Source organism: Schistocerca piceifrons, chromosome 1 (assembly GCF_021461385.2).
Source record: "Schistocerca piceifrons isolate TAMUIC-IGC-003096 chromosome 1, iqSchPice1.1, whole genome shotgun sequence".
In the NCBI taxonomy this organism is placed as follows: domain Eukaryota; kingdom Metazoa; phylum Arthropoda; class Insecta; order Orthoptera; family Acrididae; genus Schistocerca; species Schistocerca piceifrons.
Window position 1 is genome coordinate 953,246,243 of NC_060138.1, and position 144,179 is coordinate 953,390,421.

The following is a 144,179-nucleotide window of genomic DNA, read 5'->3' on the forward strand; positions in this document are numbered from 1 at the left end:
TAGCTGGCTCACCAAGCGTAATACTTTCACATCAATGTTGTCCGTACCGGTAGTTGAGCAGTCAGCGCGACAGAATATCAAACCAAATGGCCCTGGTTCGATTCCCGGCTGGGTCGGAAGTTTTCTCTGCTCAGGTACTGGGTGTTGTGCTGCCCTAATCATCATCATTTCATCGACATCGACGCGCAAGTCGCCGAAGTGGCGTCAAATCGAAAGGCTTGCACCCGGCGATTGGTCTACCCGACGGCAGGCCCTCGTCACACGACATTTACATTTACATCAGTGTTCGGCTTAGACTCAAGGCACAACTTCGAACCCCAAGTTTCTTTCACGTGACACTGCGAACACATACCACAAAACACGCCACCGAACTTCCGCCCAAGGTAAAAACATGTCTACCACGCGAACACTTCCCCCACTGTCCTGCAACACTCGCTAACTCTTTCGTTCGCGGGAGGTGACAAGACCACGAGCCCTGTAGCAGGATTCCTTTGCCGCCTAGCTAGAAGCCGTCGTAAACGTTGCCTAGAGGCGCGGCCTCAGTATATTCGGATATCAATAGCGAATCGGCTCAGCTATTACGTGATGTTACAACCTTGAATTCCACTAAAGTCGTTGTTTACAAGAACATATTTGGACCGATATGCGATTTCCACCATCATTCGGCTCTGCTTCAACCACGTCGCTTTACCGTTCCATCTGCATCGAATCAGCATTTACAGTTCTCCAGCATGGGAGCGTGATTCTGGATCGGAGGCTGACGTAAAGTACACTTTCTGAAAACATTGCTGAATATGGCGTGCCACTTCCTTCAGTCAGCCACTTGTCTCTTATTTACCGAATACATTTGTATTTATAAAGCGGTTGTTAATTTCCTAAAGATTTGTTATGGCAGCAGAGAGTTGGCGCCCAAAATAATTATTTAGCATACCTAGTACAATGTAATAACTCCAAGTTAATATGAGAACGACTAACAGGATAAAGCTGGTAAAAACTGAAATGCTGCAGAAAAATCTTATCAAAAAACAGTTTCCAACCTTTAACTTCCAGCCAGTCAGTCAGGCAAAGTAGTCGGTCGAGACACAAGCAACAGCAGAAGGGAAGTAACAGATTTCGTGACTTTTACGAGTTCCTAAACAGGATCGAATTTTATAATATCATCTGTGTGCTTTAATAGTTTAGTTTCTTGAGTTTCTGCGTGTTTATCTAATATCTAATAGCTAAACTTCTTGCGTTTTCATTTGCGTCGGAGAGTAAACCGATTTTGTGACATATTACAAGTTCCTAATGAGCGGCGAATTATTTAGTTTCACCTGAGTGCATCGGCAGTTAGGTTTTTGGATCTCTGCGTATTAATCTATTAGACACAGTTCCTGTGTTTTCGTCGGGGTCTACAGTAGAGTTCCGCAGCATGTGCTGTAGTCCGTTTGCATAGTTTAGTTTTCCACGGTCGTTAAAATGGACAGGGACTGCGACTGTTGTGTGCGTATGCGAGCCGAGTTGGTGACACTTCGCTCTCAGCTTCAGGCTGTGATGGGTTCAGTTACACAACTTGAGGCTGCAGTGGATGGGCACCAGGCACCACTGTTGTGGGTCGACCGTGGGGATCCAGCGGACGTCCTGCACGTCCGAGTTCTCCGATCGGTCCTCACCGGTGGCCAGCACAGTTACTGCTCGCAGAGAGGTTGGCCCCTCACCTGTGGTCGAGTGGGAAGTCCCCCGGGGCGTAGCAGGTGGCTAAACTTCCCAGGCGGCCTCACGTAAGGCCTCCCCAGTTTGTCTGACAAACAGGTTCCAGGTGCTGTCTGTGGCTGACACTGTCGTTGAGCCAGATGATGTCACCTGTCCTATTTCAGAGGAAACCTCTCAGCCTGCAAGATCCGGACGATCACAGAGGATATAATTATTGATAGTTGGGAGCTCCAACGTTAGGCGCGTTATGGGGCCACTTAGGGACATGACTGCCAAGAAGGGAAAGAAAATCAATGTGTAATCCGTGTGCGTAAAGGGTGGAGTCATTCCAGAGTGGAATGGGTGCTCCCAGATGCCATGAAGAGCACAGGGTGCAGCCAACTGTAGGTGGTGTCTCACGTCGGTAAAAATGATGAGTGCCACTTTGGATCAGAAGAGGTTCCCTCTCGTTTCGAGCGCCTAACAGAAGGTAAAGGCTGCCAGTCTTGCTCACAAGACAAAAGCAGAGCTGACAATTTCTACCATTGTCGACAGACCGATTAGGGACCTCTGGTACAGAGCCGAGTGGACGGTCTGAACCAGAGGCGCAGACGGTTTTGCGACCGTGTAGGCTGCAGATTTTTCGACTTGCGCCAAAGAGTGGTTGGGTTTCGGGTTCCGCTGAATAGGTCAGGTGTCCACTATACGCAGGAGGTGGCTACACGGGTATCATGGGCTGTGTGGCGTGGATTGGGCGGTTTCTTAGGTTACAGCGTTTCGGGAATACACAAAGGGTGCAGGCTGAACACAGGAACAACTTATATACAGGAACCACTGGTATAACAGTTGTAAATTGTCGTAGCTGTATTGGGAAAGTACCGGAGATCAAAGGGCTAGTAGAAATCACTAATGCTCAAATCGTTATAGGCACTGATAGCTGGCTAAAGCCGGAGATAAGCTCAGCGGAAATTTTTACGAAGAATCTACGGAGTTCCGAAAGGATAGGCTAAACACGGTTCGCAGTGGCGTGACTGTTGCTGTTAGAAGTAGTTTATCTTGTCGCGAAATTGAAGTAGATAGTTTCTGTGAATTCGTATGGACAGAGGTCATTGTCTGCAAACGTAAAAAATTATAATTTGATCCTTTTACCGACCTACCAATTCAGATGATACAGTTGCTGAAAGGTTCAAAGAAAAATTGTGTTTAATGTCAAACGCGTACCGGCCTCATACGATTATAGTTGTTGGCGAATATAGATTTTTAATTTCGGAGGTATGCTCAGAACATCACCCGAAATTGTGCTAAACGCATTCTCTGAAAAGAATTTCGAGCGGTTAGTTCATGAGCCCACGTGAATAACAAGCAACGAAACGGATACAGGTATTAGTGAACAGAGGGTTGTCGTAGAGAGGCTGAATATTGTAACCCTCAAATCCTTCAAAAATAAACGAAAATATACCTATCAAAAATCAGATAAAAATTCACGTATCGCCTTCCTGAGAGACAATCTCCACTCCTTCCATATTAATAATATAAGTGTACACCAGATGTGACTTGAATTCAAAGAATTATCGACAACAATTGACAGATTTTTTACCAAATAAATTGAAAAACGACGGAGCCGATCTTCATTGGTACAAAAAACGGGTCAGAACACTGTTGCAGAAACAACGAAACAAACATGACAAATTTAAACAGACCCAAAATCCCCAAGTTTGGCGATCTGTTACAGAAGCTCGAAATTAACGCGGACTTCAATGCGAGATGGTTATAACAGTTACCACAACAAAACTTTGTCTCGAAACCTGGCAGAAAATCCATAGAGATTCCGGTCGTATGTGAAGTACGTTAGCGGGAAGAACCAATCGTCCCCTTAGAAAAATTAAAGAATTACTGTGCTCATAAACATCTTATGTTATTTGATTTTCAAACAGCTGAGCAAAACTGAACGTACTCAGACATTCACTAAAGTGACACACAATATTTTTAGGGCAACGCAATCTGACTTTCAGTAATCCCTACAAAAGAATGGCCCTGACTAACAATAACCTATACCTTTCATGAATTCTTACCTCACAAAAATCTTCGTTACTCGAATTACTGCAATAGAGCGAGCGCCAATACTGCCAGCTAAATAAGAGATTCTAATTACTGAAGGCACTAACTACTGATAGGCATAGTTAGCAAATAAAAGATTTTGATAGAGAACAAACAATGTATTTACCTTAACAGTGTTCAAAAGTAATTTTATATATATATATATATATATATATATATATATATATATATATATATATATATATATATATATACAGGGTGTTACAAAAAGGTACGGCCAAACTTTCAGGAAACATCCCTCACACACAAAGAAAGAAAATATGTTATGTGGACATGTGTCCGCAAACGCTTACTTTCCATGTTACAGATCATATTATTACTTCTCTCCAAATCACATTAATCATGGAATGGAAACACACAGCAACAGAACGTACCAGCGTGATTTCAAACACTTTGTTACCGGAAATGTTCAAAATGTCCTCCGTTAGCGAGGATACGTGCATCCACCCTCCGTCGCATGGAATGCCTGATGCGCTGATGCAGCCCTGGAGAATGGCGTATTGCATCACAGCCGTCCACAATATGAGCACGAAGAGTCTCTACATTTGGTACCGGGGTTGCGTAGACAAGAGCTTTCAAATACCCCCATAAATGAAAGTCAAGAGGGTTGAGGTCAGGAGAGCGTGGAGGCCATGGAATTGGTCAGCCTCTACCAATCCATCGGTTACCGAATCTGTTGTTAAGAAGCGTACGAACACTTCGACTGAAATGTGCAGGAGCTCCATCGTGCATGAACCACATGTTGTGTCGTACTTGTAACGGCACATGTTCTAGCAGCACAGGTAGAGAATCTCGTATGAAATCACGATAACGTGCTCCATTGAGCGTAGGTGGAAGAACATGGGGTCCAATCAAGACATCACCAACAATGCCTGCCAAAACGTTCACAGAAAATCTGTGTTGAAGACGTGATTGCACAATTGCGTGCGGTTTATCGTCAGCCCACACATGTTGATTGTGAAAATTTACAATTTGATCACGTTGGAGTACATACTGACGAAACTAAAATGAGCTCTAACATGGAAATTAAGCGTTTCCGGACACATGTCCGCATAACATCTTTTCTTTATTAGTGTGTGAAGAATGTTTCCTGAAAGTTTGGCCGTACCTTTTTGTAACACACTGTATATATATATATATATATATATATAACCTGTCTTACAAATTTACTGTCTCTGTGCAGATCATCCACTCTCAAAATTCCGCCATCTCACTCCCCACATCCACCACTGCTGGCGGCTCACCTCCAACTGCGCAACGCTACGCGCTGTTAACAGCCAACTGTCCAACACTACAACACAACAATGCAAATCAGCCACAGACTGTGCACAGCAGAGCCAGTGATGATTTATACAGAGCGCTACGTGGCGTTACCAATAAAAAAACCTAAACAGCCAACTTACAGAGCCCCCACGGTCCCCACAGAAAAATTTTACAAATTGTTTGGGCACTGGCCAATAGATATTTGTTAAAATTTTTCATAATTACAATAACAAAGATATCAAATTGCACACACTTATTGATACACTGTTGGTCAAAAGCAAAGATTTTCTCACAGTCCATAAAGACAGTCCTGATCACTAATCACAGTATTAATTACAATTTTATGCACAAAGTCTGAGCAGTCAAAGAAAATGCACATGGAAGTAGTGGATTTCCATGCAGTCTTTAAGAAGTAGTGTTGTCCTTCCAACAGAAAGATAATGCTGACTCTTGAGATGCAGACAGGTAAGGGTCCACAACAGAGCAAACCCACAGCAGAGCCAGTCGAAGTTTTGAAGAATATTGGTAGGTAGGTCATCACAGAGAAGACCCACTTTTGTCCTAGTAGAGATTACGGTATTGGTGGGCCACCAGATGTGCAGATCCACTGCAGTCCTTGTAGAGATAATGGTATTGGTGGGCCATCAAAGGTGTAGACCCACTGGAGCCCTTGTAGAGACAGCCAGCAGCCATCTGTTGAGACTGTGCAGGTGCGCAATCACCATCAAAGAGTCTTGGCGATACTATAGCAAGTCCATAAACGACCACTTGTGCTCTCACAAAGTTTTTGGAATTGTCCTTAGAACCAGCAATGCTGTTAACCAGTTCCTTGCTTAATTATCAACACATGTGCAAACACTAACAGTCCCAACTTCTCATCTATTGTGCATATAAAATGGCCAACAGAAACGTGTGCAGTGAAATGTAACTTAATTTGAAGAACTGGTGTCTATACAACTATTAATTTACAACAAAAGATTACAGTTACAAAGGTACAAAATACATCATTAAAGAACATAACAATACAGATAACATTTGTAGTAATAGGGGCTTAAGTGTTACAGGAATGATGACATAAGTAAATACATAAAAGGTGTGAATTACTTTCGAAACATCAACTTCACACATGAGCATTAAAACAAAACAGAATAAATAACGTCTAAACATCTTTACAAAGTAAATAACATATTATAAATGCAAATTATATTTGAGGATAACAGTATTCCTCATCATAGTGAATGTACCTGAGTATTAGAAAAATTCTACAACATAAGTCTTATCAGATACACACATAAAGACAGGAAGAACACAAATAAACAAGGTACACAAACACATAGCGGAATAACACAAAAGGAAGAGACAGGGTTTAATTTACTGCAATATTTTCCAAACAAAACTTTCTCTACTTCTTGGAAATCTCCCTTCATTCATCATTATTCCCAAAAAGTTCCACCGATACCTGCTTTCTGTAGTCTGTTCATATCATCTTTGAAAATAGTTACTCTCCACTGTACACAACGTTTTTGCCAAACCATTTTCTTATAGCTTCACAATGCATTTCTTCCAATTCATCACAATTCGTTCTCTTATATAGCCTCCCCCATCTTAAGCTAACTTAAATCTTCTGAGCTCAGATATATATACTAAGGGACAAGGCAATGCAGCAACACACTACAAATTAACACAAACAGCAATGACAAAAAATGCAAATTGGCAAAGCAAGCAGCAATATATATAAATTAGCAAAGCAAATGCAACATTATCACTAATATGAGCCAATGTGCAGCAAAAAGAAAAATAAATCAGTAGTAAAACTGGCTTAACACTGTAATACAAAGTGAAATTTAATAGCACTATGCCTGGCAAGCAGCAGCAGCAAATGCAATAACTTATTCCTAAACATGACAAAGCTCAAGCAAAAAAAATATTACAGTAAAAATGGCCATGTTTAATACATATGTCACATCTTAACACTAGAGTGACAAGTTACCAAATCGTAAAAAAATAATTTATGCAATTCCTGTGAAGGGACATGTTTATTAATGTTCCCTCGTTTTCTTGGACGTTTATCATAAAATTATTATTTAGTGGATCTGTAGGGATAAAATAACTATATTAGTACATATATTAAATTTTATTTTAACCAATGCTGCAGTGCAGCTAGAAACTAGATATTAAACATAATGAGCAATCTCTCAAATAGAAAGACAATAGAAGTAAAATGTTTCTCATCATTTCATTAGGCATTTTAGTAAATATCATAAATTAAGAGATCCACAGTGTAATCATATGTTTTCAGGTTTGAGCATGTCGTATTTGCGATGCTTTCTACAAAGAAATGTCAATAGCGAGGATAATGGCCTCTTTTTTTCTCTCCACCTAATGGCTTTTTTTTTCAGGTGACTGTCGCTCAGATGGGCCTCCACATCACGCTACGTCAAGGTCATCTACCTTCTTTACTGAAATATTTATGACAGCAGTTTGCGCTACAGTGACAGTCTCATACAAAAAATTTCACAGGTCGAGAATTTGCGTTACAAATGTGTAGAAACAAAATCCTACAAATATAACAGTGTCCAAGAATTTTTCGTCGGCGCTGTAATATATTCACGCATTTACACACATTTCATAACTCTTAAAGTATGATTCTTCGTTTCCAACATCCTTTTTCACAAATCAGCGTCCCTAACCACTACTCATTATTCCTTACCTAATTACACATACACATATTCGTCGATATTCTTCAATATTTCATCATTATAATTATGTAGCATAATCAAATTCCTCATATAGCATCAGCTTGTTGATCATAAACGTACCTCAACAGCATAAAACACAATGTCGTCGTAAAAATAACATCATAACACTTCAGTCAAATCTCAAAAATGTCGTAGCTTTGTGCAATAATATCAAAACCTAAAAAAAATTCTCTGCTCATTTCAATAGTGTCATGTATCTCAAAAGTACTTTAACAATCATGATCCCATACCAAATATACAATTCAAAGCTCTCATAGTATCACAATGGTTCCGAAAAAATTTTAACAGTTCACAAAGTACAGGCAAAATACAATTTCATAAGTGTGAAGTTATCCAACGGTGTCATTACGAAAACATCTGTCACTGATGTAGTAAAATAAATGTTTGTCTCTCTCAGTTAAATGATCAGATAGCTGTGTAATTTATGTGTTAGAGAAACATGGCACCGATGTGTAAAGTTGTATAAGCAAATACCATATTAGCTAGGGCTCCTTGTGCTCGCCAAACACATGGTACACAAAGTAAGCGCGTACTCCCCCACCCCCCCCCCCTGAGGATTAATGTAATTATACCATCAAGTGTTACAAATTACAGCAATGGAATGAAATGTATCATAGAAAACCTTTTGTTTCTTTGTAATTCAAAAATCTTGAAAAATAAATGTTTTAAGTACAAAATTAATCACTCAAATACGTGTACTGTAGCGCTAAACTGTGCGTATTGTTGTAAGATAATCTCTGCCATTACTTAAGGGTAAAAAAATGTACCAAGTGTCGTAATTATCGTCGTCCTTAAGCAAAGTTCTGTGGAAGTCCATGTACTTACCTCGTAATAAACAAAAGCGAAATGGTATGCATATAGATATCGTAGTTATTACTTACAGTACCGTATCAAGAAGGTACTATACTGTAACGTATTGTTGTGCTACAAAAAGACTGTCTCATTGTAGCTATACCACAAAAGTTACTACTAAAACATGTTTTACTTTGCAGAATAATACAGAAAAACTGTGCAGATGTAAAACAGATACACCGCAAAAGCAACAATGTAAATTGTGTCACACATTAGTAACGTCATGATATAATCATGTAGCTGTCAAATAAATTAACCACTGTGTCATCTGGTATCTCTCAGAAAGTATTTTAAATCCAGAACGTATTTTCAAGTAAATCAAAATGTTGCATTACAATATAATTAGCAATACTGTTGTATGCTCTAGGTATGTGAGCCTTATAGTCATTACGTAATTGTGCAACTAACAAGCAAGAATGTACACACACAATAACACTGTGTCGTCTGTTCACTATAACAATGCATTCGTATTTACTGTCTAAATATGTTCCCTTGGTTCTAGACTGGATAGTTAACTTTAAAACATAGTTCCATGTTAACAGTTTCTAAGTCTGACAAAGCATACTAGTAACGTGAAGTGAAAAGTTTGATGGCAAAGACAAGGTTAAAAAGCAGATTATCTTTCAATAAATGGTTTTACATGTGAAATTTGGTGCAATCCTCTACTCTTCGTAGTACTCAGAGTTTCTACTTGAACGCAATGGTCATGTGGTATATGGTACATTGGTAAAGAATGCTGAAATTTTTCTCAAGGTTAGAGTCTATGTTATTTTTCTCTAAGGCAGCCGGCGCATGTGGCTGCAAGCGGTGCGAGTTATTGTCTGTCTCTTCGTTGGCGTGCGTCGTTATTACGATTAGGGGACCTAACTTCTACAAATTCACCTTGTCGAGAGGGCCCAGCCCTGCTTGAACCTCGCCAGTTCTGATAAAATTCAGGTCTTTAGTTATGATTATATCGTCTGTCGTCATGTCGGTAATTTCTGTAATTAACTTCTTGTCGGTCACGTGGTGGAGAACTTCTCCCTGAGTCGTAATTGCGCGGAGGACCGTTGTGTCTGAAGTTATTCTGTCTCCCTTGATAATAATACTTTTGGATCCCATATTGTCTGTTTCTATGGTTGCTTCTGTCACATTCATTACTATAAAAATGTGATCTTTCTCTGTAATTATTACTACTCTGCCAACGGTTGTCATACGGGTGGTGTCTGTTTTGGTCATGATTTGCGTTGTAAGAATAGTCTTGTCGTGTCCAGTTATTATATCCGTCATCGCGGAATTGTGACGGATGTGACCTGTAATTGCTGTGCTCCTGTTTTTGCATTCCGCGATTGTCAGTGTCAATTTCCAATTCTTGTTACAATCCCTGAAAAGCTTCAATGCCATCTTTGCAACGTCCCGCCAAAGTAATATATCGTAAATGTTCAGGAAATTTGATTAAGCAAATGCGGATGAGTTCTGAGGGGCTGTATGGGTTTGAAAGATACTGATTCTTATGTAACATGTCATCGAAATATTTGACAAGACTAGAAAATTTCGATTGTTCGAAAAGTTTTTCATCTTTATGGTGCTATGTTTTACTCGGTCTTGTGTAGCTTGAGACCATTATGCTGAGAGGAAGGCATGATAGAATTCTCCTTAACTGTGACAATCGCGAATGACCGATCGCATTCTTACAGCTGGTTCATTCTCTAAGTAGCCACACATCAATTCTAACCTGTGTTCCAATGACCAGTTGGGAGGAAGACAATGAGAGAATTGATGAAGCCATGCTTGTGGATGAATGTCGTTGCCAGAATTCTTAAATGTTTTGAATTTACGTGTCGTAATGAACAACTTATAGTCAAAATCATCATGTCGGCGAGTCGCATATCAGTCATTGTTACTTCGTTTCGGCGGTTCAATCTCAAAACTCAGTGCGCCTTGCCAACTTCTTTCATAATTTCGAAATGCCCTGTGTTATTATTTTGTGACTTTTCCGTATTTCTAAGTCCCACTTCCCGTGTTGGAGCGCGAGTGTCCTCTGAAATATATAATTCTTGTATTACTTGTGCCAACTGATCTTGTACTTTCCGGATTTCTCTTTTGTACTGTATGTTGATTTGACTTTGATTTTGTTTGAATTTTCTAATTTGTTCATACTCTTCAGTGTCCGTGAAGGCTACGGGTCTTGTGTCATTCAGATCATCATCCACCTTTGTAGATAAGATAGTAAACTGATCCGAAAGTTCGGTTACTTTCTCCGATAGTGAACTTATTTCCTCTGTGTGTTTTTCTGAACCAAGTTTCAAAGTGTCCATTTGTCTTGAAATCGTATCTACTGCGTCCTTTAAGTTTTCCTGAGTTTTTGCAAGTAGCGTAACTGAGTCGGTAGATGCAACTGAGTCAATTTTAGCTTGCAAGGTGTCGTGATTTTCATGAACAATAGTCTGCAGTTCTTTTATGGCTGCTTCGTGATTCTGTGATGCATTTTAAAGACGCAAAAAGTAGGTTGGAAATGCTCAAAAATTTGTGTTTTTAAGTCATTACAGAGTTTTTGGCATTTCGATTCGATTTTAAGTAACTCACAAGTTGAACCTTCACGTGTTTGTTCAAGCGTGGTGTCTAACTTTCGAAGCTGTTGCTGCTACTGTTTCTGATTTTGTTCCATTGCGTCTAACTGTTGCTGTGTTTGTCTCTGGTGTTGTTCCATTGAGTCTAACTTTTGCTGTGTTTGTCTCTGATTTTGTTTCATTTGTTGCATTAATAGCAATAATAATGTATGAGTGTCTCGAATCTGTTTCTCTATGATTTTTGGCAACGTATTTTCACCGGCAACATTCAAATTTTGACAAGCAGAAAATGTGTCTTGACTGATTTGAAAAAACGGTGAGGACGCAAAACCTGAATCTGCAGTATTTGCAAGATTGTGTACTGTCATTTCGGATTCCTGAGGCGAGCTGTTGTCGACCGATCGATCGATAATGCTTCCCTGTTCACTAATTGTTTCACTGTCACACCATTCTTTGCCGTCCACTCCATCTCCCTATGCACAATTACCAAATTAATATGTTGTACATTACTTAATTCATTGCACGGTGGTGCTGATACACTGCTATCTTCTTCACTGTCATTTCTCAGTTTACTTTGGAGCCTAGTATTACGATTTTCACACGCCATAATTGTCACAATGTTTCACACGATAACACAGAAAAGCACAATTGGAAGAGTGAAATAAGAAAACACAATAACATAGCACTGAAAATAATATCTAGTTAATTGCAAGCGCAGCTGCAAAACATTTGGTGCAAATCTACATGCATGCCACAACTGTTTTACTGTACAACAATGAAAAACTACAGCTACAAAGAAGATTCTCTCCACAATTATGCGATAGCAATAAACAATAGCTACACTAATTACACAAACAACAAGAAAAAATCAGATGCTTCCAGTGAGGTATCCTCGGCTAAGGGTCGACATATGTAACGTCCCATTAGAAAAATTAAAGAATTACTGTGCTGATAAACATCTTATGTTATTTGATTTTCAAACAGCTGAGCAAAACTGAACGTACTAAGACATTCACTAAAGTGACACACAATATTTTTAGCGCAACGCAATGTGACTTTTAATAATCCCTACAAAAGAATGGCCCTGAGTAACAATAACCTATAACTTTCATGAATTCTTACCTCACAAAAATCTTCGTTACTCGAACTACTGCAATACAGCGAGCGCCAATACTACCAGCTAAATAAAAGATTCTAACTACTAATGGCACTAGCTACTGATTGGCATAGTTAGCAAATGAAAGATTTTGATAGAGAACATACAATGTATTTACCTTAATAGTCAAAAGTCATAATATATATATATATATATCAGTTCATGACATCCAGTCTTACAAATTTACTGTCTCTGTCCAGATCATCCGCTCTCAAAACTTCGCCATCTCACTCCCCACATCCACCACTGCTGGCGGCTCACCTCCAACTGCGCAATGCTACGCGCTGTTAACAGCCAACTGCCTACCACTACAATAGCAAACAACAATGCAAACCATCCACAGACTGCGCACAGCACAGCCAGTGATTTTCATACAGAGCGCTACGTGGCGTTACCAATCAAAAAACCTTAACAGACTACTTACAATGCCTTCTCTGCGCAATAGTAATGGAGATACTGTCGAAGACAGAGCTGTCAAAGCGGAGTTACTAAACACAGCCTTCCGAAATGCCGTCACAAAACAAGACGAAGTAAATATTCCAGAATTTGAATCAAGAACAGCTGCCAACATGAGTAACGTAGAAGTAGATATCCTCGGAGTAGTGAAGCAACTTAAATCACTAAATAAAAGCAGGTCTCCTGGTGCAGACTGTATACCAATTAGGTTCCTTTCAGGGAATGCTGATGCAGTAGCTCCATACTTAACAATCATATACAACCGTTCGCTCGACGAAAGACCTGTGCCCATAGAATGGAAAGTTGCACAGGTCACACCAAAATTCAAGAAAGGTAGTAGGAGTAATCCACTTAATTACAGGCCCCTATCATTAAAGTCGATATGCAGCGGGATTTTGGAACATATTTTGTGCTCGAAAATTATGAATTGCCTCGATGAAAATGGTCTATTGACACACAGTCAACATGAGTTTTAAAAACATCGTTCTTGTGAAACGAAGTTAGCTCTTTATTCGCATGAAGTGTTGAGTGCTATCGACAAAGGATTTCAGATAGATTCCGTTATTCTGGATTTCCGGAGGGCTTTTTACGCTATCCCACACAAGCGGCTTGTAGTGAAATTGCGTACTTACAGAGTATCGTCTCAGCTATGTGACCGGATTTGTGACTTCCTATCAGAGAGGTCACAGTTCGTAGTAATTGCCGGAAAGTCATCGAGCAAAACAGAAGTGATTTCTAGCGTTCTCCAAGGCAGTGTTATAGGCCATTTGTTGTTCCTTATCTATATAAAGAATTTGGGAGACAATCTGAGCAGCCGTCTTAGGTTATTTGCAGATGACTCTGCCCTTTATCGACTAATAAAGTCATCAGAAGATTAAAAATGAATTGCAAAACGATTTAGAAAATATATCTGAATGTTGTGAAAATTTGCAATTGATTCTAAATAACGAAAAGTTTGAGATCATCCGCATGAGCGATAGAAAGGAATTTGTTAAACTACGGTTACACGACAAATAAGTCACATCTAAAAGACGTAAATTCAACTAAATACCTAGGAATTACAATTACGAACAACTTAAATTGGAAGGAACACACATAAAATATTGTAGGGAAGGCTAACCGAAGACTGCGTTTTATTGGCAGAAAATGTAAAAGATCCACTAAGGAGACTGCCTAAACTAAGCTTGTCAGTCCTCTTTTAGAATACTGCTGCGCTGTGTGGAATCCTTACCAGGTAGAACTGACGGAATATATCGAAAAAGTTCAAAGAAGGGCAGCGCGTTTTGTATTATCGCGAAATATGGGAGAGAGTGTCACTGAAACGATACAGGATGTGACCTGGACATCTTTAATACAAAGGCGTTTTTCGTTGCGACGGAAGCTTCTCACGAAATTTCAATCACCAACTTCTTCCTCGGAATGCGAAAATATTTTATTGACATCGACTTGCATAAGGAGAAACCATCATCACGATAAAATAAGGGAAATCAGTGCTCGTACGCAAATATATGTGTTCGTTCTTTACGCGCGCTATACGAGATTGGAATAACAGAGAATTGTGAAGGTGGTTCGATTATTCTCTGCCAGACACTTAAATGTGATTTGCTGAGTATCCATGTAGATGTAGAACTTCCGTAATATAGCTTCTGTTCCTCAAAAAGAACAGGATGTTAAGACAGTAATCTTTAAAAACTACAGATACAAAATCGAGAGTTATTACGTTTATAAAACCATAATACAGTCATCTTGATTTATTCCCTTTATCGAAAAATCTGTAATCATGGAACCCACTCGTCCTTCGATCCAGGTTACAACCTTGTAGACAGGTACTCTTTCAAGGTATACAAAAATCTATAATAAGTACAAAATTATACTTCCCTTTTATTGCAGCATGCCAAAACTGCTGCTACCATCGTCCAGTAATTTAGTAGCATAGAAAGTGTATATAGAATGTTTTCCTTTATAGAAACGGGGTTCATCGGCACAGCTCGTGTCCTCATACACTTATAACTGCAACAGGTATATGTTACACACTGCAAACAACTACGAACATTCCATCAGCTTAACAAATTATATACTAGCACTGGTGATGAGGCTAGTAGCGTCAGACTACTACCAAAACTATTAGAGAAACACCAGTCTATTACTTTGCCGCCTTGTAGTGCTCCTTTTAAAACACCATTGACACATGGAAAAGGACAGTCTACTTTTAAATTCAGCACCTTATCTCCGAACTACAAATATTACTCGGTATTTCACAAGAGACAGACTGTGACCAAAGCAGTGAACCGTTGCAAGAGGTATCTTCACTAAACTCTTGGCAGAAGCACCGTGTAACTACACATTAATTCAAAAGTTGGCTTGGTACGTGCTTACATCGCCACAGAATACAGCTATCACGTTTTCCGATCAAACATTGATACTTTTGTCACAACACTGTTTGAGCGGGGCTGGAAGCACACCACTTGTTCCCGGCCAGTTCTCTCGGCCCACCATCCACGCTGTGCCCGCCACGCGTCCACCACTCTATTCGACAACCACCTCTCTCGCCGTGAATCACCACCCCAAAAGGATTCCTATCCCGAAGATACGTCGTTGCCCCTTGATGTATCTATCGATAAGTGTCGACATGGCGCAGAGTATTGGGAAAACTGTAGTTTTTAATAGATGCATATGTCATTTTCATGTCTTTCCTGTGAGGAAACTTCAGAAATGGTATCAACTGATGAATAAAAACTGCCTGTTTTACTGTTAAACAATTTATGGTGGAGAAACTGTGACGTCTTTGGATCTTATATCTGTAAATATGCACTTATTTGTTCTCTGCATACACTTCAGTGTATATTGTAACCAACTGTTTTGGAAGGCTAAATAGAGGGCTCACTCTGGAGGCCAATAAAATTAAAATAACGTTGATAATATATGTACTGTTCAGATACGTGTAGGTCCCAAGTTTTTTACTTCAGAAGCAAATACAGGATCTGGTGGATCACAATAGCGATGGGTCTGCAGACGCACTGGATGCTCACACGGTGTGGTATCCACATCCGCCATATCACCTCGTCAGATGTAGATGACCCATTACCCGCGTCTTCACGTTTTCAAACCGCCGCGTCGACTTACTTATCGAATTGTGCACAGTGTTTCCTTATGATTCCAGCATAAGACAACTATCTGTGTGAAAGACTGGGAGTGGACACTGATTGATGCAGTCCCATAATACTGCTTTTAACGTATCAGTAAATACTTCAGATTGGTTTGAAAAATAGCGATTGGATGTTGCATCCAGACTAGGGTAGTTTCGGAGAGCGTAGTAGTTGATTACGTGACTGATTACAATCTCTCTATACATTGCCTCCCCACCAAGTTTGTTTTCAACAAGCAGACGTAAATTCCTGGAAATGTAACTGTGAAACGGCAAAACGACCTGGATTATCCATTGCATAGAATGACGAAAACAGAGGATTAATATGTTAATACGATAGTTTTAATACTTTTCCCTGTGATCAACATTATTTTAGATGCTAATAGTTTAACGTACCGTCAATGTCCAACAGGACACGAGCTACGATAAAAAAGTTACCTGAAGCAGGCAATCAGAAATCAGTATCGTAAAAATAACTGCTTAGATGTCGTTGTTCGAAACAGGCTTAAACTTTTCTACTCAACCTAGAGCAGACTACGGATGTAACAAGGAGTAAGAGAGATAGGATGATATATTTGCTTAGCAAGCCTGACAAGAAAAATATTACTTCAGCAGTCAACATATAACATCTCTGAGACTGAAAATATTTGGTATAAGTAAACCTAAGTTCAAGAGTACTGTGCAATACACCGGAGACAGACAGGCGCCGTGCAAAGTTGTGAGGGACAGGTGGACCGACAACCGAATCAGAAAGCCGCTTCGAAAGCGAAGAGATGTTCACCGTTCTTGAAACATGCAGTGAATTCGGAAGTAAAATTCTATATACCGATCTGACAAAAAAAAAAAAAAAAAAGCCAAGAAATTTATCTTTTGTCGAATCAGTAAACTGATCAACTCCATGTGTTCAGGTACGCAGTGTCCGTAATGGAATCGAAACAGATGAAAAGGAGAAGAACAAAATACCTTCTTCTAAATCGATTTCACTGAGAAAGACTATAGCTGTTCTTCGTTTCAACCATCGCTCAAACACCAAAACGACAGATATCGTTATGAGCGATCTTGGAATAGAAAATAGACTAAGTTTTCTCAACAGACGAGAGGCAACTGGACGAGATGGAATCCCCTTAAGATTCTACGTGTTGTATACGGAAGTACTAGCGTCTCTTCCCCCAGCAGTCTGCCGTAAATCGATGGAGGGACGAAGTGGTCAAAGCTATTGGTAAAGTGCGCAGGTCATCCAGTCTTCAACAAAGGTTGTCGAACAAAGGCACACGAGTATAGGCTCACGATTATATGAGTGAGACTGTTGTGCACTTTTTGAACACCTTTTATGCTTACGCATTATGACCTTTCTAGACCGGAAATCTCCTCTGTATGAATGAACGTGGTTTACGCAAACTACAGTCTGTAAAACTCAGCTCACTTTGTTAGTCCATGACACCCAGAAAGCAGTGATGTCAGCATCCAGGTTGAAGGCATGTTACTTCCGGAAGGCATTCAGTCCCAGCGCTGTCTTTCAATCAACAAAATACGAGCATACGGAGTAGTTGATCCACTTAGAGATTTTTTGTGACACTCTTAATAGAGAAAAATCATCAGGCGTAAAAGTCTTTTCAGGTGTACTCTGGAGACAAAACAAAGTAATGTGCTGCAAAACAAAAGTAATGTGTTACACATAACAGGGAGACAGACCCTTTAGTATGACTACACGACTGCCGAACAGTCGATGGAAGCAGTCATTAATTCGTTTAAATTGCAATAAAAAGTCATTACAAAATTAAGACTATATCTGCGTAATAAATATTAATTTTTAGAATAGTTTCTTCGAAGGTGATTTTGTATGACGGATGTCGTGATGATGTTTCAAATAATTTTTAGAATATTTTCACACAGAATAACAATTCTTAACCCAGGGCATATCTACACATCACTCATTCCTCAGTTATCAACCACAATTTCTTATAAAAGTTTTATAACTAAAAGTGGGCCTCTTGATTAATTTTTTCAGACCTCCAGCGACAACACGCGTTTGATCGTGGTCTCGTGGTTCCAGCGTACCGTATATCACTGTCATTATTCGATATGAGCTGTTCGATATCTGTCATGATATATGGATGAGAGCGAGCTGGCCAGAGCTGTGTCTCTTGTGTTCACTCGATCTCTGTCCATTGGATTTTATTTCTGAAAAGAGAGAGAAGAATTAGTACACACAGACAAAAATTCTTTATGCAGCTGCCATTTATCATCATCTCACGAAATCAAAACATTTGATTGCGTGCGAATGGTTTTGAAAGTCTACTATCTACCGTGCTCATGGTTATGTAGATGCATTAAAAGAATTATTGCACCATTTGCATAGTTTGGCTTAAAACGGCGTGAAAAACTCTTGGATCTGATAACATTGTTAATGAGTATCACTATACTGACACTCATTTCCTTAATAACTCACATTTTTTGGACTTGTATTTTAATGACTTTTCCCTTTTTATGACGTGAGGAAACAGGTCCCAAATTTCGTCAAAGATTAGGCTTACTTTCCTTTATTTTCTGCACTAGAAACTTGGAATTACGCAAATGTTTGACCAAGTTTTGGGTTCAAGATGCAGATTAAAACTGAAGAAATTGCAGGAGGTTAAGGTATTAACGAGTTACGACCTGAACAGACGGAAACAACCAGACTGATGAGAGTTTGGAAGGAAACATTGTGGAATTATTGATAGAAAGAGGGGAAAGGAACACAATAACAGACGAATGGGTTATTTGGAAAGATGATATAGTAAGGGCAATAGAACAAGAACTAGGCAAAGAAAAAACTCTCAGTAAAAATGGTTGGGTAACACAACAGAAATTGAGTGTATTTGACGAAAGAAGAAAAATGGAAATACAGGAAGTGAGGCGGAAAAAAAGGAAAAGGCAAAGGAGGAATAGCTAAAGGAGAAATTCAAAGCAGTAGAAACAAGCATCACTTTAGAAAGAATAGACGCCGCTTACAGGAAAATCAAGGGTAATATCGGAGAAAGGAGCAGCCGCTTTGTGAATTCGAAGCGCTCAGGTGGCAAGCCACTACTAAGCAATCCGCCCCTGGGAGCTGAGTGGTCAGCGCGACGGAACGTCATGCCTAACAGCGCGGGTTCGACTCCCGGCTGGGTCGGAGATTTTCTCCACTCACGGACTGGGTGTTGCGTTGTCCTTATCATTATCCTTTCATCCCCATCGATACGCAAGTCGCGTGGCGTCAACTCGGATGACTTGCACCAGGGGAACGGTCGACCCGACGGGAGGCCATAGCCGCAAGGCATTTCCATTTACTACTAAGCAAAACAGGAAAAACTTAATGAACAATGCAAATATAGAAGGCGTTTACTAGAGGAAAGAATGTGAAGACAGTGTTGTGGTGGAAGTACATATAGATTAGGTCAGAGATAAGACACTACAAGAAGAAGCACTTACCTCTCGCGCAAATGACATCACACCGTAATTATTGAGTCCCTTAGAAATCCAGTCGTGAGAAATAAAGTAAGAACGCAGAATCTAGCTGTAATAATGTTGAATGAAATTTTCTCTGCTTCTGGCTGCATTAAGTCGTTAAAATGTCGAGAGCTTTCGACTAAATACTTCTTCGCCATTGTCAAGCAGAACGACTGCTAATAGGATGCTGATGCGATGTGATTTAGTTGCCAGCTATGACGTTAGTTTCCCCAGTGCCCACTTTGTCGCTACATACAGGCGTACGTTGACTCTGAGTTCGTTGTGCCCACTTCAACCTCGCAATCACTGGATCTCAAGCTGAGCTCAACATTACATCTATATCTTCATCTACATAGATAGTCTACAAGCCACCGTACGGTGCGTGGCGGAGGGTATCCTGTACCACTACTAGTCATTTCCATTCCTGTTTCACTAACAAATAGAGCAAGGGAAAAACGGCTATCTATATGCCTCTGAATGAGCCCTAATTTCTCTTATGTTCGTGGTCCTTACGCAAAATGTGTGTTGGCGGTAGTAGAAACGTTTCGCAGTCAACTTCAAATTCCGATTCTCTACGTTTTCTCAATAGTGTTTCTCTAAAAGTCGTCACTTTCCCTCTAGGGATTCCCATTTGAGTTCCAAAAGCATCTCCGTAACACCAACGTGATGTTCGAATCTACCGGTAACATATATATGAACACCCCTCTGAATTGCTTCGGTCTCTGCCTTCAATCCGACCTGGTACGGATCCCGAGCAGTCAAACAGTACACAGGAATAGGTCGCACCAGCTCCTACATGCTGTCTTATTTGCAAGTGAACCACTCTTTCCTAAAATTCTCCCAATACACAAAAGTCGACCATTCGCGTCTCCTACTACAGCTGTCGGCCACCCCTCTCCATTAAGATTGTTGTCACTGATTTTTATGTAACTGGCGTCTTCAGTTACACTTTCCCAGAAGCGATTAGTACAAATAACGAAAAAGGTTTCGTAAAATTTGATCCGGTAACGGTTACAGGGCACGTTCAGCTAAAGCGGATTTTAAGGATTAACGTAGGGGAGAAAAACTTTCATCCTGATTCCTGCATTACTGTACAGTGCGCAATACTTGTCCGACGTAAGACGGTCTGCACTCATAGGATATTCTGCAAACCTCAGATGTTCTGAGAACTTCGCATTTTAAACTGGTCTCAGCAACCGACGCATTTTATAAGGGCGTAACAGCTTGAGGTATTTTAACAATTTGACCCGTGTAGAAGACCAAAGACGTTTTATTCAAGATCTCTGAGGCACACGAAATACTCAATACTTCCAAACTTCAAGCAGAATGTAATAATTCCAATTCTAAAGAAAGCAGATGCTGACAGGCTTGAATATTAGAAAGACAACTATCAAATTAACAGGACATGATTACAAAATACTGACAGAAATTAATTACACAGCAAAGCAAAAACTGATGAAACCGCCTTCAGTGAGGCTTAGTTTGGTGCCGGAGAAATATAGGAAAACGCATGGCAATTCTTACGGCAGGACTTACATCAGAAGATGGGCTAATGAAAGACAAAACCTATCAGTATGGCACTAATTCATTAAGGAGAAGCCGTTAGTAATGGGACTGGAATGTAGTCCTCGAAATTTTGTAGGTAGTGTCGATAAAATAAAGGGAGTGAAAGACCGGCTACAACCTGTATAGAAACCATAAGAGGACATGAAAGGGAAGTTGTTGTTGAGAGGGACATGAGACACTGTGACAGCCTGTCCCGGTGTTACTGAAATTGTACAAAGAGCAAGCAGTAAAGGAAGTCAGAAAATTTGTAAGCGTGTTAATGTGAAAGGGGAAGGAATAAACGTCTTGAGGTTTAAAGATGTCATTGTAAACCCGTCACAGACGGCAGAAGGCTTAGAAGAACAACTGAACGGAGTGGATGGTGTGACTAAAGGACGTTGTAACATGAATACCAACTAAAGTAAAACAAGGACAACGTAACGTTGTCGAATTGCGTAAGGATGTGATAAGTAAATTAGATTATGAAATGAATCATGAAACGAAGTAGATAATCTTTGTTAATTAGTTATCAAAATAGCTTATCACTGCTGAGATAGACATGACGTAAAATAGGTGTCAATACCAAGAAAAGCATGTTTGAAAAAGAGGAATTTTATGACATCAAATGCAAATTTAAGGGTAACGACGTCTTTCCTCAAGCTATTTCCCTAAAATATAGCATTTTACGAAAGAGAAACATGGGCAGTATATACAACAGAATAGTATCTTTTGAAATATGATGTTACAGAAGAATGCTGCAAATTAGATGGGTAGATTGGATAACTACTGAAGAAATACTTCACTGAAATTCGGCGAAAATAAATTAATACACCACTTTTCTATAGATTGACAGGATTTATACTGAGGTATCACGAAATCACCAGTTTGCTAATGAAGGTAGGTAAGCTTATATTTGTAATCAGTTTAAAACCATTAATGTCACTCGTTCTCTTGATTCTTTGAAATATCAAACTGCTACGTATAGAGCAACTTCAAACGTCTGATTGCTAGAGTTAATGTGTTAAATAGATGATGCTAAACATGGAAAGTCTTTATGATGGACTACTCAAAACACTAATTATTGTGTCTGAAATATTCACTGAATGAAAATGTCTGTAGCTTGAGTAATTTGGGCTACGTTTCAAGAAAAGTTGGTTATTCACACATGTCAATATTCGTGACGTCGCGTCTTCTGAACTATATCTCTGTTTAGTCATCAGTCTTCTGACTAGTATGATGTGACCCGTCATGAATTCCACTCTTGCGCACACCTCTTCATCTCAATAAGTTGTTGGATGTATTCCCATCTCTGTCTTCTTTTTAACACATGTCTTACCATCCTGTCCCTTCTTCTTGTCAGTTTTCGATAAACTCATTTCCTTGCTGATTCTGCGGAGAATGTCTTCATCTGACCACCTAATTTTCAACATTCTTTAGTACTACCACATGTCAAAATCATCGATTGCCTTCTTCTCCTTTTTTCACAGCCATTGATTAGATTAGATTAGATTAATTCTTCGTTCCACACACCCACAAAAGAGGGGATCCTCCTGGGTGTGGAACATGTCAGATAAACACATTACAAAAATGTAATTAGAAAAACTTGAGTTTCATTAACTTTAATGATCCTCAGTCAATAGACTGGTTTAATACTTACATCTGCTTTCATTAAATCCTTCATTCACATAGTAGGTAGTTACTTTGCTATTACAACCAAGTATTGTCAAAAAGTAAGTAAATTATTCATTTCAATGATCCTCAGTTAAGAACAATCAAGTTATGTACAAGAATTAAAATTAAACTTCCACTATTTACAGACTTAAGACTTACATCTGCTTTCCATTCATCCATCATTCACACCGTAGGTAGTTACTTGGCTGTTACAAACAAGTATTGTCAAAAATTTAAATATAATAAATTTTCATTTAAAAGGTCTATGGCTCTTGTTGAGAAATTCTTGGATGGAATAGAAGGAGTTGCTGGTATCTTATTGAAAATATCCGTTGCTGAATACTGAACTCCTTTCTGGGCAAGAGTAAGTTATTTAAAATCTTTATGTATATTGTTCTTATTCCTAGTATTGATACTGTTTACTTAGCAGTTAGTTGGAGAAAGAAATGTATTATTTACAACAAACTTCATTAAGGAATAAATATACTGAGAATCTGTGGTTAGTATGTCCAATTCTTTGAATAGGTGTCGACATGAAGTTATTGGATTTACACTACACATTACTCTTATTATACACTTATGTACTCTAAGTATTTTTTCTTGGTTTGTGGAGTTACCCCAAAATATGATACCATATGACATAATGGAGTGAAAATAAGCAAAATATTCCGGTTTTTTATATTTATATCTCCTATGTCTGACATAATTCGCATTGCAAACACATACTTGTTTAGGTGCTTTAGCAGTTCGTTAGTATGTTGCTACCAACTGAATTTATTATCAAGTTGTAATCCCAAGAATTTTACACTCTCAACATCTCCTATTTCCATGTCATCATATTTTAATCCTCATTAGAAGGAAATCTCTTGGAAGTTATGAACTGCATATAATGGGTCTTTTCATAGTTTAATTACAGTGAATTGGCTATGAACCCCTTATTAATGTCAGTAAAAATTTGATTAGCTGCCTTTTCTAAATTTGTATTGATTTACTATTTACTGCAATGTTTGTATCATCTGAAAATAAGACAAACTTGGCATCTGGTAATGTAACAGATGACAGGTAATTAATATACACAAGAAAAAGTAGTGGACCTAGTATGGAACCTTGGGGAAAACCACATGTAATTTCCTCCCAGTCAGAATATGTCTGACTGTCTACTGCTGAAGTGTTACATAATGACACCCTTTGCATTCTATTAGTAAAATATGACTGAAACTACTTTGCAGCACTACCAGTGATGCCATAATATTTTAATTTACTTAAAAGAATGCTGTGTTTCACACAGTCAAAAGCCTTTGACAGGACACAGAACATGCCAGTTGCCCCTAATCTGTTGTCTAATGAATTAAGGACATTTTCACTGTAAGTGTAAATAGCCTTCTCAATATTAGAATCCTTAAGAAAACCAAACTGTGACTTTGACTGTATGGTTTTCCACTAAGATGCTTAAGTAGACCCTTGAGCATAAACTTTTCAAAGATTTTTGAGAAATGTAGCAAAAGTGAGATCGGTCGGTAATTTGATGGCATTTCTTGTAGAGAGGTATAACTTCAGCATATTTAAGCCAGTCCAGGAATGTTCCTGTGATAAGTGATTGATTACACAAATAACTTAAGATGTGATTAAGCTCACATGAACACTCTTTTATTAACTTTGTTCATATGTTATCATAACCACTAGAATGCTTTGATGTCAAGGACTTTGGGTGAAGTAAGTGTCAATTCCATTTTACTGAGATTGCTTGTGTGCACTGATCTCAGATATTCCATTGCATTATTTACTGTACCGGAGAACCCCATACTATCAGTATCAGAGACAAAATACTTGGTTAACTGGTTTGAAACACAACATGTGTTTGTTACCAGGGTTTCTTTCACTTTTAGGGCTATCTCACTACCATGCAATGCTGTGCCCCAAAGGCAGAATGTCAGAAATTTCTTTATCAAATTAAAGATTATGTTCGATACCAGCAGACGTCTGTTGGCCAGCACGCCCTTTATGTCAGTGCTAGACGGTTTTTATGTCCTTGCTCCGGCCGTCATGTGTTATTTTGCTCCCTAGAAAGCAGAGTTCCTTAACTTCATCTACTTAGTGACCAGAAATCCTGCTGTTAAGTTTCTTGCTGTTATCGTATCTACTGCTTCTCATTACTTCCGTATTTCTTCGTTTTACTCTCATTCCATACTCGGTACACTATTTGGATGTTCATTGCATTCAACAGATAGTGTAATTCTCCTTCACTGCCGGCCGGTGTGGCCGAGCAGTTGTAGGCGCTTCAGTCTGGAACCGCGCTACCGCTACGGTCGCAGGTTCGAATCCTGCCTCGGGCATGGATGTGTGTGATGTCCTTAGGTTAGTTAGGTTTAAGTAGTTCTAAGTTCTAGGGGACTGATGACCTCAGATGTTAACTCCCATAGTGCTCAGACCCATTTTAACCATTTTTTTCTCCTTCATTGTCACTCAGGATAGGAATGTCAAGAGTGAATCTTATTAATGACATCCTTTCAACTTGTTTTCTAATTCCTTTTAGGACATTTTTCCTCATTGCATCTTCGGTGTTAGAGAGAGTAATACGGGCGAAAAACTTCATCCCTCTCTTACACCCTTTTTAACCCGAGCACTATGTTCTTGCCCTTGCATTCTTATTATTCCCTCTTGGCTCTTGCACATTTTGTGTATTATCCGTCTCTTCCTATAGTTTACTCGTATTTTCCTTAGAATTTCGAACAGCTTGTTCCATCTTACAATGATAAGCGCTTTTTTCAGCTGCAATGAACGAGTCTTAAATTTTCTTTAGTGTTCCTTCCATTTTCAAAAGCAACTGCCCATTTGGTGCCTTTACCTTCCATAAGGCCAAAGTAGTCGCTATTTAATTGTTTTATCTGCATCTACACACATACTCTGCAATCCACCATAAGCTGAGTGGCGGAGGGTACCACGTACGACAACTACAATCTTCTCTCCCTGTTCCACTCCCAAACAGAACGAGAGAAAAATGACTGCCTATATGCCTCTGTATGAGCCCTAACCTCTCTTATCTTATGTTTGTGGCCTTTCCGCGAAATGTAAGTTGGCGGCAGTAAAATTGCACTACAGTCACCCTCAAATTCTGGTTCTCTAAATTTCCTCAGTAGCGATTCACAAAAAGAACGCCTCCTTTCCTCTAGGGACTCCGACACGAGTTCCAGAACCATTTCCGTAACACTCGCGTGATGATCAAACCTACCAGTAACAAATCTAGCAGCCCGCCTCTGAATTGCTTCTATGTCTTCCCTCAATCCGACCTGATAGGGATCGCAAACTCTCGAGCAGTACTCATGAATAGGTCGTATTAGTGTTTTATAAGTGGTCTCCTTTACAGATGAACCACATCTTCCCAAATTCTACCAATGAACCGGAAACGACAATCCGCCTCCTCGATTTTGATTTCGATTCTTCTGTATGTTATTCACGTAAGGAACGTGGATACGAGAGCTGTTGATAGTGCGATAATTGTCGCACTTGTCGGTTCTTGCAGTCTTTGAAATTCTGTGGATGATATGGCTCTGAGCACTATGGGACTTAACATCTGAGGTCATCAGTACCCTAGAACTTTTATTTTGGTCATCAGTCTACTGACTGGTTTGATGCGGCCCGCCACGAATTCCTTTCCTGTGCTAAGCTCTTCATCTCAGAGTAGCACTTGCAACCTGCGTCCTCAATTATTTGCTTGACGTATTCCAATCTCTGTCTTCCTCTACAGTTTTTGCCCTCTACAGCTCCCTCTAGTGCCATAGAAGTCATTCCCTCATGTCTTAGCAGATGTCATATCATCCTGTCCCTCCTCCTTATCAGTGTTTTCCACATATTCCTTTCCTCTGAAATTCTGCGTAGAACTTCCTCATTCCTTACCTTATCAGTCATACCTAATTTTCCACATTCGTCTACAGCACCACATCTCAAATACTTCGATTCTCTTCTGTTCCGGTTTTCCCACAGACCATGTTTCACTACCATACAATGCTGGACTCCAGACTTACATCCTCAGAAATTTCTTCCTAAAATTAAGGCCGGTATTTGATATTAGTAGACTTCTCTTGGCTAGAAATGCCGTTTTTACCATAGCGAGTCTGCTTTTGATGTCCCCCTTGCTCCGTCCGTCATTGGTTATTTTACTGCCTAGGTAGCAGAATTCCTTAACTTCATTGACTTCGTGACCATCAATCCTGATGTTAAGTTTCTCGCTGTTCTCATTTCTACTACTTCTCATTACCTTCGTCTTTCTCCGATTTACTCTCAAACCATACTGTGTACTCATTAGACTGTTCATTCCGTTCAGCAGATTATTTAATTCTTCTTCACTTTCACTCAGGATAGCAATGTCATCAGCGAATCGTATCATTGATGTCCTTTCACCTTGTATTTTAATTCCACTCCTGAACCTTTCTTTTCTTTCCATCATTGCTTCCTCGATGTACAGATTGAAGAGTAATGGCGAAAGGCTACAGCCTTGTCTAACAGCCTTCTTAATACGAGCACTTCGTTCTTGATCGTCCACTCTTATTATTCCTTCTTGGTTGTTGTACATATTGTATATGACCCGTCTCTCTCTCTATAGCTTACCCCTAATTTTTTCAGAATCTCGAACAGCTTGCACCATTTTATATTGTCGAACACTTTTTCCAGGTCGACAAATCCTATGAAAGTGTCTTGATTTTTCTTTAGCCTTGCTTCCATTATTAGCCGTAACGTCAGAATTGCCTCTCTCGTCCCTTTACTTTTCCTAAAGCCAAACTGATCGTCACCTAGCGCATTCTCAATTTTCTTTTCCATTCTTCTGTATATTATTCTTGTAAGCAGCTTCGATGCATGAGCTGTTAAGCTGATTGTGCGACAATTCTCGCACTTGTCAGCTCCTGCCGTCTTCGGAATTGTGTGGATGATGCTTTTCCGAAAGTCAGATGGTATATCGCCAGACTCATATATTCTACACACCAACGTTAATAGTCGTTTTGTTGCCACTTCCCCCAGTGATTTTAGAAATTCTGATGGAATGTTATCTATTCCTTCTGCCTTGTTTGACCGTATGTCCTCCAAAGCTCTTTTAGATTCCGATTCTAATACTGGATCCCCTATCTGTTCTAAATCGACTCCTGTTTCTTCTTCTATCACATCAGACAAATCTTCACCCTCATAGAGGCTTTCAATGTATTCTTTCAACCGATCTGCTCTCTCCTCTGCATTTAACAGTGGAATTCCCGTTGCACTCTTAATGTTACCACCGTTGCTTTTAATGTCACCTAAGGTTGTTTTGACTTTCCTGTTTGCTGAGAGTGTCCTTCCGACAATCATATCTTTTTCGATGTCTTCACATTTTTCCTGCAGCCATTTCGTCAAAGCTTCCCTGCACTTCCCATTTATTTCATTCCTCAGGGACTTGTATTTCTGTATTCCTGATTTTCCCGGAACATGTTTGTACTTCCTCCTTTCATCAATCAACTGAAGTATTTCTTCCGTTACCCATGGTTTCTTCGCAGCTACCTTCTTTGTACCTATGTTTTCTTTCTCAACTTCTGTGATGGCCCTTTTTAGAGATGTCCATACCTCTTCAAGTGTACTGCGTACTGCGCTATTCCTTATTGATGTATCTATAGCGTTAGAGAACTTCAAACGTATCTCGTCATTCCTTAGTACTTCCGTATCCCACTTCTTTGGGTATTGATGCTTCCTGACTAATGTCTTGAACTTCAGCCTACTCTTCATCACTACTATATTGTGATCTGAGTCTATATCTGCTCCTGGGTACGCCTTACAATCCAGTATCTGATTTCGGAATCTCTGATGTAATGTAATTGAAATCTTTCCATATCTCCCGGTCTTTTCCAAATATACCTGCTCCTCTTGTGATTCTTGAACAGGGTATTCGCTATTACTAGCTGAAACTTGTTACAGAACTCAGTTAGTTCTTCTCCTCTTTCATTCCTTGTCCCAAGCCCATATTCTCCTGTAACCTTATCTTCTACTCCTTCTCCTACAACTGCATTCCAGTCGCCCATGACTATTAGATTTTCGTCCCCCTTTACATACTGCATTACCCTTTCAATATCCTCATACACTTTCTCTATCAGTACATCTTCAGCTTGCGACGTCGCCATGTATACCTGAATTATCGTTGTCAGTGTTGATCTGCTGTCGATTCTGATTAGAACAACCCGGTCACTGAACTGTTCACAGTAACACACCCTCTGCCCTACCTTCCTATTCATAACGAATCCCACACCTGTTATACCTTTTTCTGCTGCAGTTGATATTACCCGATACTCATCTGACCAGAAATCCTTGTCTTCCTTCCACTTCACTTCACTGACCCCTACTATATCTAGATTGAGCCTTTTTTCAGATTTTCTAGTTTCCACACCACGTTCAAGCTTCTGACATTTCGCGCCCGGACTCGTTGAACGTTATCCTTTCGTTGATTATTCAATCTTTTTCTCTTGGTAACCTCCCCCTTGGCATTCCCCTCCCAGAGATCCGAATGGGGGACTAATCTTGAATCTTTTGCCAATGGAGAGATCATCATGACACTTCTTCAAATACAGGCCACATGTCCTGTGGTACACGTTACGTGTCTTTAATGCAGTGGTTTCCATTGCCTTCTGCATCCTCATGTCGTTGATCATTGCTGATTCTTCCGCCTTTAGGGGCAATTTCCCACCCCTAGGACAAGAGATTGCCTTGAACCTCTATCCGCTCCTCCACCCTCTTTGACAAGGCCGCTGGCAGAATGAGACTGACTTCTTATGTCGGCAGTCTTCGGCCGCCAATGCTATTTATCAAAATTTAGGGAGTGGCGGGAATCGAACCCGGACCGAAGACTTTTAGATTGTGAATCAAAGACGCTACCCCTAGACCACGGGTGCTTAATTAAGAATTTAGAACTACTTAAACTTAACTATCCCAAGGACAGCACACAGATCCACGCCCGGGGCAGGATTCGAACCTGCCACCGTAGCGGTCACGCGGTCCAAGACTGAAGAGGCTACAACCGCTTGGCAACTCTGGCCGGCTGTGGATGATATTTTCCCGAAAGTCCGATGGGATGTCGCCAGTCTGATACATTCTACACAGCAATGTAAATATTCCTTTTGTTGCCACTAACTTCAGTGACTGTAGAAATGTTATCCACCCATTCTGCCTTATCAGATATTAAGTCTTTCAAAGTTATTCTAAATTCTGATTATAATACGAATCAACTGTCTCCTCCCTGTCAATCCCTGTTCTTCTTCTGTCAAGTCAGCAGATAAGTCATACTCCTCCTAGAGGCTTCAGTGTACTCTGTCCACCTATCTGATCTTCCCTCTGCACTTAACAGTGGAATTCCCTTTGACTCTTTATTTTGCCGCCATAGGTTTTAATTTCATCGAAGGTTGTTTTCACTTTTCTGTTTGCTAAGTCAGTCTGTAACCTCCCCCTCACTAATCGGCCCATCCCGCTTGCGATATAAAATACGACCATGGATTGCATGTATGCCTAATGGATTTTTACTAATTGGATAAGGCTATCTTTCCGAAAGAACTAATACCGCTAAATAGGAGGAAAGTGTGCAACCGACCCTTCAGAAGGAAAAGTCTACTAAAATTAAAAGTAATTAAACCCTGCAGGGCTGTAATTTGGAAAAATGAAAGTTATTTTGTGCATTCACTCAAGAACAACACTGCACTGAAAAAGGGTACCACTGACCATGAGTCCAAAAGTTGCACAAATGAACGAAAAGGAAATAATTAACGGTAGTGAGCCCACTAGGGTAGTTTACATCCAAAATCCTGTACAAACTGATGGGAAAGAAAAACATGTATTAGTAAACACTGACGTGGCAACTTAAGGTTGTCACGTTTTTTGACACTAATTTTAGTTGTAAGTAGGCTGTTTAGGTTTTCTTATTGGTAACGCTCTGTATGAGATTCACTGGCTGTGCTGTGTGCAGTCTGTGGCCAGTTTGCATTGTTGTCTGCCAACGTAGTGTTGGGCAGCTGGATGTGAACAGCGCGTAGCGTTGCGCAGTTGGAGGTGAGCCGCCAGCAATGGTGAATGTGGGGAGAGAGATGGCGGAGTTTTGAAATTTGTAAGACTGGATGTCATGAACTGCTATATATATTATGACTATTAAGGTAAATACATCTTTTGTTCTCTATCAAAATCTTTCATTTACTAACTGTGCCTATCAGTAGTTAGTGCCTTCAGTAGTTAGAATCTTTTATTTAGCTGGCAGTAGTGGCGCTCGCTATATTGCAGTAGTTCGAGTAACGAAGATTTTTGTGAGGTAAGTGATTTGTGAAAGGTATAGGTTAATGTTAGTCAGGGCCATTCTTTTGTAGGGATTATTGAAAGTCAGATTGCATTGCGCTAAAAGTATTGTGTGACAGTTTAAGCACAGTCATGTATAATTGTTCAAAAGGGGACGTTTCATATGTCGACCCTTAGCCGAGGATACCTCACTGGAATCTTCTGATTTTTTTCTTGTAGTTTGTGTAATTAGTGGAGCCTTTGTTTATTGCTAGCGTGTAATCATAGAGAGAATTTCCTTTGTAATTGTAGTTTTTCATTGTTGTACAGTAAAACAGTTGTGACATGCATGTAGATTTGCACTTGCAATTAAGTAGACATTATTTCCATTGCTATGTTATCTTATTTTGCTCTTCAAATTGTGCTTTTCTGTCTTATCATGTGAAATATTGTGACAATTATGGCGTGTGAAGAACGTAATACTAGGCTCCAAAGTAAACTGAGAAATGACAGTGAAGACGAAAGCAGTGTGTTAGCGCCACCGTGTAATGAATTAACCAATGTTCAACATAGTAATTTGGTAATTGTGCAAAGTGAAATGAAGCGGGCGGCAAACAATGACGTAGGCAGTGAAACAATTAGTGAACATGGAAGCATTATCGATCGATCGATCGGCAACAGCTCGCCTCAGGAATCCGAAATGACAGGACACAATGTTGCAAATACTGTAGATTCAGGTTTTGCGTCCTCACCGTTTACTCAAATAAATCAAGACACATTTTCTGCTTGTCAAAATGTGAATGTTGCCGGTGCAAATGCACTGCCGAAAAGCGTAGAGGAACAGATACCAGACACTAATACATTGTTATTACAGCTAATGCAACAAATGGAACAAAATCAGATACAAACACAGCAAAAGCTTCAAAAGTTAGACACAATGGAACAACACCAGAGACAAACACAGCAACAGTTAGACACACTGGAACAACAGCAGAGACAAACACAGCAACAGTTAGACACAATGGAACAAAATCAGAGACAAACACAGCAAAAGCTTCTGAAGTTAGACACCAAACTTGAACAAACACGTGAAGATTTAACTACTGAGTTACAGAACATTGAATCGAAATGTCAAAAAGTCTGTAATGAAGTAAAAACACAAATTTGTGAGCATTTTCAACCTATTTCTTCGCGGCATGAAAATGCATTACAGAATCACGAAGGAGCCATAAAAGAACTGCAAACCATTGTTAATGAAAATCACGACACCTTGCAAGCTAAAATTGACTCAGTTGTATCTACCGATTCGGTTACGCAACTTGCAAAAACTCAGGAAAACCTAAAGGACACAGTAGATACTCTGAAACTTGGTTCAGAAAAACACACTGAGGAAATAAGTACACTATTGGAGAAAGTAGCCGAACTTTCAGATCAGTTCACTAACTTATCTACAAACGTAGATGATGATCTGAATGACACAAGACCTGTAGCCTTCACAGACACTGAAGAGTATGAACAAATTAGAAAATTCAAACAAAATCAAAATCAAATCAATACACAGTACAAAAGAGAAATGCAGGAAGTACAAGATCAGTTGGCACAAGTAATACAAGAATTACATATTTCAGAGGACACTCGTGCTCCAGTACGGGTAGAGGGACATAGAAATACCGAACAACCACAAAATAATAACACAGGAAACTTCGGAAATTATGAAAGGAATTCGCATGGCCCATTGAATTTTGAGATGGAACCGCCGACACGACGTAACAGTGACCGACATGCGACTCGCCGACATGATGATTTTGACTATAAGCTGTTTATTACTACACGTAAATTAAAAACATTTAAGAATTCTGGCAGAGACATTCATCCACAAGCGTGGCTCCATCAATTCTCTCATTGTTTTCCTCCCAACTGGTCATTAGAGCATAGATTAGAATTTATGTGTGGCTATTTAGAGAATGAACCAGCTGTAAGAATGCGATCGCTCATTCGCAACTGTCACAGTGAAGGAGAATTTTACCATGCCTTCCTCTCAGCATATTGGTCTCAAGCTACACAAAACCACGTAAAACATAGCATCATGATGATGAAACACTTTGAACAATCAGAATTTTCCAGTCTTGTCAAATATTTTGAAGACATGTTGCATAAGAATCAATATCTTTCAAACCCATACAGCCCTTCAGAACTCATCCGCATTTGCTTAATGAAATTGCCTGAACATTTAAGAAATATTATTTTAGCAGGACGTTGCAAAGACGACATTGAAGCTTTTCAGGGACTCTTACATGAATTAGAAATTGACACAGACAGTTGCGGGATGTCAAAACAGGAAAACAATCACTACACGTCACATCCGTCACAATTCCATGAGGACAGAAACAATAACTGGACACGACAAGTCTATTCTTACAACGCAAATCGTGAACAAAACAGACACCACCCATATAACAACCACTGGCAGAGTAATAGTTACAGAGAAAGATCACATTTCCGTAGTAATGAATATGACAGACACAACCATAGAAACAGACAATATGGCAACCAGAACTATTATTATCACGGGAGACAGAATAATCTCAGACGCAACGGTCCACCGTGCAGTGATAATTCAGGGAGGAATTCTCCACCACCTAACCGACAAGAAAGAAACTACAGGAACCACCGACATGACGGCAGACGATATAATCATAACGACAGACCTGAGTTTCATCAGAACGGGCGGGATTCAAACAGAGCAGGGCACTCTCGACAAGGTGAATTTGCGCCAACAAAGAGACAGACAATGACTCACACAGCAGGCACCCGCGTGCGCCACCTGGCTCAGAGAAAAATTGCATAGACGCTATCCTTGAGAAAAATTCCAGTATTCTTTACTGACGTATACCACATGATAATTGCGTCAAAGTTGAAACACTGTGTACTAGGAAGAGTAAAGGTTTACAGCACATTTCACATGTAAAACCGTTTATTGAGAGATAGTCTGTTTTTTTTTAAATTTAGTCTTTACTATAAAATTTTTCACTTCACATTACTAGTACTCTTTGTCACACTTAGAAACTGATAACATGTAACTATGTTTTAAAATAAAATATCCAGTTTAGAACCAAGAGAACCTATTTAAACAGAAATTACGAATGCATTGTTATGTTGAACAGACGACACAGTGTTATTGTGTGTGTACATTCTTGCTTATTTGTTGCATGATTACGTAATGACTATAAGGCTCACATACTTAGAACATTTATCAGTACTGCTAATGAGATTTTAATGCAACATTTTGGTTTACTTGAAAATACATTCTGGATTTAAAGTACTTTGTGTGAGATACCAGATGACACAGTGGTTAGTTTATGTGCCAGCTACACGATTTTATCACGACGCTACTAATGAGTGACAAATTTACAATGTTGCTTTTGCACTGTATCTGTTTTATATCTGCACGGTTTTTCTGTATTATTCTGGAAAGTAAAACATGTTTTAGTAGTAACTTTCGTGGTATAGCTACAATGAGACAGCCTTTTTCGTAGCACAACAATACGTTACATTATAGTACTTTCTTGATCACGGTAAGGTACATAATAACTACGGTATCTATACGCAAAGTATTTCACTTTCGTTTAAGATGAGGTAAGTACATTGATTTCAGCAGAACTTTGGTTACAGAGAACGATAACTATGACAGTTCCACAGAATTATCTTACAGCAAGACGCACATTTAGCGCTACAGGACACGCATTTGAGTGATTAATTTTGTACTTAAACCATTTATTTTTCTAGATTTTTGAATTACAAAGAAAGTTTTCCGTGATACATTTCATTCCATTGCTGTAATCAGTAACACCTGAGGGTATAATTACATTAATCCTCAGGGGGGTACACGCTTACTTTGTGTACCATGTGTGTGGCAAGCACAAGGAGCCCTAGCTAAAATGGTATTTGCTTATAAAACTTTACACATCGGTACCATATTTCTCCAACACAGAATTGCACAGCTACCTGATTATTTAACAGAGAAATAAACTTTTTTTTACTACATCAGTGACACATGTTTACGCAATTACACTCACGAAATTGTATTTTGTCTGTACTTTGTGAACTGTTCATACTTTTTTGGACCCATTGTGATATTATTAGAGCTTTGAATGATATATTTGGTATGGGATCACGATTTTTAAAGTAAGTTTGAGGCAGATGACACTTTTGAGATGAGCAGAGAATTTTTTTAGGTTTTGAAATTATTGGAGGAAGCTACGACGACTTTTAAGAGTTGACTGAGGTCTTGTGATGTTATTATTACGATGACTATGTGTATTATGCTGTTGCGGTATGTTTATGATCAATAAGCTGATGCTATATGAGTTATTTGAGTATGCTACATATCTGTTATGATGAAATATTGAAGAAGTGTCGACGAATAAGGTAAGGAATAATGAGTAGTGGTTAGGGACTCTGGTTTGTGAAAAAGGTTGTTGGAAACCAAGAATCATACTTTAAGAGTTATGGAATGTATGTAAATGCGTGAATGTATTACAATGCCGATGAAAATTTTTTGGACTCTGTTATATCAATAGGATTTTGTTTCTACAGATTTGTAACGCAAATTCTTGACCTGTGAAATATTTTTATATGAGACTGTCACTGTAGCGGAAACTGCTGTCATAAATATTTCCATAAGAAAGTTAAGTGACCACCTGCACGTAATGTGTTGCGGGCAGCCGCGCGACAGTCGCCTGGAAAAAAGCCATTAGTGTGTGCCTTTCAGAGGCACAGGTGGAAAAAAAAGAGGCCATTATCCTCGCTATTGACATTCCTTTGTAGAAAGCATCGCAAATACGACACGCTCAAACTTAAAAACATATGATAATGCTGTGGAGCTCTTCATTTATGATATTTACTAAAATGCCTAACAAAATGATGAGAAACATTTCATGGCTATTGTCTTGCTAGTTGAGAGAAATGCCAATGGCTTGCTTTATGTATTTATTTACACATTTTGTTTAATATCTAGTTTCTAGCTGCACTGCAGCATTGGTTAAAATAAAATTTAATAGCTGTACTAATATAAATATTTTATGCCTACAGATACAGTTAATAATTTTATGATCTATTCAAAAAAATGAAGGAGCATAAAAAGACATTTCCCTTCACAGAAATTGCATACGAAATTTTCTTTTCAACTACTTGGTAATTTTTTTTGGTAGAATAACTTCTTGTGGTGCACCACCGTAATTACATAGACATTAAGATGTGAATATACATTTCCCTTGTCTGCATTGTTGTCTTTAGTGTAATATTTTTTCTGCTTGAGCTATGTCATGTTCAGATATAAGTTATTGCATTTGCTGCTGCTGTTTGCCAGGCATAGTGCTACTAAATTTCACTTTGTATTACTCTGTTAAGCTAGTTTTACTACTGATTAATTTTTCTTGTTGCTGCACATTGGCTCAGATTAGTTGTAATGTTGCAATGCTTGGTAATTTAGATTTACTGTACCTTGCTTTGCAATTTTCAATTTTTTTTGTCATTGCTGTTGGTGTTAATTGTTTTGTACTGCTGCATTGCCTCGTCCCTTAGTTTAGCATCTGAGCACAGTAGATTGAAGTTAGCTTAAGAGGGGGTAGGCTATAAGAGAATGAGTTGCGATGCTTGTGAAGAATTGCACTGAGAGGCTATACGAGAAAAGTACAGAAAGCAGGTATAGATAGGACTTTCTGGAAATAATGAAGAACGAAGGGAGATCTCCAAGAAGTAAAGAAAGTTTCGTTTTCAAAATACTGCAGTAAAACAAACCCTGTCCTTTCCTTGTGTCATCCCACTGTTTGTGTACCCTTGTGTATTTATGTTCTTCCTGTCTTTATATGTTTATCTGATAAGACTTATGTTGTAGAATTTTTCTGATAATATGTTATTTACTTTGTAAAGATGTTTAGACATTATTTATTCTGTTTTGTTTTAATGCTCATGTGTGAAGTTGATGTTTCAAAAATTATTCTGATCTTTTATGTATTTACTTATGTCATAATTCCTGTAACACTGATGTACATGTTTATTTCTATTCCTTTGTAAAGCCCCTATTACTACAAATGTTATCTGTATTGTTATGTTCTTTAATGGTGTATTCTGTATCTTTGTAATTGTATTCTTATGTTATAAAATTGTAATGGTCACCAGTTCATCAGATTAAGTAACTTGCAAGTTACATTTCACTGCACACGTTTCTGTTGGTCATAGTATATGGACAATATGTAAGAAGTAGGGACTGTTAGTGTTTGCATGTGTGTTAATAATGCAGCAAGGGACTGGATAACAGCATTGCTGGTTCTAAGGACAATTTCAAAAACTTTGTGAGTGCACAAGTGGTGGTTATGGACTTGCTATATTATCCGAAAGACTCTTCAATGGTGATTGTGCACCTGCACAGTCACAACAGATGGCTGCTGGCCATCTCTACAAGGACTACAGTGGGTCTGCATCTTTGATGACCCACCAATACCATTATTTCTACATGGACTACAGTGGGTCTACACCTTTGCTGACTCACCAGTACCATTACTTCTACAAGGACTGCAGGGGGTCTGCACCTCTGGTGTCCCACCAATACCGTAATCTCTACCAGGACTACAGTCGGTCTGCTCTGTGATGACCTACCTACCAATATTCTTCAAAACTTCGAATGACTCTGCTGTGGGTTTGCTCTGTTGTGACCCATTACCTGTCTGCATGTCGAGAGTCAGCACTGTCTTTCCGTTGGAAGGACAACACTACTTCTTCAAGATTTCATGGAAATCCACTACTTCCGTGTGCATTTTCTTTTACTGCTCAGAATTTGAGAAAAAAAAACACTGCAATTTTACTGTGACGGATGATCAGGATTGTCTTTATGGACAGTGAGAAAATTTTAGCTATTGACCAACATTGTATCAATAAGTGTGTGCATTTGATTTCTTTGTTATTGTAATTGTGAAAAAATTTTAACTAATATGTACTGGCCAGTGCCCAAAAAAAATTTGGTTTTCTTATTGGTAACGCCACGTAGCGCACTGTATGAAAATCACTGGCTGTGCTGTGTGCAGTCTGTGGCCAATCTGCATTGTTGTCTGCCATTGTAGTGTTGGGCAGCTGGATGTGAACAGCGCGTAGCGTCACGCAGTTGGAGGTGAGCCGCCAGCAGTGGTGGATGTGGGGAGAGAGATGGTGGAGTTTTGAAATTTGTAAGACTGGATGTCATGAACTGTTATATATATTATGACTTTTATGGTAAATACATCATTTGTTCTCTATCAAAATCTTTCATTTGCTAACCATGCCTATCAGTAGTTAGTGCCTTCAGTAGTTAGAATCTTATATTTAGCTGGCAGTAGTGGCGCTCGCTATACAGCAGTAGTTCGAGTAACGAAGATTTTTGTGAGGTAAGTGATTTGTGAAAGGTATAGGTTAATGTTAGTCAGGGCCATTCTTTTGTAGGGATTATTGAAAGTCAGATTGCGTTGCGCTAAAAATATTGTGTGACAGTTTAAGCACAGTCATGTATAATTGTTCAAAAGGGGACGTTTCAAAGTGAGTATGTAATGATAAAGAAAACTGAGAAGTCACTCTTACGATATGTTTGGCATTAAATTTTGAAAAAGGCAATCGAATAATGATTTGAAAATATGCAGTTAAACTGTATGTTACTACTGAACTTCGTTACGTGAACAACGAGTTTCAGTGACCTCAACATAACATCGTCAAAGAAATTTAGAAAAAAAGCAAGAAGTTTTTACTTTGGTGTTACCTATTTTGCAAATTGGATTTAATATTATTGCCTGAACAACTGAGCCTTTTTTTACTGACTCGAACAGAATTAAATACTAGAATATTTACTAAACCAAACAGCCATGTGCTCCTCTTCCGCATTCTTTTTGTGCATTTTGTTTAGATTTGGATTTGTTCCGGTGATAGATTCTCGAAGTAGAAATATGGCATTGCTTTACTTTAGTCACATACTGAAGCCTCTATTGTACAACAGTTATTTGAAAGTAGACTGATGCTAAAATTCTTAAAAGTAAAATTATTCATTAATAAACTGGCTGTAACTATTCAATTTGTTTCTTATGACACTTGGTTAGCATATAAGGGAAAAAAGGAACAAGGTAACAATGTCTGGGGCAATGAGGACACAATCGCCAGAGTTTACCTGATTATTATTTAAATAAATTATGTCAATCATATCACATTCAGTTGAGGTGCTTGGTTAGTCGTTAATACTTCTACCAATGAACATTCTTACTTCAGTGCTGTGCATCTGACTTAACTCGGAGCCGAGGAGGAAACTGTGTTGCTGGAACTGCTGCTGTTGTTGAAGACGGTAGCATCTTGCGAAGCCATAGTTGATTACAGGAACGGGCAGTCGTAATTAATACAGCCTCTTCCGCCCGTCCACTGTCCGTACTGCTGCTACTAGACGTCTGGCCGCAGCGTGTACACGATTCCGCCGGAAAAAATACTCTCTACTGCGAGAGCGTCAACACCACAGTTGGGCACACTACAAGCGCTAGAACCCGTCTCTCTCTCTGTCTCTCCTCGTGTGTTCCACGCAACAAGTCCCTACCCAAAGATTTTACAACGCACAAGCACTGCTGTTGTCTTTCCTAGTCGATGTAACAACTCCTTTGGCTTTTTACCAGAGCTTATAAGTTTCACAGTAACACAGATTTATACAGTGAAACGTCAACAGATTTCTACCTAAATTTACACATACAGTGAAGCAATGTCCTTACTTATTAAAAGAAATTATTTAAATTACAAATATTTACATACAATTCAGAAAAACAATTATATATCGGTAGCAGGTGCCACGTATACTGCATTTTCGGTGTTACAAGTCCTTCAACAATCGTTTCCTTTTCGATTTCTTCACATTTTGCAGACACTTTGCTTTATTGCTTTAGCTTCCCTACACTTCCTATTTATTTCATTCCACATATTTCTTTTCTCGACGACCCTGCGGAGAACCTCCTTATTCCTCATGTTATCAGTAAACCTAACTTTCCACATTCTTCTGCAGCACTACATCTCAAACGCTTCGATTTTTTTCTGTTCCGTTTTCCCTACTGTAAATGGTTCAGTTGCATACAGTGCTGTACTTCTAACGCACATTCTCAAAATTTTTACTCAGTAGACTACTCTTGGCTAGATATACCGTCTCTGCTTGTGCTAGTCTGCTCTTTATATCCTGCTTGCGTCGTCTGTCGGACGTTAGTCTGCTTCCAAGGTGGCAGTATTCCTAAACTTCGTTTAGTTTGTGATCGTTTCCGATGTCATGTTTCTCACTACTCTTATTTCCGATGCTTCTCGTTACTTTGGTCTTTCTGGTTTACTTTCAGTCCGTATTCTGTACTCATTAAACTGTTCATTCCATTCGAGATATCCTGTAATACCTCACTTTCACAGAGGATCCAATGTCATCAGTGACTCTTGTCTTTAATATCCTTTCACCATGAATTTTAATCCCACTCTTGATCCTTTCTTTTATTTCCGTCATTGCTTCATTCATGTACAGATTGAAGAGCGGAAAGCTGATTTCCCGTCTCACGCCGATTTCAATCCAAGTACTTCGTTCTTCGTCGTCCAGTCTTATTTTTGCTTCTTGGTTCATTTACATACTTAGAATTACCCGTCTTTCCATATAGCTTATTCCTACTTTTATCACCATTAAATTTTTAAATTCGGACAATAATTACATCAACTACAAAAGGTCAAAATTTTGTCATCTTTGGAATGGGATAGATTCGCAACTTGCAACTGCGGCTAGATGACTGGGTGAGCAGGTGGGTTTTTGCTATTTATTAATCTAGATTAACTGTAGTAATGTAGAGATGAAAAGGCTTTCACAGGTTAGAGTATTGTTGGGAGTTGAATCAATCCAGTCTTCGTCAACTCTTGACAAAGTAGGGGGCAGTATTGGGGCTGAAGTCCACAACTTGTAAATTTGCGTAATGGAATTGCAGAAGTTATTAGATTTACTGTTATTCGCTGCTGCCCTTGCATATCATTAGTTTCATTGTGATGAATGTTAGAGAGTAAGTGAGATTTTGTTGTACGCTGCATGTCCCTATCTGCCTGTTCTGGTGAACATGCTTAGTGTGTGCGCCCAGCCCTCCCCCCCCCCTTCCCCCCCTACACCACCACCACCCCCCGCTCAGCCGCACGTTGTACTGCCCCATTGCAGCACGCAGCGCCGTGCACACCGTCGCTGGAGAGGGGTGCATTCGAAGGGGCGTGAGCAGGAGCTCGAATCCATGCACCCTGCCACTGTTCTAACTACGCATCATACAACGTGTACATAATACAACAATTTTTTCTGATTTAAATAAATATGATACATCCCCTACCTCACGATCTTAGAAGTCCACATTTTTTTCCCGTCAAAAGCAGCTCGTTCTCCCTGAGTTTTCAGTCTATCTTTATACCAAACTGCATGAAAATAGGTTTAGAATTTTAGCTGTGGAAAAGTAACTAATGGACTTACTTTCACTTTTAATAATATTGGTGTGAATCTATTGATTATACACGTTTAGGATTCTTTAAGCATTGCATTCATTACGTTGAATCGTATTACGTAGAACGTCTTACCCAATAAAAGCATTTTCACAGACGCGATACAGTTCAGTCGTCAAAGGGTAAGCAGCTTTTGCAAGGGCAAATATTTTTCCCTATGCTTCGTTACAGAAAGATATCTTTTTTTTGTTTTTGTTTTTTTTTCTTCGAGTTCCTATTTTCACGAAATCAGGCCTATACGTTGCTCCCACATAGTCTCAAATCAGAAAAACCCGTGAAAATTTGTTTTCGAGATCAGGAATTGTGGCAGTTTGTGGAGGCAGTTCGTGGTCTGCAGGGTCTATGATATATGGATATATATGTGTTTCTGTATGAACATGGTTTTAGACTTTAGCGTGTTCAAACAGACAGGCACGACAGTTTTAGATACATCTTTACGATATCTTCTTTTCCTTATCCAATTTCGATAAAGGAAACCCCATACGTTGTCCAAAGCTTCAGTCAAGTTATCTATGGAATGCCTACGAAAATTCGTCTAGTAGTTTTAGAGATTAGCGGATTCAGACAGACAAACAGACAGTACCGTTCTACAGTTTTATTATTAGTACACATATAGATCTAGATATGAATACAGAGTAAATAAACTACTGAGGTGGTAAGATGAAACGAATTCCGCTTCGGAGTAATGCAACACATCTTGTAGTTGAAGAAAAGCGTTATTTGTTGTGGAACATTGTCGAATATTCCCACTGCAGCTCCCATAGTTTCATAGTGTTCTGATAGGTGGCGGCGCTAAACGTAACATTCTAAATGGCCTCCTTAACGAAAGTTGATTCCAAGCATAGATCTGTTATTGTGTTTCTTTTCGCGGACAACCAGAGCATCGTAGATGTCCACAAGAGCAAGCAGGCGCAGGCAGTAAATATATGCACGTTGGGTCGTTGGGAGACGCGTCTGTCATCATCGTTCAGACCTGTCTGAACTCCCGCGTGCCGCTAGCAGCGCACAGCTATGACTCCTGTGATGTCACGATCGGAGACTCTCATTCGAAGTGACGGACGAACCTCGCTGCACAACTGGACGTCTCTGCCCCAACATCTGACTCTCCCACAAGTTGGGGTACTGAAACATGTGTGCCCGCCGGGACGGCTGACAGAAGACCATAAGAGCAACGAAGGAGGTTATAGTAAGAACGAACAGTGATTTTTTATTGGTCATGAATTTTCTGTACGTAATACAGTAAGTGCTGGAAATCAAACTCGTATGCGGAATTGCTTGCGCTGTAAGTGGCTGATCGTGAAAATATTTTGTCGAACATCGTCACAGGCGAAGAAACATGGGTTCGTCATTTCGATCCGAAAACAAAACGACAGTTTATGGAGCGTAGGCACACCTTCTCTGCTCCGAAGAAACAGTTCAGAGGCGCACCCTCAGCCGGAAAAATCATGGCGACGGTGTTCTGGGATCCTGAAGGGGCTTATTCTGTTCGATGTCTTCCCTCATGGTTCAACGAACAACTCTGAAGTGTACTGAGATACACACAGGAGATTGAAAAAAAAAACTACTTCAACATGTTTGTCGCCACAAAAATACAAGGGAACTTCTCTTTCTTCATGACAATGAAAGGCCTCACCCAATCTGCGCACCAGAAAGCACTTCACAAAAGTGCGTTGGACTGTTCTTCCTCATCTACCCTACAGCCCGTATCTCACACTTTCCGACTTCCATCTGTTTGGCCAAATGAAGGATGCAGCGTGCGGATAGCAGCGCATCGTTGATGGGGAGGTAACTCAGGCAGAAAGACGTTGGCTCTGGGGTCGACCAGTAGAGTGGTACCATGTTGAAAACCGGGGTTTTGTAGCCAAAGGAGTATCGAATTATGTGGTGTATCGAATTACTGGATAAAAATAAAAACATTTCAGAACAAAAGTGTTTTGTATTACTTACCGAAGGCCAGCCGTACGTCCGCGGCATCTGGCCGCTCCTGTGTGACAGCTCCTCGCCGGCTGGTCCCCGTGCCCTTCTCCAGAAGTGTCCCAATCGGCGTCCTCCGCCCGCGGCCAGCAGTCGGCATTGTTTCCGGGTGGGCGCGGCCAGCTGCGGCTGATTTACCGGGCCTCCGCGCCGCCGGACGCGTTTTCTGCGCCACCGGGCTCCGGACCCGGCGTCTCCCCGGGCTTTCTCCTTGACGTGACACACGACGGCTGCAGCGGCGCGCCTCCTCTGTCACTGTCACTCCCTCCACGTGCTGCACGACTTACGGCCCAATTCCTGGAGCTGTTAAAACTCGAGTGCGTACCGCGCATGAACTAACGTTACGTTGCAGCGTAATGCAAGTTTCAGATTCCTATCTTCATCATCTTACGAACCCGAGGTAGGTGAAGCACGTTAGTACGAGGCGCTCAACGAGATGGTAACCACTATTTACGACAGGCTGAGAAACAGTTCTAGACCTCGTTTCCTTCCACTCCGCATCTGCCAAAGATCCGTCGTACTGGCCGTCCGGAAAACATTACCTTATACACTCCTGCCTTGATGGGTTTAACACTTGTCTCCTAGCAATAAAATCTTTCTCATAAGGTAGGTACCTGTCTAGTCAACTTCAGTACAGATACACTCTAAGACAATAAAACGACGCACCACGAATGAGTTACACGAACTGTTCACAAATTTACAGTCATACAGGTATCGACAGAAGACATAATATTGCGAACTTTGGCGGCCGATGGATGAATGTACTGTATAACGCTGCAGCGCAATTTCCCTGTGCCGCTGGCAGGGGCAGCAAACAGGTGCCATGTGGGCACCAGGGCACAAAGTCCTGCGAAATTCATTCCATGTACTTGTTTGGACAGTAAGTGTGCCTCGCAGACAGACCCTTAAACCATATACGCAGATGTCAGCGTTTAATAGAAGAAATGTACTCAAAGAAGTAGGTTGAAGTAACAACCGACGAATCGCTCGAGACTTGTATAGGCATCACATCACTATTCGGCGATGTTGACTGGAATGGGTGAACGATGGTCGAACACAGCGTCAAGAAGGAAGCGGTCGGCCTAGAGAGATTACAGAACGTGAGAAACCGAGCAATCGACACGGAAGCACTCAGAGCTCCAGAGTCATCTTTATCATCGATCCGACGTTCAAGTGGTGCTTCAGCGACCACAAGAACCAGAAATACGTGGCTGTAAACCAAGCAGCTCGTTTGAAGTAGCGTCGGGCACATTCGGCCTGGAGTCTTATTGACTGGAGTAGAATTCAGTGATGAGTCCTGCTTCGAACTGAGCCCCGATGACCAATACAGACGTGTCTGAAGACGCCCTAGACAGCAGTGGGATACCAATCTGACTGCCACCTGCCATACGGCCTGACATCTAAGACTGAGAGTCTGAGGTGTCATTTCCTTGCAGGAATTGGTAGTCATCCACTACACCCTAGCAGCACAGCGGTACGTTGACGATATTACATCCCCCATTTTGCTGCCCTTTATCGTCCGGCCCCGGTAGCTGAGTGGTCAGCGTGACGGAATGTCATTCCTAAGGTCCCGGGTTCGATTCCCAGCTCCGCTCAGGGACTGGGTATTGTGTTGTCCTAATCATCATCATTTCATCCCCATCGACGCGCAGGCCGCCGAAGTGGCGTCAAATCGAAAGACCTGCACCAGGCGAACGGTCTACCCGACGGGAGGCCTTAGCCACACATTTCATTGCAACCATCCAGGGCTTACATTTTAGCAATATGATGACCGCCTGCATATGGCAAGAGTTTGTACTGCCTATCTTAGTGCTGGCCAGCGAGGTCGACGGATATCTCCCCAACTGAGAAAGATTGTAACATTATTGACAGGACCATCCAACCAACTCAGGTTTCGACGATCTAAAGCGCCAGTTGGACAGAATTTGGCACTCTATCACTCATGAGGACCAACCTCTTGTAACGCCGGAAATGCATATCCTCGTATTTCCATCTATTGTACTATTATTTTTTTCCTTGTTTTGTTACCTCAAGATATGACATTTCTGTCTCTTTACATATTGTAATTGTTTTATTGTTTGTATATATATATTTATGCATTTATGTCGATGTATAATTGGTTTGTTTCGTAAATATTATTTCTATTTTTACGCTGGGTCTTGCCTAGGGAAAACTGCTATCGAACGATTACGTCGATAGGTCGTGTGAAGAATCAAAGTGTGTAGGATCTTTGGTAGTGTGAACTCTGCCGCGTGGAGCGCGGGCGGGGCAGAAGGAGTCTGGCGGGAGTAGCGAGTGGAGCAGGTGTTGTGTGACGCTCCCGCGAGTTGCCGCGCTTTCGGGGTTTGGCAGCATGTAATTGCGCTCGACTCGCGATGATAGTTTCTGACATGGTGTCGCGGACGGGAAACATTAAGTAGCGCACATCAAGAGCCCGTTTCGTCTGGTGACCGTGTCGAGAAGAAGGCGCGCCAACATCCAGCTTCTGCAACAGCGACGGCCGACAATGAGTGACTGTCGCCACCTCCTCGACCGACGGCTTCAAACCTTCAATCAACCGACAAGGAAGACTGGACGCACGTAAAGTTTTAGAACTGTATGGCAGACCTCAGCTTTTAATCTTGTTCCATTTGCCTCGCAAAATTACAGCAACTTAGCATCAACCTTTGTTGCTCATTGTCCCAATTGCATTACCAAGCAGGGTCCCTTCCTTTTCCGAAATGAACCCGAGTGTCGTTGAAATTCAAACGCCAGCATTAAAGTAATATAGCTAACTCGTTTTCACTGCTTTAATTTCAAAGTTCAATTATGGCATTAATAGCTGGCTACAATATTCAGATTACACAAGCACGAATTAAGAGTGCGAGCTTTGTTACCGTATTTTAGCTTACCTGTGACTGCAGCTCAGCTTGGTACGTACTAAATTTTACTATTGTTAATTGTTCAGAATCATTTAATTCAAGTTCAAAGTTAAATCTCTTATTTCTAAATTGCGTAGATTCAAGTAGTTTTTGAAATGATTGTTGAGGTAGTCCAAGACTAACCGTATTTTACTGAATTTCGATGTGCTTCAGAAAGAAAGCTCACTATTAACTTCAGTCACTAAATTAACTTTCGATTTTCCGGTTATTAATTCTTTTGCTAAATTAAGTCAGGGTGTAGCGGAATTTATTACTTCTGACAAACTTTCAGTTTTCACACTACACGTGTCAACCTTCAGTTGCCACGCTTCTAGTGCTAATTATATGTGTAATAACCTTTCTTTTTCAGTTACTATAGTAATTGTCCTTTGGACTGGCGACCGTGATTTCCCCCAAATCTCAAATACCTAATTACCGCTACTTAATTGTTAACGTAACGGCTGCACATTTACCTTCTTTATTAACTTTACCCCTTTTCAAAATTAATTTCCACCAGTTTCATTAGCACATTTCCTTTCGTTTAGATGTAACCCTTTCCTCCCTCTTTACCGACAGGTTAACTTCGGTGACGATTGCTTTTCCAAAACTCCCATTAGGTACACACGGTTTCATTTTTCACTGTCATTAAGGTCGGTAAGTGAGGGGGGAGGTTACACGTGGCGACCTGGTGACAGGACAATCTTCGAACTTGAGGTTGTTCTGGACACGAATTTTGCATTGTGCAAATCTCGTAACAAAGTACTGGTTACGAAATGGTCGTTACGTCAGCGAGAATAAATAGTGTGAGGAATCCTAATTAGATTTGAGATTTGGTATTTATATTGAAAATTATTAAAATGAGTGAAGGCAACAATTACCAAAATTTGGTAGACTTGGATACGGAACAATCGGTCGAACAGTGGGAAACGCGCACGGCGGTTCCCATTGTTCAGGGGCAGGCGGCTAGCATGAAAGACGCGACCGCCGAAACGCAACAAAGAGCAGAAATGGAATTCCAAACTTTAGAAAATGTTTCGGAATCGGAAGCGAAAATCAAATCTGTACCCCTTGGTGATGAATACGGGGGAACATGTATAGAGGAACCAGCTACGGAAGTAAAACCGGTAGTCTCCGGGAATTTAACTGATTTATTGAATGTTTTGATTAATGAAATCAAGAGTCAATCGGCAGAAATTATAGCTCTGTCTGCCAAGCAAGAAGCTCAGTCTGAAAAAATTGAACGAAAGCTAGACAATCAGAACAAAGCTATTAATGTTGTTAACAACAATGTTGGAGTTGTTAATACAAAAGTTGATAAAATCAAAGAAGATATTGTTGTAATTAATACCGAAATCGGTAATCTTAAACAGGAAATGATAGGCGTTCAGGCGGAAATTGCGAGCATAAATACTCGTTTTGATTCCGAAATTAGCAGAATCGAGAAAAGTGTAGGAGAATCAGTTGCTCCGATCATCGAGAATAAGGTGACGGAACAAATTCAATTAGTGAAAAAAGAGGATCAAAAGAAGGTGGAAACTTTAAAGGCTTTAGTGTCCGAAGTAGACACTAAAGTGAGGGAGCAGGCTAATACCTGCGAAGAGAAAAAGAGGGAAGTGGAAACGCTTGCGACAACCACTTGCCAAGTAATTACGAGAGTGTCGGAATTAGAAAAGAAACTTGACGAAAAACAGAGCTATGTGCCAATCTGTGCACATAGTTCGGAATTGTTGACGAAAGAGGAGCGGTTCGACCCCTTGAAAAAAGGCGGTATACACGCGACGGATTTCATTAAAAATTGTGAAAGAGTTTTACCCAGATCATGGACTAATGAGAGAAAAATTAATGCGGTTATTGATGTGCTGGCTGGTGATGCCAAGCGTTGGGGCTTAAACCTCGACATTACGAACCTGACTTTTGACGAGTTTAAAAATTTGTTTCTGGCTGAATACTGGTCAGAGCAAAAACAGCAAAGTGTCTGGCGCGAAGTTGTCGTATCGAGGCCTTTCGATGCGAATTCGCGCGGTTCGATGAGGGAGTTTTGTGAGGGCTGGATCCGCAAGTTGGAATATTTGCGTGATCGCCGCACGGAATCCGAAATAGTCTGGGAACTCTACAAGAAGCTTCCAGATGATACAAAACGCTACGTAGGAAGCAATTACCGGACAATCAATGATTTCCTGGAAAGAGTTGAGGACGAGGACAATTGGCGCAATAATCGCGACAGTGGTAGAGGCCGTGGTAACAACAACGGGTACCACCCCAACCATAACAACGATAACCATGGGAATAATGCATAGCGCAGCAATGACAATAATGGTTCGGACCGCAATAACAATCGGTACAATGCAAGTAATAACCGGAATGACGGAAACCAGTATCATACTAGTGTGATACGGGCTGCGCAGAATAGTAATAACGCCAGAGGGTGTGACCAGCCGCCTCAGCAGTATCCGGGGAGCGTATCTGCTGGGACGAGACAGGGAAACCATTAGCCGCGCCGGTGAGGGGCCGACCGGGCGTGGAGAAATTTTGGCGGCCCAATAACAGGAGAAAACCCAGGTGTCGTCGTTATGAAAATTCCGTATGGAATAATCAACGGCGGGAGAGTGTGCCAGTGTTAAGAGAAAAGAGTGCGCCCACAAGTAGTAGATCAGCTGTATACACGGCAGTAGAAAATACATTCGCTGTCAGTGAGAACAATTTAAGTAGTGTTCCGGAAATCGATCATAAAGTGGCAGCTGTAATACCCGCAGCGGAACTGGAGATTGAGTTTAAGAATGATTCGCAATTGTTGAGAGAAGATCAGATGTCGGATAACACGTCCGTCATCGAGCGAGGGGATGCAGAGAGGGATGAGGTCTGGTTAAGGCAGTTCGGTCGCTTATACGACGAACTAAGAGATTATAGGGGTCTGTATGGGAGAAGTGTTTATGGGGAGCGCGTGCAGGATTTGCCACGTCTCGTCCCGCAAGAAGATAGTGTTTGTGAAATGATAGAAAGTTCTGGCCCTAATCGGCAGACTTTACTAGAAATAGTTGATGTTAATGGGGAGCACGAGCAAGATTCGTCGTGTCTCGTCCCACAAGAGTTGGATGTTGAAGTAGTAACGGAAAGTTCTGGCCCTAACCGGCAGACCTTACCGAAAGTTTCAGTGGTAGAAGTAGCCGACGCATCCGACGCAAACCTCCAGTTTAAACGTTGCGAGAGTATTAAGGAGAAAGATTACGAAAATTTTACTGATAGCCGGACACGATTGGTAGAAAAGCACATAGATTACAGCGTGTATGAGGTTAGAGCTGACATTATACAGTCAGACGATAGCAGTGTGGGTTGCGCAGATCTAGAGGAAGTAATTGCGGATGCTACTGGGCACGTTCCTCCAGGTAGATTGGCAGATGAGATCAATCTGACCAAAGTGGAATCAACGAAGGTGACAATTAATGAATTGATAGCAAAGCAACACTCACTAGTTGACGAGTTACAGGAAAAGGTTTCGGTATTGGAGGCGACGCTACAGACTATGCCTCAGGACAAACGTGTTGAAATTAAAACTGTAAGTGAACAGAGGCTGAAAAAGCCGCCAGATAAACCGGATTTAGGATCAAAGCCGGATGGTTTTTTCTGGAATGACCTGGATATAGACGAGGATTTACTGTGGGAAAATAAAGAAACAGTCGAGGACAAGTGTAGACAGATAATAGTGTCCGTTAATATGCACGACCTACAACTAAACGTGTTGATTGACACCGGTGCAGAATTGAGTGCTGTATCTGAGAAAATATTTGAGTTACTGAAAGACAGACCTGGCATCGTAGTTATGCCAGTAACAGGAGTGAAAATTATCGGTGCTACTGGGAAGGCCAGTAAACCGGTCACAAAACAGATTTTCGTCAACTTCGAGATATGTGGGGCACGATTTGAACAAGAGTTTGTCGTCGTGCCAGACTTAACTACGGAAGTAATTATCGGGTTAGATTGGCTATTAAAGTACCGTGCAGTGATTAACTGCGAAAGCAAAACGTTGACATGTACGTCCCAAGATAAAACAATAGTAGTTAGTTTTGACGAGGCAGGAGACGGTGTGCATAGGCAATACCAGCCTATACACATTGTTAACTGGCCGGATGGTATTGACATAGGTATGAATCTGAACTATTGTAATGTGAAGAATCTCGGCATTGACAATAATGTAGAAAGTGAATTGGAAAGTATTGTAGACGGTGTGTCAAACGTAACACACGAACAAAGACGAGGCCGACTTTCCCGTACCTATTGCCATCACAACCATAGGGCATGGGGCAAATATGTAGCAGTATTTGAGAGAATTATGAACACCTTGAGACATGAATCTACGGAATTTTCTCCAGAGGAAATCCTGTTGGGTGACAGAAGTACAAGTTTAGTGGTAGAGATAATCAAATTCCCTCCACGGATTGACATTAGTATTGGTGTGAAAAAGGATCGTTTGCGAGAAGTAATGAAGCTAAAAGCCGATGCTCGCATACGTCGTCATGACACTAAAGCGCGTTTTGATTAATCAATTTAATTTTAATCAATTTAATCATGATCTAATCAACTGAAAAATCCAAGCTGCTAGTTTAAGTTTTCAGCTGAGTCACATTAGATTAAGGAATGTAAATATGATTTTGTAAATAGCTGTAAGATTCCATAAATATGTGATTTACTAGTCATTGCCGATGTACTTAGACGCTGTTTTAAGTTTCAGGCTAGTACATGCGTGTGATGATGGACAGTGTTGAGTTATCCACTGTGATAGTATTAAGGGACTCCTTGAGATTACTCGGGAGTGAGTTTTACCGAAAGAATTCAGTGAAACGGACGTTCTGGAAATGCCGTTACACAGGCGAGTGAGATCAAGCGTGCCGCACAGGCGGGCGCAACAATACTGGCGAGGCGGTGCCGCTGTCGGCTCTTGGGCCGCTGTCGGCATTCTTTGTACTTGCGAGTACGGAAGGCGGAATTGTTTTTCTTCCTGGACAGCTGAAAGAACTCTACTGTCGTATTTATGTTTTTTTCGATCTGATGTGTGTTATTTTCTTGTTTAGCGTTTAATGGACTCCCATGACGAGAATATTAATTATGAAAGGGTTATGTAAAAATGTGTATTCTATGTAATTAATTATTAATTTGCGTATTTTGATCTACCTGTTTTTATGACCATGTACTCTGATTAATTTTGTAAATAGTATTCCATTTCTTGATACTGTTAGGAATTTTGACAATTTTAGAATAGCTAAACCATTTTCTATGTTTTCTATGAATTTTAATATGTTGTCAACCTGTTTTATTTTGTGCAAGATGACAGAGTGGAATAAGATTAGGAGTGTCTCCACTCAATTATTATGGTCAAAAATTGATTTATGCTTAATTAGACGAATGCTAAATTTTGTTGATGTTTTGAGCATATGCATTTCCGCTGTTTCTTTTTTTTTTTTTTGACATTTTCTGAGTCTGTTTACGTTACACGAACATCCTCAGACAATGTGGGGCACGTGTAACGTCGGAAATGCATATCCTCGTATTTCCATCTATTGTACTATTATTTTTTTCCTTGTTTTGTTACCTCAAGATATGACATTTCTGTCTCTTTACATATTGTAATTGTTTTATTGTTTGTATATATATATATTTATGCATTTATGTCGATGTATAATTGGTTTGTTTCGTAAATATTATTTCTATTTTTACGCTGGGTCTTGCCTAGGGAAAACTGCTATCGAACGATTACGTCGATAGGTCGTGTGAAGAATCAAAGTGTGTAGGATCTTTGGTAGTGTGAACTCTGCCGCGTGGAGCGCGGGCGGGGCAGAAGGAGTCTGGCGGGAGTAGCGAGTGGAGCAGGTGTGTTGTGTGACGCTCCCGCGAGTTGCCGCGCTTTCGGGGTTTGGCAGCATGTAATTGCGCTCGACTCGCGATGATAGTTTCTGACATGGTGTCGCGGACGGGAAACATTAAGTAGCGCACATCAAGAGCCCGTTTCGTCTGGTGACCGTGTCGAGAAGAAGGCGCGCCAACATCCAGCTTCTGCAACAGCGACGGCCGACAATGAGTGACTGTCGCCACCTCCTCGACCGACGGCTTCAAACCTTCAATCAACCGACAAGGAAGACTGGACGCACGTAAAGTTTTAGAACTGTATGGCAGACCTCAGCTTTTAATCTTGTTCCATTTGCCTCGCAAAATTACAGCAACTTAGCATCAACCTTTGTTGCTCATTGTCCCAATTGCATTACCAAGCAGGGTCCCTTCCTTTTCCGAAATGAACCCGAGTGTCGTTGAAATTCAAACGCCAGCATTAAAGTAATATAGCTAACTCGTTTTCACTGCTTTAATTTCAAAGTTCAATTATGGCATTAATAGCTGGCTACAATATTCAGATTACACAAGCACGAATTAAGAGTGCGAGCTTTGTTACCGTATTTTAGCTTACCTGTGACTGCAGCTCAGCTTGGTACGTACTAAATTTTACTATTGTTAATTGTTCAGAATCATTTAATTCAAGTTCAAAGTTAAATCTCTTATTTCTAAATTGCGTAGATTCAAGTAGTTTTTGAAATGATTGTTGAAGTAGTCCAAGACTAACCGTATTTTACTGAATTTCGATGTGCTTCAGAAAGAAAGCTCACTATTAACTTCAGTCACTAAATTAACTTTCGATTTTCCGGTTATTAATTCTTTTGCTAAATTAAGTCAGGGTGTAGCGGAATTTATTACTTCTGACAAACTTTCAGTTTTCACACTACACGTGTCAACCTTCAGTTGCCACGCTTCTAGTGCTAATTATATGTGTAATAACCTTTCTTTTTCAGTTACTATAGTAATTGTCCTTTGGACTGGCGACCGTGATTTCCCCCAAATCTCAAATACCTAATTACCGCTACTTAATTGTTAACGTAACGGCTGCACATTTACCTTCTTTATTAACTTTACCCCTTTTCAAAATTAATTTCCACCAGTTTCATTAGCACATTTCCTTTCGTTTAGATGTAACCCTTTCCTCCCTCTTTACCGACAGGTTAACTTCGGTGACGATTGCTTTTCCAAAACTCCCATTAGGTACACACGGTTTCATTTTTCACTGTCATTAAGGTCGGTAAGTGAGGGGGGAGGTTACACTCTCTCTGAATAAGTGCCAACTCGATTAACTGCTTCCATAAGTGCCAGAGGCGAATCAACGAGGTGCTGACATACTCAATTTGCGAAGTTTTTTCTCTTGAATAAATTATCCAAGTTTTCTGAAATAATAATTATCTGTTTGCCTGTACATGTCCATCCCATCTACCGATTTCCGTCCCATTTGGATAATTCCTTTGTTGTGCACCTTTTTTTTCTTGTCTTGGAGTGTACTTTCAGAAAAAGTTGTTTTACAGTACTCCTTTCTACATCGTTTGACAGAGAAACAACTGATAAACCACGGGTTATTCAGTTTTTGCGCAGTAGTTACTATTACTCAGGCAGAGTCCATTGCATCATCTCTGGCACATCCATGTGGTACGTTGATGGTCTCTCACTACACTGTACCGTGCACATGTTGCTGACCTTCACTTTGCAGGAATATGTACAGTTTAATTTACCCAATAATCTTGCGTAATGTACGGCTTGCAACAGCTAATATGGCTAAAAATGGTTCAAATGGTTCTAAGCACTACGGGACTTAACATCTGAGGTCATTAGTCCCCTGTAACTTAGAACTACTTAAACCTAACCAATCTATGGACGGCACACACATCCATGCCCGAGGCAGGATTCGAACCTGCGACCGTAGCAGCAGCGCGGTTCCGGGCTGAAGCGCCTAGAACCGCTCGGCCACATCGGCCGCCTCAGTTAATGTGGAGTGCCTTATTTGATTTTGTTGTCTGCGAACACGTTGAATGGCCAGATAAACTCTGCAACGATATCTGCTGGATACGTCTTTGAATCATTCAGTCTACTGCATTGATTCCGCTGATGATCATGCTGGCATTTACTAAAGTTCCATAAAGAAATTTCTACGTTATGGCGTGCCATGGCCGGCTGATCAGCCGTTTTCATATTCAACACGTCCATCACTGAGAAGAGTAATTAACTCTACCATTAGTTGCCAATGATTATGACAGACTGAAACTACACACACTTCTCCTCGTAAGCCGAAAAAACCCAATAGTAGTAATGACTTGCGGCATACGAGGCGTAATTCTAAAGACAACACTTGCTATGAGCGAAAAATGAAGTTTTCTAAAGTGTGTAGACATCACACGAGAAATAAGGTGCTCACAAAGGAGTACTTTAGAAGCACGAGTTACAGCGTTAATCTTGAGGTCGAGGACGGCGGGAAACATCTGCTACTGAACACCGAGTATTGGAGTTGGCCCTAAAAGAAACGTCTACGCACCACTGGTGACATGGGTAGGTAATGTACTTTTCGGACAGTTACCACTGGTAAGCAAAATGTAAAACGTTCCCCGTTCGTGGGCTCCTAGTTTCATTTATTTTTTATGTACACAAACAGTCAGAAAGAGCAAACAGATACCACAGGCACAACTGAAGCTAAGACAACCTACAGAGTGTCATGCTTTAACTCGACAGAACGAAAGTCATTGCATACGAAGTACCAGCATTAGAAAATAATTTATGCAGCGGTTCCTGATATGATTTACACACAAAAGAAGAATTTAGCCGATAATTTTAGTGCATTGATAATCTCGTCGCTGCAGAGTCCTCACGTCATTCATAGTTATTACGTTGAGATAATTACGATCATGAAAGTATTTTTAGAACGGCACGTACTATTCTGTCTAGGCACATCACAAAACATATCTATCTTGACTATGTCGAATTACTGACACGAGCACTCTTCTGAACTGCGGACAGTCTATTGGTACACCAAAAAACTTGCGTCACATTAGATTTGAAATCGGGATTTTGGCAAATTCAGCTCCATCCGAACTGTAGAAAGTACACAGATTTTCTCTGTTTTGGTGACTGTTACCAGTTTTGCAAATTACCGTTCGGTTCAACAATTTCTTCAGCAGCATTTATACGCGGTTTGAATACTATACTTCTGACAGAATCACAATGTATGTAGACGACATTCTTATTGCAGAAGCCAACTGGTCTGAAAACAATCTGATTCTTGAACAACTGTTACGAACTTGTCGTGCACAAGGACTCACAGTTAATCTCAGTAAATCGCACTTTGGGAAAACTTCTATACAATTTCTTGGACATGTAATTTCAGCAGAAGGCATTGCGCCTGACCCGGAAAAACTTCTAGCTTTACGTGACGTTACTGTTCCTACGACGAAGAAACAATTACGCAGCTTTCTAGGATTAATTAACTTTTTTTGTAAATTTATTCATTACTCTGCTTTAGACACCCCTAGATTATGTCAGTTGACGGGTAAAAACACTATTTGGTCCTGAGATGGCCAAGCACATTCTGAATTTGTGAATCTGAAAGAAGCTTTGTTGAATGCACGACTTGTATCACATCCAGATCTTACTAGAAATTTTTCCATTGCCACCGACAGTTCCAACACCGTTTTAGGCGTACACATTTTTCAGGAAATTGAAGAAGACGGTACTACAGTAATTAAAAACATCGCCTTTGTGAGTCGCATTCTGTCACCTGCTGAACGCAATTATTCTATCACAGAACTTGAAACATTATGTGTTGTATGGGCATTTACGAGATTTAGGCATTTTCTTTATGGAAGACACACTACCGTTTACACAGATCATAGAGCTATACAGTTTTTACTTTCCGCAAAATTTACACACGACAGGTTAAGCAGATGGAAACTTTATTTACAGGAATTTAATTTTACAATTGTTCACATTCCCGGTACACAAAATGTTGTAGCAGACGCACTATCCCGTTCTCTCAGCAACAATCAGCAAGATATCACAACCAGCTTCTGCAAAGCTAATTTCAGCGTCATGTATGTTCAACAAGTTGCATTTGAAAAATTCATTTCGTCGTCATTATGAGACATACCACAAGAGCAGAGTAGAGACAACGTATGGAAAGAAAGTAAACACTTTTGGCAAGATAGGAATAATGTTACCATTAGAAACCATTGTATTGTACGCAATAATATTCTGTTTCGCCGCTCTCACCCGGACAGCAACAACTGGTTACTATGCATTCCTGACGAACTTGTTAACAAATTAGTTTGGTATACTCATTTAAGTGACGCACATTACGGAGCCAGAAAATATTTTCTTATATTGAGACAGATCTGTTACTTTGCCAACATGGAGAAACGTATTCGACGAGTTTTAGCGTCATGTAAAATCTGACAGAAAGCTAAGTCATATACGACTTCACATATTCCTCCATTACATCCCATTGTACCTGTTAGATTGAAACACATGGCCGCTGTAGACATTTTTGGTCCGATTCACGGAACTAATTGAGGTTTTTGCTACATCTTTGTCGCTGTTGAACTCACTTCGAAATTGGTTACGTTCACTCCGCTACGCAAAGCTACTGTTAAATCTGTTTCGAATGCATTTGTAAAACATTTTTTTATTTCATGTAGGGTACGTATTGAAAGTAATTTCCGACAATGGATCACAGTTTCGATCTGCTATATGGACACGTATGTTACAAGCTAGAAACATTTCTCCGATCTATATATCCAGGTATCATGCTTCTTCGAACCCTTGTGAACGACTAATGAAAGAAATTGGTAAACTGTGTAGAATATACAGCCATAAAAAACATATTGATTGGGATACACACATGCTGTCATTCCAGGATGTAATTAACTCCAAACCAAATGAATCTACTATGATATCTCCGACTGTTATAATGAAAAATGTCGAACCACCTAACAAAATTAAAGATTTAGTATCCTTTCCTAAATCTCGTCGACTACGACACCATGAAATAATTGACATTGCGCTGAACAACATCAAACGTGCCGCAGAGCGCCGGAGAAGGCAGCAAAAACAGGTCTGTACACGCCGTGAATTTCACATTGGACAGAAGATATTAGTACGTACACACTAACTATCCAACAGAGGAAAGAATAGATGTAGTAAATTTGAGCTTCTATAAGCAGGTCCATATCGAATTCCCAGCATTCCTCACCCCAATGTAGTACACGACGAAACTCTGAGAACCAGAAAAAGTAAAGGCAATCATTATGTCTCCAATATTAAACTCTTTATTGAATGAACGTACTTTATCATTTATCACACTGTAATGGTAAGACAGAGATTTAGGAACCAGGATTTAAATTGTAAGACATTTCCAGGGGCAGATGTGGATTCTGACAACAATCTATTGGTTATGAACTGCAGATTGAAACTGAAGAAACTGCAAAAAGGTGGGAATTTAAGGAGATGGGACCTGGATAAACTGAAAGAACCAGAGGTTGCAGAGAGTTTGAGGGAGAGCATAAGGGAACAATTGACAGGAATGGGGGAAAGAAATACAGTAGAAGAAGAATGGGTAGCTCTGAGGGATGAAGTAGTGAAGGCAGCAGACGATCAAATAGGTAAAAGGACGAGGGCCAATAGAAATCCTTGGGTAACAGAAGAAATATTGAATTTAATTGGTGAAAGGAGAAAATATAAAAATGCAGTAAATGAAGCAGGCAAAAAGGAATACAAACGTCTCAAAAATGAGATCGACAGGAAGTGCAATATGGCTAAGCAGGGATGGCTAGAGGACAAATGTAAGGATGTAGAGGCTTGTCTCACTAGGGGTAAGATAGATACTGCCTACAGGAAAATTAAAGAGACCTTTGGAGAAAAGAGAACCACTTGTATGAATATCAAGAGCTCAGATGGCAACCCAGTTCTAAGCATAGAAGGGAAGGCAGAAAGGTCGAAGGAGTATATAGAGGGTTTATACAAGGGCGATGTACTTGAGGACAATATTATGGAAATGGAAGAGGATGTAGATGAAGACGAAATGGGAGATAAGATACTACGTGAAGAGTTTGGCAGAGCACTGAAAGACCTGAGTCGAAACAAGGCCCCGGGAGTAGACAACATTCCATTAGAACTACTGATGGCCTTGGGAGAACCATTCATGACAAAACTCTACCATGTGGTGAGCAAGATGTATGAGACAGGCGACATACCCTCAGACTTCAAGAAGAATATAATAATTCCAATCCCAAAGAAAGCAGGTGTTGACAGATGTGAAAATTACCGAACCATCAGTTTAATAAGTCACAGCTGCAAAATACTAACGCGAATTCTTTACAGACGAATGGAGAAACTGGTAGAAGCGGACCTCGGGAAAGATCAGTTTGGATTCCGTAGAAATGTTGGAACACGTGAGGCAATACTAACCTTACGACTTATCTTAGAAGAAAGGTTAAGAAAAGGCAAGCCTACGTTTCTAGCATTTGTAGGCTTAGAGAAAGCTTTTGACAATGTTAACTGGAATACTCTCTTTCAAATTCTGAATGTGGCAGGGGTCAAATACAGGGAGCGAAAGGCTATTTACAATTTGTACAGAAATCAGACGGCAGTTATAAGAGTCGAGGGGCATGAAAGGGAAGCAGTGGTTGGGAAAGGAGTGAGACAGGGTTGTAGCCTCTCCCCGATGTATTGAGCAAGCAGTAAAGGAAACAAAAGAAAAATTCGGATTAGGTATTAAAATTCATGGAGAAGAAGTAAAAACTTTGAGGTTCGCCGATGACATTGTAATTCTGTCGGAGACAGCAAAGGACTTGGAAGTGCAGTTGAATGGAATGGACAGTGTCTTGAAAGGAGGATATAAGATGAACATCAACAAAAGCAAAACAAGGATAATGGAATGTAGTCAAATTAAATCGGGCGATGCTGAGGGAATTATATTAGGAAATGAGACACTTAAAGTAGTAAAGGAATTTTGCTATTTAGGGAGTAAAATAACTGATGATGGTCGAAGTAGAGAGGATATAAAATGTAGACTGGCAATGGCAAGGAAATCGTTTCTGAAGAAGAGAAATTTGTTAACATCGAGTATAGATTTAAGTGTCAGGAAGTCGTTTCTGAAAATATTTGTATGGAGTGTAGTCATGTATGGAAGTGAAACATGGACGATAACTAGTTTGGACAAGAAGACAATAGAAGCTTTCTAAATGTGGTGCTACAGAAGAATGCTGAAGATAAGGTGGGTAGATCACGTAACTAATGAGGAGGTATTGAATAGGATTGGGGAGAAGAGAAGTTTGTGGCACAACTTGACTAGAAGAAGGGATCGGTTGGTAGGACATGTTTTGAGGCATCAAGGGATCACAAATTTAGCATTGGAGGGCAGCGTGGAGGGTAAAAATCGTAGAGGGAGACCAAGAGATGAATACACTAAGCAGATTCAGAAGGATGTAGGTTGCAGTAGGTACTGGGAGATGAAGAAGCTTGCACAGGATAGAGTAGCATGGAGAGCTGCATGAAACCATTCTCAGGACTGAAGACCACAACAACAACAACACACTGTAATGCCATTTCCTGATTTTTATATGACTACTTATGCAATTATATTTATATCAGCACTTACTGATGATTATCGTATCTTTTCTTGGCAAGTGCTTGGCAAGGTAAGGTTAGCAGGTCGCTTTACTTGTCGTTACACATAGACCATGCACATTTTTTCAGATAAACTTACATATTTTATGACCAATTATGCAATTCTATCGAGTGACATATTAATTTTATCAAATTCTTTCTCCATTAAAGTCTTCAACTCTCGCCTCCATCAACTACACAACATACAAGCTGAACACAAAGAAAGTCTTTTCTTGTCGTTACACATCAGACCGTGCACGTTTTCCATTTTTCATGTATGTATAAATGTTTTCCTGTTTGTTTGTATGCACCATGAAATGTTTAAGATGTAACAAACACCAGTTCACTTTGACATTTTGCCTTATCATATCTCAACATCGTGACTATTTTACATTTTTGCTACTACGTTATGATACTCTGTGTACACATTTGCACCTGAACACTGTCTATGTTTTTGACATATTACGTTTTCTGTCATGCTATGCTGTATGCTTAATTATATCACTAGAAACCAGTTTTTATTTAATGGGTATATGATTTAAATGCAAGACATTAATCATTGTTCATCATTTTCAGAAAGCAATAACGTGTAAAGGAAAAAAACAAACTACAGTGGATTACTATGAAATGGGAATTTCACCTCCGGAATGAACGATAGAAGATGCAATACCTCGTCATGAAGAGTAAATGGATCAGAATTAACAAGCATTAACAAGAATATACTATACACATCGTATGATAGCAGTCTTAACTAATTTTTCCTTTCAGAATACGAGGTGATTGAGGCAGGCTGTCTTAGTTTTAGCGATGAAATATGCTAGAAATAAGAAACTCTATACTATGAATAGTTATATGAAGTAAATGGTAATATGAATTATGATTAATGAAGTTTCTATTTGCAGATGATAATGAATGAATATGCTAATATGAATAATGAAGTTTTTCTTTGCAGGTGATGATGGTAATGAAGTTATGGTAATATGAATAATGAAGTTTTTCCTTGCAGGTGAGAATAATGATATATATTTACTAATAGTTAAGAGATGGTATGTAGTTATTTAAGTATTTGTTGCAGTTCGTTTTGACAGTATGTCTTATGTCGCATGGTATAATGATTGAATGTTTTGGAAAGGTCAGCTAGAGTACATACATGTTAAGTAAACATTTCATTACCTGTTAATTCTAAGTTCACTACTTTTCAGCATAATATACGTTTCTTCTGTCACCTTAATAATCCATTTTGTATTTTTTCTAGGAGAAGCTATTCATGAAATTAATGTGCTATAAGCAGTTAGTCATTAAACCTGTTCTAGTACTTGCATTTTTTTTACCCATTTATGTGTGTCATTCATGAATGTGATCACATATACTCTACTTGTTTCATAACCTTGCTACAGCTGACTCATGACGAATGACGTTACCTATCCTCATTTGTAGCAATAAGTCAAATGCAAATATTTTCATGCCCCAGCAATTAATTATCGATCTCACCAGAATGCACTGCTAGCACAAAAAAAATACTACCAGTCCCAAATAATGCTACCAATTTAAGAGAGTTCTGAGTAATACTGAATGACGCTTTCTAACCACAGACCTTGAGTAATAGTTACAGTGTGTTACATTTTAAATATGTCCTATGTCACTTGAATGATGAGTTCTGAGTAATATTTTCTTACCGCAGACCTTGAGTAATAGTTACGGTGTGTTACATTTTAAATATGTCCTATGTCACTTGAATGATGATTTCTGAGTAATAGTGAATGATATTTTGTAATGACATATACATGCTACGCCAATAATTTCTGTAAATAATGTTTTTGTTATACTCTATAAATGCTGTGCCAATAATTAACTCTCATTTTGAATGATGACTTCTGATGGTTTGTCACTGGCCAATGAGTGCCAATAATCCTTTTAAATAAGTCGTATCTCACTTGAATGATGAAAAACGTTTTGTGATATTCAATACTTGCTATATGTTTAGTAACTGGCCAATGAGTGCCAATAATTATTTTAAATGTGTCATATGTCACTTGAATGATGAAAAATGTTTTGTAATATTCAATACTTGCTATATGTTTAGTAACTGGCCAATGAATGCCACTGTTTCTTATATTTCAAATTTGTATTATGTCACCTACATGCTATTATATATGAATACCAGTGGCTTGATGCTACACTCAATAGCTCCCGTTTTGAATGATGACTTCTGATGGTTTGTAACTGGCCAATGAGTGCCAATGATTACTATAACTAGGTGAATTATGTTAATACTATGCCATTCATTAGCTCGTGTTTTGAATGATGACTTCTGATGGTTTGTAACTGGCCAATGAGTGCCAATGATTACTATAACTAGATGAATTATGGAAATGGTATGCCATTAATTAACTCTTGCTTTGAATGATCACTTCTAAATAATGTATAAAAATGGTTTGTAACTGGCCAATGAGTGCCAATGTTCACTGTAATCAGATGATTTATGAACATTATTCTGTAATACTTCATACATAGTACAGAAGTGTTCAGTAACAAGGCAATGAGTGCCAACAATTAGTCAGATCGGTTGATAGGCTAGTGTAATTCTCAATGATGACTAGCATGAGACTTAATGTCCTTCACCTTCTGACCTAATTACCAAATTACTGCAATATACGTTTGTCCTGCCTATCCTTATGATTATATTTGGTTTCTGCACTAACTCTACGTTGGTGAATGAGTGTGGTGTTGACACATCATGGTGTCCACCACCTTGAACAATGGAGATGTTACTATGTTTCCACTGTTTGGTGTACCTAATGTACTACCAAAATGATAACATGGAATATTAATACGACATTTCAGTGTCTTGGCTACACTGATTAATACTTCAGGGAAGAGAACTTCAGATTGTCTCACTTGGTGTTGTGCTTCTGCAGAAAGATATGGACTTTCAGTGCAGCTACGTGCCACCTAATGTGCTACAACCATGATGCAATCCTACCCTTTCCTACCCTAGTTCTAGTAAAATGGTAAAACGAAATATACTACAGTGCGTATGCACTTTATGTCATTTGTTAATATGTTTTTTACTCATTGCGTATACATTTTGTCATTGCTTGATAAGTTCTGTACTACAGTGCGTAGGCACTTTATGTCCTTTGTTAATATGTTTTGTACTCATTGCGTATACATTTTGTCATTGCTTGATATGTTCTGTACTACAGTGCGTATGCACTTTATATCATTTGTTAATATGATATGTACTCATTGTGTATACATTTTGTCATTGCTTGATATGTTCCGTACTCAGTGCATGTGCACTCTTTTTCATTTTATGGTCTGTACTTATATGTATGTACATACTCTGTGACTGTTAACTTAGAAAAATTGCGTATATATTTTGTGATTTGTTGATATGTTCTGTACTCAGTGCATGTGCACTCTATTTCATTTTATGTTCTGTACTCATATATATGTATATACTCTGTGACTATCAACTTAGTTAATTATGTAGATTTTAGAAAAATTTCTTGCTCGTGGCAAGTCCAATTGACTTACCATCGCTGCCAAATTTTTGCCCCCCCCCCCTCCCAGTGGAGGGTTATGTAAGAGGTATGTGCTGCCTACGATATGTAAGCTATAGGAGAATCTGAGACCAAAGAGCAGTGTTGACTGCAGTACGAACTGTGTAGTAGTAAGTTGTTGCAAGCGAGCAGTCGCCTGTCTGCGTTTGTCAGTCCAATCTGGTGTATCATGTTGGCTGGGCCGGTCGCGGTGCAGCGATGCCAGAGCCTGAGTATTATTGTATAACCTAAAAAGCAGCCTCGCGCATATCTGGTAATGTAATGTGAAGTCCCATGTAAATCTTTTAAAAATGTCCTAATAATAATCTTCGTGATATAAAGTAATTTCTAACAAACATTCATTTCATTTTAAAGAATTTACTAATTTCTTCAATCCATAATCATTCCTATTGTTGCAACAGAAAAATCAGTTGCTTCCTTTCATAAATGACAAATCTATCGGCCCGGATTGCACAGAGCTGTCCCGGAAAAATTTTATATAAGAGCAGATATATTCGCCGTCTTTATTGAGGTAAGAATTTTTCCTTTTTTATTCAGAATGATCTTACAGGGCCATGACGCAGCGCTGCTGTCGTCCAAATTGTACCAGGTTACTGAATTTATTTTTATTACGAGGTTTAGAAATTTTTCTGTTTCGAGCTTACATTAAATGGGAAACAAATTTTGTGTGGAGATTAATTGTGAATGAATTTCTGTAGGGAGGCTATAAATGGGAACCAATTTTGTTCTGAGGTTACACTAAAATTAGAATCGCCATCCATAGTAATTATTTTATTACAATCCATTCTACCCACCAGAGTGAATAGTCGTTTTGTTGCACTTCCCCCAATGATTTTAGAAATTCTGATGGAATGTTATTTATCTCTTCTTCATCCAAATCTCTTTTAAGTTTTGATTCTAATATTTTCCTGACTAACCTCTTAAATTTCTGTGCTAATTGATTCCTTTGGTGATTCTTGAACAGAGTATTCGTTATTACTAGCTGAAATTTATCACAGAACTCAATCAGCCATTCTCCTCTCTCATTCCTTTTTCCAAACCCATATTTTCCTGTAACCTTTTCTTCTATTCTTTCCCTCTTCCCTACAAATGTATGCCAGTCTCCCAAGACTATTAGAATGAACATGATAGTACAAATAATGCTTTACACAGGTATGAGCGAGCGAATCTACGAGGTATGGAAAAGAACAGCCGTGATTCAACAGCCATGATAGTAAACTGCTACGAAAACAAATAGAGCCTCACTGCAAATTCAAACGTAGCCACGGCCACAGACAAACAAAACGTAAAGGACGACAAAACTAGCTTATGGCGAGCCATGCGTAAAGTGTTCAACGAATTCCATACTAAACTCCTGTCTACCGATTTGACAGAAAATCATTAGAAGTTTTGGTCTTATGTTAAATCAGTAAACGGATCTAAGTCATCTGTCCAGGCATTTTCTGATTATAAATTCAGTGAAACGGTGAACGACAGAAGAGGCTGATATACTAAACGTTTTCTTCCAGTGATGTTTCACAGAGAGAGGTCGCACTGTAGTGACTTCTTTAAATCGTCACATAAACGACAAAATGGCTGATATCGAGATAAGTGATCATGGGGCAGAAAGGCAACTGAGGCCGCTCGACAGAGCGATGACCACTGAACCAGACGGGATACCAAGACGATTCTACATACAGTAGGCGAAAGACCTTGCCCGTCTTCTAGCAGCAGTGTATCATAGTTGTTTGGAGGAGCGATGCGTTCCCAATGACTGGGAAAACATAGGTCATTCCCGTTTTCTAGAAGAGTCGTCGAACAGACGAACATAACTATGGGCCCATATCTCCAATGTCGGTCCGTTGTCGAATTGTGGAACATGTTCTGTGCTCACGTGTAATGACATTTATGAAGGCCGAAAATCTCCTGTGTAGGAGCCGACATGTGTTCCGAAGACCACGATTTTGTGAGACCCAGCTCGCTGTGTTCGGACACGAGACCCAGAAAGTAGTAGATAAAGGCGCTCATGTATGTAGATGCCGTGTTTCTTGACTTCCGGAAGGCGTTCGATACAGTTCTGTAGTGCCGCCTAATGAACAAAATAGGAGAGAACGGAATATCACAGCAGCAGTGTGACTGGTTCGAAGAGTTTCTAGCAAGCAGAGCACATACTCGGATCGGAGAGGTCTTCAGACAAAAACGTTGCTTCGGGCGTGCCCCAGGGGGTGTTATAGGAGCATTACTTTTCGCTATACACAAAAATGACGTAATAGATAATGATAGAAGTTTCATGAGGCTTTTCACGGATGATGCTCTGGCACACAGAGAAACAATGACGATAGAAAATTGTGGTGGAATACGAGAAGACCTACAGAGAATCGACGCTTGGTGTAGGGTGTGGCAATTCATTCTCAACATAAACAAATGCAACGTGTTGCGAACACATAAACAGCTTTTGCTATGTATTTGCACGTTGCAGAACTGTCGCTGGGAGCAGTTACTTCCATGAAATACATAGGAGTACATGTACGGAGTGACCTGAGATGGAACGACCACATAAAATTAATCGCAAATAGGGCACATGTCACACTGAGATTAACTGGAAGAATTCTCAATAAATGTAGTCCATCAACAAAGGAAATAACTTACAAAATAATCGTTCGAACAGTACTTGAATATTGCTCGTCAGTATAGCATCCGTATCAGACAGGATTCATTGACGGAATGCATAATATGCCAAGAGGAGCGGCGCATAATGCTACAGCTTTATTAAGTAAGCATGAAGGCGTCACAGAGCTGACCAACCAATTCCAATGCCAGACGCTGAGAGAAGGGCATCCTGCTTCACAGTGTGGTTCACAGTTAAGATACCGAGATCGTACGTTCGTAGAAGAGATAACAAATATATTGCTTCCTTCTAAGAATACCTCTTGAAAATACCACGAAGATAAAATTGGAGAAATTCGAGCCCACCCGGAGGCCTACCGACGATCGTTCTTTCCGCGAACTACTCGTGACTAAAACAGGAAAAGGGGGAGGGGAGGGGGAGTGACAGTGGTAGCCAAAGTACCCTCCGCCACACACCGAATGGTGGGCTGCGGAGTATAGATGTAGATGTAACTGTAGATGTAGATGTAGAATGCCCCCACGACAGGGGAGCGGATTACTATCGTCGTGGCACTGAGCCATTGATACAATGTTCCGTCCGTTATTTGGAGAGACTTGGTAACTATGTTGAAAAATAGCGTAATGTATGTAGTGCAGCAATCTATGAAAGTAATTTGGCCCATCATTATAACGTGTGACTTAATTTTTGAAGTTCCCTCGTAATAAAAACTGTCAGAAAGGTCATAGTGTCAACGGTGAAGTCTGTTTTGTAACTAATAACTTACGTGCGAATACCAAAATCCGATCTCCGACAACCGATCGCCTCACTAACAGTTCCTTGCGACCCATGATGGACATTAGTAGAAAAACTGCGCTATTGAAAAACAATTCAGAGGAGTCAAATTGGTACTTAAATCAGTGCAATAACATTCTGCCCCGGCTGTCAGTAAAGACAGGTGACGGACAACAGGTAGACACCTAATACGCGGCTTTTTTTTTTTTTTTACCAAATACAGGTCCTTAAAATGAATACCTTGTTCCCGGAACAGAGTGAGCAGTGTTTACCAGAACGTAATGACGCTCATTCATACCAATTTCCGCTTCCCGTTTTCGAGTAATCAATTACAGGTTCTGGTAAACAGTATGAACGCTGGAGAACGGGAAAAGTCACAACGCGCAGGTACACGTAATGTTCGGCACTAGTATAAGGTGATGGCAAGTGCCCATTGAAGTCATTGTCCCGCATTTAGAACGAATGGCACAGAAAAAAGTGAAAACCGACATGCACTCCTACTGCCGCGCGGGTGTTTACAACTGGTTATAGCGATACGGCCATTGGTTCTGAATATCAAGCTCGGTTATTAAACTGGCGCCCTGTTTCACTTTGTCCTTTCATTTTATTCTCCATTCATCCATGACAAACGCAATGCGACACTCCACAAGCACACATCGCAACGTATCGCACGATATAGGGGCGTATCTGACACTTCATAATTTGTGGGTAGTAGGCAACAGCACACCATCTTCGTCACAAACTTGCCCTTAGTAGCAATACTGGATATCCAAATTGGATTCATTGTCGAGGTTACAAAGGATCTTTGATCTTAAGTCGTCAAGGTAGCCAGGCGTCCTTTCAGCTTGCGAATCTACCTAAGTACATTTACTGCAATGGGACATTGAGATATTTCGGAATTGCATCCACTGTCCAGGTTAGAAATTATGTCTTTAACACTAAAATCAAAATGCGTCAATGAATGTAGCATTGGATCTTTTTAGCTTTTAAGTGGCTTATGACACAACTACAACAGTAACTGAGTTGCTATGGCACTACGAGTTATGAGAATCTAGCTCTTTGTTGCAGGGACATACGAAGTATCAGACGTTTAGCTTCTGCATGACTACGGTGAATGCTTTTTTGGGCATGTGTAGTAACGGTCATCTCACCTTTCCAATGCACTCTATACGTTGCTGGCGGTTCACTATGTACCATGATCGGTACTGTGAGTGGCAAATTATGCCGTCTCACGATTGTTATTGGGTGAGTGCAGTACGTAGCGTTTCTGTTTTACATGTTGGTATTCCCGTTGCTATGGGTTTATTTACTGATTGTCTTTTTTTTTATTTGTAGTTCACTGTTGCTATTTGAGTTTACACGTTGCTATTTTGTCAATTTGAGAAAGTGACTGGAACAGTGGACGCCAGAAAATGAAGTGCTAAGTGGGGAAATCGGGGCATATCCGACGTATTCTTCTGTTTGAGGTCAGTAGAGGAATGGCAGCAGTGGATGCAGCCAGAAACATTTGCACCTTGTATGGAGATAATGCCACTGGACAGAGCACGGTAAGAAAATGGTTTCTTCGTTTCTAGAAGGATCGTTTTGACATTAGTGACTCTCCACGTTCAGGAAGGCAATCAGGGTTCGACGAAGAGCGTTTAAACGCATTAACCCACAATAATCCAAGTCAGTGTAGTCGAGAACTAGCAAATGTGATGAAATGTGAACATTGCACCATCGTCCCGGGGACTAGGTGTTTGTCTTGTCCCCCTCGTTTAATCATCATCATCAGCACAGCAACATTTGTGACAGTGGCTAGAATGGACTGTGTTCAAAACTTGGATAGTCTATAAATTGGGACTTTGTTCGGGCGCTGATGAGCGCACAGTTGAGCGCCCCACAAACCAAAACATCATTGCAGCGTCGTGCGACATTACATTCAATGGGGGAGGCTCTAATACCGGATGTGTGGCTACAGAATGCTATAAGTCAAAATTACAAACCTCAGCTGGTGGCCATACGTGCATCTCTGCTTCCTTGTCTGCAATTGGCTCGTGAACAACACCGACCATTCCTATCCTGTATCGTTATTGGAGACAAGAAATGGTCTCTTTATGCTATCAGGCACTTAAAGTAGTAAAGGAGTTTTGCTATTTGGGGAGCAAAATAACTGATGATGGTCGAAGTAGAGAGGATATAAAATGTAGGCTGGCAATGGCAAGGAAGGCGTTTCTGAAGAAGAGAAATTTGTTAACATCCAGTATTGATTTAAGTGTCAGGAAGTCATTTCTGAAAGTATTCGTATGGAGTGTAGCCGTGTATGGAAGTGAAACATGGACGATAAATAGTTTGGACAAGAAGAGAATAGAAGCTTTCGAAATGTGGTGCTACAGAAGAATGCTGAAGATTAGATGGGTAGATCACATAACTAATGAGGAAGTATTGAATAGGATTGCGGAGAGGAGAAGTTTGTGGCACAACTTGACCAGAAGAAGGGATCGGTTGGTAGGACATGCTCTGAGGCATCAAGGGATCACCAACTTAGTATTGGAGGGCAGCGTGGAGGGTAGAAATCGTAGAGGGAGACCAAGGGATGAATACACTAAGCAGATTCAGAAGGATGTAGGTTGCAGTAGGTACTGGGAGATGAAAAAGCTTGCACAGGATAGAGTAGCATGGAGAGCTGCATCAAACCAGTCTCAGGACTGAAGACCACAACAACAACAACATGCTATCATAAGGTAAAGAAAGAACGGTTAAGTCCAAACAAAGCAGTAACTCCACGTACACGTACCTGCGCTCGTCTGCAAAAGATAATGTTATGCTTCTGGTGGAATAGTGTCGGTGTGATGAAGTACGAATTACTTCCCCCAGCCCCCGCAACTGCTACGGTCGAAGGTTCGAATCCTGCCTCGGGAATGGGAGTGTGTGATGTCCTTAGGTTAGTTATGTTTAAGTAGTTCTACGTTCTAGGGGAGTTATGACCTCAGAAGTTAAGTCCGATAGTGCTCAGAGCCATTTGAACCATTTTGAACTTCCCCCGCTGTTGCCTTCACTACTGAAATTTATTATCAACAAATGAGACGTTCTGCGGACGGCATCCAAGAACACCGACCAGGAAGACTGTGGACTGCGTGAAGTGATCCTACTCCACGCTGAAGATCGCCCGCACCCTGCTAGACCGAAAAAAAGCTCTATATAGGAGTCCGGTTCGTAAGTCATTCCGCACCAACCTAATCCACCTGACCTTATGTCCTCTGATTTTCACTATTTCCGCTCTCTATCGAACAACATTCGAGAAACTTCCTCTTCGGATGAAAATGCGCTCCGAATATTGCTCAACGAGTTCTTCGCTTAAAAACCACGTGATTTCTACAGTCGTGGAACCGGAAAGTTACCCCAGCGATGTAGGAGAATATATCACTGGTGGCTGAAGTCTCTGTTACGTGTATCGGCTGTGTTTACAAAAATTATAGAAAAACGCTGTGAGCTTATGCAATAATGTATCACTGCTACCACCGTAAGAACTTCTACACGTGGACATCGTGGAGGTGAGAGGACAGTAGGACACACATGATACTGTGCAAATCGCTGCTGAACTCATTGGTGCTTCATACACTTTCAAACAATTTTACTACTACACAGCTTTGGACAGCATGTGTCTCGGTGCGTGCTGTCCATCAGCGCTGATTTCCTCATACAACCGTGACACGTTTCGGTAGTGCACACGACTTCGGGATTAGAACCGATGCTAGTGTTGTGATCGAACAGCATGCCCTGTGTTATCGAATGATTCGTTTGTGTTCGATGTTACGAGGAAACAGTAACATTAACACGTGTAAACGTTTATAAAAGTTTCTACTTTGTACTTCTTTAACGTAAATTCAACGAGATAAACTGTAAACAAAGACTTTTTCATTTTCACATAGGTAATGTGAAAGCTTTTACTCTACGCTTTACTTTTTAATACACTTCGACAAAAAACAGTGAAGCACTCAGAGGACGTGGTCGGATTTTAATGTAACTTTGTACACAACATCGCCGGGTATGCAAATAATGAGAACTGTCAACTTTCTTTAACAGTTAAAATGGCCACCAGATTGAATTAGTGTTCGTAAAACGTTGTTACCAGACCCGGTATCGTATACATAGATGAGGCGTCTAAGACAGACCATCCCAGATACATTCAGAATGAATAAACATATCGAGGTGCGGTTTTTGCCAAGTTATAACCGACAATGTGGTGGATTTCCTGATGTTGGCAAGTAACTTTTGTCGTTTATAGTCGCCGAATTATGTTGCCGACTTGGTTTTCTTCTAATGGAACTACATAATTTTTTCTGTGGCATTTAAAAGACGTTTCTAAGAGAACTTCAGCGCCATAAAATGCATGCGACTTGATCAAATATTATCAAGATAACAGCGCCGTCGACGTCTGTCCTATCGTCTGGAGAAGTTACTCAATAAACGCCAACTTTGTTATATGAAATGTAAGCAAACATGTAACTCAGGCATGGTTCTTGTGTTTATCCATTTGCTTGAAGACCATCAGTCTGTGTTCTGCTGCTGTATCAATCAAATAACTTCCTCGTTAAGTTATTGGGACATTCACAATGCATACGATAGTCGAAAATGTGAATATCGTTTATGGAGGACCATAGATCACTAGAGCAGTGGCACAATTGTATGCTAACGAATATTCAGACCGTGAGAAGCACTCAAGATTTGTCATTGCAGATATTACAAAAATATTCTGAAACTGGAAATGTGAAGAATATAACACGCGAAAGGAAAAGATGACCAACTGATGAAGTAAATGAAACTAACATTTCAGCAGCAGTAGCACACAGTGCAAATGTCACTAAGAGACATCTTGGAAGTACGACGGGACCAACCAAACGAGTGTACGGCGAACACTGCATTCCATTATATTTCACCCTCTTCACGTTTTAATACATCTACAGCTACATGGCAATGACTTCCAGAATTGGTTACATTTCTCCAAATGTTATCTACGAACAGTGCACTCAATATCTCGAGTTCCTATGACATGTTGTTGCTGTCGTTATTGGAAGGCGTTCCACTGGATACATGGCAACCAGTGTGTTATCAGCATGACGGATGTCCTCCAATTCTGCAATTTAATGATGGATCCTTCTAAGAGAATATAAGCCGGGTTGTATGAAACCCGCGCCCATACCAAAGCTTTACTGAGCTGCTGGTCTTGTAAGTACCATCTCCCGAAGAACATCATACGAATTCACAGAGAGATTTAGACAAGCCAACGATGATCGACATCCTCTCTTTGCCATTGAGTGGAAGCCTGGATGACAGATCCCGTAAAATGGTCTTAAACAAAATACGGCCGATGAAGAACCAACACCTGACTATCCACCAAAAACTGCAAAACATGGAGGACCCTGAATCGCATAAGAACAGTGAAAGCGAACATGGTCAGTTGGGGTCTTGGTAATGTGGAACACGACAGGCGTGACTGTCGCTCTGTGCAAGACATGGAACGCCACTTGGCCTATCCAAATTGTGCATAATGATTCAACGTCAACGATTTGCGGGTGAACAAGAAAGAAGCCCTGGACGTGGCCCAATACTAGCCTGAAAGAGTATGATTGGGTTCCGTACAGGAAAAAGTAAAGTAGGTAGGAAAACATTAGGAAAGTATTGGGACGATCGTTCAGGAAAAGCAGAATGGTCTGCGCACTCATCAGACTTAATACTGTTAGACTTTTATCTCTGGTGAAAATGAAAACAAGAGGTCTGTTAGGAAACGACAACTCCTGAAGGCTTGAAATGCCTTATAACACCGGCCTGTGCTCCCTTTAACTGCAGATGAAATTCAACGTGCAGTACTGTTTCCCCAGAATTACTTTTTGCAGATAACAAGGCTCGGGGTGTACATTCAGATCACTTTGTATGACAATGGTGAATTAATTGCTTGGTTACTTTTAGTGTAATATTGCAGACGTTTGGGACGGTAGTTTACGGGGCTGTTATCTCGATTTTACTTGATAAAGTCTCGTAGATGTTATGCACGTTGAATACTCTTAGAAATTTCCTTCAAACGCAACAGAAAAAAAAAATGTAATTCCATTACAAGAAACAAAGCCAATGTCGTAATTCGGCGACTGTACACGATAAAGTTGTGAACATCGGGAAATTTACCATATTATCCACCATAATATGGTGAAAACGACACCTCGGTATATTTATTCATTCTGGATACAAATGGGGTGGCCTGTCTTAGCTGCCTCACGCTGTATAAGGGGCGTGAATACTGCCGTATGTCAAGCATTTACTATAAACGACACAGAGATGCTGCGTACACATAAGAGGCAGCATTATCAGCGCCTGTCAGAATTTGAAGGGGATCTCATTATGGATCTCTATCTGGCCAGTTGGTCGAATCGTGCAGTGTGTTGGAATCCGATAGTCTTCCGGCTCATTCGTTAAGTTGCCAGTCAATGACGTCAGGTCAAAACATTGAAGGATCGCCATATTGTGCACCAAGAACATCGTAGCTGCTTCAAGTATCACATCTGCATCAGACATCCGAGAAGAAGTAACCGACATTCTGCGCAGCATTGCTGTCCACGACCAGCAGCGGACGAACTAAGGAATTACCATCTAATGCGTAAGATGCCGTAAACACCATAACACAGAAGACTGTGTTTGGGGAAGTGCCTGTATAGACTGCTGACGAATCGCTTTACACTGTGTTCATCGACGAATCACCATTCTTCACTAACCCGATGACCATCGTCTGCGAGTACTGCGGCGATCGGCGATCTGTGTAGGGGTCCCTCCCTTCTAATGTTTTGAAGAAAAATAGCGGTGTTACTCTTGGTTCAAAAATGGTTCAAATGGTTCTGAGCACTATGGGACTCAACTGCTGAGGTCATTAGTCCCCTAGAACTTAGAACTATTTAAACCTAACTAACCGAAGGACATCACAAACATCCATGCCCGAGGCAGGATTCGAACCTGCGACCGTAGCGGTCTTGCCGTTCCAGACTGCAGCGCCTTTAACCGCAGGGCCACTTCGGCCGGCCTGTTACTCTTGGTGCCATGGTGAAGGAAGTTATCTGTTATGGATTCCGATCATGAATTACAGCGACTGAGGGAACTCTGTCAGCACAAAGGTACATCACGGACATCCTGCGTTCTCATGTGTGACCTCTCATGTCACGGTATCGTGGTGCCAGTTTTGAACAGGAGAATGGTCGTCCACACATGGGACACATGTCTAGGAACAAATGTTCAAATGTGTGTGAATTCCTAAAGGACCAAACTGCTTAGGTCATCGGTCCCTAAACTTACACACTGCTTAAACTAACTTAAACTAACTTATGCTAAGAACAACACACACACCAGGGACTCGAACCTCTGGCGTGGGGAGCCGCACAGTCCGTGACATGACGCCTCAAATCACGCGGCTACTTCACGTGGCTCTCTATGAACAGTCTGCGTGATGTTGAAGTACTACCCGTTGTCAGCAAGATACCAGAACTGTTCTCAACAGAACATATATGGGATCAGTTCGAATGTGAACTTCGTCCCACTGGCAGTACCCAAAATATCAAAGACCGCTTACCAAGGGCGCCCCAGAAATTTATACAAGAAGGTGAAAGATTGCAGAGCTGCAATTTTTTATACAACTGATTCGATGAATCGAAAGACGTGACTTCCCCCAAGAACTAAATTTGACCAGAGCCACAAAATCTTATTGTATGGTGACTGATAGATAGCTATCGTTTCAATATGTTTTACTTTTAGATAAAACGTATGCATGTTTCTTTAGCATGTGAAAAGTACATTTTTTTTATTATAACAACAGATATCAAATATTTTAGTTGGTGATTTGAAATAATATCATTACATCATTCAGCCAAATGTATCGAACGAGCTAAGAAATAAAGTCAGGAAATTTCCCAAAAAACGTTTATCTTTTCACACATCGATAATGTTGGGTTAAATAGAAAACTAAAAATCTTCAACGGGAAAAAAGAACTGAAAACGCAATCCTATTGGATACAAGAAACAGCAAAAAAAATGCCTTTCATCACAACTCTTCAGAGTACAGGAAAAAACGCTTGTAGAACTTCAATTTCATCTGTAATATTATGATTACAAAACATCGCATCTCATAATGTTAACGAGTGTTATTGTCATGACTTCCAATTCCTTAATACTGAGTAATAAAACTGAAGTTCATAGTAACGTAGAACGAGCATTCGACTTAATGAAAGTGAGGAAATCTCGTCATTGTACACTCCTGGAAATGGAAAAAAGAACACATTGACACCGGTGTGTCAGACCCACCATACTTGCTCTGGACACTGCGAGAGGGCTGTACAAGCAATGATCACACGCACGGCACAGCGGACACACCAGGAACCGCGGTGTTGGCCGTCGAATGGCGCTAGCTGCGCAGCATTTGTGCACCGCCGCCGTCAGTGTCAGCCAGTTTGCCGTGGCATACGGAGCTCCATAACAGTCTTTAACACTGGTAGCATGCCGCGACAGCGTGGACGTGAACCGTATGTGCAGTTGACGGACTTTGAGCGAGGGCGTATAGTGGGCATGCGGGAGGCCGGGTGGACGTACCGCCGAATTGCTCAACACGTGGGGCGTGAGGTCTCCACAGTACATCGATGTTGTCGCCAATGGTCGGCGGAAGGTGCACGTGCCCGTCGACCAGGGACCGGACCGCAGCGACGCACGGATGCACGCCAAGACCGTAGGATCCTACGCAGTGCCGTAGGGGACCGCACCGCCACTTCCCAGCAAATTAGGGACACTGTTGCTCCTGGGGTATCGGCGAGGACCATTCGCAACCGTCTCCATGAAGCTGGGCTACGGTCCCGCACACCGTTAGGCCGTCTTCCGCTCACGCCCCAACATCGTGCAGCCCGCCTCCAGTGGTGTCGCAACAGGCGTGAATGGAGGGACGAATGGAGACGTGTCGTCTTCAGCGATGAGAGTCGCTTCTGCCTTGGTGCCAATGATGGTGGTATGCGTGTTTGGCGCCGTGCAGGTGAGCGCCACAATCAGGACTGCATACGACCAAGGCACACAGGGCCAACACCCGGCATCATGGTGTGGGGAGCGATCTCCTACACTGGCCGTACACCACTGGTGATCGTCGAGGGGACACTGAATAGTGCACGGTACATCCAAACCGTCATCGAACCCATCGTTCTACCATTCCTAGACCGGCAAGGGAAGTTGCTGTTCCAACAGGACAATGCACGTCCGCATGTATCCCGTGCCACCCAACGTGCTCTAGAAGGTGTAAGTCAACTACCCTGGCCAGCAAGATCTCCGGATCTGTCCCCCATTGAGCATGTTTGGGACTGGATGAAGCGCCGTCTCACGCGGTCTGCACGTCCAGCACGAACGCTGGTCCAACTGAGGCGCCAGGTGGAAATGGCATGGCAAGCCGTTCCACAGGACTACATCCAGCATCTCTACGATCGTTTCCATGGGAGAATAGCAGCCTGCATTGCTGCGAAAGGTGGATATACACTGTACTAGTGCCGACATTGTGCATGCTCTGTTGCCTGTGTCTATGTGCCTGTGGTTCTGTCAGTGTGATCATGTGATGTATCTGACCCCAGGAATGTGTCAATAAAGTTTCCCCTTCCTGGGACAATGAATTCACGGTGTTCTTATTTCAATTTCCAGGAGTGTATATCCAAAAGGCTTTTGACACTGTACCACACCAGCGGCTTGTAGTGAAATGGTGTGCTTGTGGAATATCTTCTCAGTCATGTGACTGGATTCGTGATATCCTGTCAGAAAGATCATAGTTCGTAGCAATTGATGGAAAGTCATCAACCAGAAGTGATTTCTGGCTTTCTTCACAGTAGTGTTATACGGCCTCTGCTGTTACGTGTGTAAACGATTTGTGGGACAATCTGAGCAGCCATCTTAGGTTGTTTGCAGATGTTGCTATCATTTATCGTGTAGTAAATTCATGAGAAGGTCAAAACAAATTACCAAATGGTTAGGAAAGATATGTGAATGGTGCGATAATTGGCAATTGACCCTAAATAATGAAAAGTGTTAGGTCATCCACATGAGTGCTAAAATGAATCCGTTAAACTTCGGTTACATGATAAATAAGTCTAACCTAAAGGCCTTAAGCTCAACTAAATACCTAGAAATTAGAATTACGAACAATTTAAATTGCAAAAACACATGGAAAACGTTGTGGGAAAGGCAAACCCAAGACTGCATTTTATTAGCAGAACGCATAGAAAATACATCTACTAAAGAGTTTCCCTACAATACGCTAGTTCGTCCTCTTTTGAAATACTGCTGCGCGGTCTGGGATCTTTACAAGATGGGATTAACGGAGTTCATCGAGAAAGTTCAAAGAAGAGTAGTACGTTTTGTATTATCGCGAAAAAGGAGAGAGAATGTGACAGACATGATACGGAATTTGGAATGGACACCATTAAAACAAAGACGGAATCCTATCACGAAATTAATGTCACCAACTTTCTCCTCTGAATGCAAAAATATTTTGTTGACGCCGTCTAACATAGGAAGAAACGATCATCATAATAAAATAACGGAAATCAGAGCTCGCACGGAAAGATAAAAGTGTTCATTTTTTCCGCACGCTTTTCGAGAGCGAAATAACAGAGAACTGTTGTGACGCTGGTTGAATTAACCCTCTGCCAGGCACTTAAATGTGATTTTCAGAGTATCCATGTAGATGTAGTTGTAAATTGTTGAACCTGCCTTTCAGAAGCACGTAGTCAATCATTTCTAGAAACGTCCGAATAGTGTGTAGCCCAGAATGAAGTGGCAAGTGCATCTTTTGCCCTGTCCTCCCCCACAGCACTCGTACTCTTGCAGAAACAGATTTAAGTGTTAGGAAGTCCTTTCTGAAGGTATCTGTCTAGGGTGTAGCCATGTATGGAAGTGAAATGTAGACGATACACAGTATAGATACAGAAAGAATATAAGCTTTCGAAATGTGGTGCTACAGAAGAATGCTGAAAATTAAATGGGTTGGTCATTTAACATGAGGAAGTATAGAACAGAATTCGGGAGACAAGAAATTTGTGGCACAACTGAACCCAAAGAACGGATTAGTTGATAAGACACGTTCTGAGACATCAATGGATCACCAGAGGGAAGTGTGAAGTTAAAGATCGTAAAAGGGGTCGAAGACATCAGTACAGTAAACAGATTTAGAAAGCTGTAGATTGCAGTACTTATTCGGAGGTGAAGAGGCTCGCACAGGGCAAAGTAGCATGGACAGGTGCATCAAAACAGTTCTGATCTGAAAACCACAACAACAAAATTTAATTATCATTTATCCTGCAATTTTCAGCAAAAATAACTGAATTTAATCTATTCTAAGTAAAGGAATTAATTCTGATTCCTGCTCGGATAGCTGTGTTCGTACCACGCTTCCTCTAGGATTCCGGGAGGTGCGCCGAATTGGAATAGAGCTCACCTAGAGCAGGAGTAGTGAAACCTTTTTACGTATCGCCCACTTTTGTGTCTCTCTTAATAGTAACATTTTCTAACAGACCACGGCCTCCACAGTAATGGTAATTTATGAATTAGAAAAGTAACTTACAGCAAGTTCAAGCGTAAAATAATATTCTTTAAAACTTCCGAGCTGAGAGGCCGTGGTCGATCTATAAAACTTCTTCCTGACCTTTCGTTGACAACTGCGGACGAAACGTCAGGAAGATGGAGTTTTATAGATCGACCACGGCCTCTCTTCCCGGAAGTTTCAACTAATGAAGACGCCACCCGTGAAAGCCTACACATAAATCAATAGTTACTTACCAAATACCTTATATCAAACTTCTATGCAAACCTAATGAAAATGTTTTTAAAATCCCTACCACCCATCATGAAAACTGGAATGCCCATTAGTGGACGGTAGGGGCCAAGTTGAATACCACCGGTAATTGCAAATAAACGACGATAGCCAGGATGCCGGCCAACCTCGATGTGGATATTAAGCACACCGTATTAGGTGAATACAGGGATAGAACACGTTTACCACCTCACAGGATTCATAAACACTCCGTAAACATCCTCACAGTTCCACTTGGAAACCACAGAACTAAACAAAGGTGTCCTGTAAACTCCACCCAGTGAAATCTGTACCCAATAAAATTAACACCCAGTACAGTTCGAGGAAGGGTCGACTAATCGCCCTGTCCCAACTCCACGAGATTCCCGGCAGATAGAAGCCAATAAGGAACGTAATTTCCATCCAATTGTGAGGGGGCAAGAGAGTGTGGGGCGGGATGCATGGGGTTCGGGGAACGGGGGAGGCGACAAAAAGGGCATCCTGTCACTCTATACCACTTACGTTGCCAAATTCAGATTAAAATGCAGACCTCGTGAAGATAGGGCATGAAAGCTAGGAAAAATAAGAAGAAGACAGTTTATTCCGTTGCTGTAGGCGCTTTGGGGGGTTGATCATAATATCATATTATAAAAGAAGAACTCATTTCATCTGTTGCATGTTGTTGTTGTGGTCTTCAGTCCTGAGACTGGTTTGATGCAGCTCTCCATGCTACTCTATCCTGTGCAAGCTTTTTCATCTCCCAGTACCTACTGCAACCTACATCCTTCTGAATCTGCTTAGTGTATTCATCTCTTGGTCTCCCTCTACGATTTTTACCCTACACGCTGCCCTCCAATACTAAATTGGTGATCCCTTCATGCCTCAGAACATGTCCTACCAACCGATCCCTTCTTCTGGTCAAGTTGTGCCACAAACTTCTCTTCTCCCCAATCCTATTCAATACTTCCTCATTAGTTACGTGATCTACCCATCTAATCTTCAGCATTCTTCTGTAGCACCACATTTCGAAAGCTTCTATTCTCTTTTTGCCCAAACTATTTATCGTCCATGTTTCACTTCCATACATGGCTACACTCCATACGAATACTTTCAGAAATGACTTCCTGACACTTAAATCTATACTCGATGTTAACAAATTTCTCTTCTTCAGAAACGCTTTCCTTGCCATTGCCAGTCTACATTTTATATCCTCTCTACTTCGACCATCATCAGTTATTTTGCTCCCCAAATAGCAAAACTCCTTTACTACTTTAAGTGCCTCATTTCCTAATCTAATTCCCTCAGCATCACCCGACTTAATTAGACTACATTCCATAATCCTTGTTTTGCTTTTGTTGATGTTCATCTTATATCCTCCTTTCAAGACACTGTCCATTCCATTCAACTGCTCTTCCAAGTCCTTTGCTGTCTCTGACAGAATTACAATGTCATCGGCGAACCTCAAAGTTTTTATTTCTTCTCCATGAATTTTAATACCTACTCCGAATTTTTCTTTTGTTTCCTTTACTGCTTGCTCAATATACAGATTGAATAACATCGGGGAGAGGCTACAACCCTGTCTTACTCCCTTCCCAACCACTGCTTCCCTCTCATGTCCCTCGACTCTTATAACTGCCATCTGGTTTCTGTACAAATTGTAAATAGCCTTTCGCTCCCTGTATTTTACCCCTGCCACCTTTAGAATTTGAAAGAGAGTATTCCAGTCAACATTGTCAAAAGCTTTCTCTAAGTCTACAAATGCTAGAAACGTAGGTTTGCCTTTCCTTAATCTTTCTTCTAAGATAAGTCGTAAGGTCAGTATTGCCTCACGTGTTCCAGTGTTTCTACGGAATCCAAACTGATCTTCCCCGAGGTTGGCTTCTACTAGTTTTTCCATTCGTCTGTAAAGAATTCGTGTTAGTGTTTTGCAGCTGTGACTTATTAAGCTGATAGTTCGGTAATTTTCACATCTGTCAACACCTGCTTTCTTTGGGATTGGAATTATTATATTCTTCTTGAATTCTGAGGGTATTTCGCCTGTTTCATACATCTTGCTCACCAGATGGTAGAGTTTTGTCAGGACTGGCTCTCCCACGGCTGTCAGTAGTTCCAATGGAATATTGTCTACTCCGGGAGCCTTGTTTCGAATCTGTTGCATATCGAACGAAAATTACATATCTGAGAAAAAAAAGGTGTTGTAAAATGGAACCACGTGGAACTTCAATACTGATATTTCCTGAATCAGAGAAATCATCTCAGTCTGTCTTTCCTGAATTAAAAAAAAAAAAAAAAAAAAAACAATTTCCTCCATTTCTTATATTGTCAGATGTAACATGTGATTTCTATTTCTGCCATTTGCTAAAACAGCATATTAACAAAATGACTGCGGTATATTAATTTCAAAAGGTTCAATAAATAGTTGAAACTCATGCTGAAGCATACTTCACATAATATCTTCTTTTAGGTTTGTGTTCATTACCGTGTAATCTTTCATTAAGCACTGTATTTTAATCACTGTACCAACGAACAATCGTAATGAGTCGCTTATGCCCACTGACTCTAACACAGGGCTACACACGCATCATGAGCAGACTCATAGGGCCATGTATACAGGTAGCATTGCGGTTGCTATGTACATCAGTACACAGTGACGTTATTGCGGGCTGCGGTCGCTAGCAAGCATCAGCGCTGTAGTCGCGTTCTGTCCACAGAAATCTGCGCCGTACTGGTGGCAGTCCGGTAGCTGCACCAAAGCATGTAACGCGTAGTCCAAATGACAAATTAAATGTTTCACTTTTTCGTAGATAAAATTCTCTTGCACTGTTGTCGTGTTTGAATATCTCACTTTAGGACGACATTTTCCACCATCATCGTCGTTTATCGGTTACTGTTGTCGTGAAACCAGAGTTCCTACAAATATCTTTCTTTACGTTATCCATTAGAATTCGACGCTACACAGTAGATAGGAACGTCAGTTACCTGGAGATTTTAATGCCTACTGGTTTGTCGCTGATTACCTCTGGGTAGCGCCGGTAATTAGTAACAAAGGTTTTTCTTCAATTTTTATGATCTGGAAAGATTTTTGTGAGTCCATTTGCAAATCAATGTTACTTTTCAAAAAGATGCTCATTCTATAACCACCTCCGAGCGTGTATGTTTGTTCAGAGTGGAACAATAGTTTTTGAAACCACACTGGAAACGATTCTGAGTCCACGAGTTGCAGGTATTGATAATTTGTCAAAGATTCCACTGTATTACTGGTTTAGGTTGATACAGCAACCGTAGTCTGATTATATAAACGAAATATTGCAAGCTAAGCTCTGAACTCAAAACTAAAATCTATCTGCGTAGCTGGTTAACGCACCACCTTGGCGGTAACATGATTTTTATAAGGTTGCTGTGACATCCAAACCAGCACACGATGTAAAGAATGTTCAAATGTGTGTGAATTCCTAAGGCACCAAACTGTTGATGTCATCGGTCCCCAAACTTCCACACTACTTAAACTAACTTACATACCCATGTACGAGGGAGGACAAGAACCACCGGCGGGAGGGGCCGCGCAACCGTGACATGGCGCCTCAAACTACACGGCCACTCCGCGCGGCACGGTGTAAGGATTGCGGGTGTGGTAGTCGAATAAATACTTCCGAAAATGAACCAAATCTTGTTAGACGTTTCGATCCGCCACGCGGGATTAGCCGAGCGGTCTGAGGCGCTGCAGTCATGGACTGTGCGGCTGGTCCCGGCGGAGGTTCGAGTCCTCCCTCGGGCATGGGTGTGTGTGTTTGTCCTTAGGAAAATTTAGGTTAAGTAGCGTGTAAGCTTAGGGTCTGATGACCTTAGCAGTTAACTCCCATAAGGTTTCACACACATTTTTCTCGTTTCGCTCTCTACGACGTCGTGTGTTATGAAGTTATGATGTTGCTTCTCAAACTCGAACTTATTCAAATGTTCTGTTGATTGAGGTTTCAGTAGCAGTAATACCTACCGGAAGCTGCTGCAATTTTCTTTGCTGGAGACAAGGAAGGTATTATCTCACCCTAGGTATTTTATTAAAAATTGTCAATCCTAGAATTCGTGGTCGTAACAACTGCATCTCACTATATGGGAGCTACTCTTCTGAGTTGTTCGATGCTGCTCACCACGAATTCCTCGCCTATGCCAACTTCTTCATCTCAGAGTAGCACCTGGAACCTACGTCCTCAATTATTTGCTGGATGCACTCCAGTCTCTACAGCTCCGTCTAGTACACTCGAAGTCATTGTCTGCTGTTTTAACAGATGTCCTATCATCCAGGCCCATCTCCTTGTCAGTGTATTCCACATACCCCTTCCCTCTCCGACTCTGCGCAGAACCTCCTTATTCGATAACTTATCAGTCCATATAATTTTCAATATTGGTTTGCATCGCGAAATCTCTTCTGTTCCAGTTTTCCCACAGTCCACGTTTCAATACTATTCAACGCTGTACTCCTTAATGCACAGATTGAATAGTAGGGACGAAAGACTACGTCCCTGTCTTACATCATTTTAAACTGAGCACTTCATTGTTAATAGTTCACTCTTATTATTCCCTTTTCCCTCTTCTACATATTGTGTATTACCGATCGGTCCCTATAGCGTACACCTATTTTTCTCAGAATTTCGAACACCTTGCACCATTTTACATTATCGAACGCTTATTCCAGGTGGACAAATCCTATGAACATGCCTTAATTTTTTTTCAGTCTTGCTTCCATTATGAACTGCAAGATCAGAATTGGTTCTATGGTGCCTTTATCTTTCCTAAAGCCAAACTGACCGTCATCTAACACATCCTCAATTTTCTTTTACATTCTTCTGGCTATTATTCTTGTCAGCAACTTGGATCCGTAGGCTGTTACGCTGATTGTGCGCTGATTGTCAGCACTTGCAGTCTTCAGAATTATGTGGATGATATTTTTCTGGAAGTCAGATGGTATGTCGCCAGACTCATACATTCTACACACCAACGTGAATAGTTGTTTTGTTGCCACATTCCCCAGTCATTTTAGAAATTCTTATGGAATGTTATATATCCCTTCTGCCTTATTTCATGTTAAGTTCTTCAAAGTTCTCTTAAATTGTAATACCTGATCCCTTATCCCTTCTAAATCGACTTCTGTTTCTTCTTTTATCACGTTAGACAAATCTTCTCCCTCATAGAGGTCTTCAGTGCACTCTTTCTACCTATCCGATCTCTCCTCTGCATTTAACAGGGGAATTCCCGTTACACTCTTAATGTCACCACCCTTGCTTTTTATTTCACCGAAAGTTGTTTTGACTTATCTATATGCTAAATCAGTCCTTCCGACAATCATGTCTTTTACGATTGCTTCACATTTTTCATGCAGCTATTTTGTCTTAGCTTCCGTGCACTTCCTATTTATTTCATTCCTCAGCTACTTGTATTTCAGTATTCCTGAATTTCCCTGAACACTTGTATACTTTCTTATCCCTACTGCCTTATTTCATCTTAAGTTCTCCAAAGTTCTCTTAAATTCTGATTCTAATACCTGATCCCCACGCCCTTCTAAATCGACTTCTGTTTCTTCTTCTATCACATTAGACAAATCTTCTCCCTCATAGAGGTCTTCAGTGCACTCTTTCTACCTATCCGCTCCCTCCTCTGCATTTAACAGCGGAATTCCCGTTACACTCTTAATGTCACCCATCTTGCTTTTTATTTCGCCGAAGGTTGTTTTGACTTTTCAATATGCTAAATCAGTCCTTCCGACAATCATGTCTTTTTTCGATTGCTTCACACTTTTCATGCAGTTATTTCGTCTCAGCTTCCGTGCACTTCCTATTTATTTCATTCCTCAGCTACTTGTATTTCAGTATTCCTGGATTTTCCTGAACATTTGTATACTTTCTTCTATTACTCATGGTTTCTTCGCAGTTACTGTCTTTGTACCAATGTTTTCTTTACAACTTCTGTGATTTCCATTTTTAGATATGCCCACTTTTCTACAACTGAACTGCATACTGAGCTATTCCTTATTGCTGTATTAATAGCCTTAGCTGACTCAAGCGTTTCTCGTCATTCCTTAGTACTTCCATATCCCACTTCTTTGCGTATTGATGCTTCATGACTAATCACTTAAGATTCAGTCTACTTTTCATCACTACTACATTATGATCTGAGTCTATATCTGCTCCAGGGTACGCGTTCCAACTCAGTATCTTATTTCACTAGCTCTGTCTGACCATGATGTAATCTAACTGAAATCTTCCCGTATTAGCCGACCTTTTCCAGGTATACCTCCTCTTCTTGGGATTACTGAAAAGAGTATTCGCTATCACTAGCTGAAATTTAATTCAGAACTCAATTATCCTTTCTCCTTTTTCATTCCATGCCCAAGCCCATATTCTCCTGTAGCCTTTTCTTCTACTCCTTCCCCTACAGCTGCATCCCCGTCCTCAATGACTACTAGATTTTCATCTCCCTTTACGTACTGTATTACCCTTACAATACCCTCACATACTTTGTCTATCTCTTCATCTTCAACATGCGAAGTCGGCATGTACACGTGAACTGTCGTTGTCGGTGTTGGTTTACTGTCTATTCTGATAAGAACAACCCTATCACTAAACTGTTCACACTACCGCACCCTTAGTCCTGTCTTCCTGTTCATAACGAATGCTACTCCAGTAATACAATTTTCTGTTGCTGTTGATATTACTCTATAGTCGTATGAGGAGAAATCCTGGTCTTCTTTCCATCTCACTTCGCTGAGCCCTACTGTATCTAGATTGTGTCTTCGCATGTCCATTTTCATATTTTCTGGCTTCCCTGCTACGCTCAAGCTTCTGAAATTCCACGCCTCGAGTCGTAGAACGTTATCCTTTCGTTGGTTATTTAGTATTTTTTTCAATGTCACCTCCCCTTTGGCAGTCCCCTCCCAGAGATCCGAACATAGCTGTTCCGGAATCTTTTGCCAATGGAGAGATCATCATGACACCTTTTTAGTTACAGGCCACATATCCTGTGGATACACGTTATGTGTCTTTAATGCAGTGGTTGCCATTGCGTTCTGCGTCCTCATGCAGTTGATCGTGTGATTTACAGACTTTATAAACTCTTGCCGTGATCCTTTTTTTAATTGGTCGTGGAGTCTTTTCTTTTAAAAGGCAGAAGTATGCCAGGTTATCTCAGAATGGACGTGAATCATCTTTGTGAAGCCAGCCAGTGGAAGTACAGAGGTGATGCAGAGGTCCCTTTAACGGCTACTTTGCTTGTATAGTTGTCACTCACACAATACGCAATTCGCCTATGGATGAAACTTTTATTTGTTGACGAATTTGTGTACCATCTTTAGATCCAGGTTTTTATTTCAAGACACTGTTCATTCTGACATTACTTTCTGTTATTTCGCCGAGCAGTGGTCACTGAAGCATGTTCTAGCTTACATCTGTAGTGGACTGTCAGCGCTGACGAGTTTCCAGCAAGGCAGCTCTGTTAATTTGGACCGAAGTAGCTAATATATTAGTCATTTGGAACCATTTTGAAGGTGCCGATTGCACACCTTTATTCTATTCTCTACACCCAATTCCTTCACTTAATTTACAGTGAAAATCGAATTAGGGGTGTTACTGTTTTAAGATAGCCAGGTACTTGGAGGAAAGATTGTCTACGGGCAAAGGCAGGTATCTACGTCCACTATCTACCTCGAGCTCGAGAGAAATGAACAATTATGAATTCTGAAGAACACCGCACGTCTTATATGAAATAATTTACAGAATAAAAGTTTCCCTGAGATTCATGTATGGATAAAGCCTTCCTTTTGACAATACGTGTGTAAATTTGTGTGCACGACTACTATCAGAGCTGTTTCATCTCGTTATTTCTCGCAATTTACTCTACAAAGACAACACGAGTCACCATGCCATTCACAGAGTACTTATTCGCATAACAGCCACAACACTGGCTAATTGCTTCCAAGTGAAAGTTTTATTCCATAGACGGAGGTCAAATTACAAGTCTCTAATCGATTCTCCCGTACCGTAGGGGTCCCAGCCACACATGTCGTTCACCGCATGTATCCTGAGCCGGTAATTGATTTTGGTGTTGTGAGATTAATTCGTGAAATTGTGTTTACAATCTCTGCACCGCAGACGCAAACAGATGAACTGTCAGCAATCGCTGCGCCCTCCCTGTGCGGCTAAATCCTCAATGCAATTACAGCCCATGGTCGAGACTAAGCAGACAGCACACTGTTTCAAATGGAAAACACATTACTGAGTGCTGTTGTTTTTGACTTAGCGAACATCACCAACATTATTACACATCATGTATTGTTACATAAGCTGCAGAACCCATACAGTAGTCTCGTAACCGACGAGAGATTGTCTTTGGAATCTGACTCCTCATTTCTTTAAATATATTTGACGTGTACATATTTTCTTTTTGTTTTTTCATTTACTAGACTAATGTAAGGTTACGAGAGTAGCGTTGTACGTAAGCAGCACAGTAATAATTCACATCTTCGAATATTCATTCTGTACTTGTTAACATTATTATTCGGATAGTATTCGTTATCAATGGTGAAGCGGGAGTCGTTTTAGAATCCTGTTTTATCTGATATTAAGAGAAAACAACGGTTTTTGACTCAGCCCATTAATCTCACATATTCCTCAGTGATTAATTCAGTAAGCTCTGAGCAGTGGCGTGCTGTACCTTCACTTGTTTTAGGAGCAACGATTCTTGTCGCACATGCTTTTAGTTTCCCGTTGTGTATAAAAGATCCATCGTGAGTGAGTGAGTAGACGGTATGCACTGCAGGGCGGACAGCAGCGCGCCCACACCACTGTCAGCCTATTGCGTCTGGTGCGTCTCGTCCCAGCCGCGGTCACATCGGTTGCTCAACCTATGACTCCACTCTCGACACTGGGCAACGATACAGAAGACAAGGCAGATAATACCCACACTCGCCTGGCGGACAAACCTTCGGCCTCGCACGCACCACATGCTCAAGCACCGAACGTGAGAGCAACTCGCAAAGAATCCCGCACCGTTAATTTGACGCAGGTAGCCCTCGCTGCTCTGCTATTGGTAGAAGACGGCATCGTTGAAAAGACCGTGTTTACTTGCCACATTTCCGCCACAATCATACCGATGGACTACGGCATTGCAGCTGCATCTCGAGCACTCACGCTTAAAAACCATCAGGCCGAGTCAGACACTTACAAAAGGAAAGAAAGTGGTTCCACCACTTCTCTCCGCCGCAGAGGCTGCCGTGAACACGGAAGAAATCATGTCACTGATGACGACGGTTCAACCTAGCAACCAGAATCGCATTAGCCTCTAAACTTGACACCACACTACAGATGCCAAAGACTTTAAACTCCGTAGGTCCTCTCGAAGTCGTGGAAGACTGACTTTCTACTACCGCCAGCTCCTCAGGGCACTGCACCACCTCGAACTGTCGTAGAATACAGCAGCAAACAGATGACGCTGTATCATTCACCCCCTTAGCTAAGTGGTCAACAAATTTTACTACAATGCAGTGAGCTCGGGATCGATTACCTCCAGTGTTAAAGATTTTCTCCGCTCTGAGAACGAGTCTTGTGTTGTTCTCATCATCATCAACACGCATGTCGCCCAAAGTGGCGTCAACTGGAAAGACTTGAAACTCAGCGGTCGATCTTCCCAGGAGGGCACTTACGGCCATCAATTCGGCAAATGTATCATTTAATTAAACACAATAATTAACAATCACTCATTCACCATGAAAAAGCGGGGAAGAGCATACTAAATATTGAGGGTGCCTAATATTTCTCCACATCCACTGACGACCCACACTGTAGCTGCCGCCATTGGACATGAGCGACCCGTCAAGACCGTGATCAACCACCTACCATTCAAGACGGACCTCATACACTTTCGAAAGGTGCTGGAAGATGACGGATAGGAGTGCAATCCGTGTCCCGCCTTAAGTGACCTGAAACAAGATTGCCTCAGTCTTCCAGAGAACGAAAGAAACTGAAATGTGTCGACCAACACCTCACCAATGAGTATCCTTCCGACTTCACTATCCATATGTCAGTCTCCACAGTCTGTGATGAAAACCATCACGAAACTACTAGGGATGCGGATACTACAGACCTGCCAAAGCTAGACAAGGTAGGACCTGTAACCCCCGACAGTGTAAGGGCAGAGGTATGGCACGCAGTTGTCTCCAGGGCGTCACCCAGTAAGCAGCTGTCGGCGTCGGTAGGTGTACTCGCTGAAACAAATCAACCAAGTAGCGCTACAGTCTCGCCACCTGTCGCCACCTGCTTCCGCAACCACCCGAGGGGAAACAACGGAACAGATATAGATTAGGAGCCGCGCAACGAAACAGGTGACAATCTGAACCAGAACTCAAACAACAGGCGGATCTCCCAAGACCACCACAAAATAATGAATGACGACGACTTCCAGTAGAGGCACAGAACGAGCAGCGCAACCACCAGTTGGTTCTGCAGAAGCTGTTCATCAAGCCTCATCTTGTTTTCTTTCCATCTTCTAGGAAATGCTGAGGACTGTCGACATAAAGATTAAGGAATTACCTCAGTTAATTTCCTCTGCCTCAAAACTGTCTTCGAAGTCAAGAAACTTCCAATGACACCACGGGCATTAATGACAGAGGATTAACAGCGTAAGCACCAACGCTATGAAATTGTAGCAGTTTCTACAGGATGAAAATGTCGTGTATCTCGTTCAAGCCGGGCGTGGACGGGAGAGCTGCAAATTACGGCTGTTACCGTACGGATAGCAGCACAGCTGATGATGGTACGGCCGTCGGTGTCCACAAGGACCATCAACTGCACCTTTCAGCTCTGGAGTTCGTAGTAGTGTCTGCTGTTGCCTGTCGAAACCGTCTGCGGCCGTATAAAATTCATTGTGAGCCACCAACCTCCTCGTGCTGTGCTAGACAACCACAACAACTTCGACACACTGTTATCCCTCCCACTAAAATTTTTTCTGGAACTTCAAAGCCGAAAAGGTGGCCTGGCACTTCCTTGTCACTAACACCGGCAAGGATAGGCTCCCGTCAGTTAGTGAGTATCATGAGGAGGTGGTGTTTGACTTGCGTGAGCCTACCACCGTTCGCAGAAGGTGACAATCCGACGTCAGGACACTGGTAGCGTTGACTGCAGGGTCACTAGCTTATTTTTTAGGTTATATATTACAGAGTGCAGGAATCAGTAATCCTTTTTAGATTTTATTATGCAAATATAGATTTCGGCTAGTAGCTAGCCATTCTGAATGCGCTATTTTTTATTTTCAATGCGTGTAAGTCCCTGTTGTTCAGGCGTCAGTCACAGTTCTTTGAATACTCATTGTTGTCCACAATATTTGTTCAAGATGTTTAATTCAATGCTGAGGGGGAGAAGGGAGAGGGAGTGGTGGAAGGAGGGGATAGATCTTCCCAGGAACGGCAACGGCAATCAATGCAGCAGCATAAAACCGTTGGTGTCTTCAGTGCCGCTATGTTCGGTTCTCTGGGCCCCGAGCTGTATTCTGCGTGCACCAATGACATACCCAAGCAGGTGGGAGCGGAAATAGCCCTGTACGCCTATGTCATTTCCCTACTCAAGCACTGCCAAAACATATTGATTTTAGACACCTCGGAAGACATCTGAAAAGAATCATCCAGTGTTGGAGGGTGAAAGGCAGCCCCATCAAGAGCCAAGCACTTCTCCTCGCTACCAAGTTCCCCAGTCGCCAACTCACAACTGGTGGCAAGGAATGGTGACTAAGTCAGATACCTTGATCTTACCGTTGCTCGTAATCGCTTCAGTCAATAACGGTTGTAGCCTATTGACAGTTCAAAAATAACACACTATCAGACAACGCGAAACTAATTGTTTGGCTTGGTGTCATACTGCCGGTCATTTTGTATCGCTAAGAAGTGTGGTCTTGGTCCTAGTCACAGACCAGACGGCAGACTCCTCATCACAAAGTTTTCCAAGTTATAGGGAACGATATCGCCATACATATTAGGCAACACTTAGCACAACTATCCATCTACGAAATCATACAGAGAAAATCTATCAGATTATGTATGAAAACTACTTTTTTACTCCTAACTCGATCAGTTCATTAGGTCAAGAAACACCAAACTGGCTTCACAAACGAAGATGAGGCTTCAACTGAAGATGAGGGCCACATGGACCTCTGAAATACCATGTCAGTTTGACTGTATGTTCCTGATGCAACCTGACAAAAGTTTTATACTTAATATGGACCTCTGTATAGCGACTTGTAAATTGACAGATATTTTTACCACATGTCATTAGAAATCTAGATGGTGATAATTTACTTAAATGCATGATTTACGTGTGTTTGCCCCTCATACGCAGCCCACATCAGGTAAGTATTGAGGGACTGCGTAACAAAAGTAATAGCAAGCTAAAAGAATTACTGTAGAAATTTTAAAATATGTATTCTACTTTGAGTTTACTGCTTCTTAAGACAACCGTCTTGTGATCTAATAGGCTGTTCGCTGGTTAGCATAGCATAATTTTTCACCTATAATTACGAGTATTTTTATTTAACATCTTCTTTCGATGTGAAACGATGACTTCGGATTCCTTACTTACAACCGGACGAATAACGACCTTTTATGATTTTCTTGCAGGCAGTAAACGTCGGAACTCGGTAGTTTGGGTGACATATTTCGGAACTGGTTGACTTAGGAGACACAAATACGAATTATGATGAATTCTTCTCATGTTATCATCCGAGTGGTGGCGTCATCTTGTCGCAACGTTTCGATGAGTTTCGAACCCATCATCTTGTGGCGAAATGTCGGAATGCTGTGTTCTGCATATCTATATAGCTGCTTGACCACCGTCCGCTTCTGTATGCCCGCCAATCACGTTCCTTCGGAAGGGGGTGCTGCGTCGGTGGTGGTGAGGGACAGCGGCGCGGCCGGGCGTCGAGACCCGGTGGCTATCCAATCTGTCTGCAGACGCCGCTGCCTTCAGATCGGAGCGTTCCTGACGTATTTTGTCAATTTCGGGATCCCACGCTGCACTGAGCTGAAAACCGCTATCCCTGTTTACTAAATTGTTGTGCAGACGTATCACCACTGCCTCTTTGAAGATCGAGTCCCAGACCCCGTTGGCGCGGCACAACTTCTTTCGAATTCGAAGGTGTGTCCCTCGATAATGGTATGTTCTGCTACCGCGGACTTCTTTGACTGTCCTAGTCGTACGTTCCTGATGTGTTCAGTACAGCGCTGGGAGATACATCATTGTGTCTGCCCGATGTATTGCATCCCGCATTCGCCCTCAATACTGTAAATGCCCGGCGTCTGCCACCCCAGCTGGTCTTTGGTTGAGCGAAGTACATCTTTGACTTTTTGCAGTGCGCGAAAGATGGTTGTTATTTCGTGCTTCTTTAATATTCTTGCGATCTTGGCTGCCGGCGGTCCAGCAAACGGCAGAAACGCCACACATTTTGCTTCGTCTTCTTTTGGTTTCTCCTCCCGCCTCTTGTCTATACGCAAGGCGCGTCTTATTTGTGTCTTGGTGTAGCCGTTCTTTCGGAAGGTTTCCCACAGATGTGTTAACTCACGCGGCAAACTCGTTGTCACAGAGCGACCTGCCTCTTTGTTCAAAAATGGCTCTAAGCACCATGGGACTTAACATCTTAGGTCATCCGTCCCCTTGGAACTTTGTACTAAGGTGTTTAGTACCGAGCTCCGTTGTGCTGTATCGTGGTAGCTCCGAGCATTGAGATAAAAGTCCGTGTGCGTCTTCTTCCTGTAGACCGAGGGTCCCAACGTACCATCCGGATTTTTCTTGATCAAAGTATCCAAGAAGGGAAGGCAGCCATACTCTTTTACCTCCATGGTGAATTTGATGCTGTTATGTATGCCACTGAGATGGCGTAGGAACTCCTGTGGTCGAAACGTTGCGACAAGACAACGCCACCACTAAGCTGATAACCCGAGAAGAATTCATCATTGAATACGCCGAGAAAGACTGAAATCGCATAAATACGAATTATTTCTCATGTGTATCTGTTGACACAGAGATACGATGACAGTCTGAGCCTTTCAGACCTCTATTTTCACTGGAACAAATTGTGAATTTTTGTTTGATAATACTTTTTGTGAAAATGTGATTTCCGTGAACACTAAGAAGGGCTCTCTCTCCATTAAGCTAGTGTCTTTCTGTCATGAGTAACCTTAGATGTAACGAGCACTGATGTACTCTTAAGTGGGTGCTCTTGTAATGATGTCTATCATAATGATTGGTACTAACCACAATAGCTGTGCCAACATCAAAAGTTTCTGCAGGCGTTCAGAATAACTCAGCTGTATTTTGCCGCCATATTTTGTAAGACCGAGCTAATATGCACATTTATGGTCTCATTTCAAAGCAGTAAATAAGCATCTAAGACGAGGGACTCGGTTGTGATCTAGTGAGCGAAGCAACTACGCAAGCACCAACACTGCACACAAATAATATTACACCTACGCCAAATACGTTTGAGTGAGAGAGTCAACTAACTCCTGAGAATCTGGCTGGACCCGAAACTAATCTACTGGGATCACACACAGTACGTTTCCAAAAAGATGGTTCAAATGGTTCTGAGCACTATGCGAGTTAACTTCTGAGGTCATCAGTCGCCTAGAACTTACAACTAATTAAACCTAAGGACATCACACACATCCTTGCCCGAGGCAGGATTCGAAGCTGCGACCGTAGCGGACACGCGGTTCCAGACTGAAGCGTCTAAACCGCACGGCCACACCGGCCGGCAGTACGTTTCCAACCGAACATCTACGAAGCTAAAAAATCTACAGTCAGTGCATAACAGTCAAACTACACTGATTTATGGCTAATCGACCAATTATATGACAACCATGGCATGGTACAGGTACACAGATGCTGCAGTGCAGCTGGCCCAGGAGACATTGTCGAGGCCCAGCCTGAGCAGTATCACTCATAGATTCGCAATAATATTCTTCGTGATGAATTTAAGCTATGACACTGGTATCAAACTTTGCACGATACCCAATAATTAAAAATAACCTGACGCTGGCATTACCTGCCGCAGCAAACAAGAAAACCCTCTACTGGTATTGCTACCCATCCAGACTGTCGCATTGGTTTATTTCTCTTAGTGCTTGCCTTGGCACTTATTTCCCTCTGCCCTCTGAAACCTCTGCTCTTCAATCGCCTTCGTCCATTTTCTGTCACCTCGATGGGATCGTGATAGTGGGTGATCCTACCCAGGCGCACGGACGACGTCAGAAACGTATCCTGTGAACTACTCGACTAAAACTAGCAAACTCAGAGGTGACAGTAGAACTTTTGTGCTGGTCACTATGTCGATGAGGGTGTGGAGGGGGTTCATCCTTTAAAACATGTTATCTAGTGCCAGACACAAGTGTCTCGTAAGAAATTATGTAAACAAAAAAATTAAAGTAATAAATATTACTCGTGCAGAGAAGAGGAAAGGGAAAGAAGAAAGTCAAAGAAGAAATATATCTAATATACAGCATTCATCGAAGATATATATATATATTTTTTTTACAGATAACAGTGAACTGAATTGTTAGTCCAAAAAATACCACTTTCACAAACGTTCTGTTGACAACACTTCAGCCCATTCCCTTGTAATAATTATTTTGTTTCCTGTAAGGTGTCGTTGAAATTCGTTGGCCTGATGTCCGCAGCTCGTGGTCTACTGGCTGGCGTTGCTGCCTCTGGATCACAGGGTCCCGGGTTCGATTTCCGGCCGGATTAGGGATTTTCTCTGCCCGCGGACTGGGTGTTTGTGTTGTGCTCATCATTTAATCATCATCATTATTATTCGTGACTGTGGTTAGATTGGACAATGTAAAAAATTGGACTGTGAAAAAATTGGGACGTTGTACGTACGCTGATGACCGCGCAGTTGAGTACCCCAGAAACCAAACATTATCATCATCGTTGGCCTGATAAAGCAGCAGCAGAATCTTCAACGGCTTTCACTTTTCAATGATGAGATGCTGAACTTGGTATCACCACCAGGAAGGGAGTTCAACACTTCCACGGGCTATCCGGATGTCGGTAACATGAGGCTCTCCTACTCGCATGAAACTATGGCTTCTTTAAAAGGACAACTGCTAATTTCCTTTCCCTTACTGCCTCTAGCCAATGACATCACACCGATAATAATATATACCCTGACATTCCTTTCTCTTTCCATCGAATGGTTTGGTAGACCGATTACTTTGACACAATATGAATGACACTGCAAAAATCTGGAATCGTGCATGATAAGGAGAGACTTTTTCCTGACGTCTGAATCAAACTGGTGAGCATCTGATCCCTTAAAGAAGACTTATCAAAACAATGGTTTTTTAGTGTGACACAAAAATTAAAAGCAGAAGACAGTCAATGGTTCCAAATTCATTTGTCGTGCTTTACGTTTTATTTGCTGCGAAAGCGAAAAACGCTAAGATCCAATGTATATAAGTGACTATCTTATTAAATTGTCCAAATAAGCAAATCAAAAAGAAGAACTTGACGTATAAGTCACATCCAGTATTGCCATGTAAATTTGCAATGTTTAATCACATAAGAAAAAGTCTGGGTCGGATTAGCCATTGATGGAAAAGCAAAGCTGACGAATTTGGCGACAACAGTAATTTTGTGACAAATATAAAAGGTGGAAATGAATATAATAAGTAACACAAAGGAATGTAAGATGAAATTTTGTCGGAAACAAGACCAGGCCAGCGTGGGCTTCAGCACTGCGAATGATATTAAAGACTAGGAGTGGATCTCCGTGGATTTCATCAATTGGGAAGAAACGTATGAAACAATGAAATTCGAATTGGGTATTTTATTCTGTACAGAGAATGACAGTAAGTGGACACAGACAATTATTAATGGAAAGACAAGAGCAGCAAAAGTAAAGGGGTTAGAAGTAATTGGTTTTCTCTTTATACCACACTTGTTCAGAATATTTATTGAAGAATTGATTAACAAATCAGAAGACAAATGAATAAAAAAGGAAATCTAGAAAAATCAACTGAACATGATTTGAAAGTATTGCTCTTGTCGTGGACTCAAGAAACTGGCATTATACTGCTAATAATATCACCTACAAATGAAAGGTACGAATTAAAGGTAAATACTAACAAAAAGAACCTGCTACTATAGTTACACATTTAAGCAAATCGCGGCAAACATGACATTCGGAAAATAAAAATAAAGAAATGAAAAGTTGTCCTAGGTAAGGAGCGTCACGTCTGAAAACAAAAAATCAATCGTGGAATCAGAGAGTTTGTAGATATCATTTTACAAGATACATGAATATTGAAACCAAGAAGTCGATGGTAAGAGACACAGAAGACATAAGAAAAAGAAACGAGTAGGATGGGGTGCTACCAAAAGTGCTGTGACTAGCGAAAAAGGAGGACTGGAAGGACCAGTTATAATGGAGTAAAGAGAAACAATACCTTACGGAAACAGCGGTTTACCTCGCTTGATAACAACTCATTGTCAATGAAAGCAAAGCCATCATATAGCATAAACGTAAGACCAATCGTTTTCGACGAGTATGGTGAACAGGAGAACAGAAATCAGAGGTGTAGATCACATATATTCCTATGGATTGTCGGCTACCTCTCTTAAGTATAGTTACGGGAAAAACCTCGCGTTAATGCAGCAAATAGATAACATGTTGTACGGTTTTACAAGAGACTACTGTAAGTATATAATTTTTGACACTTGATCAATTGCTCATGATTTGAGTATTGTGATCCTATTGCAATTACGTTCGTTACATTTGTACAGCAATTTTTAAATAAAGTATCCCTTGCTCTATCTATTATCTACTGACCAATAGTACCCGCACACCTCTGCATAATGAAGAATTGACCACTAGACGTCGCAATAGGGGGACACTCCGCGTAAAAGGGGTGAGGAGCACTGTGTTGTCAGTTGAGACGTGCTAATAACAGAACAGGTCGGACAGGAGGTCTCATTGTATTCCAACGTGGACTAGTCACTGGGTATGAGTAACAAATGTATCAGTAGTTGTAGTGATTTCAGTCCTTCCAAACCTGGGCAGTTCGACTGTTGGCGACGTATCTGTGAAGTGGAAACACGAAGAAACAACGTCAACTAAAGCAAGACCAGGGAGATCTCAGTACTGACCGACGGGGACCGTCGAGCACGGTGGGTAATTGTAAAAAATGTCACATGAAATCACCAGAAGGAATCACCCGTTACCAGTAGTCCAGCTAGTGCAGTGACTGTGAGTAGAATGTTATAAAGAATGAGGTATAATGGTTGAGGATCTAGACGTAATGCACACACTTCTCTATTCAGTGCTTAACGATTATTGAGTTCCGATATAGAGCGACGGCACTGGACACTGGGCGACAGGAAATGAATGATTTGTGGTTATGAATCACGCTACACACCATGTGGCAATCCAATGAAAGGGTTTGAGTTTGACGAATGCCTGGATAACGTTATCTGCCACCAGGTATAGCGTCAATAGCGAGGTGTGGCGGAGGTCGTGTTACGTTGTAGGGGTGTTATTCATTGTTAGGTTTTGGACCCCTTACTGTGCTTCAGAAAACCGTAACATACTTTACAGCATTTCTTGGAGATTCACATTCATCTCTGCATTTTATAACTTCGATTAAACATATGCTGTCATTATCATAGCTTTACCTGTTCTGACACTTAGGTAATGTTGTTGCTGTTCTTTTGCAAGGACTACTTGCGCAAAGATGCATTTTTATTTTGTTAACTTAGTTCTGAAGTTGTAGTTTCTTTCACATGTGTATCATTTTCTACAGCTAGTTCTTTAGATTGGTAGGTTACTTCTGAATTTTGCAGTTTAGCCAATGGCCTAAGTGACCAGTTTCTAATCATGGGACACTTAATGATTTTATTAATAAACAGTACATTTTAACATCGCATATAGTGGTAATTTGAAGCATGTGAAAATGGATGTACCTCTTGGTTTTTGTCAATTGGTAAATATTAATACACTTATAGAGTACTGTCGTTGATTATTATTCTATTTTTAATCTGGCTTTGTATTTGCATGGTTGGTCAACTGATAATGCTATAATTACTGTATATGCATACAGGTCTGAAGATGCAGCACTAAGTCACTAAAATTGGCTGCCATATAATAGAGTAACAACTAAACGGTGGCTGCACGTGTTTCATTATATTATGTACCTCAAATTAATGTCCTCTAATAGGTGTCTGGGTCCTGCCATTCAGAAGATGTATTAGTTGATAGCAATTATCAATGTAGATGGCTGAAGAGAATCATATGAAATAAAATAAATGAAAATATTGAGGAGAAAGATAAGACTTCTAATCCTTAACCCACATAGTGAGGCATCTGAAATGGATTACAAACATTTTTAACTCAAGTTCGAGTCAGGGACATAGGACCACTCCTTCTAAAATCTGAATATGACACTTATGGACAGATATTATCAAACGATGAGATGTAAGAAAGTGATTGTAGTGACTGCGTTTATCCTTTAGACTACATTGAAACGGTTAAACACTGAATCGTGTCCTGTCTGCTGAGTGCCTTTCGCTTTTGAACTTACGTCACTGTACAACAATGACTTCCTACTTTAAACTTTCCGTAGATACGCTCATTTCCCATAAAAGAAGTATTTATCACTTTAAAATTAATGTAGAACGCCCTTTACACTAGATGCGAATGTGACGCCATCTCTTTTTGGCTCTGTTAAAGCAGTCACAGGTGGGCAAAGTTGCGAGGGCGGCCGCCTGCGGGCGACTACGGCGGTATTATCATGTGTGGAGATCCCAGTACAGCAGTTGGGGCGGCGCGCTCTTGAATTCATAGCGCAACCTGCGATAGCGGCCGCGTGTAATTGAAGCAAGGGACGGCGGGAGACCGCAACGGCCGGCGCCGGGATTCCGAGGGGAGAGTCGGCGCGCAGCTGATTAGAGTATACGGCACAGCAGGCCGAGCCTGCGCCGGAAATAACACAACTTTGCTCCGAGCCGCGCCTCGCCGCCACCGACTACTCTGTGTGAGGCACGGCTACTTAATACACGAGTATAACTGTGCCCACGAATGGCCAGCGCCAACATAGGCTTTGATCGGCTTGTTAATTAGGGACAGATAAAAGGTCCACAAAGTGTGGCGATTCTGTTGTACGAGTGGGCGGCGAAAATTTTTTGGCTTTGTTTCCTTACAGCTGTAATAAAATAATAAAAACAGCAAACGGGGCTTCTTTTAAAACAATGAAATCTTAATATTTAACTGTGTAAATATCAGGTGTTCACTGTTCGTTCAATTTGTCCTGCCATTGGTTACAGATGTGATGAAAGCCTGACAAGCAAGTTTCCCGTCATTGGAGCTAAGGGCCGTCATGAAGTTTTTATTTTTCCAGGAAAAGTGCGCAAAGGACATTCACACCGAGATGCCACAAACACTGGAAGAGGAGTGTGCTTCCTTTAACACTGTGAAAATATGGATATCTCACAACAAAACCGACAATTTCACTGTTGACGTCGAGTCCCGCACTGTAGCCCTATTCTTTATCGTCCCATACCGTTCGGTTGCGTATGTTAGCGTCGGTACTGGAGTCATTTTCGGTTTGATAGTGTAGCGAAACAACCGCTGTATCCTTTAAGAAATACAGAGGCGAGCTAGTGTGCAGGGACTTACCCCAGTTCACAGCAACTAGCGCCACGTCATCATGAAGTGCCAGTACGTAGCATACAAAGTATTGTGCAATAATCTAAAAATTAAAGTAGCATTTCCAAACTTTGTCAACATATGCTTCAGTATATTAATGTTAAGACTGTTAACTTTCGCCGACCGGAGTGGCCGTGCGGTTCTAGGCGCTACATTCTGGAACCGCGCGACCGCTACGGTCGCAGGTTCGAATCCTGCCTCGGGCATGGATGTGTGTGATGTCCTTAGGTTAGTTAGGTTTAAGTAGTTCTAAGTTCTAGGGGACTGATGAACTCAGAAGTTGAGTCCCATAGTGCTCAGAGCCATTTGAACCATTTCTGTTAACTTTCCGACTGATTAGATGATATGTTTCGCTAAATACATTGTTTTAAATTTTAAAAAGTGGTGGTAAATAATAAAGGTAGAAGGCTAAACATTGTCCAGAATGTGCAAATGTATGTCACAATCAGCTGCTACAAGTCTCAACTTGACCGGAGGAACATTTTGGTCAAAATCGGATTTTCTACGGAAAATTGAAGGCGCTAAGTATTAGACTCAGAAATATGAAAATTCGTACGAAGTTTCAGTTTGATACGAAATCATTGAGTATGGGACCACATTAAGCTACCTCTAATAGTTTTCAAGTTATTTTCTGAAAACTATTTGGAACAAAACCGTCCTTATTTGTAAGAGAGTAAGTGTCATTTATATTATAGTTCTGATAACAGTACATCATTACATCCATTAAATAATAAATATATAATAAGTTTCAAGACTTTGATGTAAATACTAATCAATGCAAGGTCTCTTAAAGCTGTAGGTTAGAGCTCATGTTCTACTGCCAGTTTCGTTATAAAAAATCTAGCAGGCAAAGTTCAAATGCAGTTGAGCTGAAACTTTTTCTGTAATTAAAGCCAACTTAACTCGATGCCCTCCTCCTCCTATGAACCATGGACCTTGCATTCGTGGGGAGGCTTGCGAGCCTCAGCGATACAGTTAGCAAAACGAGGATAATGGAATGCAGTCGAATTAAATCAGGTGATTCTGACGGAATTAGATTAGAAAATGAGACACTTCATGTAGTAGATCAGTTTCGATATTTGGTCAGAAAAGTAACTGATGATGGTTGAAGTAAAGAGGATATAAAATTTAGACTGTCAATGGCAAGGAAAGAGAAATTTGTTAACATCGAGTATAGATTTAAGAGTCAGGAAGTATTTTCTGACAATATTTGTATGGAGTGTAGCCACGTATGGAAGTGAAAAATGGACGATAAATAGATTGGACAAGAAGAGAGTAGAAGGTTTAGAAATGTGGTGCTACAGAATAATGCTGAAGATTATATGGATAGATCACGTAACTAATGAGGGGGTACTGAATAGATTTAGGGAGAAGTGGAATTTGTGGCACAACTTGACTGGAAGAAAGGATCAGTTGGTAGAACACGTTCTGAGGCATCAAGTGATCATCAATTTAGTATTGGAATGAAGCACGGAGGGTAAAAATCGTAGAGGTAGACCAAGGCATGAATATACTAAGGAAATCCAGATGGATGTAGACTGCAGTAGTTATTCGGAGATGAAGAAGCTAGCACAGCATAGAGTATTGTGTGGAGAGCTGCATCAAATCAGCCTCTGGACTCAAGATTATAACAACAACAACAACTCCATTCATATACACATTATGAAGATTTTAAATTGATTCATGAGAGAGTTATTAAATAAAGTGGAAAATCAGATGTTTTATATGGACGTAGGGCAGATGACGGAATGTGTTCCGCTTGCCCGTCCACTGCGCCCATATGTAAATACGGCCTGAGAAGCAATGACAGAGACATTCCGCACCCAACTATCAATCCGTCCGCGTCAGTCAAACGGCGACTTACGCACTGCCTTGGATGACGTCACAGCAAGGTTGACACCAACTACATGTTTTCAATACAAATAGGAAGTGAACTGGTGAGGACTGTACACTTCGCACCGGCCGCGCGGGATTAACCGTGCGGTCTAGGGCGTTGCAGTCATTGACTGTGCGGCTGGTCCCGGCGAATGTTCGAGTCCTCCCTCGGGCATGGGTGTGTGTGTTTGTCCTTAGGGTAATTTAGGTTAAGTAGTGTGTAAGATTAGGGACTAATGACCTTAGCAGTTAAGTCCCATAAGATTTCACGCTATCAATCGGTCCGCGTCAGTCAAACGCCGGCTTACGCACTGCCTCTGATGACGTCACTGCCAGGTTGTTGCTAAACGCATGTTTTCGTTATAAATAGGAAGTGAACTCGTGAGGTCTGTGCCCTGTCCTGGTTAGCTTAGATTTCACGGAAGTAAGGGTTTATGGGCCGCCCGTAATGTTAACAAAACCGCGTGACAAGTGGTGAGATTATTTGGCACTCTTGTAGCGAGCAACTGTGATGATTAGAAGCCAGAGAAAAACACCATTTAACTGGAACTTACCGTACAGGTCGCCTCTGAACAGCTCATAGTGCTGCTTGTGATAGAGACGTCGTCATTACTCTTATTATTAGGAATATTACTACGTTTGTGTATGTGAACTTTTACTGAATATATTGATCAGTTATAACTCAAAACTTCCATTTACAGTAATAGTTACTGATCCCGCTGAGTAAATAGCGATTAAAACATTTCTGTCAGTGAGCACATGAAGAAAGTGGAATTTCAGACAGGAAACTATGGTACGTTCTCCATCGCTTTCTGGGTGACCACAAAAATAGTTTTCATGCTCGTAAAAGACGACGACAAACAAACGAAGACAATATTTTTTATTAGCATTAACCCGCCGCCCCACAGTAGCCGAAGCTGCTGTTCTGTACGCTACTGAGACCTGTTACGATTGGTCCGCCGGCAAATTTTTCGTCTACTGTACTGAGAGCTGGTGAGGTGACAGTATGGCCGTTCGATTGGTTTGGTGTGCTTTGGCTGCTGAGACAAGCTGTGGTTTTAGAAAAAACTGAATATTTTTAGTTTTGTATGTAGTGATTATATTTTATTGAAGAATCACTGGGATGCATCCAAGTGGAAATGGAGTTCATAAATTTTATTATTATGGCAATTCAGCGGAATATCGTGGAAGTGGACACGTTAAGCATGGTAAGAAGAAGGCAACAGCAATGAATGCTAGAAAGCAATTCGAGGAAATGTAATTTGCAGGACGAGATGAACCCTTCTGAAATACCTGAGAGCGACTTTGCGGTGAGGTACTGGCTGAGGAGGAAAGTGGCCCATAATTTGGTTGAGGAACTGTGGTTGTACGTGATAGCCTCACAGAAAGCTACAGCAATTCCTTAGCACCTGACGACGTATTTTTTTAGCAACTCCTGAAATGTCTAAATCAGTTGAACAATCCCGATCAATAATCAAATTTTTAAGACAGGTAGTTACTATGAGGAATGCCAGACATACTGATCGATTCCAGTCAATAATAAAGTGTCTTACTGCATCCAGCTTTTGTTTCAAATGTAGCAGACATAAACAACAGACACACAATGGATACACACACAGCCATTTCAGTGTCACAGGGATGTCAACGTAGTAACTTCTCATTTTCTTGCAACATTTCCACTGATTTCTTATATGACCAAGACTATTCATTATAAATACACTTTTAGAAAACAATAAAGGGAATAGCGCGTTTGGTAGTTGTGTCATTTGGCCACTTCGGGTGTGGGGCATTGTACGAGCGATGATGCTCCATGCTGGGTGCGCAGTCATTGGATAAGCATGCTTGCAGCTGTGATCAATTGCGTCTTTCGCTGGCTGGTGCGAGGAGAGACGGCAACTTAGCATAAGTTCACTTAGGTAGCTCATGAGCTGCACCGACTCGCTACCGAGTGACTTTCGGAATTTCACGAAGGCTTTACTGCAGTAACTTTGACAGCTCAGTGTGGTCACCTACTGAACCGATCGCAAAGCGACCGAACGATGCAGAATAGAGCTGTTAGTCACTCTCAAACCGCAACAGACAATGCAACATCCGTTACTGTCCATGAGCTGATTCTTCAGAATCGACAGATATCCACCAAAGAGATAACCATAATACTGAACATCTCCCAGGAGCGTGTTCATTTCATTATCATCACAGTACTAGACTTGCAGCAAAATAGGTGCAAAAATGTTTGAACTGTAATCAGCAGAAGGAACACGTCGAGACAACTGAAGCAAATTAGCACAAATTTGAAGCCACAGAGATCATTTGGCGAGGTTAGTGACAGGATGAAACTTGGATTCACATTTACCACCATGAAATCAAGTAACAAAGAATGACACCACTGTGGGTCCCCACAGCCGAAGAAATTATACACCCAGATAGAGGTCAAGATTAGATTAGATTAGAGTAGATTAGATTAGTTATTCGTTCCATAGATCCGAGCTGAGGAGATCCTTGTGGATGTGGAACATATCAATTTTTTAAGCTGAAATAACAATACTAATACTATGAGTATATACAATACATCATTTGTTTCCATTACAAAATTCGAGTAGAAGTAGTTGGCCACTAGGAAGTCTTTCAGGCTCTTTTCAAACAGATATTTATTTGTAACAAAAATTTTTATGTTTGCTGGCAAATTATTGAAGATTAGTGTTCCTGAGTAGTGGACTCCTTTTTGAACTAAAGTAAGTGCTTTTAAGTCCTTGTGCAGATCATTTTTGTTCCTTGTATGAACTGAGCTGTATGTTGGAAAAAGATATATATTATTTAGGACAAATTTCATTAAGGAGTAAATATACTGAGAGGCAATAGTTAGAACACCCAGTTCTTCGAAGAGGTTTCTACAGGACGACCATGAATTTACTCCACAAATAATACGTATTACACGCTTTTGGACCCTAAAAACTTTTGTTTGACTTTAAGAGTTACCCCAAAAATTATACCATATGACATTATGGAATGAAAGTAGGCAAAGTATGCAAGCTTTTTCATTTTTATGTCGCCTATGTCTGCTAACACTCGAATTGAAAATACAGATTTGTTAAGGTGTTTCTGCAGTTCTATATAGTGCTCCTCCCAACTGAATTTATTATCAAGTTGTAATCCCAGGAATTTAAGACTGTCAACCTCTTCTATCTGTTCTTCTTCATACTTATGCATACGCTGGGTGGAAACCTCTTACAGGTTCTGAATTGCATATAGTGAGTCTTTTCGAAGTTTAATGTCAGTGAGTTGGCTTTAGACCACTTATTAATATCCCTGAAAATATCATTAGCAGATCTTTCTAGAACTACACTCGACATACTCTTTATTGGAATACTTGTGTCATCTGCAAACAAAACGAACTCGGCTTCTGGCAGTGTAACTGATGAGAGATCAATAATGTACACAAGAAAAAGCAATGGCCCTAAGATGGATCCTTGTGGGAAACCACATGTAATTTCTTCCCATTCTCATTATGACTGATGACTTGATTCACTAGTCCTTGCACTGACACCCTTTGTTTCCTGTTAGTGAGGTATGACTTCAACCATTTTGCAGTACTGCTGTGACACCATAGAATTCTAATTTATTTCAAAGTATGTTGCGGTTCACACAATCAAATGCCTTTGACAAATCATAGAAAATACCTGCTGCTTGTAATTTGTTATTTAATGAATTAAGTACATTTTCACTGTAGGTCTAAATAGCCATCTCGATATCAGAACCCTTCAGAAATGCAAACTCTGTTCTTGATAATATGTTATTAGTGGTCAGATGGTTGAGAAGCTGCCTATACATTACTTTTTTTAAATTTTTGAGAATGCTGGCAAATCCCCTTTCTTGAATAGAGGCTTAACATCTGCAAATTTTAGCCAGTCAGGGAATGCCCCAGTTATAATTGACTGGTTACAGAAGTAACTTAGAATTCTACTAAAGTCAGAAGAACATGCCTCAATTAACTTAGTTGATATTTCATTGTAACCACTAGAATGCTTTGTTTTTAAAGATTTTATTATGGAAGTTATTTCTTCTAGTGGAGTGAGTGACATATTCATGTACCTGAAGCTATTTGTAAAGGCTAGTTACAGATATTCAAGGGCTTTATTTACTGATCCTGACAATCCCATTCTATCAGTAATGGATATAAAGTACTTTTTAAGTAGATTTGCCACACTATGCCCATCGGTTACTAATGTGTCATCTACCCTTAATGCTATTTGCTGTTGTTCCTTTTTGGTTCTACCAGTCTCCTCTTTCACTATATCCCATATTGTTTTTATTTTGTTCCCTGAGTTTGCTATCTTCTTCTCATAGTGCATTTGTTTAGATGTCTGAATTACTTTTTTTAAATATTTTACAATATTCCTTGTATTTAGCTAAATCATCAGCATTGGAGCTATTCTTGGTCGACATATAGATTTTCATTTTTGTCTTACAGGAAATCTTTATTCCTTGTGTAATCCATAGTTTTATTATAGACTTCTGTTTAACTTGAGTAACATTTAGAGGAAAACAGTTTTCAAACATGGTACTGTCATTGTTCATGAATGTGTTATATTTTCCATTGATGTCATGAGCACTATAAACATCTTTCTAGTTCATATCTTTGAGCAGTTTTCTAAAACACTCAGTTTTTGGTTGATTGACTACTCTCCTGTACTAAGATTTAGCAGTCTTGATAATCTGCTTAGAATTTACGTCTAAAACAAGGAGCTGCATGTCATGATCTGATAGTCCATTTATTACATGTCTTATGATTCTGTTCCTTTGATTTGTCAATGAAAATGTTATCAATGGCTGTCCTTGAGGATTTAATGATCCTGGTCCGAAAGTTTACAGTGTGAGTTAGATTGAAAGACAACATTACTAACTGCAGTATATGTTTACTGGAAGACTGCATTATAAAATCCGTATTAAAGTCACCAGCAATCAAAATTTCTTTGTTTCTTCCTGTTAAAGAACCCAAAAGTGCTTCTAGATGAATTATGAATAGATTATAATCTCCTGCAGGTGTTCGGTAAAAAGTTACTATTATATAGGACCTGTTATGGGACTCTAGTTCTGTTGCACATGCTTCTAGATGCTGCTCTAATCAGAATTTATTAAAGTCAATGTTCTTGAATTTATGGCAGTTTTTAAGAAATGTGGCAACTCATCCTCCATCCATATCTACTCTGCAGAAGTAGGAAGTTAGCTTGAATCCTGAAATGTTAACATATCTATACTAGTGGTCACTTGATTTTCAGAGAGGCGGATTATGTCAATTTGGAAAGATGAATTCATCTCCTCAATACAAATGAGTAGTTCATCAACTTTAATTCTTAGTCCCTGAATGTTCTGGTGTAATAAAGATAACTGATACTGCATACTAATGGGATTATAACTGCTTTGGCGAAGATGAACTGGCAGTTTCTGATTACTTTCTGTTAAACATTGTTTAAATGGAGGCTGTATGCCAAAATCTGACTAATGTTCATCTGTTTTCTGAAACTGAGTGTGTCTGCCAATCTCTCTTAAAACACGTTTTCTTTCCCCCTTCCCTATCCTGAAAAAGGCATCCCTCTGACATCTGTGACCACTGGTAATTTACCACTTGTGACAGTGTCCCCCCTTAAGTTTTCTGCAATCAACCCAGACAGTTTTCCCTTCCCTTTCCTACTGAGGTGATGGCCATGCCTAGTGTAGTCCCACCTGTCGTTAGCATCCACAGGAATCAAACCAATTTGTGGCCCTATATCCGTCCTAAGCAGCCACTCCTTGTTCACCCTCCTGACGGAAGAGTTCAAATGAGGCCGATCATGGGATCTCAACACAGACACAAATCTCACATTTGTATGTTTCGTTGCTGATGCTATCTTCACCAGGTCACTCTCTATGGAATATTCAGAGTCTCTGTCAATGCTATTTCCTGGACCACCCACTATAACCACGACATCCTCCTTTGTGAAAACCTTGCATAAAGAACCTACATCCTCTGTTACCTGACCCAGATTTGCACTAGGCTTCAAAAAGTTTGTGATCTGGTACTCTGGACCTAGATTTTCCTGCAGTAGTTGGCCAACACCTCTACCATGGGAACTACCTAACAACAGAACTTTCTTTCTCTTTAGAAATTTCGCTACCTTTTTCAAGTCCTTGTAAGCATGTTGTGCCCTTTCTACAGCTTCAGCTACATGAGGCTAATCCGATTCTGACTGAGGCAACAGCTGTCCGATGCTCTCCTTTGCCAGTTCCCCCTATTACCTGTTGCCACTTCCCACCTCTGTTCACCCTTGTTCCTCTTTAACCTGTCCAGATCCTCCTTGGCCTTTGTTAAGTCAGCTTGAAGAGCTGCAATTTTTCCTTCCTGTTCCATTATTTTTCTGTCTCTACTGCAGATCCTACAATACCACTGGTGAGCCTCATTTATGTCCCCATTTCCGACGCCACTACATTCGCCCCAATGAAAGAAACTACAGCATCCATCACGCAACACCCCGGAACTAACGATCCTACAGCATGTCGCACACTTCTCACTCATGGTAAAAACAGAATTCGTATAAACTGATTTACGTACTGACTAAAACGTAAACAAAGGACCATAGAAACTATTCAGGCAGATATAAATAAATGGAAAGAGTAGTGAATAAAGAAAATGGTGATTACATATAAATTTAAGTCACTGTTTACTCACGATACGCGCGCGTGAAATTAAGCCTAAAATCCGTGCTATAGGCGCGAGAAGGAAAACAAACTTATTACCCCGTTTAATCTTCTTTAACACTTCACTAACACTTCCCCTAATGTAACAACACTTATATTATATCTATACCAACAGGAAATGTTTACCTATAAGTTTAATTCACTACTTACTTACGATTCGCGCGCGTGAAATTAGGCCTAGGATTCGTGATACAGTCGCGAGAAGAAAAGTTCGCTTCTTAACCCGTTTAATCTTAATTTATACTTCACTATCACTTACACACTTAGATTAAATTTATAGCAACTGTAAACGTTGAAAACAGATTAATAATAACGCTTTTTATAATTATTTATTGCAGCAAATACTCGATGCAAACAAATGATGGCATCCAATATCTGAGACGAAGGCAGCATTCTGTTGTTGGACTGTATACCTCAGGTATATGCTATAACAAAAAACTATTATGGTAATATTCTGGCCAGTTAAAGGAAGCAAGGTAATGCCGAGGAAGGTTAACCGAGAGGATTTTTTTGTTGCCTGACAACACACCTGTGCGCACGTACAGACTGTCTACAGCCTCAGAGATTCAACAATGTGTGCCACTGCTCCTGCGGCGATCGAATTACGGGTGCAGCGAACCGAAGAAACTACCCAAGTATCATGAACTGCGCCAAGGGTCCCCAATGTATGGTTGTTGTGTTGGCGTCACAATTGACAATTCTTGGTGCACTGTTAGGAGATAAGTACTAGGATGATTATACTGTACCACTGACATCATGTAATAGTAACAATGAGGATCCTGCGAAAATGGTAATCCGAACATTCGTGGAACATAATGACTCCCCATTGATTCATAATATCTGTCTGGACCCTTTCCAGTTTTACCGAAAGAGCTAGCACAGTAGTAGCCCACTAGTCTTACATACGGGAGGATGACGGTTCAGATCCCCATCCGGCCATCCAGATTTAGTTTCTCCTTTATTTTCCTAAATCGCTCTTTGCAAATATGATTCCTTTGTAAAGTCCATGGCCGATTTCCTTCCCCATCCTTATTTTTTCATGCTTCGTGTCCCGTCTCAAATGATCTCTGAACGCTTCGTCCTTCCTTTTCAGTTCTGTTGCATCTTTTGCAGATCCTACGATTACATCTTTTCATCTTCTTTCAATCTGTAGTACATAAGAGGAATCAACCAAACAATCAAATAATCCAATAACCTAGCAGTGACTCACTTTATTTGAATAATATTTCATATATTAGCTATCAATGCTGACAGAGTTTTGATAGATCATAAAGGAGTTTTTTCTCGTTACACATCTTTACTACGGCCAATTTAAAGATACTTTTAATATGAGATGTACAACTTCTTTTATTTTATTTTATTTTAGTTTAGTTTACAGAAGCTGAAAAGTTCATTAACTGTTTATGGCTTACGCTAGGATATAGCTTTGAACATCTTGCGAAGGACTTTCTTTAGAATCGATCGACAGGACCATGAAACATAATCTTCCTTCAAACGTTAGCGGTTTAAATTAATGACAGAAAGTATGTAGGGCTTCTGTAACGGACGTTGCGACATACGGCTATCAAATGTGTATATTGGTGGTATACATTACTTAAAATATGATAGAGAAGTGATTAGGAAAAAAACGTAAACAAACTAATGCGAAAACTGAGACTTTCGGTCGGGCAAATATGTTGCACAAAACCAATACATGTACGCCAGCAGTGCTGAAATCCGCGTGTTTTTTTTATGTAGCGATCGGGGTAGGTAGATAGGTTGAGGTCCTAAAATAAAGATGTTCCAATGACATTTCAAGTAACGGATCAGTACTCCAGTATCAGATGAAGCCTTCCATGATGCAACCACTGGTAGCGTATCATAGAGTACTGCACACGGAACACTTTATGAAGGAAACACACAAACGACACACGTGATACTCGCTCATCATTGATGCAGGTGAAGGTAGCATTCAGCGCTGCAAGCACTCTATGTGTAACTGGACCACAGACCGATGTAGATGAGGACGACTCCATGTTTAGCCTGAAAAGAGGTAACAGGTGGGTGACGATTTTGTGAAGAGCCGTAACCCTTTGGTCGAGGAAACCTGTATTCTACTTTCATGTGGGGCACCGGGGCCGAGGTGAGGTTTATATGGATGCTGAAGCCTCTGTATGTTTCTATAGCACTGTAGCTGTCCAAACGCATAGGAGACACCGAAACTTCTTTTAATCCGGCTTGATACGGATACCAAACACTCGAGCACTACTCAAGAATGGGTCGCACTAGTGTCCTATATGTGGTCACATTTACAGTTGAACCACATTTTCCTAAACGTCTTCCAATAAACCAAAGTCGACTATTCGCCTTTCCTACTATAACCCAAAGATGATCGCTGCGTTCCACATCGCTTTGAAACATTGCTCCTAGATATTGAAACGATATGACTATGTCAAGCAAGACACTACTAATGCTGTGTTTTAACATTACGGGTTCCTTTTACCTACTCACCTGCATAACCTTCCATTTTTCTGGTTTAGAGCTAGCTGCCATTCATTACACCAACAACAAATTTTGTCTGAATCATCTTGTATCCTCCCACAATCATCCGACGACGAGACCCTCCGTACAGCACAGCATCATCAGCAAACCGCCACAGATCGCTACTGACCGTGTCCGCTAGATCATTTATAATATAGAAAATAATAGCAGTCCTATCACCCGTCCCCTCCTGACGATATCTAGTACGTTGTCGTCCGTAGAGGACAACGTACTAGGTTCTGTTACTTAAGAGGTCTCCGACCCTGGGAACTTATTTCATATGCTCGTACCTTAGTTAGTCTGCAGTGGGGCACCGTGCCAAACGCGTTTCGGATGTTTATGAAGATGGAATCTGCCTGTTGCCCATCATCCATTGTAATACATCATGTGAGCAAAAGGCAAGTTGAGTTCCACAAAAGCGATGCTTTTAAAACTGTGATAATGCATGGACGGAAGCTTTTCCGTCTCACAGAAATTTCCAATATTCTGAGAATGTGTTCATGAATTCTATAACAAACCCATGCTAAAGAAATTGGTCTGTAAACTTACGGGTCCGTTCTTTCACCCTTCTTATACACAAATATCACCGGCGCATTTTCCAGTCGCATGGGACTTTACGGTGGTCGAGAGATTCGCGATAAATGCAAGTTATGTAAGGGGCGAATGCCGTAGAGTACTCTTTGTAAATCCGAACTAGGAGTCCATCAGGCCCTGGCGATTTGTAGTTGAACCTTGTCTCGCAGAATCACCGATAAGCAAAAATGACTACTGCTGCCCACCGTAAGAACGAACGCCCCCTTGTAGCGTTGCTTGCACATGATGCAGTACGAAAAGTTTTGAGTTGTCTCGTAAGTTTACGTTGCAGTGCAATCATAAGGAACGCCTGAGAACACACCTCCCTGCAGCACAGCTAAAATAGAGTGGTTGCCGGCCTGCCTGTTTACACCCTGCACACACAAGGCTGTGCACAATATACACTCCTGGAAATTGAATTAAGAACACCGTGAATTCATTGTCCCAGGAAGGGGAAACTTTATTGACACATTCCTGGGGTCAGATACATCACATGATCACACTGACAGAACCACAGGCACATAGACACAGGCAACAGAGCATGCACAATGTCGGCACTAGTACAGTGTATATCCACCTTTCGCAGCAATGCAGGCTGCTATTCTCCCATGGAGACGATCGTAGAGATGCTGGATGTAGTCCTGTGGAACGGCTTGCCATGCCATTTCCACCTGGCGCCTCAGTTGGACCAGCGTTCGTGCTGGACGTGCAGACCGCGTGAGACGACGCTTCATCCAGTCCCAAACATGCTCAATGGGGGACAGATCCGGAGATCCCGCTGGCCAGGGTAGTTGCCTTACACCTTCTAGAGCACGTTGGGTGGCACGGGATACATGCGGACGTGCATTGTCCTGTTGGAACAGCAAGTTCCCTTGCTGGTCTAGGAATGGTAGAACGATGGGTTCGATGACGGTTTGGATGTACCGTGCACTATTCAGTGTCCCCTCGACGATCACCAGTGGTGTACGACCAGTGTAGGAGATCGCTCCCCACACCATGATGCCGGGTGTTGGCCCTGTGTGCCTCGGTCGTATGCAGTCCTGATTGTGGCGCTCACCTGCACGGCGCCAAACACGCATACGACCATCATTGGCACCAAGGCAGAAGCGACCCTCATCGCTGAAGACGACACGTCTCCATTCGTCCCTCCATTCACGCCTGTCGCGACACCACTGGAGGCGGGCTGCACGATGTTGGGGCGTGAGCGGAAGGCGGCCTAACGGTGTGCGGGACCGTAGCCCAGCTTCATGGAGACGGTTGCGAATGGTCCTCGCCGATACCCCAGGAGCAACAGTGTCCCTAATTTGCTGGGAAGTGGCGGTGCGGTCCCCTACGGCACTGCGTAGGATCCTACGGTCTTGGCATGCATCCGTGCGTCGCTGCGGTCCGGTCCCAGGTCGACGGGCACGTGCACCTTCCGCCGACCACTGGCGACAACATCGATGTACTGTGGAGACCTCACGCCCCACGTGTTGAGCAATTCGGCGGTACGTCCACCCGGCCTCCCGCATGCCCACTATACGCCCTCGCTCAAAGTCCGTCAACTGCACATACGGTTCACGTCCACACTGTCGCGGCATGCTACCAGTGTTAAAGACTGCGATGGAGCTCCGTATGCCACGGCAAACTGGCTGACACTGACGGCGGCGGTGCACAAATGCTGCGCAGCTAGCGCCATTCGACGGCCAACACCGCGGTTCCTGGTGTGTCCGCTGTGCCGTGCGTGTGATCATTGCTTGTACAGCCCTCTCGCAGTGTCCGGAGCAAGTATGGTGGGTCTGACACACCGGTGTCAATGTGTTCTTTTTTCCATTTCCAGGAGTGTAACTAAATAAGGCGCATCGGTTTTGTAAGAATACTATTTATTTTATGCAATATACACCATTACTGTTGACAATATATTGACATTTCTCTGGAAGCTATCAACGTTATTCATCCAAAATGTGGAGGGTTTTCAGGTTGATAAACTCTTCGAGGTTCAGTCTGCACTCCTCCAAGTATTTCGGGGAACGGAATAGATGAAAATCGGAAGGGGTAATGTATGGGGAATACAGCGGTTGGGGAAACATTCCAGTCAAAAGACGCAGCTTTTGGCAGATCAACACAGAGGTATGTGGTGTGGCGTTGTTGTGGTGGAAGACGACACCGTGTCCCAAAACGAGTCTTTATCTCATCAGTGGTTACCTTGAGACGATCCAACAGCAAACAATATTTCCTGGAAGTGTTTGTCCCATTTGGAAGAAGTCCGTAATACAGGACGCCTTTGCAATCCAACCACACGCATAGCAGAACCTTCCTCGGATGCTGGCCTGGTTTGGGAACCGATATTGGTGGCTACCCTGTCATGCGCCACGATTTACTCTTCCGGAAGTGATTGTACATGATGCACTTTTCATCCCCTGTTACTAGCCGTTCCAGAAAAGGAGCATTCAGTCTGCATCTCAGTAAGGAGTCACAGAGAGACAGGCGTTGAATTAAATTGGCTTCATTCAGTTCATGAGGAACCCATACATCGAGAATATTTACCTAACCCACCTTCAAGTTCCTGGCTACAGTAACACGAGCGACATTGATCTCGTATGCTATCACCCACATTATTATTAAAGGATTGTTGAATGTCATGTCATTAAGCCGTTCCACATCCGTAACGTTGGCCATCCGGGTTGAGGTTTACCTGTAAGGGAAAGCTTTCTTAAATTCTAATTCTGATACTGACTCCCCTGTCTCTTTTATATCGACAGAAGAGTTCACATTGCTCTCTTAACGCTACCATCCTTGCTTCTAAGGTTACCAAAGGCTTTCTTGTCTTTTCTATGTGCTGAGTTATTCCTTCCGACAGTCATTCCTTTCTCGATTTCTTCGCATTAGTCTCGCAGCCATTTTGCCTTGGCTTCCCGTCACGTCCTATTTATTTCATTCAAGAGTGAGTTGTACAGTATTTCTGCATTCTTGAATTTCCGTGAATATTTTTGACCTCCCTTCTTTCATCAATCAACTAAAGTATTTCTTCTGTTACCCATGGTTTCTTCACAGTTACCTTCCTTGCGTCTCTGTTTTTCTTTCCAGCTTCTGTCATTGCGCTTTTTAGAAACGTCTATTTCTCTTTCACTTAACTGCCTACCAAACTATTCCTAAGCTCAGTGTCTACAACCTCCTCATTGCTTAGCACTTTCGTATCCCACTTCCTTGCTCTTTGATTCCTCGTGACAACTCTCTTGAACTTCAGCCTACCCTTGTTCACTTCTTAATAGCGATCTGAGTCTGTATCCTGTCGTGGGTACGCCTGATTTCGAAATCTCTGCCTAACCATGAAGTAATCCTACAAAAATTTTCCTGTACCTCCCGGCCTTTTGCAAGTGTATCTATTCTTGTGTCATTCTCAAACAGAGTATTCGCTATTACGAGCTGAATTTTATTACAGGACTCAATTAATGCTCTCTCGTTCCTCGTACCAAGCCCACATTCTCCCGTAACCATCTCTTCTTCTCCTTGCCCTATAACCAGATTCCAAACCTCCACGACTGTTAGATTTTCATTTCCCTTTACGTACTGAATTACCCCCTGAATACCCCGATATACTTTCTCCATCTCCTTAGGTTCGACTCGTGATGTCGGCAAGTATACCTGTTGGTTTTACGTCGATTCCGATGAGAATAACCTATCACTGCCCTACCTTCGTATTCATAATGAATCCTACTTACGTTATACCTGTTACTGCTGCTGTTGATATTACCCTATACTCGACTAAAAATCCTTGTCTTAATTCCATTACATTTCACTGGCACCCCCCCCCCCCCCCCTCCCCTCACCACCCCGGCTACATCTAGATTTTCTAGGTTCCCTACTAAGTCCATACTTCTGCCGTTACACGCCTCTGGTCGTGGAACGTTATTCTATCGTTATTCAACGTTAATCTGATGGTCACCTCCCCCTTCCCTGTCCTCTTCTGGAGATCCGAATGGGGGACTATTCCGGAATCTTTTGTCAACGAAGAGATAATTATGATAGTTTTTCTGTTACAGGCCACATGTCCTGTTGATACATACTATATGTCTTAAACACAGGGTTTCCATTGGTTTCTGCTTCCTCATGCCGCTGATCGTTGTTGCTTCTTCCGCCTTTATGGGCAGTTTCCTACCCCAGGAGCAAGAAAGTGCCCTGAACTTCTGTGTGCTCCTCTGCCCTCTTTGACAAAGCCATAGACTGAATGAGTATGACTTCTATGCTGGAAGTCTCCGTCCAGCATTGCTGACGATTTTTATTCATAATCTTAGCGAGAACGTTTCGAATGCCTATCAAAGGAGCTACCCCTAGACCACGGAAGTTGGTGGTGATTAATTAAGTTTAAAAGCAGATTTTGGCGGCATGTATATAACTGTATAGTTAGTAATACGGGAGCTATCCAGAAAGTAAATTTTTATCTGTCGCGGTATGGAAACCACAGTGAAAAGCCGATGAAGCTTTGCACAGATGTTGTCTCTTGTATGCCCGTCGATCGCGTCATGCTGCTCTTTGCCAGTCTGAACCGCAGTGAGCACGTAAAGATGTCTAGAAAATAGCGCCATCCGTCAAGTAAGGGTGCCTGCCGAGAGATTTCGCCTGATTTCATACGCTCCCACTTAACGTGACTGTCATGCTTTATCTTCGTTTAGGCAATTCTCTGCTGCACAATTCACGTGCAATGGAGACGCTTCAGTGGGAAGTGTTTGCTCACCCACCATACAGCCCTCTGATTTTCATCTCTACTCACATGACCCCCCATGAACCATGGCCCTTGCCGTTGGTGGGGAGGCTTGCGTGCCTCAGCGATACAGTTGGCCGTACCGTAGGTGCAACCACAACGGAGGGGTATCTGTTGAGAGGCCAGACAAACATGTGGTTCCTGAAGAGGGGCAGCAGCCTTTTCAGTAGTTGCAGGGGCAACAGTCTGGATGATTGAGTGATCTGGCCTTGTAACAATAACCAAAACGGCCTTGCTGTTCTGGTACTGCGAACGGCTGAAAGCAAGGGGAAACTACAGCCGTAATTTTTCCCGAGGGCATGCAGCTTTACTGAATGGTTAAATGATGATGGCGTCCTCTTGGGTAAAATATTCCGGAGGTAAAATAGTCCCCCATTCGGATCTCCGGGCGGGGACTAATCAAGAGGACGTTTATCAGGAGAAAGAAAACTGGCGTTCTACGGATCGGAGCGTGGAATGTCAGATCCCTTAATCGGGCAGGTAGGTTAGAAAATTTAAAAAGGGAAATGGATAGGTTAAAGGTAGATATAGTGGGAATTAGTGAAGTTCGGTGGCAGGAGGAACAAGACTTTTGGTCGGGTGATTACAGGGCTATAAATACAAAATCAAATAGGGGTAATGCAGGAGTAGGTTTAATAATGAATAAAAAAATAGGAGTGCGGGTTAGCTACTACAAACAGCATAGTGAACGCATTATTGTGGCCAAGATAGACACAAAGCCCATGCCTACTACAGTAGTACAAGTTTATATGCCAACTAGCTCTGCAGATGATGAAGAAATAGATGAAATGTATGATGAGATAAAAGAAATTATTCAGGTAGTGAAGGGAGACGAAAATTTAATAGTCATGGGTGACTGGAATTCGTCAGTAGGAAAAGGGAGAGAAGGAAAGATAGTAGGTGAATATGGATTGGGGGGAAGAAATGAAAGAGGAAGCCGCCTTGTAGAATTTTGCACAGAGCATAACTTAATCATAACTAACACTTGGTTCAAGAATCATAAAAGAAGGTTGTATACCTGGAAGAATCCTGGAGATACTAAAAGGAATCAGATAGAGTATATAATGGTAAGACAGAGATTTAGGAACCAGGTTTTAAATTGTAAGACATTTCCAGGGGCAGATGTGGATTCTGACCACAATCTATTGGTTACGCACTGCAGATTGAAGCTGAAGAAACTGCAAAAAGTTGGGAATTTAAGGAGATGGGACCTGGATAAACTGAAAGAACCAGAGGTTGTACAGAGTTTCAGGGAGAGCATAAGGGAACAATTGACAGGAATGGGGGAAAGAAATACAGAAGAAGAAGAATGGGCAGCTCTGAGGGATGAAGTAGTGAAGGCAGCAGACGATCAAGTAGGTAAAAAGACGAGGGCTAATAGAAATCCTTGTGTAACAGAAGATATATTGAATTTAATTGATGAAAGGAGAAAATATAAAAATGCAGTAAATGAAGCAGGCAAAAAGGAATACAAACGTCTCAAAAATGAGATCGACTGGAAGTGCAAAATGGCTAAGCAGGGATGGCTAGAGGACAAATGTAAGGATGTAGAGGCTTGTCTCACTAGGGGTAAGATAGATACTGCCTACAGGAAAATTAAAGAGACCTTCGGAGAAAAGAGAACCACTTGTATGAATATCAAGAGCTCAGATGGCAACCCAGTTCTAAGCATAGAAGGGAAGGCAGAAAGGTCGAAGGAGTATATAGAGGGTTTATACAAGGGCGATGTACTTGAGGACAATATTATGGAAATGGAAGAGGATGTAGATGAAGACGAAATGGGAGATAAGATACTGCGTGAAGAGTTTGACAGAACACTGAAAGACCTGAGTCGAAACAAGGCCCCGGGAGTAGACAACATTCCATTAGAACTACTGATGGCCTTGGGAGAGCCATTCATGACAAAACTCTACCATCTGGTGAGGAAGATGTATGAGACAGGCGAAATACCCTCAGACTTCAAGAAGAATATAATAATTCCAATCCCAAAGAAAGCAGGTGTTGACAGATGTGAAAATTACCGAACTATCAGATTAATAAGTCACAGCTGCAAAATACTAACGCGAATTCTTTACAGACGAATGGAAAAACTGGTAGAAGCGGACCTCGGGGAAGATCAGATTGGATTCCGTAGAAATGTTGGAACACGTGAGGCAATACTAACCTTACGAATTATCTTAGAAGAAAGATTAAGAAAAGGCAAATCTACGTTTCTAGCATTTGTAGACTTAGAGAAAGCTTTTGACAATGTTAACTGGAATACTCTCTTTCAAATTCTGAAGGTGGCAGGGGTAAAATACAGGGAGCGAAAGGCTATTTACAATTTGTTCAGAAACCAGATGGCAGTTATAAGAGTCGAGGGGCATGAAAGGGAAGCAATGGTTGGGAAAGGAGTGAGACAGGTTGTAGCCTCTCCCCGATGTTATTCAATCTGTATATTGAGCAAGCAGTAAAGGAAACAAAAGAAAAATTCGGAGTAGGTATTAAAATTCATGGAGAAGAAGTAAAAACTTTGAGGTTCGCCGATGACATTGTAATTCTGTCAGAGACAGCAAAGGACTGGGAAGAGCAGTTGAACGGAATGGACAGTGTCTTGAAAGGAGGATATAAGATGAACATCAACAAAAGCAAAACGAGGATAATGGAATGTAGTCAAATTAAACCAGGTGATGCTGAGGGAATTAAATTAGGAAATGAGACACTTAAAGTAGTAAAGAAGTTTTGCTCTTTAGGGAGCAAAATAACTGATGATGGTCGAAGTAGAGAGGATATAAAATGTAGACTGGCAATGGGAAGGAAAGCGTTTCTGAAGAAGAGAAATTTGTTAACATCGAGTATAGATTTAAGCGTCAGGAAGTCGTTTCTGAAAGTATATGTATGGAGTGTAGCCATGTATGGAAGTGAAACATGGACGATAACTAGTTTGGACAAGAAGAGAATAGAAGCTTTCGAAATGTGGTGCTACAGAAGAATGCTGAAGATAAGGTGGGTAGATCACGTAACTAATGAGGAGGTATTGAATAGGATTGGGGAGAAGAGAAGTTTGTGGCACAACTTGACTAGAAGAAGGGATCGGTTGGTAGGACATGTTTTGAGGCATCAAGGGATCACAAATTTAGCATTGGAGGGCACCGTGGAGGGTAAAAATTGTAGAGGGAGACCAAGAGATGAATACACTAAGCAGATTCAGAAGGATGTAGGTTGCAGTAGGTACTGGGAGATGAAGCAGCTTGCACAGGATAGAGTAGCATGGAGAGCTGCATCAAATCAGTCTCAGGACTGATGACCACCACACCACACACACTCACATGAATCACTGGCTGTGAGGACAGCAGTCTGACTCAGACACGGAGCTGCAGTTCAGCTTAGAGAAATGGCAGAAAGCACATTCGGCTGCCTTCTATGGAAAGTTGGTACAAAGTTAAGATATACGAGGAGCGACAATAAAGTAATGAGACTGATGTGAAAAAAAAATGTTGCTTGCCGTTTTACTCAAGTTTAGTGTTGTCTTCTTCAAAGTAGTTCCCTTCTCATTGCACATACTTTTTCCAGCGCTTCTTCCATTGATGGTAACATTTCTGGAACTCATCTTCTGTAATATCCTCCAAGACCCTCGTCACAGCTTTTTGGGCATCTTGTGCTCTTTGAAATGGTGTCCCTTGACCGCGGTTTTGACTCTTCGAAATAGAAAAAAGTAGCACGGAGCGATATCTGGTGAATAAGGTAGCTGTGGTAGTACTGAAATTTGTTTGAGGTTAAAAATTGCTGTACTGACAGAGCAGTATGAGATGGCAAATTATCGTGATGCAGAATACAACTATCAGCAATGTTGGCACGGACACGAAAAACTCTTTTACGAAGTCTTTCTAAAATTTCTTTGTAGTAATATTGCTTAGCTGTTTGTCCAGGAGGCACCCACTCTTTATGAACATTTCCCTTGGAATCAAAGCAGCACACAAGCATGCATTTCACTTTTGACTTTGGCATGGAAGCTTTTTTGGTCTGGGTGATCCCTTTGAGCACCATTGCGAACTTTGGCGTTTTGTCTCTGGATCGTACTGAAAAAACCAACTTTCATCACCAGTGATACCACGACTCGACAATTCACCCAATTTAATGCAAAAAGAAATGGCATACCATTGGGCAATAATATTCGGTTCCATTTCCATGATGACAGACACAAATACATGTTAACTAATTACGCCACAACTCACGACTGAGCAGTTGCATCAATGTGCCGCTTGGACTAGAAGCAGCTTATAGACGAAGGTCATAGAAATTGTGCCTAGGCAAGCCTGCAGGGTTGCCTCATCATGCATAGAAAATCAGTCGAACTACTTTATTCTCGCACCTCGTACGTCTAAGACAGAGCAGCGATTATGTAGAGAAGTAGCTGGAAGGTCTAGCTAACTGTGGCAAATAAAACGTTTCTAATTTTTACTGTGGTTACCATTTCGCGAATAATCGAAACATACTTTCTCGACAGCCCTCGTAGTTCAGTGGTATGAACTGAGTTAAGCGACTAAAAGTCGTCGTGCCACTCCCATGCCCCTCTCCATTAGCTGCTGTAGTGTATTATTGCGAATGGTACGTATCAGAGATTTACAAAATTTACATGAATATTATTGCTGTGATGCAGTAGTTGATACGGTCACTCCTGTGTTTTAACATTAATACTTATGTATTTTTGTACGAATGTCTTTTTACCTTTATTCAGTGACAGTGTTTGTTTACTAATATCATTGAAACAGGACAAGGATCGTGATTAATTTAAGGAAAACATGTCGAAGGCTGGTCCAACTTGATAAGTCATTTATCATTCCCAAACAAATGTTTTTATTTAATAACAATTCTAGCATAAGCCAAGTAACACTTAGCAAGATTCTTTCCAAATACATACAAGGACATTTGCATTGTACATAAAATTACAAATGGTACTCGAAGAACATGTCAACTTTGCAATACAATGATGACCTAACTGCAAACTGTTAAATGATTAAATAAACCTGCCGCGGCACTCTCCGCACGCGAGTAGCATCGCGACTAGCGCTAATCCCACAACACTACTTGAATCTAAGTTCAACAAACGTTAAACAAAGACATTAAATTCATACATGTCCACTTGTTATTCTGCTCTCGTGTAGACAAAATACGGTCAAGTTGGCCAAACTGTACCCACGAGTGAAAAGCGAAGGTACAGTAGTACTTCACTGTTACACATAAATCAAGTTAAGTTCTTAAATAAACTACCGGGCCCTTAAAACACTACTAAAATGATAAAGACAATTAAACCACCGTTTTTTATGGAATCAAGAGATTCAGTGCTCAGTTTCCTCAAAAACTCTCGTCTCACGCTCACGAGGACATTACAAATAACAGAAACATTGGGTAAATTACTTCCAAATCCGGCGACAACCATGCCGCGGAACGATACCGAAAGAATGACAACAAACTCCTCAGTTGGGACTGTAACGGGAGATCCGCAGAAGCGCGTGTGACTCACCAACAGCTAAGCCTCGTGCGATGATAGGAAAGCCACTGAAGCAGATGAAAAATGCGTTGTTGCCCCGCATCATCAGAACAGCAATGCGTCAACCGCTACCGCTACAAAGCTATCAACATATGCCAAACAAAAAAAGCAAACAAGTTTAATAGAAATCAGCATCCACGACAATACTTAAACGACCAATTAAAGATTATTTTCAAGGAATCCAATAATTAAAACTACAATATATGAGTGCCCCGCTGATAAACATTGCAAGTTAACCTTGCTAGCAATAACAAGAAACAATGTAAAAACTCATTTAAAAGAATTATTAGTAACCATTCACACAAGATTAAACAAGTCAGGTATAACTGTACTGGGGCCTCTTAGGGACTAATAGGCACTGTAATTTGGATACGCACCAACTGGTAGACGGCCGGTCAAAATGTATACCTATAACCCGAATGGCTCCTCAACACGGAGTAAGAAAGTGTGCAAATACAAACCCGCACACAACATGGCCCACACGTGCGTACCTTTGTGCTGACCGCACATAACTTTAGCTAAAGGCCAAATCGAATAACTCTCCCCAGGAAGGACCATAAGGTCTACAACAAACAAAAAATACAATCAGTAGCATCAAATACTCAATGATCACAAACAGTGATTTCGAGTATCAGATTAAAACTGCAAAATACTAGCTTGGCGCTTACAGGAAACCCTCCAGATTGACACGCGTAGCCCCAAAAGACGTCACCGAAAGGTATAAAGGAGGTATCTCACACGAGACCATACTTAACACTCTTTTAAGCACCTTACTTACTGAACAGACTTCTTCGATAATTTCAGATAAATGCCAAGGAGGCCAATAGCTACAGGATTCCACGTAGGCGCCGAATAATACTGTCCTGCTTGTAGTTCGTAACAAGTTGTCCAATACATCTCGGCGTATTTAGCACACCGCAAGTGACTGATGCCCTACGCAACCAGGTTCCATGACACGAGAGCCGCTCCTTTTCTGTTAAACTCGCCGATAATAACGGTCATCGCTGCAGGAAAAAGCGGGCCTCCATAGCCCAACGGTCAACGGTTTCAACTCTTTGTAGTCGCCAGGACCAGGACGCCGAGTAGTCAGGTGCACCCGGTCCAGCTTTGTGTCCCAAACACCACTCACTACTCACTATCACACAGTCCCAGAGGGAACACAAAACCAAGCAGAGATCATACCACGAGGGCCAGAGTCGATGGAACGCACACGTGGCGTCAGATGGCGCGCCCTCACAGAGGCCACCTCGGCTCAATCATTTCATATTTATCGGTGTCGTTGAGAAGCAAAGTCGATTATCACAGTAATATACCTACAAATCGTCTTCTCAATTCCACTGATACTGTTTCAGCTCACAGTTGGCAATTATGGTACGAACACAATTTGTTGAGTCACATAGCAAAAGGATTACAACGCAACGAACAAGCTTTCGATCCAATAATGATTAAGAGAGACTATTGAGGGAGTATATGAGAAGCAAGAATTAAATTCTCAGCCACATGTACAGAGGATGACAGACTAAAGGGCGAAATACTAAATGTCTTTTTCCAAAGCCGTTTCACAGAGGAAGACTGCACTGTAGTTCCTTCTCTAGATTGTCACACAGATGACAAAATTGTAGATATCGAAATAGACGACAGAGGGATAGAGAAACAATTAAAATCGCTCAAAAGAGGAAAGGCCGCTGGACCTGATGGGATACCAGTTCGATTTTACAGAGAGTACGCGAAGGAACTTGCCCCCCTTCTTGCAGCGGTGTACCGTAGGTCTCTAGAAGAGCGTACCGTTCCAAAGGTCATCCCCGTTTTCAAGAAGGGACGTCGAACAGATGTGCAGAACTATATCTCTAACGTCGATGAGTTGTAGAATTTTGGAACACGTATTATGTTCGAGTATAATGACTTTTAGGGAGACTAGAAATCTACTCTGTAGTAATCAGCATGGATTTCGAAAAAGACGGTCGTGTGAAACCCAGCTCGCGCTATTCGTCAACGAGACTCAGAGGGCCATAGACACGGGTTCACAGGTAGATGCCGTGTTTCTTGACTTCCGCAAAGCGTTCGATACAGTTCCCCACAGTCGTTTAATGAACAAAGTAAGAGCATATGGACTATCAGACCAATTGTGTCACCGGATTGAGGAGTTCCTGGATAACAGAACGCAGCATGTCATTCTCAATGGAGAGTAGCCTTCCTCTTCCGAAGTAAGAGTGATTTCAGGTGTGCCGCAGGGGAGTGTCATAGGATCGTTGCTATTCACAATATACATAAATGACCTGGTGGATGACATCGGAAGTTCACTGAGGCTTTTTGCAGATGATGCTGTGGTGTATCGAGAGGTTGTAACAGTTGAAAATTGTACTGAAATGCAGGAGGATCTGCAGCGAATTGACGCATGGTCCAGGGAATGGTAATTGAGTCTCAATGAACACAAGTGTAATGTGCTGCGAATACATAGAAAGATAGATCCCTTATCATCTAGCTACAAAATAGCAGGTCACCAACTGGAAGCAGTTAATTCCATAAATTATCTGGGAGCACGCATTAGGAGTGATTTAAAATGCAATGATCATATAAAGTTGATCGTCGGTAAAGCAGATGCCAGACCGAGATATGTTGGAAGAATCCTAAGGAAATGCAATCCGAAAACAAAGGAAGTACACTGCTTTAATACTGCTCAGCAGTGAGGGATCCGTACCAGACAGGTTTGATAGAAGAGATAGAGAAGATCCAACGGAGAGCAGCGCGCTTCGTTACAGGGCCATTTAGTAATCGAGAAAGCATTACGGAAATGATAGATAAACTCCAGTGGAAGACTCTGCAGGAGAGACGCTCTGTAGCTCGGTACGGGCTTTTGTTAAAGTTTCGAGACCATACCTTCACCGAAGAGTCAAGCAGTATATTGCTCCCTCCTACTTATATCTCCCGAAGAGACCATGAGGAAAAAGTCAGAGAGATTAGAGCCCACACAAAAGAATACAGACAATCCTTCTTTCCATGAACAATACGAGACTGGAATAGAAGGAAGAACCGATAGTGGTACTCAGGGTACCCTCCGCCACACACCGTCAGGTGGCTTGTGGAGTATGGATGTAGATGTAGATGTAGATGTCTACTTAAAAGTGGCCTTTATTTTCCATATACTCATCAGATGTTATCCTACTGACCATTTGATCATGAATCTCCGAAAATAGCCGGCCGGAGTGGCCGTGCGGCTCTAGGCGCTACATTCTGGAACCGAGCGACCGCTACGGTCGCAGGTTCGAATCCTGCCTCGGGCATGGATGTGTTTGATGTCCTTAGGTTAGTTAGGTTTAATTAGTTCTAAGTTCTAGGCGACTGATGACCTCAGAAGTTAAGTCGCATAGTGCTCAGAGCCATTTGAACCATTTTCTCCGAAAATACGAGCAGTAAGGAAATGGTCTGTGAATATTGTGGTAAACGAACTGCCAAAAATATGTTTCGGAGATAATTAAGTGTAAATTTGGGACGATAAGCATTGTACACACACGTACGAACAAAACTTTAAGAAAAGGGCTAGTATGGGAGAAAAAGTTAATGAAACGAATGAGTTACAAACATCAATAGGAATTTCTGAAAATATGTAATTTTAAGCAGAACGTAGCATTGTACGTGAAATGAATAGCTCAGACACATTTTCGGCAATACAGATGTCAATATCCAGACTTGTTAACGAAACTGTAAAAAAATGATTAATAATAAAACGTTGTTGCTCATAATCCCAAGTAGTAAACATCGATGCAAGTTACAAAATATCTAAAAGAACACTGGTAGAAAATATCTTCCAAAATTATCTTGGAATTTACTGGATTAATCGAGAAGTATCACAACAATCTTCCTTAAGCGTTTGAAACAGATTAAGATAAGTTTGATGGTGAAATAAGAGACACAAAATCTCAGCTCTAGGAGCAAGAGAAAAGTTGTCAAAGTTGACACTTTCATATTGACTATTCAAGTTAAATCGCGTTGCGGAATGGCCACAAGAAGGAAGTTATGTAGTGATAGCTAAGAGGCGCAGTGGTAAGCAAAATTTCTGCAGTGAACTTGGAAATAAAACAGACAAAGTTCGCGACACCGTGAAGAAATGAGAACAGCCTCCCCTGATAATAAAAGTGTTAACGAAGTATTCCGCACCATTTCTGGAACGAAGCGAGGTAAAATACTTTTCATGATAAAAAAATCCTCTTACTCGTCACGATGCTACGCTATTATCAAGTATTCAGTGTGTGTTTCAGTATACTCCTCACGGCATTTGTACGACAGTATTGAAACTGAGATGACTAAATGCAAACGTGCCGCTGTAAAAATACCCCCAAGACAAAACTCGCATCCGGGGCTGCTAAACCATGATGATGTGTGGAAATTATAAAAAATCTGTAGCTCCATTTTTTATCAATACTGGTCATGCAAACGACAGTGGCCCATTTGGTCATTATCAAGGATCCCCACTAACCACTCAGCAATAGACGACGGTTTTAAAATATTTATTAACCTATATGAGACGGTATCGGATGATTCCATTATGAAAAATATGTTATCGTAAACTGTTGAATAATTGCAGTATATTATATATACTAGAGCACCGGAAGTGGTAGCTTGGTGTTTCCCGGTGCGTGTATGTGACAACAGCTAGGGTAAAGCGATTTACGAAATCGATCTCCGCAAACAATGAAACACAAAAGCGGTGATAGCAATGCAACAGCTTGCGCTATGTGTGTGTGTGTGTGTGTGTGTGTGTTAAGTTAGACATTCACCAACAGCGTAATAGAGAATGGAGCCTTTGTCGCCCCACAGCCCATCGGAGCCTTCAGGCGCCCACGTCACTAGCCCCGCAGGTGCTGTGTACACCACAGCAACGAGCTGCCGATGCGCCGCACACGTTGCTGTTGCAACAATGCCCAGTGGCGAACGCCAATGTGAAACCACACCCTGAAGGCGCCATTTCCCATCCAATCAGCGACCCACAACATAGCCCCTTGTAGTAAACATGGGTGAAGTGCCAACAAACTTCCTCATACAGTAACGTTCCTTCATCTGTCCTGTCAAGGGCACTGTTCGCTTGCCACCAAGTAGCCGATGCATATACCGCTTCAGTGTGTGTCGCATGAAAGGTCAACGAAAATCAGAGGATCTTTTTTCGTATTACACATATTTCATCCGAAGAAATTAGCGCTTCTTTATCTTTCCTAGTTGCCTCACACTACGTTTTTCCACAAAGTAAGAACAAAAGTTATTTATTTACACACACACACACACACACACATGTATATAGTCGTATACCGTAATATTTTTTCTTATAACTAATAAGATTTTCCGTAATATAAACATATATTTATGAAGAAAAAAATTAATGTGATATTTCGTCGATACTTGGAGGAACATAAGACATAACATGCGCTTACATACTCAGTACTGATATTCTAAAATATTTCTTTTATATTTTGTTGTCACCAGCTTTCGGTTTTCCAGGGCATCGTCACATAACTTTAGACAGAACAGATAGTCCACGCAACACCACTGAGAGCTTCTAGCTGTACAAAGACTGTTATTTCCAAAGACATAATATATAAAATGTTATGTTTCTTTACCTAAAACACTGAAAAGATTGATTGCTGTTTAGGTATACTGAAACGATACTGAAACAGGTGTTTTGTTTTAACATCTTTTGGGAATGATCTAGAAACACGTTTGGTAATATTTCAAAGATTACATATTTAATTAAACTTGACTTCATACACATGAGAGCTACCAAGAAAGTGCTCCTGTCGGAGCACAAACAAAGGGAAATATCTTCCTCTTTAAAATACACTGACATCAAAGTGGGGCACGAGCTGTCTCCGCCCTCATTTCGCCTTCCTCACCAAAAATTTAGGCTTGTGGACATACTCGCGATTTTTTGTGCTGGAAAAGGATATGAGAGAGACACTGACGATGAAGGAGAGAGGAGACAGTGCCAGTGGAAGAGGCATATAAGAGTGTGATGATGGGAGACACGAAGTGGCAATGAAAGAGAAAGAGAGAGTGATAAAGGCAGCAGCAGTGAAAGGAAATGAGAAAGTAGGCAGTGGAAATGAAAAATACAGATGAACGGACACAGTAAATAGTCTTTAGAGGTCTTGACCCTGTCAGTCCGTTGAACTGTAACGAGTCGGTATGGTATAAGACAGGGTGCATTTTGGACCAAAGTCTCAAATACTTCGGTACACGGGCTAAAATTAGCTGGACCCCCCACACAATTTTTTAGCTGCCGTGGTATGATGAGGCAATGACAGTGGGGAAGATAGACAAAAGGAGACAGTATAAGGAAAGAAGAGACCGTGGTCGTGGAATATACTGTAAATCAATGGGAAAGAAAAGAAACAACGGGAGAGAAACAAATATAAACAGTGGCGATGAGAGCGAGATGCTGATTATGAAGGCTCAACTACAAAGAGATACTGAGGAAAGGATTTAGATTGATCTGTTTTAAGGGATCGCGAATTTCTTTGCATGCTAAAATTTTTGGTGAGAGTGGTTGACAATTTTTCCGCTGGTTCCTTTCTTCTTGCTGTGCATCAGGGTGTGCTGCTTATACAAAACGAATTTCAGATACATTTATATACTTTAACTTATATAAACAAAAAAGACGCGTAATATAAGTTTAATACAAAATCATTTCCTTTACATTTCTTCTGAAGACTTTGTTCATCCATCGCAAATCATCGAAGATGCTCCTCTAGCGATTTGTATGTCAAAAGAGTAAAAATGTTATTAGAAATATTTTTCAGAACTTGGGGTCTTTTAGTTTTAAGTAATTTTTGGGAGTCATTTTAAGTTCTTTTAAGGTACATTAAGAATCATTGTAGCCAATTTTTGGGCATGTTTTATAGGCGTGAAGTAGCCATTAAAGAGAGATAGCGCAACATAGAGTTTCATTGATGGAAAAATGCTGACTAAAAACATAGTTTGGTGACATTACAACCCTTTCGATAGCCCTAGAACTCTTGCCACGCGTTCACTACATCCGATAAAACAGTATTTGCGCCTCTCATCGGATATTACGGGCATATTTTACAAGCGTAAGTACGGTAACTTCGAACCTCTAGCCGTCGGTAACGGGTAACGATAACGAAAAATGTTCACAGTGCCCCGAGAACATTATATGAAGAACACATGGCAAAAATTTCGACGATTTGCCATGAATAGAGAGTATAAAAGTGGCTAACCCACAATTAGTCCTTTCTGTTTCCAAAAATCAAGGTATTCCGTGTGTATATTGATACGGGATGCATATTTTCGAAAACAGGGAAATGGCATTTCTAGATGTAAAATTTGATCCATTATATTCGTTTATTTGCTTAAATAACTGCAGCCACGGCACAAAAGCGGCTAAAGATCCGATTTTTCAGTTTTCTCAGTGTGTATGTTAACTCTGAACCTGTGAATACCGGTAATGCATTCTTAAATCGAAGAAATAACAAATTTTCCCGAGGATATCATCTTAACAACGTATGGTATAAATTTCGACCACATCACACGAACAGAAATTATAGAAGTGGCCATCCCCACAACTGGTATTTTCGTACCCATTGTTTTCGCTGTTTTGTCAGGACTCGCCCCTGAACAAATGGAGTTGTTATAAACCACCTCATTTCCACCCCAGATTACAAGTATGCAAAATAACCAACCGATTTGCTTCATTTTCATAGGCTGGAGGAAATTTGTAATGTTTGAATTTTGACCCTATATTATAGGACACCTGCAGTGTGCCTGCTCTTCCTATAGGCACATAAATGATCGCAAGGTCAACGGCTATCCAAAACAATCGACCCCTATCTGTCAGATCAATCGAAGTCGAAGTAAGACCCCCTGAAGAACTGTATTTTCACGCGCGACTTTTCGGAACGTATTAGTATTGTGCACTGTTGTGCGTGGACCGATACAGTGGCAGGCTGCATATTTGGAGATTGTTTTCATACCTTCCAGTTAACAAATACTAATTGCACACACTATTTTATCTTTCTTTATAGGCCACTGAGCAGGACTCATACATCCATTATTACACACAGAGGTTTTAAATAGAGATTATAACACATTAAAGAGCAACCCACACTTTGGGATTAATACATTGCAGATCATACTAAACATAAAAATACGGTTGAATCATATCAGATGTTGATCTGCTCTTCCTGTGAAAAAGAGCATAAAAGATAACATATTCTCAAATCTTTCAAGCAGAGCAGCTCGGAGATACATGTCTTCAAACATCAACCTTTGGTGTCCAGACATTGTAAGACGTGGCTTGCGGCGTTGCTTCTGTTCCTCCAGCCAAAAAACTGATACTGGCATTCTCTTCTTCACCACATTCGCACAATGGGATGCGACCAGACCAATTACCACCCCAGACTACAAGTATGCAAAAGAACCAACCGATTTGCTTCATCTTCATGGGCTGGAGGAAATTTGTAATGTTTGAATTTTGACCCTATATTGTAGGACAGCTGCAGTGTGCCTGCTCTTCCCATAGGTACGTAAATGATCGCTAGGTCATTATTAAATGATTATTTTACTATTCATTACAAAATAGAATATATCGCAATTAGTTATTCTACTCCGTAAAAGGAAGCCAAGTGAACAAAGCATTTTGGCAGCCACCATCGATAAGGTGACGTAACATACACGTTACTTATTGAAGTAAAAATTGTAATCCGTTGCGGCTCTGACTTATCTGGACATCAGTTACTAATTTTATTAATGTTTCATTCGTACCATGTCCACTCTCCCAACCAAAATTTGTTTTGGTGTGCACCACTCACGTCTCTGTTTCAACACGCTTTCCACAACTTTCTCTACCCAGCTTAGTAGTGTTACTATTAGAGCAATTTCCTCTTCCTGCCTTAACGTTTATTGAAGCAATGAAAGAAATTGCAGTTACGACAATTATATTTGAAGCTAAGTGCACTCTAAGAAGAAAAAACGACGCACCAATAAGGAATTGTCCGAAATTGACGGAAATGTGTAAATGTGATATCCATGTAGCTCCTTGCTGGTAATCGGTGCTCAGTTCGAAGCGGGACTCACCTGTGCAGACAATTCGGCTCCAGTCAATGAGTCATGTCAGGAGACGCCTCGGATAGTGGTGATATACCGACGTAACTGTCGCCATACGGTCCGACAAAAAGGAGTGATGATTTGTGGTGCTATTTCTTTTCGTAGCATGACCCCTTTGGTTGCCATTCCCGGCACCCTTAAAGCTCAGCCGTACGTCGATGATATTCTACCCCCCCCCCCCCCCTTGTTTTGTGGCTCTTCATGGCAAGCCTTACTGGGTCTACATTTCCTTAATATGAGGCCCATCTTCATCACACGGCATGGTTTCTACTGCTTCTCTTCGTGCTCTCCGAGCATTATCTTGCCCAGCAAGGTCACCGGATCGCACCTTAGTAACGGTTGTTTACAGCATTATGGTCAGTGCCCTACAACCACCTCGCGACTTTGACTATCTAACGCAACAATTGGACAGATATTTGCACGGTATCCTTAGAAAGACATAAGGCAACTGTGTCAATCAATGCCAAGCCGAATAACTGCTTGCATACGTGCCATAGGTGGACCAACGAGTTGTTGACTTGCTCAATTTCTGAAGGTAAAAATGGCTCTAAGCACTATGGTACTTAACATCTGAGGTCATCAATCCCCTAGACTTAGAACAAGTCAAACCTAACTAACCTAAGGACATCACACACATCCATACCCGAGGCAGGATTCGAACCTGCGACCGTAGCAACCGCGTGGTTCCGACTAAAGCGCCTTGAACAGCTCTGCCACAGCGGCCTGCCTACGACGAATAAGATACGGCCCGCACATGTAAACTGCCAGCTGCGGTCAGATGGTGGAGATATGCGAAGTGAGCTGTGGTGATGGTCTGACTCTTGGCCACGTTTAATGCAACATGTTGTTGGGTTTCATTTTTACCGGAATCCTGATAAGCGCCGAGCACCGTATTAATTATATTAATCTACGATACCTTGGAGTATTGTACGAGTACAGCTGAACTTCCAACTGTAATTATCCACGACACCTTGGAGTATTATAGAATACTGCTGAACTTCTAGGTCGGGATAATATTTTGTGAAGGGATACACGGCATTCCAAGGAATATTAAATACAAGAGCTACGTTTCTTCTGTTACCTAAAGTGGTGTGTTTAATCTATTCTGTATTCGAGTGTATGCCCTCTCAGTCTGTGAATTTTATAAATACTGTTTTAAGGTTTCGTTTCCGAAATAGTGTGGTTCGGTTTGAAAAAGGAAATTCGTTCAGAGCTCGCAGGCAGCGGCTCCAGTTTGGCAGTGGCTGACATAACTAGCTAGGCACTGCGGCATGCGTTTATGAACTTTTTATAACTTTAAAGTTGTACTCCCCAATCGCAAGAGTTAGTATCTTGGCATAAGTTTTACTATGGCCCTTGCTGTTTTAAAGTGAATTAATATTCTGGACCACGGTGGCGGGCAGGGAGTGTGACGTAAAAATTTTGTGTATTATTTGAAGTAGTATCCTATAGTGGTTAGTAACTCTGTCTTACAAGTTACTTTATGTCTATCGTGTTGCCTTGGGATTTTGTAGTATTACGAGGGTCACTCCAAAAAAAAATGCACACAATTTTTTTTTTAAATCCATCTTTTATTCTACATGTTTGAAAGTTTTACAGTGTGTAGATACTTCCTTTAGGAACAATATTTTCATTTCTCCACATATTTTCCATCCCTCTCAACTGCCTTACGCCATCTTGGAGCCAGCGCCTGGATACCCGCATGGTAAAATTCCGGACCAACCTGTTGGAGCCACTGTTTGGCAGCGTGCACAAGGGAGTAATCATCTTCAAACTTTGTCCCACGAAGAGAGTCTTTCAGTTTTCCAAAGAGATGACAGTCACATGGAGCCAGGTCAGGACTGTAAGGCGGTTGTTTTAGTGTTGTCGACGGCCGGTGTGGCCGTGCGGTTCTAGGCGCTTCAGTCTGGAACCAAGTGACCGCTACGGTCGCAGTTTCGAATCCTGCGTCGGGCATGGATGTGTGTGATGTCCTTAGGTTAGTTAGGTTTAAGTAGTTCTAAGTTCTAGGGGACTGATGACCTCAGACGTTAAGTCCCATAGCGCTCAGAGCCATTTGAACCATCTTTTTTTTAGTGTTGTTCATCCGAATATTGTGATCGCTTCCATGGTTTTTTGACTGACATGTAGCGGGGATTGCCGTGCAACAGTAAAACATCCTGCTTTTGCCGATGTGGTCGAACACGACTCAGTCGAGCTTGAAGTTTCTTCAGTGTCGTCACATATTCATCAGAATTTATGGTAATTCGTTAACTGTCTCCACATTGTCTGGAGTGTGTGCAGTACGAGGCCCGCTGCTGTGAGAACAATCTTCAATATTTCCGTGCCCGCTTTTATCACGTAACCTGCTTGCCCACCGACTAACTGTACTGCGATCGACAGCAGCATCTCCATGCACCTTTTTCAACCTCTTGTGGATGTTTCCCACTGTCTCGTTTTCACAGCGCAGGAATTCTATGACAGCACGTTGCTTCTGAGGAACGTCAAGTGTAGCAGCCATCTTGAAGACATGCTGTGACGGCGCTACTCACGGGAGCAGGTTGAACTAAGTTTGAAAACAAACAGGAAGGATGTATCTACACACTGTAAAACTTTCACACATGCAGAATGAAAACTGTATTTTTACAAAAGTAGTGTGCATTTCTTTTGGGGTGACCATCGTATATTTTCAATCATTTACCTGATTTGGTTGTTAAATGTTGAGATTTGATCTTTGAGTGAGTTTCGTTTTCAAACATTTTCTTCTGTATATAAAAGTTATTTTACGCAGAATGGTATCTAAATTTGTTAATGCATTCTCGTTGGATCTGAGTTACAATATCCATACCCAAGGCAGGGCTGGAAGGAAGTTAATAGCCACTGATACAAATTACTTGGATAATGATTGGAATCTTCTATTTATGGGCAATGAAACGTTGTTTGTTTGTCAGATGATCAGAGACATTTCATTATATAAGCTCTAATGAATGGCCAGTATGGAACTTCAATTTGGACCACTTGTATCCTGCGGAAGCGCTCTACGTCTAAGTAGCTACTAGTGCTGGTCACTGTATTACTGTATTAATGTAAATTGTTTTAATCTCTTCTACGGCACAGAAGCTTTATTTCTTACAAAATTTTGTTAACAAATTGCACGTGTTTAGTTAAGAAATGTTCGTTGCCATTCTGCACTTTACTCATCCAGACATCGCTCCACTACACCCTTTAGTATAACGTCTGAAGTCGCCATGGAGAAGCTGCACTCGGAAGTTACATGCAGCTGCGGAGAAACGGCCGAGATTTATGTCGGACATCTGCCAATGTTACATCTTTCTTTTTGTTCTTACGTAGCGGTCGCAAAGCACTGAGCTGGACGACAGTGCTAATGCTTTACTGTTTCAACACACGGATCGAATTTTGTGCACTATCTGGTAATTTTTAGGAGATGTAAATTAATAAATATCATTTCGCACCTCCGACGAAAATGAATGTTAATCCCGATTGTCAAATACCGCTATCTGCATATTATTGGAAATTCTACTTCTTAATAACAGTAGAGGAGGGTGACTTCAGAAAAGTCGGTATTGCTACAATCAGACGCTGACGCTTGCGATATTTGAAAGGTCTGTGGCAGTGATATTTTTCATGTCTGGTGCAAAGTGATATCAAAAGTGCGCTAGAGTTTTTTTCTGGTCATGTGTTGTTATTTTCATCTTTGCCGTAAGACTATAGAATCTCCTAGTTTTTACTTCTCTGATGATTTTTTAGTTTCTTCTCATTGTGAGTTTTTGCGAACAAAGATTTTTTCGTTAACACATTATACCGGACGGCTATGCAATTATTTGTTGTAGGCAAGTCGCCTACATGTCCTTACAACAAGAGACTGATTTAGTAAGCGCACGTAATCAGATTTTTACGAAGGATATTTATATTTTGACTGTTTCCATATTTATATGATATGTTCATGTGTGTTAGGCATCTCGAATAGACAGAGAGCTTTCCAATTTTCGAAATGAGTCATTTATTTGTCTCGCGTAGTCTAGCTGTCGTGTTGGTCAAAGATATCACGATGTGAGTCAGGGACATAAATGACGGCCGAAGTGAGCCTAATCTGAGACCACAGGAGAACTGGTTTATCTTCACTTACTCAGGTACTGGGTTTACCGGCAACGGAAGAAAATGGGCTTTGACGGATCAAGCTGCCGTTGGTCTGTTGTAACTGGGTGATACTAGCATTATTTTGGAAAGTTTGCACGAGAAAGCGAGAATTAACAGCTCTTCCTTATTTTTGCCGTAATCGTTCTTCTCTCGTGTTAACTATTCGAGTAACATTTCTTAAATTTTTGCATGAATTCATAACTAGAACCTTTTTCCGTGTGGCCCTGAGCCGACCAGTTATTTAAAACGTTAATTTAATTACTCAAGATCTGAATGCTTTGATTTGCAATATTTTGTTAATTTTTATGTATGTGTGTGTCGTGCTATGACAATGGAGTTTCCTGTCGTATTCCCTTGCGTGAATCAAATGCCATTGCTGCGGCAGCATTCCGGATCTGTATCACGCGTAAAGGATAAGGAGTTTGTTACACTGAAACGCATAGTACGGTCGAAGCATCTCTGGAGAGCAGTTTGTCTTTCTAAATCTGCGATTTCAGTCCAAACACATAATCGAATGCTAGTGGAAAGTGTGGCGGTGGGACTTGAAGTTCCATATCATCTTCCGACGATGAAAGTTCATGCCGCAGGCAAACATTAACTACGAATTACATTACGTATCAACAGTGGTGGGTAAAGGAACATGCCGGAGGATTTGGAGGCCTATTTTATAGAATTACCTGCGAGTTATTTCTCATATTATTTCTACTACTATTCATTCCTTTTTTGCATATATTCCTTAAAATATTCTTCGCGGTTTCCATTCAAGCATGAGATTTCTCTTGATCCCGAATGCTTTTGTCCTGGTGTGCACTATATGCGAGGTTTGATAAATATGTATGTACTTACCAAACGTAGCACGTGTACAAGTCTGGAGCGTGAGAAGAATACGCTTATATGTTCCCTTCCTTTGACCTTTTTAATCTGTATCGAAAGAAATGTATCTCACTCTTGTTCATCACATACCGAGTATGTCCTCAGCCTCGACCTTCATTGTTAAAACTGACATTACGTCCCAAAACTAAGGCGTTATTTTGGCAAGAGAATCAGAAGGACAACATTCAGTTTAAAATATCCAAAACCTTAGAAACCACATCGGCAGAACAAAGGTAGTACGTAGTTGTAAGATGTAGAACTCCATCACTCATCATTTTTCTTTCAACTCTTTTCCGGTGTAAAGCAAGCTACAAACAAGGTAAACGGTAGATGGCAAACTTTCCTCTAAATCCACAGGGCTATAAGAATTTTTCAGATGTGTTTAGTGACAAAACAATAGAGAAGATACTTACGGTTGTTGTGCGCAATTTTTGCTAAGGAATGTTAAAATCATGACATCCAATAAAATTAATTCATTTTTGAGCATTTTATTGGACATTACTGTTTAACCTTTCGTTGGATAAAAGTGTTCTTCGTTCGGCTTAAATGATCAGTGTTAGTCAGGTTAGAATTTCAGCTTTAGACACATTCAACGTGAATCATTTACATTTAGATTATCAGTTTGTCACATAAGCTTGATTGTTCAGTTCCAGACATTTACTTTTCAACACACAAACAACACAAGAAACTTTCGCACAGGTTGAATATAGATATCAGGGAGCCTCACACCGTCTGCATCTTTCGAGGATGTTACTGCAACTTACGCTACAGTATGAAGGGAAAGCCTGATGCTCAAGTTCGGTGTACAAATACAATTTTGGACTAACAGGTTGACCAAACAGCGTGCTCTCTTATCGACAGACTTTTTTTTAATGGAAATGCTACACTTCCGAGAGCTGTGATGAGTTATCTGCTTCATTGAGTAGTCCTGGCTCTCATTCTGTTTCATTTGTATAGTCATGAGATTTCAGTTAGTGAATCGAAGAAAATCCGGCACACAATTAATTTGGCGCCAATATAAAAGGAAGTAAGATTTATGCATTGTGAGAATACAGTTTGAAGTGAAATTACCATCAATACTGAATGAATTCTTTTGCAACTGGAGACTATAGTCAAATCCTACTAAATTGAAGGTCACAGCGTTGTATCTCCATAGTAAAGAGACCAAGATGAAGTTAACATGCAATGTCATGAGGTCAAAGTTCGACATAACTACTTTCCTAAATATATAAGATGTCAGCCTTAAATGGACGCTGTCATTTAAACAGCAGTGCAGGAACTAGACAAAAATGCTTATTTCAAGAGTATATCTGCTACACAAAATAGGTGAAAATTATTAGGGAGCATATCTATATACTATAAACAATGTTGTAATTCCACTTGTGTTCTTAGCTGCTGAATGCTGTGACCATGCATAGGAAAACAACGCACATACATCTAAGATGTACGTCTGAATGATGACATAAGATCAATTTCTGGCACCGTCAGATCTACTCCAATTCAAATAGTCATAATTACCGCCTCGAGCTGATGATAAAACTTTTCATTTAACATACAGATTCTGTCGAGAGACCACCAGCAGATTCTTAAAAGCATTTATAGCATCACATCAGACGAATATAAAATCACTGAAGTCATGCACTAAAACCGTGAATTTGTCACATCTTCAAACTATGCTACCCGTTCGATGGTTGCCTATTATATCCAATATTGTTCCTCTTTGTCTCACAATAAAAACTGCCAGATGCATATTCTTAATAAGACAAAGCCTCATAAGAAAACACCTCCAATTAGCGCTTTACAGATTCCAACAGTTATGTGTTTGTGGTCACGTGGGCCACCTAAGGTTGTTCTTTGGGTAACGTTTGTTTTCGATGTCACTGAGAACTAGTAAACACATTCATGCTCAGGAAAAAAAAAAGCACCTTGAACGTCTAGAGGTAGGACATTCATATTCACAGGACATGTACTTTAGTACGTTCTGTAGAGAAGATTACCATTTCAGTCACCTCGGTTCAGCATGTGCCCTGTTGCGTAATTGGCTCAGGGTGCATCATGGGCCCTGATAATTCGTTCCATGCGTGATGCCATGGACACGAATCAGGCGTGAACGGCATCTTGTGGCATAGCATCCACGCTGAATTCACCTGGTTCCAAAGTTCAATTGTGATGGTTGGCGCTGGGTCATAGTACTGCAGCCATCATTTCACCTTATCCCACACGTTTTCGATTGGTGACGAGTCTGGTGATCTGGCAGTCCGGGGCCAAAGGCTGATATCAAGAAGGAACGTGTTCGTGCAGCAACATGTGGTCGTGCACTGTATTGCTGAAAATGGCCCCTGGGTTGTTGTGCAGAAAGGGTATGGCTACTGGTCGCGGGATGTTATCCACGTAGGTCACATTGGTCACAGACCTCAGGACACGCACCAACTGGGTAGTTGTGTTCGCACCCAGTAGTACCTCACACTACAAGGCCTTAAGTTGGCGCGGTACGTGTTGTGTGAATGCAGTCACTGTGATGCCGCTCCCCCTGTCTGTAGCGAACCAAAATGTGGGCGTCATTTTCAAACAAACATAACCTGGATTCGTCCGAGAACATTATCTGATGCCATTTCTGTCCCCATCGTCGATCCATACACCATTGCCGTCTGGCATGTGTCTGCTCATTCGTGAAAGGTAGGCGGAGAAGTGGACGATGCGCACGTAACTGATGCCGTAATAAACGGTGACGGACATCACCCCTGACAGTATACGATGCGTTACATTGTTCCCCTGTTGCGCCAGAGCCGAGGAAGCCGCAAATCTGCCCTGCAATGCTATTCGGATCAAGTGTCGATCATCTCGGGCGTGGTCTTGGTGGTCCGTCCTGACCCATGTCGTGTTCTACGGCATTTCGTGAACCATTCTGCACACACCCGCCGCACTGCCGAAAGACCTCGTCTCACATGAGCAGCAATTTCCCGGATAAATGCATCACATGTTGCTATGCCAATAATGCGCCCACTACCGAACTCACTGATTTGACGGTTCGGTTCACGCATACGTCTGCGGGGCATCCTGCACCTCTGCTCAAGTCATGCTGATCCATTACCTTCTGTTTATAGCGACAACGAGAGCCGCAGGCAAATTTTACTGGTCGGTGGTGTTGCGCCGCGATATCGATATTGACCTTAAACACGTAGACCGTCATGGTTCAAAAGCTAATCGCTTCTAGGCAATATATTAATGTATGTATCCTGTGAATATGAATGTCCTGTCTCTAATCATTCAAGGTGATTTTTTTAAAGAAAAACATGAGTGAAAATTATTGGAAATAACATGCATCTCGAATGACAGCCTAATTCAAAAGCAGAAGATGTTTAACAGTCGCTGTGAAGAATTTTTATATCTTTAAATGGCGAATACTGACGGAAAACGGCATCGAGTACAGCGCCAGTGTTCTGCGTTACTGCTCCGAGCGATATTGCAGCGATGGTGGTTTCTCCGTTTGTCTCACATTTCTTAGTGTTTAGTACCATGTATATAGATAGCTATATGGTTGGCAGAGATTTTTGTTATGCTACACGGTGTCCAGTGAAGGAGCCCCTGACTTCAGAATTAAATATTTCGAAATCTAAGATCGTGAGAGTGTGCACCAAACGGTGTTTTTATTGTGAAAGTTTCGAAATAGTTCGAAAAGCTGCTAACAGATGGCGCTGTTCGCTGTGAAGCACATGTAGTGTCAGTGTGATGATTATTATGTTTGGTTTGTGGGGCGCTCAACTGCGCGGTCACCAGCACCCATACAAAGTTCCAGTTTCCTCACAGTCCAATTTTTTACACAGTCCAATCTAGCCATTGTCACGAATGATGATGATGATGGGGAAGATGATAGGAGGACAACACAAACATCCAGTCACCGAGCAGAGAAAATCCCCAACCCTGTCGGGAATCGAACCTGGGACCCTACGATCTAGAGGTAGCAACGCTACGTGCTAGACCACGATCTGCGGACACAGTGTCAGCGTGCATAATTAAACTCGTCCTCTGCAATTAGTCTTTTCAGATGTCAATCAGATGACAGTCATTTTTAAATGTCCACTACTCGCAGTACGGAGGGGGAACAAACGAACAATGGTATTTGCCATCACATCCTATATTGTATCAACGGAAATTGATTCACGTGCCACACCGGTCACCGATTGAGTGGTTAGATGCTTCCACTAGACCGAATCTTTCAGTGTCCCCTCAGATAGTATTCACAGGGAGTCAGATCTGGCGAAAATGATGGTCGCTACACCCTTGAGCCAGTAGATTTGCAACAATCCAGCTCAATGACTCTGTTCCCGAATTCATCATCAAGATAGGGAAACGTCTGTTCGGTGTGATGCGTTCTAACTCTTCTTGCATGGAACACCCGGTGTCTGGTCGATTCTATAACGCTATCTGCGTAGCTGCGTGGTGACAAACTGTTCCAAAATTGCAATCTAACGTTCAATAGTCATTATTCCTAGCACTGAAAAATGGCCAATGATGTCTGTAATGCATACCGCAACCCGAATAGTAACGTTGGGAGATTACAGTGGTTTGGTTTCATACAAATGGGTTTTCTGAACCCCAAAACCGCCAGCTTTGTTTATTCATGACTCCCTTCAGATGGAAGTGTGTTTTATCTGTGAATCAGATGCTGCCATCTTTCATCATCAATCAATGTGAAAATCTGGTTCCTAGCCATCTGCCGCATAGCTCATACAGGTACGTTCGGTTGGATTTGGGTTTTGAATGTAAACATAAGTAGGGTCTGTCTTAGGATTTTCTGCGAACTAGAACGCTTGAAATCAGTCTGCTGCACTTTTTTTGTATTTGCTGAATAATTTGAGAAACCATCTCGACCTTTTCAGGACTAACTAGAGTTATTGTGGGGCCAACACTTACCGCTGTAGCATCGATATGAAATTTATGATCAAAGAGTTCGCGAATGGTTTTTGCATTGGGTTCTTTTGGAACATTAAGTCATGTGTACAAACTGCACCTTGTTTCCGCGGGACTCTGTTCTAAGCCACTATATTTCAGTACCATAAAAACACGTTGTTCAATGAAGAATACGATTTCAACCCCTTCATTCGGTACACTAGCCTCCTCTCGAGTTTCATTGGTGGAACCGATCGGTCTGAGCTAAAATGCATTATTTACAAGCACGAGGTATTGCGGTTTAATGGGTCACCTTCTAGTAGCTTTTCGAACTATTTCGAAACTTCAGTCAATCTTACGTATAATTTTTTATAGATTTTACTATAAATATGTCGTTTGTTGCATTTATCTATCGATCTTAGTTTTCGAGACTGTATTTAATTTTGAAAAGAGGGGTTCCTTCGCTGAACACTGTTTATGAAAGGCTTAGAGCGAAGAGGAAAGAACAACAGCATAACAGCCTGTTGCCACTAGTGGACCTCAGCTTTCAAACAGCCAGCTTCCTTCATTCGCCCCTCTAGAGCCTGGTCACAATCAATAGTGTTACATGGTCTCACTGAATGAGAGGCTGCGATCAGATTTGAGAACATAATCTTAACACTATCCGTGTGCCAAACACACACTAGTGAGGCGAATTTCGCTCTTCACTATGATTCCACAAGATTACAGTCTGACACAGTGACACCACCATAGCGGCTGCAACTCTGAATATAACAGTAGATTCCAGTAGTCTTTAAGTTCACCAGACAAAATATTAGACCCCTTTAGAAAAGCGTTCAGAGCGCTTTGAAGCGCTGTAGATAGTGCACAACGGTGATCAGGCGGTCTAAACACGAAAACTGCAAAACACCCAAGTGATAACTAGGGCGCCGCGAAAGCAATAGACACTCACGAGCTACCGAAGCGGCGCTCACTGTAGCCCCGCCTTTTATTTCGTTGGACTTTAGCTTCGTGCTCCATACTTTGTTTATACAGGGTGTTCGAAAGCTCTCTTTACAGATTTCTAGGACTTGTAGAGGGGAGTGAGCAACCAACGTCCGGAAACGTACCGTTTCCGTTCTAGAACGGTTTCAATTCAGATCCTTATCTCATCCACTTCTGCTTGAGGAATTGAATTAAGCGTGACCCACTACAATTATTAAGTAACATTTCGAAAGGAAACAAAACGAAACATTGATTTATCACTTGAGCACATTTTTTGTATTGGAACTTAATCATTACGTGTTTACATTATTCCAAAACAAAAAAGAGCCCATAATCCTGTAAATACAGAACAGTACTTATGTATTACAACATCGGCTCGATGTGACGACACCAACATTGTTACAGACACTGCCCAACCCTCCTGGTGTCTCTTCCATTTCTAGTGCAGCGGCCGGAAATGTCGCCAGCAGGGCAGTCGATAAGTCACATCAGGTGACCGTCTGACATAGTGCACGTCATCCTATCTACCGTATTGCATACCAGGACAAGCATCTCTGAGACTTTCTCTTGCCCTCAGTAGACGTGGACGCGTTACACATTTGAATTGAAACCGCCGTAGAAGGGAAAATGCACGCTTCCGAACAGGGATTCCTATTCAAAATAGTACGTACTCACTCCCCTCTAGAGTCCCCAGAAGTTCGTGACGGGAATTTTCGAACGCCCTGTATATCTTCTGCATGTCTGTCGACGGATTTTCATGGTTTCTTCTTCGAATAATCTAATATTCGATGACCTGGATGGACAAGACGAAGAACACCATTTCTCATTTCCACAATATACTCAAGGTAAAAAAATATTAGTCATCCACTTGAAAGAGCTCACTCTCAACTTTGGAGAGTTGTAGATTGTGTGGAACTGGGACCCGACGGTCATGTGCCCCTCCACAGCTGACGCACAGTGACTGGACAACAATATGGACACACGAAAAACACAGCACATAACCATGCGCAAATAACCACGACTAGGTCCAGTCATTTGTAACAAATAATAATAATTACCAATCACCAACATCGACCATATTTTCTACTGAAGAACGTGTTATAATGGTGTTAGACATTCAAAACAGCTTCCATTTATCGTGTAATGGACAAGTACACGTTCTGTATGGTATATAAGGGATTCTTATACCATTCTTCCTGTTACAAAGTGGTCAATTCATGAAAGACTCTCCAAGGTAAACCACAAATGCTTGATAATATTCACATATTGTGACTGAAATGGAGTGGGAAGACGTACCACTTCATCTTCGTCCTGACACAACCAGTCGTGGACAATGCCAGTTGTGTGAACAGGGGTCCTGTCTTCTTGGGACACAGCATCAGCACTGGGCAACAAACACTGTACAATGTCACGGACCTGATCAGTCAAAATGGTCGCATAATTACTGACAGTAGAATGACCTTGCAAAGTTACCATGGGGCTCATAGAATATCACTATATGGCTGCACAAATAATCATCCAATGTCCGACATGTCTCACTGTTGGGACGTAAATTTGGCCAGTAGTTGGAAACAGTGTGAGACTAGACAAAATGACATTCTTCCATTGGTCCGCTGTGCAGTTCTTATGGCCTTGGAACCAGGCTTTCCTGTTATTGGCATTTGCATCACTGATGAATGGCTTAGATCCAGCTCATTCTGCAGTTCTCTGCTTATGAATGTCCCTTCGTGTGGTTTTGGTGCTGTCAGGGTATGCAAGTATGACATTCAGTTCTTCAGTGACTTTTTCAGCTGTCGTTGTCTTATTTTTAGTCACAATCCTCTTCAATGGCCGTATGCCACGATCACTCAACAAACACTTTAGCCCGCGTTGTGCCTTAGCGGATGCTGTTTTCCAGCTTTTCCTGTATGCGGTTTACACTTTGTTCCCTGTTGAAACAACAAACACTTCGGCTCCCTTGGTTACGGGAACACTGAGCATACGAGCACCAACAATATCCCCACGCAAGAAGTCACTTAGCTACGACAAAAGGCGCTCACAAGTACACGGAACACTTCGGACTATGAGTGGTAACTTGCACAGGTGCCGTTCGTTGTAAAATACAACAGCGCAACCTGTAGGCTAGGCTAACATCTGTATTTATGTTCAAACATGGGTTTCTCGCAGCGTTTCCACTTTTTTGTCCAACTTCTGCACGCTATGGCAGCGCATCTGTGTGTGTGTACGTGTCCCTCGATTTTAAGAATCGGAGCAGTAAGGCGGCTGGAAGTTGATACGTGACAGAATGACGGAAAGTAGTAGCCGTGTTTGGACGTGCCCATGGCCGCCGCAAGTAAACAAAGTTGCTCGAGTTTCACACTTGATCAGCGACTATCGATTTCACACCCAACAGAACTTGCCGTTATAACTGAATGCAGGTCCGAGCCAGTCCGTTTCCGAATGAACATTACTAAGGGAAATGAACGAAATTAACATATAGAGTCGGGCCATCTCTCATAGCGGCACCCAGTGGAACCCGTCTTCAGTGGACCAGTCAACACAGAAACTGTAGAGACACTAAACACAGAAACTGTATAACAGGTGACTAAAGGCGTGTAGTGTAGTCTACGAGTCACGGTTTTCGTTATTTTCAAATAACGCAAGGTGTCGAGTAACCTGAAGGCCCCATGAGTCGTTCAAGCCGCTGTATGTGGAGGATGTAGTGTAAGACGGAGGTGATTCTGGGGCGTTTTGCGGTTGTTTCACAAGTCATTACTTGTGCCCATTCCTTCACATTACCGTGAACATAATCCGGGAAGTGTGTTTCAACATTCTAGGTGACACGTCTGCTCCCTCTCTTCTCCTCCTCATGATGAGTGG